Source organism: Sapajus apella, unplaced genomic scaffold, assembly GCF_009761245.1.
Source record: "Sapajus apella isolate SASKATOON/1434 unplaced genomic scaffold, GSC_monkey_1.0 scaffold3, whole genome shotgun sequence".
In the NCBI taxonomy this organism is placed as follows: domain Eukaryota; kingdom Metazoa; phylum Chordata; class Mammalia; order Primates; family Cebidae; genus Sapajus; species Sapajus apella.
Genome location: NW_022436943.1, coordinates 59,936,858 through 60,081,036, shown reverse-complemented (window position 1 = coordinate 60,081,036; position 144,179 = coordinate 59,936,858). Strand labels below are relative to the sequence as shown.

General features: G+C 35.8%; 1 non-coding gene across 1 annotated transcript; it reads right to left on the bottom strand.

Annotated features, from left to right (window-relative positions):
- Positions 1 to 41,985: 41,985 nt before the first annotated feature.
- Positions 41,986 to 42,092, bottom strand: LOC116535944. The gene has a single exon (XR_004262402.1). It is a non-coding gene; the product is annotated as a U6 spliceosomal RNA (small nuclear RNA).
- Positions 42,093 to 144,179: the final 102,087 nt, after the last annotated feature.

Here is a 144,179-nt window from a genome sequence, read left to right as displayed (position 1 = left end):
AATCAGAATATAGAAGAAGTTCAAATAGCTCTGTAGAAAAAAAAGCTAATAATCTAATCAAATTGGGCACAAGATCTGAGGAGACATTTCTCAAAAGAAGATATATTAAGGTATTTGAGAAAGTGCTTAACATCTTTGATCATCAGAGAAATGAAAATCAAAACTCTGATGAGATATTATCTCATCCAAGTTAAAATGGCTTTTATCCAAACGATAGGCCATAACAAATGCCGGTGAGTATGTAGAGAAAGAGAATTCTCATACAATGCTGGTGGGAATGTATGTAAGCACAGCCACTATGAAGAACAGTATGATGGTTCCTCAAAAAACTAAAAATAGAGCTACCGGTGGGATCCAGCAATCCCACTTCCAGGTATAAACCTGCCAAAAGGGAACCATATATTCAAGAGGTAAATGCATTCTTACATTTATTGCAGCACTACTCATAATAGCCAAGATTTTGAAGCAATCTAAAGGTCCATCATCAACAGAATGAATAAAGAAAATGTGGTACATATACACAATGAATACCATTCAGCCATAAAAGAGAATAAGATCCTGTCATTTGCAATAACACAGATGGAACTGCGGGTCACCATGTTAAATGAAATAAGCCAGGCACAGAAAAGCAAACATTGCATGTTATCACTTATTTATGGGAGCTAAAAATGAAAATAATTATACTTAGGAGATACAGAGTAGAAGAATGGTTACTGGAGCTGGGCTGGTAAATGGATACAAAAAAATTAGAATGAATACGATCTAGTATTTGACAGTACAACAGGGTGACTAGGGTAAGCAATAATTTATTATACATTTTACATAACTTAAGCAACTTAAACAGTGTAATTGGATGTTTTTGTAACATAAAGAGAGGATAAATGCTTCAGGTGATGCGTATGCCATTTACCCTGATGTGGTAATTATGCGCTGTATGTCTATATAAAAATATCTGATGTATTAATATACACATCCACTATGTACCCACAAAAATTAAAAAGTAAGTATACATTGACTTTAAATCACAAAATGAAGGCATAAAATATTTAATTTGTTTAATAAATATAACTAGAAGACATTTGTTCTTTTAAGTAATAATAACACAACTGCATTGGGTGATTTCAGCATACAGGTAAGTAAAATAAATGGTAGCAGTGTCATAAGATACGGGAGGGAAACACTGAAACTGTTCTATTGCATGGCACTTCACTTATGTGAAGTGGTACAGTGTTATTTGATGGCAAATTGAATTAGTTAAATATGTATATTGAAAACTTCAGGGTAACACCTAAACATTTTCTAAGTAGCTATGGTTTATCTGTGCTAAGATGGAAGATAAAACTAAATGATAAATACCCAATTATAATCAGAGAAATCAGATAAAAGGGAGGGCCAACATACACATTCAATAACTGGAAAACATTACAAATATAGATGATATTAATCCAATTATCATACTCATTTTATTTGGAAAAGGTATTTATTAAAAACTGGCATTGTCAGGGTAGACAAAACAAGCAAACAAATGATACCAATGTTATCTACAAGAATCCCACTTTAACTATAAACACACAGATAGACTAAAATAAAGATATACCAGGTTAGTATTCATCAAAACAAAGCTATAGCAGCTGTATAAATCAAACAAACCATGTTTTAAATGAAGGAAAAAGAGGGGGAAAAAGGGGGGGCAGATGTTACATAGTGATAAAGGAGCCAGTAAGAAATAACAATCTTATGAACCTATAAGATACTAGGGAAATCATTCCCACCCACAGGTGCATAAGTAATACAGGTTACTTTGATTCACAAAACATTTTTGCGTATGTAAATGAATGCATTTATTTTTATCTATTCAATTTAAATTGTAAGTGACAATTAACAATTATATATATTTATGAGGTACAATGCAATACATTAATATATACTTAAAACGTGTAATGGTTAAATCAGTGTGATTAATATGTTCATCACCTCATACATTCTTTTGGGGTAAAACGTTTAAAATCTACTCTTTTGGCAATATACAATGCATTATTTATCAAAGTCACTATTCTGTGAAATAGATGGATAAAGTTTATTTCTCCTGTTTAACTCAACCTTTGTCCCCTTCGATCAACATCTCCCTTACACCTGTCTCATGCAGCCTCTAGTAACCACTATTTTACTCTGTACTTCTATGAGCTCAACTTTTTAAAATTCCACAGAAAAGTGACATAATGTGGTTATTTGTCTTTCTAGAACTGGCTTATTTCACTTAGCACAATGTCCTCCTGGTTGATCTATGATGTCACAAGTAACAGGATCCCATCTCCCCAAGGTTTTAAAGCTGAATAATATTCCATTGTGTCAATATACCACATTTTACTTATTCATTCATCTGATGGTGAACATTGAGTCTGCTGCCATATCCTAGCTATTGTGATATGGAATACTGGACAGGGGAGTCCAGAACTCTCTTCTACATATTGATTTTACTTCTTTTGGAAACATATCCAGTAGGATGCTGGATTAGATAATTCTATTTTTAGTTTTCTGAGGAACCCCCATATTGTTTTCCACAATGATTGCATTTAAACTTATTTGTCTATTATAGTTACCGACTGTATAGCTTACTCAATATTGACTCTAAGAGTTAAAATATTAGAGCCTTAGCCAAGTTGTTATTCTTCAAGTCCTTCTTTCTTTGTACTCTTCCATTTTGTATTTTCTTTCACATAGGATGGACAATTGACCATATTCTATTAATATAACAACAACACTGACAGAAAAAACAGCAAAATTGTTGTTATTATAATTTTCATATCAATCTATATTCAGTTTTAACTCTCAGACTATGTCACTTGGAAGGAGGCTGAGTAAGTAATGTTTGTATTATTTTTCCCATGAAGCAATATTAAAGGTGCATGTTACCTTGATTCCATTAAGAGATCTTTCTTCAGTTAGTTTCTCACTGGACTCATAAGAAATATAGGAAGGTATAGTATTGAAGAAACCTGTTTTTTTTTAGGGCTCTTTCCCTTAGGAAATAAATGAAATAAGCCCCAGATGAATGAACAGAACCAGGCATAAAATTCCTGCTGTTAAATCTGAAAAAATGGAACACAGCTTATTCATATTTCCTGAAGTTTTCATTTCCTTCCAAGGAATGTTGTTAATAGTTCATAATATGACAGATGAATATGATTGGTATTATAATTGTTGGTACTAATGTAAAACCTCTCAAGGCCTTTAGAAACAGAATAAATTATATGTCATTTTCAGGGTATCATTGTGGGTGTTTATGTAATCGATTTGAACTGTGCATTTGCAAGATTAAAATATATTAACAGCTTATGATTTTTATTCAATACCAGCCATGTGCCAGAAACTGTGCTAAGGGCAGTGTAATGAGGAATGATGTCTTCCTATCAACTAAGTCTTAACACCTCATTGTTCACTGATCTGGATGTTTAGTATATGATTATAGAATAAAAATTTAGGTCACCAATAAGCCTACAATAATAATAACTGGCATTATTATTGAAATTGACCTGGTTTCACATTTAATCTAAGTCCTTTTGCAGTACATCATTGCGTCAAGTCTTTGCATCAACCAGTCATGTGAAGACATGAAGACAAAAGGAGTTTAACTGTGTTAAAACTATTGAGCATACAAAAAAATTTTAAAAGAACATTTTGTCTGCTTTTATTTTGTTTGATTTCTAATGCCAGAACAAGCCACTATAGAAGAGATAAAAGTATGCTGCTAAACCTCCCAGAAAACACCAAGGCCAAAACCAAACTGTGTCTGCCACTGTTTCTGTCTAACTCTGTGCATCTTCCTATTGACCTATTCACCTTAAAGACCACCTCTAGCAACAGCAGTATTGGGCTCCATGCCCCACTGGCAAACTTTCTAATGTTTGAGGCCTTCGATCTCTTATGTAGCCACAAACATGTAAACACAGTGATAGGAACTTGGAATAATACAGGGTGATAGATTCAATGGTCATGAACAAAAGTAATGTTTATTAAGCATTTATTATACTCAGTGCACTGTGTATAGTAGCACCTTATGTTTGTTACCTTATATTATTTCCTGTGGCCCACAGCTCAACAAGTAGGCATTATTATCACAGGCTCACCAGTGGTAGAACTGAGACTCAGGGTAAATAACTGGTGCAAGTCCATGCAGAAAAGAAGTATACAGGTTTTGCCCAGTGTAGACTGTCTCCAAAGTGGTGCTCTTCCAACTTACTCTGATGCTTACTTGTGTATTGGAATTGAATTTTGATGCTAGCTACCCTGAGCTAGCCTCAGATTCATAGGTATAATGGGACTCTCCCCCACTTTAGATGCAAACCACAAGTTGGATCATCAGAACAATGAGCCATAAATCTAGGGTGTTCAGATGGGTACAGTAACTCACTAGAATGACTCCCAGAACTCAGGAAAGTGCTATACTCAGATTATTGTAAAGCATACAAATCAGGAGAGCCAAATGAAGAATTACATGGAGTGAGGTCTGAGAGGGTCCTGAATACAGAACTTCTGTTCCCTCTCCCCACGAAATTAGTTTGCATCACTCTGCTGGCACATCAAAGTGTTCACCAACCAAGAAGCTCCACTGAGCTTAAGTATCTAGAGTTGTAATTGGGGTTTCATTAAATAGGCATACTTGGCTGTATAACTTGTCATACAATTGAAATAAATCTCCAGTTGTCCTACTTTCTAAGGTGGTCAGAGTGGGTCAAATCCCTAATCCTCTAAAGACATGGTTAGGCTTTTTGATGATAGGCTGTTATCCTGATTCATCCTCTTATCATAAATTCAGGTATGGCTCACAGTACTCATGAATAACAAAACAACCCTTATTACTCAGAAAATTCCAAGCATTTAGTCTCTCTTTGAGAAAATGGGAAAAGGCAATCAAATTATTTATTACACAACACTACATTTCATTCTTACTCCATAACTGAAGCAGACACTCCCTCCTCCACAGCAGCCTCCTTTTTAAAACATTAAAGTTAGCAAGCTCTCATGAGATTCTCATAATCACTCTAAAAAGTTGGCAGGGTCATTTTCACTACTTAATGTAAAGAAACTGACCCTATGTATTCACTTTCTGTTTGGATTTTTGTGTGTAAGAAAGGTGTAGATGGCTGGAGAGAAAGGTGGGCCAGAAAAGGGAATGGAGACCTGTTTTCACTCTCTTAAGCTATCAAGCTTTGCCCTTATAGGATTGCATTTCCTGGGACCGCCGAGGCTACCCTAACTCTGGCAACCACGCCGAAGTCTACAGAATGGGAAGCACTGCATATGGGAAACAGATGTCCAATGGGCTATTAATATGTGGGTCTTTCAGCAGCTTTCTTTGTCAAATACTCTGGCATGGATGGTAGACATAGGCTATGATAACACTTGATGTTCGTGACGATCAAAACCTTTAAACTAATTCTCGTGAAATTTCAGACCCTGTTCCCTGGCATACATTTTGACAATAATAATTTTACTACTCCTACTGCAACTAGTACTTCTAGTTAATTCTATCAAGTGTTCACTATGTGACAGTCACTGTTCTTGGTGCTTCATTAATTTAACCCTTCACACCATGCAATAATAAAAGTACTATTTTATTCTCAGATTAAAAAATATAGTTACTCAGAAGTTTACTATCATGCCAAAACTTGAATATGTAGTAAATATGGCAGTTGTGGCTCATGTGTCACACTCTGGGGTTTTCTTTGGAGCACCATGGGCTGTATGCCCATCATCTGGTAACCTCTGTAGATAGTATCATGGGGTACTTTGTTGTACTTTAATTTGTTGGATCCTACTTGCCCCACCTGATTGTAAATTTCTCGAAAATTGATGGGCAGAAATCTTGCTTTATTCATTTTAATATTATTTTATAAATGTACTAATACAAGATTTATTGAGCATTTCTCGCCAGCCAATGCTGTAGGTAGTACAGATACAGTGATGACTAAAAGAGACGAAATGATCATAGAACAGCAAAAGGCCAGTGTAAGGCTTGAATAGAGCCAGCAAGAGAGGCCACGTGAAGGTGGAGAGAAAGGGAGGCAGGGGCCAGACCATAGAAGAATTTATAAATTGTGGTATGGACTTTGGGGTTTATTCCAAGTACCATAAGAAGCTCCTGAGTCTTCTGGGCAAAGATTTAGTGATATAGTCTGGATCTGCGTCTTCACCCAAACCTCACGTCAAGATGTGATCCCCAGGATTGGAAGTGGGGTATGGTGAGAGGTGACTGGATCATAGGGGTGGATGTCCCCCTTCTATCACTCTTTTCTAGTGATAGAGTTCTCATGAGATCTGGTTGTTTAAAAGTGTGTAGCATTTCTTTCTTCCTCTCTCTTTCTCCTGCTCCAGCCATGTAAGAGGTGCCTGTCTCCCCTTTGCCTTCCACCATGATTGTAAGTTTCCTGAGGCCTCCTTAGCCATGCTTTCTGTTCAGCCTGTGGAACCGTGAGCGAATTTAACCTCTTTCTTTCATAGCTTACCCAGTCTCAGATATTTCTTTACAGCAGTGGGAGAATGGACTAAGACATTTGGTATCATCAAATTTCCTTGTATACTCTCCAGAATAGACAATAAGGGGCCACATGGGAGTGGGAGGGGATAGGCCCTAAACTGGTCAATACTATAACCAGGTGGCAGGTGATGGGGATCAGATAGAGGTGTCAGTGATAATAAGGGTTTGACTTTGGGATACACACGATTGTGAAGGTAGAAATGACAAAGTTGGTTTATGGTTCAGATATAGGAAGCAAGAGAAAGAATGAAATCGAATTAACTACTGGCCTAATTACTGACTGAATGAATGAATGATAGCATATCAATGAAGATGTGAGCCATGAGATTAGCCTTTCTGGAGTCCATGGTATAGGCATCCTAGTATCATCACGTTATAGTAGTTTCAGGTATTGAAACTTAACTCTCAATCACTATTTATAATCTTATTGGCGATAGAAAACTGATTTGCCATGGCTAAACCACAGCTTTACATGATAATGAATTAAGAATGGCAAAAATAAAGACAATTGTGCCTTCTTCATAGAACCTGTGTATGACTTGCTGGGAGTTATAAGAAAAGAACAATGAAGTAACTGGGAAAGAAAGGCAAGGTGTGCTCTTGATCCAATATTCTGTGTAGGGAGAAAAAAGAACGAGGTCATGGGTAAATGGTATACAAGATGCCTGTGTGCCCACTGCATTTGCTAAAGAGCCGTACTGGGCCAGGTAGTATGTACCACGACTGAGAGGTAAGCTGGGTACTGGTGTGGGGAGCGGAGATTGACTTGGGAAGTGAATGACTGTGTCCAGAGGGGGTCAACTGATGGCTGAAATAATAGAATATTGAATAAAATCATCAAAGCTGAAACAGAAGCTGTCTCCCATCTTCCTGGGAGGTGGCCCTACTGAACACTTTGGTGGCAAAATGCCCACTGTGTGGTTAGTGTATTTCGATGAGAATTGTAAATTCTTTGGTGACTGGAATTTCTGGGCCAGTCTCAGGCAGGGTGAAAGAACAGGTGTGAAAACATTGTTATGGTACACAGCTTTTTCTTATTGAACAGGAGCACCATGCCAGGAATGGCTTGCCCTCATTATCTAAAAATTCTCTAGAGCCCCCTTTAGGTAGGTTTTATGCTCCTCATTTTATAATAGGTAATCTGAGACTCAAAGAGGTTAAGCTAATTAGCCCAAGGTCGCAGGACTTCTGCCTGTATAAAGCAAGGTTCTACTCAGGCATGTTTGGCTTCCAAGCCCCACTTTTTCATTTCACCACACTGCCTCTTGGCTATCGTACACACATTATATTTTATCATTGCACTCCTAACTTCTCGGGTTCTGCCACCTTATCACCTCTCTCCTAAACACCCCTCCAGAAACTGAGTTGCTCTGTTTAATGAAACACAGGACATTGTAATGTAACGCAGACCCAGCGGCCTCTAAGGATGAGATGAGGCTCCAGTCTTTGCAACAGAGGATGTGGAAACCAACCGTCCTCATTAATCATGTGATGTCAGCGATTCGACAACCTCACATGCATCAGAGCCAAATAAATTCCAAACACAGTTATCTCCACCAAGAGCAATTAGCAAGACATACATTTAATATTGGGGAAGCAAGTCAATGTCAGAGGTGAGCTGTCTTCAAGGCTTTACTTCCCTGCTTTTGGATCTGTAGAGGGAGGCCTGTCCTTCCACAGAGGGCCTGGAGAGATACAGATTTCACTTCTCTGCGCTTCTGTACACTTTCTTTGCAATTGGCCTGCTGCCAGGAACGCTAATCTGATTTCTCAGGCAAACTAATCCTATTTCTCCCTCAGGTGCAAACTTCCCCTCTCTAATCATTTTCCTCTTTGCACCTTTAATTAACAAGCTGCTGTGATCAAGCAATCAAACCTTTTATGCTCACATTATTATTACGTTTTAAATATCTGATGAAAGTACATATACAGTAAGGTGTTGGCATTCTTTTCCCTCTGCACAGCCTTGACTTCCTTAATGCATAGGGTGGGGAAGCAACTTTGATTTGGGGGAGATACACATGGATTTTGCAAATTTTCATAATTCTGATATCAGTTTCAATCTTTCTTTTTGGTTCCAATAACCCACCTTCTAAATAGCAAAGAGTAAAGTCCAGTATTGTTTATTCCAGGAACCATAATCATATATACATTTTATTAGCACAGGAATTTAAAAAGCTCTCTCACCTTTGTCAACTCAAGGTACTGACTGCTGCTTCTCTCTCCAGGCTCGTCTTGCACCATTTTCCACTCTTGATCACTCACTTGCTTTCTGTGCATCAACCCAGCCCCACGGTTCCTTTTTCAGGTTTTTAAATGAGCCATTCTCTCGCTACCACAGGATTTTTGCTGCTCCTTGCACATGGAAATGTACCACTTCCACCCCTGCATTTTCCCCAACACTTTCGTCTAGGCACCTCATATTTACCCTACAGATTTTAGTTCAAACTTTCCTTCCCCAGGAACTTTTCCTTGACCGCTCACCAGATCAGTTTCCTTTGCTCTGCATGATTCTTTTGGCCTAGGATTTTGCACCACAGCAATTATCTCAGTTGCAATCATATATTCTATTTATTTCATATACTTTGAGTGATTGTTTAATTAATGCCCATTGCACCTATTAGATTCTAACCTCTGGAGAGGGTGACCTTGGTTGTTCTTTTTATTGCTTTATTCATAGCACATAGCACAGTGTCCTACATATTGTGGCTACTCAATATTTATTCACTAAACAATCTTGTTCAATTATGTGCATCTGCAGGTGCAGAAATCGAGGCTTAGAAAGGTAATGTAACTTGCTGCAATTCTCTTTGTTAGCCAGTGTTAGATATTGTCACAGATACCATAGTTTGCTAACACACACACACACACACACACACACACACACACACCACTTTCCTTGATGTGAGTGCGAATGAGGAATGTTCTAATTATTTTGCACTCTGTGTGTAGAAAAAAATACAGAACTCTAAGTCTGTATTGTACATTACTGATTGCACGTTTATTGGGAAATTTTGGGTGAACCTCTCTGATCTCCAATGCTCTGAAACACCCATATTAGTGTGCTATTAGCACGTACTCTGTGGACAGCAGATTTACCATTTTATACTCTGCTTTGTGGTGCTGGGGGTATGACTTGGTCAACTAAACTACTGTTTTGAAAATTGCTTATTTTTTTATCATCTGCCAATGGGGGCTTCTGGAGGAAGACCAGAAGAAAGGGGAGAAGATGCAGGTGGATCCCTTTCTGTTTGCTATATATGCTTGTTATGGCTTCCAGTGCTTGTGAGCATCACTGGTGCGATGCTCCTTCATGAAGAGGTGAGCAGTTTATTCAAATTTGCAGTGTTTCTAACACTCACAAAATAAGCCACATTACTTACCCCTAGAGATACCAGCACTAGCTGGCCAGCATACCCCACCAGCAGTCTTACTCCCAGATCCACGGGTTGCCTCCTCTGAGCTTCTAAGTTTTAATAATTTCAACTTTCTATTCTTGTTCCTGTTTTTATTTTTTATTTCCTGATATTCAAAGCCTGTTTAACAATCATTATATATATTTTTTCTCTTTTAAAATAACTGGCATGATTTCTATCATCCCTTTAGATTCTGACTGATAATATTGATATAAATAAAGTCTATCACATAAAGTTTTTGGAGTAATTAAATGATAATATGTAAAAAATATTTTCTACATTATAAAGGTTTATGCAGTTGCACTTGTTCATTGTTACCCTGTAGAAAAAGATCTAGTCATTGCATGTGTGACACCAGACATTGGAACTGTAATTAATTTGTCAACGCGACTGGGAAACATATTTGCTTCCAGCATAAAAATAAAAGTTGTAGGTATAGCTGTTCATAAATTAAGATGATTCATATGAGATTATGATTTTCCAACCAGTGAAGGAATTCAAGCCACAGCTGGTTATAACTTCTATAATTTCTTTGCATATTGCCTGTGGACTATGTGTGTGAGTCTGTGTCTCTGTATGTATGTGTGTATGTTCATTCATTCAATCAAAAGTTGGCTATCTAATGCCTACAGTGTCCGTATAACTTAGTGCATTAAGTATTGTTATAAAAGAATACACAGCATGGGATAGTCTAATAAAAAGATGATTGGCTTACAATTATGGTAGCTGGAAAGTTCAAAATTGAGCATCTGCATCTAGCAAGGTCCTCAGGATTATTCAACTCATGGCAGAAAGTGGAAGAACTCATGATGGGAAGTGGAAGGGGAGTTGGCATGTGCAAAGAAATCACATGGTGTGGGAGCAAGGAAAAGAGAGAAACTAAGGAAGCCAGATTCTTTTTAACAACCCTCATTAGAGCATGAATGAGGAATCTGCCCCCATAACGCAAACACCTTCCATTGGGCCCCATCTCTCAACACCACCACACCGGGGATCAAACTTCAGTGTAAGTCAGGCAGGCACAATGAAACCATAGTGATTATATTACTTTATAAGGTACTTAAAATAATGAACAGGACATACACTATGCCCATAAGTTGCTTACATTTTACTAACAGAGTTAATAAAATGCCAGTGAATATAATAAAATAGGTTAAGAGACATTGTAGAGGTAGACATACACATTGTTATGCGACCATACAGAGGAGGCAACCTACCCCCAAAATGTGAAAATTTAGCCAGGCAAAGAAACATTTTTTTTTTTTTGACACAGAGTTTCGCTCTTGTTACCCAAACTGGAGTGCAATGGCGCAATCTCGGCTCACCGCAACATCCGCCTCCCGGGTTCAGACAATTCTCCTACCTCAGCCTCCTGAGTTGCTGGGATTACAGGCACGTGCCACCATGCCCAGCTAAATTTTTGTATTTTTAGTAGAGGCAGGGTTTTACCATGTTGACCAGGTTGGTCTCGATCTCTTGACCTCGTGATCCACCCGCCTCGGCCTCCCAAAGTTCTGGGATTACAGGCGCCAGGCAAAGAAACTTTGTGTTCAGGGAACTAATAATGTCAACTGAAGAATCAGGCGGTTTATGAATTTGGAGTGGACAGCTTTATTTCTTACAAGAAGTTGCATCCTACGTGCTGGCCAACCTGCAGGCTGGGAGGTATAGCCTCTGATAGAAACTGAAAGCACTCTGAAAAAGAAGAGACAGGAGTTTACATAGAATGGGTTGGCTAAGTGTACATATTCAACAGATTACAGGAGGAGTTATGATATTCACAAAGCAGGGGTACACATGCAAAGTAATCAAACAGTGATGTTTCTTATGTCCCATATTCACTCTGGGTTGGAGATTTAACATTTAAATGTATTAAAATTATGTTTTATTTGCCAAAAGGTGAAGCAGAGGATACAGAGGCATCCTGTGTGCAGCCTCTTTGAACCAGCCAGAGCTAGTCCACAGCTTGTGGTCTTTTATCATAAAAATGCTGACAGCTGTTTGTCAAAACCACAAAAAGGGAGGGGAGAATGGAAAGACAAAAAACAAACAAACAAAAACTACTTTCTGTTTAACCCTTAGGAAAAAAAATGTCTAATGCTGGTTAGCGCAGGGGCTGGTATAGTAACGCATGTCAGACCTTCTGTGTGGGGTCCCTTTGGCCAACAGAGGGATCTCTTCATCTGTTTGGGAGGCTTAGGACTTCATTTTTATTTCTCATGAATAAATGATGACATGTGGATGTAGTAGTTTTGGGGATGATGAGTTGGGGACAAGAGAAGACTGGCTAAGTGAGTACATGAGATACTAAAGATGAGCCTGAATGTGAAATAGAGAGAAAAAAACATAGTTCTGTACTTCCTGTATTTAATTCCCTATTTCTAATGTGAATGGTTGAATTTCAATATGCCTGATGGCTAAGTGTGCCCAGATTGTGGCAATGAGAAAAATGTGCATATATGCATCCTAACTGAGCATATCAGAGTTTGTTTGCACTTCCGTAGAAAACAACTTTCTCATCTTTCTATTTAGGCTCTTCCCCTTACTACAAGGATTAGGTAGAAATTGCATAATCAGATGTGAAAGCATACAAGATTGGCTGAGACAGTCCCTATTTTGGGAAAAGGTATCTATGATAATTCCAAATGTGTAGTTGAAGCAACTGAAGTTTGGAGGGGTTTTGTGGGCTGCCCTGGGTTAGCCAAATAATTCAGATGTGGAAGAGAAACATCCCTTTAAATTCTGGTGTTAAAATACATTTCACAATATTACAGTGTTGGAATTGCATGCTTGTTTTTTAAAAACATTTAAAATTATTTTGTAAGGTTTTCAGGCTTTTATTTCAATGCCAAATCTTTGTGTTCTATAGCTCATTTTCGTTATTAAGATTTCATTTTCTTTTCTGATTTTGCTAAAGAGCACAGGGGAATCTCATGTTTAGGAAATGTAGCTTGGTTACCGCCTGTGCTAATCACTAGCAACACATCTAGAGTATCGAAAGTAAAAGTAAACAGTCATATTTGAGAATCTAGTCTGAATTTCTAAGGTAGGGCAACCCCTTTGCAGTTAGTGGGCTTTAGCAGGTAAGGCTAAAAGGAAGCATGCAGAGAAATAAAATAAGGTGACTGAAGAAATCTCCTAGATATAATTTAGACATTTCTATAAAAATGGAAATACCAAATTATTACACTTTCAGCCTTATTTAAATATTCAAGTAAATACAAGATTTACATCTTTAACCCATAGCTGAAGCAATTTCGGTTTTTGTGTCCTAGCCAATTTTTAAATTCATTTGCTCTTTTGATTAACCCAAGAATGACAATGATCTTAAGAGTGATATCTTCTCACCTATGTGTAGTTGTGGATTAGAACAGAATCATATCCAACAACAGTTTCACCTCTCTTGCTATTGTTTGCTGTTTGCAGAAAGTCTTAAACTATAACCACTAGGGGCAAACAAATATGCAGTTGGTGCAAGAGTAACTGCAGTTTTTGTCATAGAAAGTAATGACAAAAACTGCAATTACTCTTGCACCAACCTAATAGTCACTTTTGGCTACTGCTATCTGAAGAGTTAAATGACAAATGACAATCAGTAGCAAAAAACTTTCACATTAGACAATGGAGGGTTCTAACAGGAAGGCAGAGCTCAACTGGGAAACCCTGAGTTGATAATACCCAGGGCAATGCAGGCAGTTGCTAGAAGTATGGTTCTTGCCCAGCGGCTAGATCTAGCCAAAGGCAGGGGCTGGGCTGGCAAGAGAAAAATTCTGATGTTAGGGAGAACTGAGTTAAAGATTTGGAAATATAGAGTGACAAGGCAAAAATCAGGCACCTAAATGGGGCCTGGAGCTAACCAAGTGTTCTGAGTGACATCAAATTGTCTCTCCCAGAGCATGAGACCAGAGTGCTTTAAAAAGCCTTCATGCGCTCTGTCAAGACTTATCTTAGAAAACAGGAAATGATAGTGTCTCAATGAAGAAACCATGTAGTTGTATCTCTGGGGAAAGAAATAAGCTGAGACAGGAAATGAAAAACAGAATAAACCTGTGCTAATGTTAGTCAAGAATGAGGTTAAATAGGGCAGTAGTTACTGTTCAGCAAAGAGAGCTCCAATAAACAGACTTAAATTTATGACATAGACATATAGCAAACACATATAAACACATGGACACATAATATATACACATATAGCATATACAGATACAAATATGCATATATAATATATACATAGAGCATGCACACACAAATACAAACCTAATACATACATATACACACATATTTCCACATAAATATAGATATACAGCATAGCTAGGCATATACACATATATGTGCATGCACATGCATCTGTATAAGCATGCACATATGTATTAATGTGCATACACATACGTATGCACACTTATATCCTCATGAACATATGTATACATGTATTTAGTAACATCAAATACCGTTTTGCAAATCTAGTAACATTTCCCTAATTTTCTATAATTTACAAGTATTGTCAGATATATTATCTCATTTACTCAGACAATTTGGATTAAGCTCCTTTGGTGTTGTAGTTACCAAATCCTCTTTCATAGGGATATGGAATAAATCTAGCATGAAGCTAGCCAGGCTGACCAGTTCCAAGGGTAACTTCAATTACAAGCTGTAAGGAGTGAACAGGAAAATAAACCTGTTCTAGGACAAAGAGCCTATAATCATGCCAGAAAAGTCAAATATCTCACTGGGCGCAAAGAAGGAAAGCATTATCCAAAAAAGAGAGAGATCACAAGAGAGATGGAGAGGAAACAATTTAAAATAAAAGCAGGTTAGAGAAAAATTATTCATGTCATGTCTTGTCCTAACCTGGGGCCTTATTGGACCGCATAGTGTCTTATTTTATGGGTGGAGAGCTACAAAATTTGTGTGTGCATCGATGTGAGTTACAGGCCCAAAGTTTGAAGCATACAGTGTTTCTCATCATTTAATCTAAGTAGGAACAGGGTTTCATATTGGAATCAGCTATGAGTCAAAAGCGACACATACAATTACAAATACCTCTAATTGTGAGCCAAATCCTATCAGAATTTGAGGCTTAAGAAAATTTCCTTGAAATGAAAAGTGATGGACAGCCTCCTTTTTAAGTCAATTACAGCAAGGTGCTCTTCCGTTGAAGCTGAGGAAAGACAAAGATATATCACACTTAGAAATAGTCATGGCTCATTAACTATTGAAACCTGTATTACTGGCAAAATGCATACTGTACATCATCAGACTAAAATAAATATTCTTCCTGGGAACTAGATTAGATAAATCATTTATTGGGAAAAATGAGTTATTTTGAAGAAAAAGAAGTCACTTCTCAGCTAACACCCATACTTCATTAGCTGAATGGAATAATGGAATTATATGAGCTTTCAAAGTTGGACAGGCTGTCAGGGGAGCAGCTCTCCAACTTCCCTATTTTTAAAAACAAGGGAACTCAATCCCAGAAAGGTGGGATAATCTACCTTACATAACACAATAGGTTAGTGGAGTATCTCAGACCACAGTCCAATTATTTATTCTAAGTTTAAGCCAACTGCGTCTCACAATTAAAGTAAGGAAAAGAGAATATGTTTGCAATTTTTCTTAGAGCTCACGCCCATTAACTTACTTAAGTCTCATAAAAATTAGTCATAGAAAATGTCTTCATCAGTCATTTAAACACAGCTCCGGGTTCATTCAAAACCAAAATTTAACAATGGATGAATATATCTCCAGTGGGAGACTGCATTGTTTTTATTATAATAAATATCCCACGTTCCTCCAGCTACTTCCCTGCAGAGCTTTCACACGCAAGTCAACTACATTTTATGCCACTAAATGCTGTTTGTGCCCAGGCTTACCTTTCGCCAGCCCTGTGATTATCAGCAGGTCTGCTTCTTAAAGATTCTGTTTTCTTGTCAAATGGAGTTTCTCACCTTTTCTCACTTCTTTAAAAGATTGTTGGAAATAGCAAACAAGATGATAGAAAAACGCACCATAGCTTTAGCTCCAAATAGTTTAAAAAATAGTTTCAATGCATACATACCAAAAATTACATCAATGCAGGAGACTGCAGAAGAAAAGACTATAATTTACTATTGAATTTAGGTTAGAAATTATGGTAGCGTAACACTGGAAACTCAAAGAAACGCATGGGTGAAGGGTATATATATATATATATGTATATGTGCGTGTGTGTGCGTGTGTGTGTGTGTACATTATATGTATATATAATATATATCACCATATATATGTATGCATTTATGTGTGTGTGTATAGTGTGTGTGAGTGTGTGTGTGTATATCCGAGTTCACAAAGAAGTCAGAAAGCTTTTTTTCTTTTAAAATCTTGGTCTTTGTCTTTAACAGTTTAAGAGTTTTAAATCTAGGAGAACAAACAGATTAAGCATATTGAAATAAGAGTGTAACCTAAGCAAAATGCTTGTGAAAGCCCAGAGGACTTATTAATTCAATCAAAAGTCCAAGGAAGTCTTCATACAAGAGGTGATATTTTAAATGTCCTCAAGATATTGGACAATAAAGCAACTAAAGATCTTTCAAGGCTGTGGGAACAAATGGTATAAAAAGCAAAGAGAAATAAAAATTTCTTAGCAATCAATCTGTTGCATCTAGAGTTGTGGATCATGGAGCAGACACAATGTGAAAGGAGAAAAAACAGAGATTTTGGGTCCCAAACTATTAATGTTCAGGAACTACATTAACAACATGATTCTGGCATGTAATTATTGAATAGTTAGATGTGTATTAGTGATCCATGCCCAGCTATTCTTTTATGAGTTCAGGAGTGTGATCCTTAGAATGTGGATACCATTGAGACTATGGCTTTAAGTTAGTATTCTCAGGCAGGGATTTAACTACAGGGCTAAGGAACTGAAGTTTATTCTTTAGCAGAATGAAGGAGAGCAATTTCCTCTTTTGAATCAGGACTAATGTGCTCGTTGAAGTCTAAGTTGACATTCGTCCTCTGATAGTGAAATCACGACAGAAGTATATTGTCCATTAGCTAGCACCATGTCTCTTTTATGAGGTCCTACACTATTTCAGCCGTTTAACAAGATGACACTCCTCAGTTTCATGTTCTCTGCATTTCCTGAGCACCTGCTCTGAGACAGGTACTGTGTTGAGTTTTGGGCACATAGAGCTGAATATGAGAATGAGAATTTTGTCTCACTCTGAACAGGCCAGGAATGTTGGGTCCTTGAGTAGAAACATTGGTCAGGCTTGGTCGAACCCCTTGCCGGGTTAGTACAGGAAAGGAAAAAAACATTCTAAGTGGGTCCCATGCCAGAGGAAGTGTATGTGAGTTAGAGGTGGATGTGTTAAATGTTTCATGTCCCAAAAAACAAGTTTAACGTGGGGATTAGAGAGGGACTGCACTTGGTGTACAGTGATTCTCACAGATGAACTGTGATGCCCTGAAGCTTTTCTTCTCTACACTTATGCTCCTCTGAGGTCTGCATCTCACAGCCCCTTTTATGACATGTTTTTATAATTAGATGCCAGGAAAAACTTAAGTAGGCGTCTTTCTTTCTATAATAAGAATTATGTAGCTTGCTGTGTTTTGCTGTTTGCCATGGTAACCCGGGAGTGTAGAGACTAATTTGGTGCTTCACTAGTCCTCTTGGTTATTATATTCCAGTCTTTCTGTTTACCACAGGTCTAATTTCTATTAGTATTTTCTGTAATTTGGTATATGCATCATATTATAGCATGGCTGGAGAGAGTTTCCCATCCTCTCTTTGCTACATCCAAGTGCGTGCGCGCACACACACACACACACACACACACAGACACACAGACACACACACACACACACACACACACACAGACACACAGTAGGCCTCTTCTCTAAAATTCTACACAGGATTCCTTATTATTTCCAACAGAATTTAGAAGTGACTGAAGCAGAAGAGGGCACTCTACGCCTTTGCCTACTTACTCAAATGTTCATTAAATGACTGCCCATCTCCTAAATTCCAGGTCGAATTAGGACTTGGGGCACAAACATTAATGGGAAAAGTTTCTTACCCTCTTGGTATGAACAGTTGACCAGAACAGAGAAGGCAGATATGTTAACAAATCACTGAAATACAATGGAGTTTGTGCAAAGGAGATATAGAACTGAGGAAGGAACTTGGCATTTTGGAATCACCCAGCTGGTTGTTCTACAACTGCTATTTTAGGGAAAGTTCAGCCTAAGCTTTATTAGGTAGGTACTATTAATTTCATTTTACTAATAAGGGTGCCAAGAGTTTGGGCAAATGATCTTATAATAGAAAGAGTGTGTGTATGTGTGTGTGTGTGTGTGTGTCCGTGTGACAGAGAGAGAGAGAGAGAGAGAGAGAGAAGATTCAAACTGGAATCTTTCTGACTTCAAAGATAATTTTCTTTATTTTTTCTGAGTTAGGCTAGACTTCAGGAAGAAAGATACTATAGATTTTTGTTGTGCACAGAATATGGGCTTTATCCTCTTGCCAATGACTTGTAGAGTATCTTTGACCTTGGCTAAGTTAACGAAACATTTCAGTCTTGGCATCCCTGTCTCTAACATGGAAGCAATACCCAGAGATGTGTTGTGAGGATTAAATGTGGTAATATATGCAAAATGTTTAGTACATGTGCTTCATAGTTTGGAAGTGCTCAATAAATAATACTTCAAACAAGAGCTTATTAAATAAAATGAGCTCAATAGGCAAAAGAAGATAAAAGTTATCAGGAAAAAATAACTTGAAGAGCTGTAAGATACAGTAGCTATTCTAGGAATATATATTTTTTAAAGATACAGAAAATCCTCAAGGAAGTGTCATGCATTATACAGTCACTGGTTGGGTTTACAATGTTTTTTTCCAACTTCATCTCTATTACAAATCAAAATTATGTTCAAGAGAAAGGAGACTTGTGTTGCATATATTAGGGATGTGGCTTCAAGAAGAGGTTATTTTGTAGGGAGACTGACCTTTTTAAACAATCATCATCACTGGCCTCCCTGACTCTAATCTTTCCAAACACTAATTTATCACTTCCACACTGAAATGAAATCAACATTTGCATTGTCAAGTTGTTTCACTGTGCTTTTTAGAAATAGCATCCGTTCCCTATTATTGACCAGGAAAAACTGAACAATTCTATCATTCATCCAAGACCCCTCAAAATGTGAAATCAATATGCTATTCCAGTTTTGTTTAATAGCATTATTTACCATAGATCATGACCAGCAGAAGTGCAGAGGTTAATTTGCATTCTCTGATATTCATGTTTGCGTTTTATAAGCCAAGATTTCTTTAATTACTCGAAACAGCTTCTTCAGTGATTCGCCATGGCACAATCAGGTCCTGCCCAGAGACACGGCAGCCGTAACTTCAGACAGTCAAGTTGCCCTCAGTTTGCTTTGCCATCCCCTCCTCACTTTTTGGGTCCACTCTCTCTGTCACCCTCAGACCCTCAGAGCCTGGACTGGCTCTAGTAGTCCTTTGAAAGAAAAAGAGAAATCCATACATATTGTGTATCTTATATATGTCAGGCACTGATCTAGGGACTTTTGTAAATGACAAAGTTTTCAAAATTAGAATAAGTCCCTGAGTGAGGTATTATTACCTTAATCATGGCAGGTGAGAAAACTGGGGTGCAGAAAGGTTAAATTCATAGTGTTCTTGATTACTATTCAGTGATAGAAATGAAATGGATATTAAAGTAGTTTTAGTCTTAAAAAGATCTTAGGACATTTGATCTGCTCACTCAGATGTCATTCATTCAAAAAACATCTTTTGAGTTCCAAAAAATGGACAAATACTTTTTGTCTATGCTGAGAATCTCCAAGAGAAGTGATGGAAACCAAACAAATACTGAAGTGTAAGGTAGTCTGGGAAGACCTGGTGAAGATATTCAGAGAGTTACTGTCACAAAGAGCAAGAGACTGATGTCCAGTCACTGTTCTTAATGGGACTCCACTTTGCAAAGCCTCATGAAATCTCAGACTCTCAAATTGCTAGGCCTCTTCTCATCCACAGAATGAGAAGTGTAGGAGTCCTTGCTTTTCAAGCACAGGTTCAAAAAGTGACCTGTTTTTATGCCTTATGCTCAATGGAAGCCACATCTTATGCATTTACTCCATGCCTCTCCAGATAACAGCATTGCATTTGTAAACTTTTATTATTTTAATAACATCACAACTGGGGATTCTCCTTTCACAGGAATATAGGCCACTTTTATAATGTTTAATGCCACACATTGGGGATTTAATCTGTGTCCTTCACAGAGCATATTAAATACAACCAAATGTCCTCAGAACACAATGGATTGGATTTCAAGATAAAGAAGATTATTATAAATATTAATCTTTCAAATTGATAAAATTAAATATTAAACTGTTCCTAAAAAGAATTTTGATGTGTAAATTAAATTTTGGTTAATATTTCTAGCATTCTAGAATCAAGGAGCTGGGTGAAAGGATGATTATTCAAAGGTTACAGCTAACACATCAAGTTGCCGATATGTTAAATTTTAGTCTTTGCTGAAGAATTGTGTAGAGAGAGCATTTCTCCATGTAAAGCAGGAGAAGCCAATGACCAACTGAAACGGATGACATTTGTTTATAAGTTCCCCTATTTTCTTTCTTTTTTTTTTTTTTGAGACGGAGTCTCGCTCTTGTTACCCAGACTGGAGTGCAATGGCGCGATCTTGGCTCACCGCAACCTCTTCCTCCCGGGTTCAAGCAATTATCCCGCCTCAGCCTCCCAAGTAGCTGGGACTACAGGTGTGCGCCACCATGCCTAGCTAATTTTTGTATTTTTAGTAGAGATGGGGTTTCACCTTGTTGACCAGGATGGTCTCAATCCCTTGACCTCGTGATCCACCCTCCTCGGCCTCCCAAAGTGCTAGGATTACAGGCGTGAGCCACCGTGCCTGGCCTTTCTTTTTTTTAGAACAGAGTTCCCTCTATATTTGATGGCTCAATACTGCAGGAAGCTTTGTAGTTGTTTGTGATTTTGGAAAAGAGATGGAGTTAGCAATTTATTATAATTACCATAATTTCTAACTTAAAATGTGACTTCAAGTATGCGTATGACGGAATAATTCAAGTGGGAACAGTGGCACCCTTTGAATAAATGCTCTGAAAAATCCAGAGTGCATCCTATGTTATTGTATCATGCCAAGCGTAAAGAAATTAGAGGGGAAAAACCCACAGGATTACAAGATTAATAAGGATGTTAAGTGTCAGGAGACTCTGACACTCACATGCTATGTTAACCTTGGACAAATCAGTTTTACATAAAAGAAGAAAAAGAGACTTTCTAGTGTAATTCACAAGAATGTTATAAGAATCCAGTAAGATACAGAGAAGAGTGCATCAACTAAAAAAATCTAGCAGAGTATCAAATATCAGATATCCCTTGTGGAAAGAGTATTTACAAATGAAAATATACATGGAAGTTTTAAGAAAAACATATTTTTAAAAACTTGTTTCCTTACAGTAAGTTTTATATTTTATCACCAGAAGAGTAATAGCATGTTTCATTTAGTTTGTCTATTTAAAATTCAGTCATTTTTTCAAAGCCAGTCCACTTTTACAAAAATGCATTTGAGTTGGTTTTAATTAAAAATAGGTTTTGTATTTGTCTGTCTCGCACTGAATGAATAATTGTATTTAATTAAAAATCAAGAAATGCAATGTATTTTAAACTTTGTTGTCTTTTCCAAATTTGGCTAGTGTGTTGATTCTTAATTAATGCAGAGAATAATTTTAGCAGACTCTAAACAACTTATTATTTTTTGTGTGTGTTTGTTTTGAATCAGGCCAGCCTTTATTTTAGATGCTACATGAGGCTCCTTGTTGAATACCACAATCAACTTTGTGTGTGAATTTTTCCTACAGAAACCTCAGTGCAGATTTTAACTCAGTATTTCTCATTTTCTCAATATAATATATGTATGAGATTTAAAATGGAGAAGTATTACATTAAAAAAGGAGAGAAAGGAAATTCACAAAATATTGATTGTGAGAACCAAGAGTAATTAAATGCATGTATGTAACTATATCTTCTATCTGCTTAGAAATAATCTGTAACGCTGGAGGAAGATAAACACTTCTCTCAGTCACTTATCCTAATCTAAAGTCATAGGATTCATATCACAGTAAACAGAGGAGCTTCTTGTTTCTCAAGTTCTGCTGCTAAAAGATAGCTCATGCTCTTCATTAATCTACAGGATTTTTCTCTCATTAAATGAGGACTTTACAATAAAGACGCAAAGAGTAGGATTATGTAGATTGGTGATGCTGCATTGCTTTCTCTAGGGAGGAGGATCCCCAAAGGAAAAAATAAAACATAGCAGAAGAAGAGCAGACAAGAATAACTGTTGTCTGCATATATTCCCCTTGATTAATATTGAAAAGAAATGAGGGAGTGAAGTTGGAAGTCCATGCCATGTTAAGCGGAGCAACCCTGGAAACAAGCTTGATATGCATGGAGTTCAAGCAAAAGACAAGGCTCAGTGAACTCTCCTTCAGAGCAAGGTGAGGAATTCCCATCAGTACTCAATACCCATGACAGAGACTGAACACAGTGCATTGGCTGAAAAGTCTCCTCTGACTTCTGTCTTTGTCATGACCAAAACATCAATAAATTCCGTAGACGCTATCTTCAGAGTCTGTTGAATCCCGCCTCTCACCATTATCTCCCTACCTAGCAACCATCCTGAAGGGTCGCCACTATTATCTATTGCATTTGTCTTCAAATGCTTGTGCTAAATGTACTTCTGCAATCCAGGATCTTTATAAACCACTATGATCTTTCTGACCTCCAAGTTAATCATCCTACTTAAGATGCTCTTGTGACTTACCATAGCAAATACCATGATATTCAAATTTCTTAAATGTTTGCCTGCAATCCCCTTAATGACCTGCTCTTAGTCTCATCAATACCTTTATTATGTCTTCTTGGCTAGCCACACCAACCTTATCTTTCACTCTTTAAAATAGCAGCTCTTTTCTTCCTCAGGGCACTTGTCCCAATGTTTATGAGCTAGACATTTCTGTGTTTCCTCCCAATTATTCTTTAGGATCTCAGCTTAATTGCAGTTCATCAGAGGTCTTCCAAGTAGACACTATATAAAGTCCTTCATGCTCACCAATCCCACCCTTTTCTACTGGAATGTTTAGGGGTTAGGGTCTCATTATAGTGATGATAAGTATCTGATCATCATTATTATTCTAATTTTATTACTATGATTTATTTTTTGTCTTTCCCAAGATAAAATGAAGTGAATAAAAGTTTACAGCTATTACATACTCTGGATGAAATTTTCCACTTATCATTAAATAATAGACTTGTCTCAATGCTTCTTGTACCCATTTAAATTAGTATAATAATACCATTGCTATAGTTGATTTATTTAGCTTAATATTGATCTAGAATATTTCTTCATCTATTCAAATCTCTTGTGAGGTATTTGGTTAATATCTATGTCAAATAAAACATAGCTAGATTTTTACAGCTTTTCTAAAAATTTCTAGTTTTAACAAGGGAATTTAATCTGTCTAGTTACTGAAATTAAATACATACTATACTTTTTGTCTTATTATTTATTTTTAATGGCCCTTTTACTTATGATTTGTTAGTTTCAAGCTTTCTGTAAGATTACTGGAATTTTTCCTCTCTAAATGTTTGAAAGATGTGTGTGTGTGTGTGTGTGTGTGTGTGTGTGTGTGTGTATATAATCTTTTCAAATGCTGTGCATCAATGTTACCTGAATAGCTTTATTTGGCTCTAATTCACACACCATAAACATTACTCTTTCAGAGTGTAATTCAGTGGCTCTTAGCATATTCACAGAGTTGTGTTTTTACTATCAGAAACAGTTATAGAATATTTTCATTATTCCAAAAAGCAACCCCATATTCCTTAACCATCACTCCCCTACACCACTCTACCCCACACCCCCAGCGTCAGACAACCACTAATCTCCTTGGACAACCACTAATCTTTGTGTCTCTATGCTTTACTGTTCTGGACGTTTCATATAAATGGAATCAAATGATATTTGATTCCTTTTTCATACTTCTTTCACTTAATGTAATGTTTAACTGTTTAACACACTGACAACTACAAACATGAAAATTTAGTAATCCTTGTTTGTGTTAACCAGTATAATACTATATCCTAGCAGCTAAGATGTGGGCTTGAAGCCAGAAATCTAGGATTGAATTTTGTACACTTCTACTTGTTAACATGCTTTTGTTAGGTAATGGCTTAATTTTTCTTTCTTTTTTTTATATGCATATAATATAGATAATTATATTAATGATATGATATTGTTGTTATGAGAATTAAAATAGTTCATGCACATTACTGTAACGTCAAAGCGTAAGCGCTCAACAAATGCTAATTTATCTAGAACAAATGGAATAAAAGAAACAAAAAGTATCTACTACTACCACCACCAAATGCATATTACTGTAGTCAATATTTATTTGGATATCTGAATGCATATGGAGATTTATTGGCTCAGCGTTGCTTTGTGACCCCATTTTCTTTGCTTGTGTTCAATTTTCTCCTTGTTTATGTAATCCTTAGTGTTCTTATGACCTTCAGACTCCTGCTTTTATTTTCCAGGTTTGAAGTATTCATTATTTCATCTTTAGGATTTGACTTTTCCCAACGTCTTTCTGGAATTCTTATTAGCTATTTGCTGGACTTTCTATCTCCCAAGTATCTTTATACAGAACAGAATAGAGAACTCATAAATGAGACCACACATTTACAACCATCTGATATTTGACAAACTGGACAAAAACAAGCAATGGGAAAAGTATTCTCTATTTACTAAATGGTGCTGGGGTAACTGGCTAGCCATATGCAGATAATTAAAACTGGATCCTTCCTTATATCTTATACAAAAATTGACTGAAGATGAATTAAAGACTTAAATGTAAAACCAAAAACTATAAAAGCCCTAGAAGAAAATTTAGGCAATATGATTCAGGGCATTATAGGCAAAGATTTCATGATGAAAACATCAAAAGCAATTGCAACGGGAATCTAATTAAACTATCAAACTTCTGCACAGAAAAATAAACTATCATCCGAGGGAACAGACAATCTACAGAATAGGAGAAAATTTTTGTGATCTGTTTATCTGACAAAAGACTAATATCCAGAGTCTACAAGGAACTTACATTTATAAGAAAAAAAAAAAAAGAAAAAAAAAAAACATTAAAAAGTGAGCAAAGGGCATGAACAGACATTTCTCAAAAGAAGACATTCATGCAGCCCACAAACATATGAAATAAAACTTAACATCACTGATCATTACATAAATGCAAATCAAAACCAAAATGAGATGCCAGTCAGAATGGTGATTATTAAAAAGTCAAGGAACAACAGATGCTGGCTAGGTTGTGGAAAAATACGAATGCTTTTACACTGTTGGTAGGGAAGCAAATTAAAGTATTGTGGAAGACAGTGTGGCAATTCCTTCAAGACCTAGAACCAGAAATTCTATTTGATGCAGCAATCCCATTACTGGGTATATACCCAAAGGAATAGAAACCATTCTATTCTAAAGATACATGAACAGGTGTGCTCATTGCACCACTATTCACAATGGAGTCACAATAGCAAAGAAATGGAATACACCCAAATGTGTATCAGTGATAGAATGGCTAAAGAAAATGTGGTATGTATACACAATGGAATACTCTGCACCCATAAAAAGAAACAAGAACATGTCATTTTCAGGGACATGGATGGAGCTGGAAGCCATTTTCCTTAGCAAACTAACACAGACACAGAAAACCGAACAATGCATGTTTCCACTTATAAGTGGGAGCTTAAAAATGAGTACTCATGGATACAAGGAGGGGAACAACACACATTAGGACCTTTCAGCGGGGTGGTGATTGGGGAGGGAGAACATCAGGAAAAATAGTGAATGCATGTTGGGCTTAATAGCTAGGTGATGGTTTAATGAGTGCAGCAAACCACCATGGTACATATTTACCTAGGTAAAAAACCTGCATATTCTGCACATGTACCTTGGAACTTAAAAAAAATGAGGTGTCTATGTATGTCAGAGGATGTTATAGTTTAGTAATTCATGAGTGTGCAGTGAGATTTTCTTCTATTATTTTGAGTTAATCAAAAAATATTTCAGCTTTTGCTTCTATATAATTACTCATAGACAAAGAGAGCATCAAGAAATGGTTATCTCTAATGATATGATTCTAATAAAAACTTTTAGCTTTTGTCTATTTGGTTGGTTCATTTGTTGGCAAAATGTCACCTGAAGAATACCTGCGGCTTTATAGGTGTTGACAGTGATATGCTCAAGGTCAGACAGAGGATAAGCTCTAAAATGTGATTCAAAATTAAATGTTTTGGTCTAAAATTAGATGTTTGGTCAAAAGTGAGGTGCACAGGTTATCTTAAGTAATCGTTTATAGCTTTTAGACTAATTGAAAATAAAAATAAAAATAAAAGTAGCCTGATAGTAGGAATCTTACTATTTGGTTTTCTAATGTTCATCATCAAATTTAGTTTAAATTATAATATGGCATTATTTAGTAAAAATACATGAAAATTGCAGAAGATTAACTTAGAAAAATAGGGAATGTGAAGTAGTACAAAGGCTTCAACTTAATTATCTTGTGAAGTCTCTAAATATTTTGGTAGATCTTTTTATCCTAGGATATATATTTTGTTGTCTTGAGGACAATTCATATGTCACCATAATCATGGCAGTTTTTGTTTTGTTTTGTTTTTAATTCAGTTCTTTAATGTTTCAATCTTGAGACTCCAAATCTGTTGTCAACAGGTTTCCTAATACAGAGTCAGCAAAGACATTTCAGTGATGCTTCAGATTTCCTTGAATTGAGAATTGCAAGAATGTTTCTCCTGGGAATACTTGAGTTGTAGATAAAAATGATGACACCAGTAATAACAATCGCTTCCTTTTATTGAAACATTACTGTTTGTCAAAAACTGTCCCAATAAGAATTTATGATTCCATTTAATCTTCAAAATAGTTTTTTTGAGATAAGCATCTTTCCTGTTTTGCAGAGCAAGATATACTGGTTTAGGTAAACTACTAGCTTACATAACCAAACAGTAATAGAGTAAGATTTGAACTAAGAACACTGGAAAGCAAAGTTTAATATTACCACTACTGCCACCACTACTACTGCTACTAATGCTGCTGCTGTTGCTGCTGCTAATTATAATAATAATAAATCACAGAAAGTGGAGAATAGATAGGGAAGGTGGAGACAAAAGAAGAAAGAAGTGTGAGTGCAGAAAACAAAAGGGAAGGAAGCCTCACTCAAAAGATTTTTTCACTTATTTAGTCTTTTGAGTTTTGTGAAATTGACAAAGCAAGGCTCAGTGGTGGTTAGGCACTATTGGGCAGTAGCACTAGTGGGTGGACAGGGTGTACAAAGATAAAACATTACACTGAAGGCAGCTGTGAAGTTTAATCAGGGATGAAAAGGGTTGCTGAATGCCAGACATTTTAAGTAACTGGGAATAGATGTGCTGAATGTGTGCAGAGTTTAAACTATTTTACTCAGTGAACTACAATGATGACATGCCATGCCTATTATTAACCACTCCAAGAGCATACAGTGGTTGAGCGAGCCCTGATTGCAGGTGTCAATGTGGATGGCAATAGTAAGAGGACTCTTTAGCATACATTCAATGATGACCATGTCTGTTTAAATAGATAGATAACAGACTGTGAGCAGTGCATACTAAATGCAGCATTTATATATTAGACACTGAAGCTTTCCACAATATCTCCATGCTGTGGTACTTCCTAGGAAACAATAATCTCTCAAAAAAAAACACAATTTCCTCCCCTCCTCTCAAAGTATCTTACATATGAAAGGCACAAATGAAGACACATGTGTACACGGAGAAAACTTGCTATAGTGTTTCCGGGAGATGGCTATGTCATTCAGCCCACAAAACTTTAAAGTTCTCAATAAATGCCTTTTGAGAAAAATTGTCACTGCCTTTGCAGTCTTGGGATCCAGTTGCACAGACAAGTCAGCTGAAAGGAAATAGAGAGAAATATAAAAGTCACGAGTTAACAACTGCTGCCATCAGTCATTTAATCACGTCTGGACCGCTGGCTTTCCAATGAGGTTTGAAGTAAACTTGTGAATGATACAGGCTTGATTCAGAATGGATAGGTGTCTCTCCTACAGCGTTGGTCAAAGGACAGTGGGCTGGGAAACAGAAGTGATTATTAGGAGGCCTGGCTTCAACTTCAGCACTAACCAACTCTCTGACCTTGCACTTGACAGGTTATGCAAATTCTTATTCTTTCATGTGGAAACAACACAGAAGAAAACCAATATCATAGAACTTAAAAATGATGACAACGTTTAGGGCTTACTGTCCTCACTTTGTAAGAAAAAGACACATAGGTAATAAAGGCTACAAATGTTTGTAGTGCATCCTCCACATTGGCACAGGAGCTATACCAAAGTGTTTATACACTTTTACCATTTGATCTTCAAAATACAATGAAATATGTGTCCATATGTATATAAATATACATATCTATAATACATAATGTATATGTATGTGTACATATATATGCATTATACATATATACATACTCACCATAGATATATACATATGTGTATACATATAAATGTCTGATACTTAATTTAAACATGCATATATCTATCTATCTGCAATAGATATGTATATATATGTATGTGTATATACGTGTGTGTGTGTGTGTATCTTACAGATAAGGGACCAGAGGCTCAGGTCATTTAAGAACAAGTTTGCCTGGAGAGTAAATTGCACCTGCCAGGATTCCAAATAGGCCTCATAGACTCCAAAAGCCTGCAGTTTTCTATATATTGCATACTTGAGAGACACAGTGTCAGGTGTTGGAATGAAGGCAGCCATGATTTGGTAGAGCTGCCCCAGCCTTCAGAATGGTGAAAATTATGGAGAAGTAAGGAGCCCTGAAGCCAGCACTCCAGTAAGAGTCAGAAGACCTTGCTTTGAACCTAGTTGTTACTCGCTAGCCATCATTTTGAGTAATTCATAGACCCTCTTTGATACTACCGCCTTATATGAAAACAAAAACAGAGATTACAAGACCTTTCATATTGCTGTAAGATTCCTACATGCAAACATATAAAAGTGTTTTGTAAAACTGAAAAATGTAATATGCAAATAGCAATTATTTTTAGTATAAGAAATAAACATTGTCATAATAATAGTTTTGCTTATGCATTCATTGTACTAATGATAGTCCTATTTATATTTTTATCATTAAATATGATTTTTATTATTTCCAAGCAAACAGAGAGACTTAAAATTTAATTTTTTAGATTAAGATGTTGACATGGGCCCAGTAAACAACATATGCTAGTAAACATGTATTGAAAGCATGACATTCATACATATATGAAAGGTTAACACATTGCTTTTAAGAAATACTCAAAAGGCTTCATGGGAAGAGATCAACACTCAGTTATAGGTAGGAGATCAATAAGCAGAGAAGGTCTGGTAACAGCCAGGTCACTTTGGTTTCCAAGGAAATTGCGCTTTTCTCCTGCATAGGGGTTTTTATTCTTGTCTTGGCTTTGCAGTCACTGGAACTATTCCACATGCCTGAGTATGCTGATCAGGATTACACTAGGTTTGTAAGCTACTACAGGAGCTTTTCAACAGCAGGGAAATCATGAGAGGGCGGTTTCCTGCTGCGTGCAAAAGGAGACAGGTGTAACCTGGACTCAGACCAATTTGATACCAGGCCTGCATCAAAATGAATAAAGCCAGGACAAATTCAGAAAGAGAAATTGAGAGACGCACACACATTCATTCTTGAGTATTTTGCAAAGTCAAAAGACCTCTTGAATCTTATTCTAATCAAACCTTCTCTCTGCACTGTGACATGATTATTAAAAAAATCTTTGAATAGTTTTTATTTTAGATACTTTTTTCTTCATGTGCCTATCCATCCAACCTTTATCTATTTATTTATGCACTGATTCATTTATTTATCAAGTTTGAACTTGCTTGATTAAGCTCTGAAAATAAATAGAAGGGAAACAAGCACAAAAACAAAAATTTAAAAAGAATGTAACTCTTACCCAGACCCCAAAGGGCTTGCCATCCCTGTTTTCAATAAGGTCTTTATATATACTGTCAAATTTAATTCTCACAACAAATCTGAGTAAATTAAGTTTCTAAATTCAGAGTGGGATTTTCCAAACCAGAAAAATTTGAAATCTAATGATTTTCTTACAAGACATGCTAGTCTTCATCTGACATTGAAGGTGTTAAGATGTCTCTGCTTCCATTGCAATCTCCATGTTTATTCAGTCCTGTTTTGCGATGGCTCATAGTCGCCCTTCTCAATCTTCTTGTTGTAGGTAACAAAACAAGTGCAGGAGCCATGGAAATACTAGCTCATTTTTGAAGAAACCTTAAACAGTTTATGTCATTTCTCCTAGATCTCTGAAGGCCCATGCTATTTCATTCAATAAATCAATATTTATAGATGCCAACAATATGCTGGACACAGCTAGGTCCTGAGGTGATGAATCGAAACAAATAAAGTCACTAGAGATTATGTATTTATTTGGCTTATCCTGGGGCTATCATTCTGGGGTTATCTTCTTACTGAACCATGGCTGTCATATACTGGGTAGGGGGCTTCATCCCAACAGCTATGCCCAATCAAACTATGAGGGGTTGTATGGATGTGAAGACATGAGTCATTTATTTCACTTTAAGTCATGTATAGTCACAGAATCTGAGAGCTACCCAAAAGTTTAGAATCAAATTGCTTTAATGGTATCCAGTCTGGGTTCCCAGATTTCCTGGGACCACAAATATAGAAAAGCATAATTTGTGCTATTTAATTTAAAAGCTATTAAGATAGCTTTTAAAATAATGATTAAAATACTGATGGCAATAATGATAATAAATGTTTTCATTTTGCCTGGCACTATTGCATGCTCTTTGCTTGTTTTTCTCATTTAATTATTAGTGCATTCTCACACTACTAATAAAGACGTACCCAAGACTGGCTAATATATAAAGGAAAGAAGATTAATTGATTCACAGTTCAGTGTGGCTGGGAAGGCCTCAGGAAACTTACAATCATGGTGAAATGGCAAGTAAACACGCCCTTCTTTTCATGGCAGCAGGAAGTAGAAGTGTAGAAGAAACGGAAAAAAACCACTTTTTAAAACCATCAGATCTCCTAAGAGCTCACTCACTATCGTAACAACAACAGGAAGACATTTTCCTGTCTTCTTCTGAGCCTTCCAAATGTTCCAACCTCTGCCTGTTACCCAGTTCCAAAGTTGCTTCTACATTTTTGAGTATCCTTACAACAACAGCCGAATAGGGGGGTAACAGTCCCCATAATTAAATTACCTCCCACTGGGTCCATCCCAAAACACATGGGGATTATAGGAACTATGATTCAAAATGGGATCTTGGTAGGGAAATTGCCAAACCATATCAAATCTTAACACAAAACTGATGAGGTAGGCACTATTCAAAGACTGAACATATAACTGAGTAAACTGAGGCACAGAATAACAAGACATGCCAAAGTTTACACAGCTACAAAATAGGAATTAAAAGCAAGATATCTGATGTCAGTGCCCATAATTTAACTTTTATGCTATAAAATTTACCACATTTGTTCTGAACAGGTAACTCAAAAATATAATAATTTTGTTCTTTAAATGGAATTATGTAAACACAGCATAGTAGATCACTTATTCACCCAGAGCATTTCTGCCTGATGGGGCATATGTTTTAGTGACATTTAGAGCATATTGTCCTTCTATTTACTAATGATTCTGGTGGTAAAAATTTGTGAAGACATAATCATCTCCATTTTTTTTGCAGTTAGAAACTGAGGCCTAAGATAATTTCTATAAACTACCCAATTGCTGATGGAAATTCAGAAAGCAGACTCTGTTTTTCAGATTTTTTTCCATAGATTATCACAATAACTATAAAACAAAATTCAAATGTTGACTTAAAGGAGATCTAATACAGTAGCCATGGTTTTACATGAGTGAAGCCTCACATCTTTAATTATGAAAGGTTTCATGGAAGGAGCAGTTGAAATTGTTTTTTTTTTTTTAAAAAAAAGGTGTAACCTTTAACCATTTGATGAGAAGAGGCCATTATTAGCCCAAAATAATGAAATGCGGGCTTGTGTGTGTAAGGTGTTTTATCTCTCCTCACTGGTGACACGGTCTTCACACTTAGTTGAGTCATGACAAATGCTTGTGTATTGTCTAGCTTCTCTAGATTTCTATCTAACACAGGATATTCAAAACACTTTTGCTTTTTTGAGGCATTTAAAACTTCCCAATAGGTTTCTGATGTATTTTCAGGAAACATGCAGTGTCTTCATGTCAATTGATAGAAATTAAATTTTTTCTTTCCTCCAAGACTTAGATCCATTAGATCAAACTAGTAGATTTTCTGAAGTCAATGTATTACAATACACTAAAAGTTTGTCCTCCAGGTTTTTTTTTTCTTCTTTTTTTTTTTTTTTCCTGAGAGGAAAGACCATATTTACTTATACTGGGCAATTTTATTTTTCAAAGATACACAAGTTTAGACTCATGTTTCTAACCATTCTGAATCTACCATCTGCTTAGGGCTAGATATTATATTACATATATTATTTAATTCTAAAAAGTAAACAAATAACAAAACATAACCAGAAATATAGCAATAATAGCAATATCAACAACAAAACATTGATATATAGTCATAATCCCCATTTTAGATGGAAAAGTGACACCTCTTCAATTAAGAAACTAGCAAGTAAATCTTTGGAAATATGTATAGTAAGTGACAGCACTTTTATTCTGAGCTGTGAATATTGATTTTACAGCCAGTGCTCTTCTCATTAACAGCACTGCTTCAATATTATGTGTCAAAAAATGGGAGTTACAGTCTTATGAAAATTTTAGATGAGTTAAACTAAACAAGATACGAATCGAGGTCTCTAAACGTCCAGAAAAAGTCTTCTTTATACAAGTATTCATTTCTCACATATTCATTTATTGGTCAAAAATAGTTTTTAAATAGGCACTTATCCCTGCCAATAGCAGACATTTTGAGATTTGAGAAATCCAAAGACAAAAGATTCACACTAATGCCTGCAGGGTGGATTGGAAAAAGTATAGGTAGGTAGAGGAGAAGAAATTCCACATAACAAAATAGCTGGGGCCAAGTGCAGTCGCTCATGCCTGTAATCCCAGCACTTTGCGAGGCCAAGTAGTGGGGAGGATCGTGAGATCAAGAGATGGAGACCAGCCTGGCCAACATGGTGAAACCCTGTCTCTGCTAAAAATACAAAAATTAGCTGGGCATGGTGGCACTCGCCTGTAATCCCAGCTACTCAGGAGGCTGAGGCAGGAGAAACGTAAACCAGGGAGGCAGAGGCTGCAGTGAGCCAAGATCGTGCCATTGCACAGGGCACTACAGCCTGGGTGACACAGTGAGACTCCGTCTCAAACAAAACAAAAAAAAAGAAAGAAAAGAAAGAAGATAGCTGGGAACTCAGTGCAGTGGAGTACAGGATAATGTGTTCAGTAAATGACAAATCACTCAATCTATCTGCACTTAGGGTTCAGTAATGACTGGGGCCCATAAAGATGAGGGGTACAAAGTGGGGTTAGAGTAGTATGCATACATAAAAGGTCATGTATTTTCTAGTTTTTGAAAATAAATAAAACTTAAAAGCTGTTAGAACACCAAAAGTGCTTCAACCCTTGAGAAAGAGACAACAGTAATCTGAGTCGCATATGGTTAAAATTTCTGTTTCTCAGATTAGAGACTAACTCATTTTCTTATGTTCCTTTTACTGTACAATGACTACATATAATTAAATGTCAGGGATAAAAACCTCTTGCTTTCTTAAATAATGAAACTTGTTAAAAATTAACTTCCCCCTGTTCTGCTTAGACAAGATGACAGAAAAGCTATGACTATTACACCATCTATAAAAATATTAAATTCACCCTTCCCAAAAGGAAAAACTGCCTATAACTAACAAAAATTTTTGTAATTATGCACCAGTTCTGTATGAAAAAAATGACATTTTGCTAAAAATTTCTAAATATTCGAAAAATGCTAAATATTTATCTGTCCCTGACTACATAAATAAATCCTTCACTGTCTTACTTCAAAAAACTGACTCTACTCATTTGGAGTTGATTTTTCTGGGTTGTCCACCCTCAAACTTCGCACTTGAATAAATTTTCTTTAAATTTGATTCAGACCCTTTTGATTATTTTAGATTGACAAGTCTTTTTTTTTTTAATTTTATTTATTTACTTATTTATTTTTAAAGATGGGGTTTCACCATGATGGCCAGGCTGGTCTTGAACCCCTGACCTCAGGTGACCCACCCACCTTGGCCTCCCAAAGTGCTAGGATTACTGGCATGAGCCACCGCACCCAGCAGACAAGTCTTAAGGTAGTATTTTTTGCTGGAAGAGCCTTTGGCATAAGAAAATATTCATATTCTACAAAACCTCATTTCATGCACCTAATAACTGAACCAATATACATGGAGAAAAACTAAGAAAGATGAGTGGAGAAATACACAAACCAACAATGATATTTGGATATTTAAATGTCCCACTTTTCAAAAATGAATTAAAAAAATAGTCAAGGATCAACAGGAAACAGAAGACTTAAACAAAAACAAAGCACTATAGTGTTAACACATCTGTATTTGTTTATCTACCCCATAACATCAAAATATGCATTCCTCTCAAGTACACATGAAACATTCTTCAGAATAGATTATATACTAGGCCATAAAACAAGCTTCAGTATACTTAAAACAAACTAAAAGTACATTCTCTGAGCGAACAAAATGAAATTTTGAAATTTGAAAAGAACCAGCAACAAAACTGACAAAGCATTATATTAAAAAAGAGAAAGGAGTGAAATTACTAAAGTGTAGAATGAAAGAGTAGACATTATTACTGATCTCACAGAAATACTAATAATTAAAATATTATTAGGAAATCGTGTAAACTGCTGTGTGTCACCAAATTGTATAATTTAGATGACATATATAGATAAAGAAAATTCAGTATAGCCACACAATGGAATATTATTTAGCAACATAATGGAATGAAATACTGATATATACTACAAAATGAATGAGCCTTGAAAATATTCTGCTTTGTGAAAGAAGCCAACCGCAAAGGCCACATATTGTATTACCCCATTTATATAAAAATTCCAGAATAAACAAATACACAGAGAGAAAGTAGATTAGTAGTTTTCAGGTGATGCAATGAGGGAGCAATGAGCACTGAGTACAAGTTTGTCTTTATGAGGTGATACAAATTTTCTAAAATTACATAATGGTGATGCTTACACAACTCTGCAACTGTACTAAAAATTGCTGAATGTACACTATTAAGGAGTAAATTGTATATTATGTTATGCCAAGTATATCACAATAAACATGTAATTGTTTATTAAAATATAAACAAACCTCATTTCAGGCTGCATGACTTTGTACTCTTGCTCACCTTTTAGCCCTTGAGCTTCTCTCCAGCCTATATGAGTTGGAGCTTTTATATCTTTGGAGACATCCAAAATGACCAGACTCTGAATTGACATCTGATTTCTAAGCCTAACGAGCTCTAATTTCACTCCAAATCTTCACTGTGCCCAGGGCTAAAAGCAAGCAACACTTAAAAAGAGCTCTGTTATGTAACGGCAATTATAATAGTAACATGAGGCAGGGAATCAGAGAGAGTCATTCAATAAGAAACACAGACATCTAGGCATTAGCTAAGATCTTCTGGGTTGTATTTCTTCAGAAAATTACAAAATCACATTTTTCATGAGAAAACAGAAATTGCTGACAATGAAGTAAAACCCAATGAGTTTTATGACCATTTATCAAAGAACTTTCAATTTGTGTTTTCAAGCAGGTGAAACAATAACAAATACTGGGGAAATAATGTTAATCTGTATTCAGAACATTTTATTACAGAAATATAGGAGAAAACAATACTGCAAGTCTTGTTAGATTTAGCTAAATTGTGTTTACAGTGACAGTTAATTTCACGATGTTACATTAGAAAACACTTTAAAAATGAGTGAGAGAAATTTCTATAGCAGGGAAAAATGATGCTCTTAGAGTTTTAAGAAGACTAGTAATCTGAATGAGAAAGTTGGGAGAAACTTTCTCCAAACCAGTCTATGATTCTGAATATATTCTGATTTCTTTTTTTGTCAAAAATACTGAGGAAGGAAAATATTTCAATTTTATGAGTGTGAATAATCTGCAATGGTGAAGAATAAACTTTCTGAGACTAATTCATTCATTTATTTCATTTAACAAATATTTACTGAGCTTTGGGCCATGCATTATCCCAACCATTAGAGTTACACTCATGAGAAGATACTACAAACCCAATTTTGTCCTTGAGTCACAACAACCCATTCTCCACTCTGTTGACAGGGTGAACTTTAAGGGACATACATCATATCATATTTAAACCATAATCCAAATGTCTTACCCAGACCTGCAAAGCTGGACTTGTTAAGGCTTTTGAACTGGTCGAACATGTTCTCTGAGACCTTAATCACCACCTGTGGAGGTCTGTACTGCAGACCCTGACTCAGCTACGGATGAGTGAAATATACTCTCACACCCCAGAGTACAGTGTAAGAGTTGGGATAGGGGTTTGTCAGCTGCTTTCAGAAAACGATTGCAGCTAATCTACCCCCTACTCCCTGTTCGTTCTCACATTTATTCAGTATAGATTTAATAACAGAGGTTCTAAGTTAACAGGCTTGTGGGTAATTAACATCGTTAAAAGAGTGGTTTTACAAATGATAAAAGGTTTTGGTTCCCAGGCCCAGAATAAACACCAATAACAGATAATCCTCCTTCGACCCCCACAAAGTTTACATGAGTAAACAGTGAGAGACAAAGGAATGTGGGATAAACAGACTTCACTGGGGAAGCTTCTATTGTCCCTAATCTTCACTTATGACTTAATGCTTTAAGGTAAGAACAGGTTGCCTTCAACTTGTTAATGAAAACCTTTCAGCCTTCCAAAAGGTTTGAGACTGTAATCTTATAAATTTTCCTAATATTTTCCTTAATATTTTGCCAACCACAGTGAGTGAATCTCAACAGTTCTCTTTGTACAGAATGTTCTTTCCTTAGTTCTCTGTCATTTTGATCTCAGCTACTCCTTAAGGGGCTCACCTCACCATCCAATGTCAAGGGGTGCACCAGACACTCAATGTTATTAGGTTAGTAGAAACTTACATACCGTTTTTGCCTTAAAAGTAATGACAAAAACAAAATCTCAAGGAGATTCCACTTTGCATCTACTAGGATTGATAAAATCATAAAGAGAGAAACTACCATGTATTGATGAGCGTATGGAAAAATGGAAACCCTTAAGTACTCTGGTGAGAATGTTAAATGTTTTAGCCTCCCTATATACAGTTTCTCAGCTTTTCAAAATATTACATCTAGAGTTACCATATAAGTGAGCAATTCCATTTCTAGGAATTTACCCAAGAAAATTGAAAACATATGTCTTTACAAAGCCTTGTATACAAATATTGATTATAGCATTATTCATAATAGTAAAAAGGTTGAAACAACCCACATGTCCATCAACTGATAAATGGATTAAAAAAATTGGCATATTCCAATATATTGCCCTTCCATAATTGTATTCTCTTTCTATAATTGCTCATTTTCTGTATTTGTCATGTTTATGTTTCACTTTTTAGAACATGTTCAGTCTCAACAGCTGATAAAATGCTGGCTCCAGGAGCTCAAACACCTCTTCTCTCTTCCTCATCGCTGAATATTCTGTGCCACGTTGCAGGTACTCAGAAAATGTTTGATGTATATCAACTATTCCTTGATTCTTTGAGGTTTATAGACATCAGAGCAAATCAATATCAGTAAGTGCAGAGAGTGTTTTAAAGAAATGGTACAGTATAAGCATCTATAATGGTGGGTATGGAGCTTACTCTGGAGAATCAGAAAGTCCCCTGGTTAACTGAAAACTAACAAGATGGACATGAGCAGGGAGGCAGGGCAGGGCTACAAACATAAAGTGGTGGGCAGGTTGTTGAAGGCCTTACTCTTTAAAAAAAAAAACAACCCACTTGATAATTGTTTAATATAAATTAACTGGCTTATCAGTTAATTAAGGAATCCATAAAAACTTGCATGTTACTCAGGGTAGCCATGTGACCCAGAAATGCTAATGCGGTGGTCTACAAGAGAGACAGAAACCCAGCGCTCTATGAAATCTCTGTCCGGAGTTCTCCGCTAGTAATATAAGCGTACCAAAGGTCAGCGAAATTTCTCACAATTGTCTCGCTGGACTTTGCCACTATGTTGTTCTCTCCCACAAACCCATTTCATGATCCATCTATTTTTTATGCCCTTCACTTTCTCTGTGTATTTCTGACCTTGCCTGAACTTTAGACTTAACCAGCATTCAGCTTACTTGCTTTCAATATTCTATGAATGCAAGAAAATATCACATGTACGCCATAAATATGTACAAATATTATACATCAATAAAAAAGACAAAACACTATAAAAACTATTATTTTAATAATTACCACATGGGAATAAATGATCATCCTTAAAGCTTCTTCTGTTATAATAGTGGTAATAAAACAACTGGCAAGAAGGTGAAGAGGCTTCTGGAAAGTCTTCAACACTTTACAGCAACTTGCAGCTCTCTTTTACCCAGTGCTGAATCACAGCGTTAACTCAACATGTTCTACTTCTCAATTTCTCTTTGGAGCCTTGCCTACTTTCCTCTATCTGTCTGTTCATCCAATCATTTATATTTCCATCTATCTACCTGTTGTTTGTTTATCAATCCACTCAAACATTTGTTGATTTTACTAATTTATTGTACAAACATATTTTATGAGCTGGATGCATATATAAGTTATTGGAATCATAAAGAAAATACGCAAACTTCACCACAAATACTCATACTAACTTGGAAAGACAGATCAGTAAAAAAAAGGAAAAACAGCAATAATTCTGCCTCATGAAAAATAACCCAAAATTTCTAGTAACATGACTATTCAAAGACTCTTCGGCAAATTGAAGGAGCCGGAAAACGAAACAAAACAAAACAAGAGAAGAAGCTGATGAAAGAATCAAAGCAATGTACACCTGTGATCAAGCAACACAGGAATGCTTGCCTATTGTAGCAGACTTCACACCATATCCAGGATTGGCAGAAACAAAAGGACACGAGTTTCAACTTGGGCTGCTTTCTACCCGCAAGTCAGTAATAATAAATTACTTTTAATTCATTTTAAAAGTAATAAAGACAGTTAGTTGCTCTAAATCTCAGTTCCCACCTTTGTAACATGGGAACAATCATCTCTACCTTAACATATTGTTATGCTAATTAAATAAGGAAAAAATGGCATATTCATTCTGTGACCCCATGCTAAAAATCCATGGATAGTCCATGTAGCATTCTAGAGCATGAACAGGATTTTCTATTATTTGAATGCAGATGGTCGGGCTTTGCCTGAAAAATACATTCTTTATTCTTATTTGATTTGACCTATGACATGTTTATGAAAATGTGACATTATTGTGATTTTTTAAAAAGGACAGATTCTATATTTAATGCACATTGGCAATAGCACAACAAATCTAACACTTGTAAAAATCCATGTCTTTTTGTGGCTAATAATTCATTTCATGTTAGATTACGTTCATTTGTGCACACTTTTCATTCTCAGATCTAGTACTTGAATTTGTTAATCCAGTTGAAGCTAGTGATGTGTAGGAAAACTTGTTTTCAATAATGCACTCTGTATCTTACAAACTTGGTAATGCATGACCTGTCGCTGAAGGATGAAACACTTCAGTTCTTTCTTTAATAACTGAGGGATGACGCCTCCCAAATCCATTTCTGACAACTCAGGCATAGTTGATTAAATCACACATCTCTCCTCCCCCTTACTGTCCAAGAAATTCAGGATGCTCAAACTGAAGAGATGTTGATTAAGATGATGTTGGACAATTAATTATGCACCGTGATAACCTCTGACCTGTGCAAGTTCTTTCTATTTTAATCAGTTCAGACTCCAAATTAACAGATAATTACATTCTTGTGTTTTAATCAAGCCGTGGGCAGCAGGGAAAGATGGTGAAGTACAAATCAAGAACAGAATTCATGTTGAGCTAAGTTTTTCTGAAAAAAAGAAATGTTTGAAAGGATAATTCTTTCAATTCTTTTACTTTTTTGTACCCAGAGCTCTCTTCAAACAGAAGTTTTTGTGTTAAAGCACAATTGCTGAGATAGAATATATATTTGGGTAGAAAACAAAAACCTACCAAATGTGTATCAGGTAGCGGGAAGTATAAATAATGGGTGCAGTGAATCAGTGAAAAATATAAAGTATGTCAAATGCACACTTCAAAGGGCCCATCCCACTCCTTTGAAGCACATACAAAATTGAAAAACAAAAAGAGACAGAATTACTTTAGAATGTTCTCATCAATAAATTGACATAAACTTGATTTACAGAAGAAAAGCCTGGCAGAAATATATTATTCCTAGCTTTATATTAAGAGTAAAATTAGAAAATTAATAGTAAAATCAGGAGAAGAAGCTCACATAGACAATTTTCAATTCATTCATGATGTAACTGCTTTATGGAGTAGTATGTATTCATTTTTAAAAAGACAATGTATTTTATCAGAACACAAAACTTTGTATACTGTATAATCAAAGCTATGTAAAACAAAACCTCATGCACAAGAAAATAATTGAATAAATATCTGCAAAGTCTTTGTCTCTGAGTAGTGAAATTATAGATATTATTTTCTGCTTTTGTTTTCATATATCACTACAAGAATCTATCCTTCTCATGGAATTCATTTTAAATAATAATTTTAGAAACAACTGATTTACTTTTTTTTTTTTCAAGGAAGACTGACATGTAATCCTTTTGGCCAAAATAGAAGCTGTAGCATCATGAAAACAAGATTCATGGTACAGGTCAGTTCTGATTGGTTTATTACCAGTCAGTTTTTTAAATTTTTTCATTGAGAAGAAATGTGGGTTCATTTTCCTGGCTAGGAAGGGGAGAATGCTGGAGTACAATGTTAATGTCTGCCATATACAGGGAAGGAATTCTAGAAACGTCATGGAATTTTGCTGAACCTGATGGTGGTCAAGGGTGGTTACCTGAATTCACAAGTGCTAGTCTAGTTTCTCAGCTAGCTAAGGGGCTGGAATGCTTCAAGGTCCTCTTTTCCCCTAGTGTTTGCTATTGGCCTAGGAACCTGTTGGAAATGCAGAATCTCAGGCCTGAAACAAGGTATTTGATTCAGAATTGGCATGTTAATTAGATCCACAAGGTGGTTTGAAAGAATACGGATGTTTGAGAAGCTCTGCTCTAGCCTAGCAGTTCATCATCTTAAAAATGACTCCTAGTGTCAAACTCCTAGTGTGGCTTTCAGAGATAAATAAGGTAATGCACATGAAAAACTACCACAATACCTAATGCATAGTAAACTGTAAATAATCACTGATATTATATTACTATGAAATCCCTCTAATATTTTCCGATGCTTCAAATGTAAGTATATTGAGATTTGACCAAAACCAAAAAAGTCATGGGTATTTGCATTCTAAACTCAGAAGTAAACAAACTCTACCTCCTAAAACGTTTATATCAACATCAAATTCCACATAGTGAACACTGATGAGCCCAAGATCTCAAAGAACTCAGACTCATTAAGCAGAGATGCAATCATGTTAGGTTGATGAAGGAAGACTAGGGACTTAGGTATTTGCAATCATTCTGATGACAGCTGAAATAAGGGAGTTCATAGACAGAAAATCCAATTCCCCAGGTTCCCAGTTCCCTAAACATTCTAACAAATTTGAGGGTTTTTTTAATTTTTAAAAAAAGCTTTATTACAAATTGGAAAAAATGTGCAACACTTCACAAATTTGCATGTCATCCTTGTGCAGGGGCCATGATGATCTTCTCTGTGTTGTTCCAATTTTAGTATATGTGCTGCCAGAGCGAGCACAAATTTGAGTTTTTATTAAAATTTTCAGATTTCCCCCCACTTTTCCAAACATTTTTATCTTATCCATTCTTTTTGTTCTTAGCCCATGACATTTAAACTGCAGAATTTTTGGCAATTGTTAAATCAGGGCTTTAACAGAGAGAAAGAATACAAGGCAGAAATAAAAGGATGAAGTCACTTGTAACAATACATATTCATGCATTTATTTCTTAATATCATCCATACCTAGTTTACATGTGTTATACGTGAGAATGTTAACACATGTAAACTAAGTATGGATGATATTAAGAAATAAATGCATGAATGTGTGTGTGTGTGTGTGTGTGTGTGTGTGTGTGTGTGTGTAGAGAGAGAGAGAGAGAAAGAGGAAGAGAGAGACTAGAAGTGAAGGGGAGAATCTTAGGTTAACAAATATATAAGATGATTAGTGCTTATATAAAAAGAAGTGATCCTTTTTATGAAAGAAGTGGCTAACGAGTATCCTTCTAAGAGAAACTATCATATAATAAACATAAGAACAATTATTTTATTTTTGGTCAGTTTATTAGGCCTCTAAGAGCATAAAACTGGTGAATTTTCTGTCCCTTCTTTAACATACCATATAAAATACATTTTCTCATCTGTCTCTGCTCAAGGACTTTTATTTCCTTTCCATGTTGTTCTATGCACATGTCATTTTCTTCTCCGCAGTCAGAGTAGCATGCTGACCTAACGCATTCAGCAGGGGCAGGAAGGGGGGCAGGGAGATGTATTGCTCCCTGTGCCTCAATATCCTGGCTGAGCACACACCGTTAGGTACACAGCCACACATTTGGTTGACAGAGGTACCTGTGACCCATTTGACAGGGATTAATGGGCATCTATTCTCAGCATCTTACCTTAGTAAAGCTCAAGTCACCTTTGTTGTTTGGAGATACTCCCTTATTTCCCTTCCTATGCGTGAAAACGCTCTTTTTTGCCTTCCGGGCCACTGGCTTACCCTGATTGTCCTTCCTTCAAAGTGAATAATCAGAGTGAGGACAGGGTTATAATAAATGCAGAGTTGCTGCTTTCTGAAAAGCAGGAAACATTATGCTTATGTTAAGTATGACTCAAGGTCTTTATTGTAAAAGCTAGTGTTTTTGTACTCCATGATGCAAACATTGCTTTGATTCTCTGGCCATTGCTTTCCTCTTTCATAAAGAGAAGAAATTGAATATCATCAGTCTTGTGAATAAATACATTTCTAATCAAACTCAAGAGTTTCTAAGTGGCATCTATGTTACATGCTCGAAGGTGTTTTGATTCAATTGTGGTGTTTTTTGCTTTTGATTTTCAGGTACTGAATATGCCTTAAAGACTTTCTAAGTAAATTTAAAAGTTCATATCCTGTGTTTTAAAGGTAGCTTCAAGCTAGTAGCAGATGACCTTTTGGAATTAAGCCATTGTAGCCTTATGTCCTCAAATCCTGCAAACTCATTGATGTTGCTATTTCCCATGTGTGCTTCTGTTTGGACTCTAATTTCTTCTAATAAATCCCATTCTTGCCCTTGGCGACCTGTAAGGTGGCACTAAAAAGTTGCCTGTTGTATCAACCAGGACACTTTCTTTTACAGATAACAGAAGAACTGATCAAAATCGGCTTATATAAAACAAAGTAGAACGTGTTGGTTCTCATTAAGGAATTCTGGTGGTAGACATAGCTTCAGGCATGACTGGATACAATTGCTCAAGAGATGTTATGTGTGTCTTGTTCTTTCTGATGTTGCTATTGACTGCATTCTGCCCACTGAAAATTCAGAAGCTGAAGCACAAATCCCCAATGTGACCATCTTTGGAGACAGGGCTTTTAAGATGGTTAAATGAGATCATTAGGATGTGGTTCAAATCCGATAGGATTGGTAGTCTTATGAGAAGAAAGAGTGAACTTTCACAAAGGAAGGCCACATGAGGACACAGTCAGAAGCTTATAAGCCAGAACGAGTGACTTCACCAGGACAGGACCCTGCCGACACCCTGATCTTGTGGCTTCCAGCCTCCAGAGCTGTAACAAAATAAATTGCCATTGTTTCAGCCACCCAGTTGATGCTATTTTCTCATGGCAGCCCAAGCAGATTAAGGAAGGTTTTCACTATGGGTTTGCTCCTTGGGATAAGTTAAAGATGGCTATAGATTATTTGCTGCTACTCCCCGTGGAGAGGTGGTATATGGTTTTGCTCTCTTGATCTCAGGCTGGCCTTAGTGCCTTGCTAGCCCAATAGAATTTAAGAGATGTGATATTGTGAGATTTTTAATGATAGGTCACAAGAAGCCTTGTAGTTTTCTACCAGATTCTCCTAGAATAGTCACTGTAGGGAAAGTTAGGCACGACATATGAAGTAAATTATCCTGTGCTAGAGAAAAAACACAAATGAACTTAGAGGTATAGCCAGTGGAGAGAATTAGTTTAGATGTTTTGATCATGTGTCAGGTATTACGTAGTGTTTAATGAATAATAATGGTAAATAAGTAATATTGGTTGAGGATTCACAGTGTGTCAGGCACTTAAGTGATTTACATAATTTTAATATACACAGATTTAAATATCTATTTAATAATACATATTGCATATTAAATATATGCACATATATTGAAAGAATACATAAACATGTTATTTAATATATTGAAATCTGTATAAATTTATATACATATATTTATATATACACATATACGTATATATATGGTTGCAGAAAATCTATTAGATAAAATCAATATTGTGTCTAGTTCAAAGATAGGGAAACTGGGCCTTAAAGGTTAACTAACTTAACCATGGTCATTCAAGTGCTAAATGGCAGAAAGAGGATCTGACTGACAAGAATCCTAGTTCTCAACCACCAAACAATTCTTCTTTTTGGTTCTTTCCTTGCTACCTGGTTTCATTAGTACACTGCTCCCCACCACATCAGACTTCTCTGTTACCTTGTCTTGCCTAATTCAACCTGAATTGACACTTTGTAGTGACTACTATTATATAATGTTATATATTGGATATATATATATGACTTAATACAGCAATAATGTTCTCTACCATTTAAAGGTTGCCTATGATCCATTTATTACATTGATCATTACAAAACAATTAATAAACCTGATCCCAGTGATGCTCAGAGATAGGTGTCTTTGTCTTACCTTAGCAGAGGAGGAAGCTGAGTTTCAGGAAAGCATTGGTTGGAGCATATTTTAAGTCGGACTGGGCAGCTGTGTCTTCAGGTGCCACTTGACTCATGATTCTGAAGCACTTCCTTTGGTTAATCTCAGGGCTCTACACACACGTGCTGCAGATTTTAGCAAGCAGCTTATGAGCTAGAGCTACCATCCCCACCCTTACCCTGACAGTTTGGACAGGCACTCCTTCACAGAATGGAGTGTTTCATTTGTCCAATTCATCAAAGTCCTGCCATCTATGTCATGCATTAAGCTACAAATGTCTTAGCCTTTGGTCCCTCAGTACAACCTTCAGTTAAATTGAGCTGGGAATTTTCAGGTGATGGTCCAAGTGGAGATAGAAGGCAGAAAGAAGGAAAATTTAATGTCAGTTTGCTTCATTGCTTCAGCCCAGATGAGACAGAAATATCAAGATTTGTTATTACAACCTTTATCTAATCTGATATTCTGAGAGCATGTGTGTTGGGAAGTGGGTTGAGAGAGTTGATAGCATACAGAACACAATTTTGAAGCCACAATGGAAAATCTCTATTTCTATAGTCATATCTTGCTTTGAGCCAGTTTGACAAAGATTGTTTATTTATAGGCTGGTTTCCAAATCACACTTGGGTATTTCAAACGAAAAATCTACATCATATGATGAACATTTGCCATCCCAAAGAGACGGATCAACATCAGTGCAGGCAATGTGTGCATTGAAGTTGGAGTTGAAATATTTTTTGGTGTCAGATACCTGGGTTGAAGATATAGTTCTGAAAGTTATTAGCTGTGACACCTTAGATAAATGAGCCAACTTTCCTGCACCTGTTTCCTTTCTATAAAATAAAGATGAACAGGCATGCTTCATGAGGTAATCACATAGGAAAACTGACCATTAAGAGAGACAATGTATATAAATTATCTCATCACATGTATGATTTTTATGTTGTCAAAGTAAATGATGTCTATGGCAGTTTATTAATGTGGGATTATTCTTGCTATAAGTCTGAAGTGAGTTGAAAATCTTTCTTTTTATTCAAAATTACATAAAGAAAGGAGAGCTGTTAAGATGGTATTGCCAACACAATACAGGAAATACCTGAAACGTTTGCTTAGCTGTTCTAAATTCTATAATATTTGCCAAAGAAAATCATAGTGTTCATAAATATGAGTTTGTACATATGTTTGTAAATAGTATGTACATATTTTGTATGTTTTATGGATATATTTCATCCATACACTCATTGAAGCATTGTTTACTCACATATCAGACCCTGCTATTCAATAGCTAATCTAGGCACAAAGAATTATAAATTAGAGTCTAGCCTTACAGCTAACACCTTGGGATTAGAATTCATATTTGGTTCAAATCCTGACACGCTGTTTACTAGTCGTTTGTCAGGGACCCATATGACAAGATAAAAGCACAGGATTTGCAATAGAATGGATATGGAATTGCAAATTAACTGTGATTCCTGGGTCTCAGTTTCCTCATCTATAAAACTGGATTTGGGTAGGGGTTAAAGAATCATGTGTTTTGGTTTTGGTGAATTAAACAAAAATAATCTATATAGACTACTTAGCAGTTCTGAGCCTACTAATAGAATGCCGCCCATGTACAGTAGCCAATATTTTATTATTAAGACCCTCAAGTGCTCTAAAGTACAATGCTGTAGCTATAGTATAAATAATGTAATAAGAGAAAGCAAGGAATCTACTATTTGTATATTACCATTATAGATATTTAGAAGTCATCTCATAGAATGGAACAAGTAGGACTTTCATTGTATTTTAAAGACAAAAATACCAAAGACAAGAAAATTTAAGCAACTTGCTGGAGGCCAAGCCTGGTAGCTACTTGACCCTTTCTGCTCAGTACACTGGATTAGGATTAGACCCCTTTTTGTGACAGCAGTGTTCATAGTGCTCCAGAGGCCAGACAGGGAATATAAATTACCCTGAACATGAGGCACAAAGAGGAGACTGATGTCCAGAGAGTCACTAATACAATAATTTCTCACACTGCATTAGTATGAAAAGGAATAAATCAAGGTGGGCTCAATTTTATCTTATGTTAATTCCATGGGTCCATGAGCACTTTATTTGCATGTTGAAATCAGATAAATATTTCTTAGTTAAAAATATATATGTACAGTTATATTTTCCTGAAATATGCAGCATAGACAGAACTACCCTTTTTCACCCCCAACACTTAACGGAAGGTTAAGTTCAGCAAGTATTTCCCTTTTCTTATAACTCTAAATCAATGCAGTGGCAATGATAAATGATGGTTGGCACTGTCCTGAGCATGAATGTTTCACAGGAACTAGAGGGGATTTTGGCAAAGGGATCCAAGCTCCATGGAAGGCAGCAGCTCTATCTCAGGTCTTACTTGTGGTTGCCTTGTTAGTGCCTGCTTCCATCTTGCCATAACTTCTAACCAAAGCCTCATATCAGGTTGTTTTTAAGCATCATTTTACTTTTAACTAGCAGCAGAGTAGGTCCTAAAGCCCATGTTCATGAGACCAGACTCAGTGGCCTCAGTGATTAATAAAATGTTCAAAGCATTCTTACTGCATATGTCCATGCTACGGTTGTCCAGTCTGCCGTGTGCAAGCCAAATCAAGTGTGGGAATGTTGTAAAACTAATTAAACACTCTGGAATGAAAATCTTTATTGACCAGAAACCCATATTCAGAAACTTACATGTTTCTATTAGCTATACTTAGAAAGATAGGGGATTCATTTTCCCACACGAAAGCAGAGAAATAGGCACAGCTGTGCTGGATCCTTATGTAATTGAAACTCTGCTGCATGTCATTCAACTCCCTCTGTGATCTCTACCCTATGAAACTCTAGAATTAAAAACACTTGTCTGTATATACCTACACTCTAGTCACTTCATTTACTTAGACTTCCAATAACACGCATACTTTCTTTGTTAATACTAAGAGCTGTAGAAATGTATTTTTATTTCTGTAATGTCCTGTACTCCTCATTCAGCTTGAGAACAATACGTTTTTTGTCTACATTAACTTTATAGGTTTAGTATTTTTAAATTTCAATAGCTTTTATGGTACAAGTGTTTCTTGTTTGTTCGTTTGTTATGTGAATGAGTTGTATAGTGGTGAATTCTGGGAGTTTAGTGTACCCAAGAACCATGTGTCGATGCTAAAGTCTCAGCAGGTCTTTCCCTGTGAAGCCTTTTACTGAATTTCCTACCCCCTGAGCATAATTAATGAACCCTGTTTGTGCAGTCTCTGAGTCGGACAGTGGGCCACTAATGATGGCTTTAAATACATGTCTTCCTAACTAGCTTGTAATTTCCTCTAAAGCCAAAGCTGTATTCTATTGATCTTGAAATCTTTGCTAGAGCCGGTCCAACATTTGATAGGTACTATTCTTGATAATTAAATAAAAGAATTGTATATTTCTTTTACTTTTATCTTAAGTCTGGGGGTACATGTGCAAGTTTGTTACCTTGGTAAATATGTATCATGGGGTTTTCTTGTATGGATTATTTTATTACTTAAGTATTAAGCCTACTATGCATTAATTATTTTTCCTGATCCTCTCTCTCCTCCCACCTTCCTCCCTCTGATAGGCCCCATTGTGTGTTGTTCCCCTCTATGTGTCTATGTCTTATCATTTAGCTCCCACTTATTGGTGAGAACATGTGGTATTTGGTATTTGATTTTCTGTTTCTGCATTAGTTTCCTAAAGGCAATGACCTCCAGATCCATCCATATCCCAGGAAGACATGATCTCATTATTTTTTATGGATGCATTGCATTTTATGGTGTATTTTTGTGGATGTGTTGAATTCCATGGTGTATATTTTCTTTATCCCATCTGACATTGATGGGCATTTAGGTTAATTTCATGTCTTTGCTCTGTGAATAGTGCTGCAATAAACATGCGCATGAATGCGTCTTAATAATAGAACAATTTCTAATGATATTTCTGTCTTTAGGTTTTTGGGGAATCGCCAGTTGTCCTCTATAATGCTTGAACTAAGTTACACACCCACCAAGAGTGTATAGTATTCCTTTTTCTCTAAAACCTTGTCAGAATCTGTTATTTTTTGACTTTTTAATAATAGTCATTCTGACTGGTGTGAGACAATATCTTATTGTGGTTTTGATTTGCATTTCTCTAAGGGTCAGTGATGGTAAGCTTTCTTTCATAAGTTTTTTGGCCACATACATGTCTTCTTTTGAAAAGTATCTGCTCATGTCCTTTTCTCACTTTTTAATGTGGTTGTTTGTTTGCTTTTTTCTTGTAAATTTGTTTAAGTTTCTTATAGATGCTCAATATTAGACCTTTCTTAGATGCATAGTTTGCAAAATTTTCTGCAGGATGTTGGTTTACTGTTTTGATACCTCCTTTTGCTGTGCAGAAGTTTTTTAGTTTAACTGGATCCTATTTGCCTGTTTTTACTTTTGTTGCAATTGCTTTTGGCATTTTCATCAGGAAATCTTTGCCTGTGCCTATGTCCCTAATAGTATCGCCTAGGTTGTCTTCCAGAGTGTTTATAGTTTGGGATTTCATATGTAAATCTTTAATCCATCTGAGTTAATTTTTGTATATGGTGTAAGAAAGGGATCCAGCTTCAATTTTCTGCATGTGGCTAGTCAGTTATTTCAGCACCGTTTATTGAATAGGGAATTGTTTCCCCATTGCTTCTTTTTGTCAGGTATGTTGAAGATAAGATCATTGTGGGTGTATGGTCTTGTTTCTGGGTTCTCTATTCTGTCTCATTGGTCTATGTGTCTGTTTTTGTGCCAGTACCATACTTTTTTGTCACTATAGCTCTGTAGTATAGTTTGAAGTAGGGTAACATGATGTCTCTAGCTTTGCTCTTTTTTCTTATGATTGCCTTGGCTATTTGGACTCTGTTTTGGTTCCATATGAATTTTAAATAGTTTTCTCTAGTTCTGTGAAGAGTGACATTTGTAATTTAGTGGGAATAACATTGAATCTATAAATTGCTTTGGGCAGTATGGCAATTTTAATGATGTCAATTCTTCATAACCATGAGCATAAAATGTTCTTGTTTGTATCATCTCTGATTTCTTTGAGAAGTTTTTTGTAGTATTTTTAGTAAAAATAGATTTATTCCCTACCCCAATTAAATATTTTTTTCTTTTTCAACATTTATTTTATTATAACAATTGTTATAAACAACTGGTTATTTTAGATTCAGGGAATACATGTGCAGGTCTGTTACATGAGTAAATTGTGTGTTGCTGGGCTTTGGTGTACTATGCCCTTGTACTGAGCATAGTACCTGATTGGTAGTTTTTGAACCTCACTCTCCTACTACCTTCCATGCTCAAGTAGACCCTGGGGCTCCCTTTCCATTTTTGTGTGCATGTGTACTCAATATTTAGTTCCCACTTGCAAGTGACTATATATGGTATATTTGGTTTTTTGTTCACTAATTCACAAAGGCCTTGAGCTCCATCATATTGCTGCAAATGGCATGACTGTTCTTTTTTGGGACTGCATAGTATTCCATAATGTATATATACTGTGTTTTTGATCCAGTCTATGACTGATGGAAATCTAGTTTGATTCCATGTCTTTTCTATTGTGAATAGTGTTGCAGTGAACATGAGAGAACTTACGTCTTTTCGGTGGAATGATTTACATTCCTTTGAGTATACACGCAGTAATGGGATTGCAAGATCAAATAGTAGTTCTGTTCTAAATTCTTTGAAAAATCTCCAAACTGCTTTCTACATTGGTTGAACAAACTTACATTCCCACCAGCAGTGTATAAACATTCTTTTTCTCCTCAACCTTGCCAACGATTGTTATTTTTGACTGTTTTATTATACATATTCTGACTGTTTTGAGATGGTATCTCACTGTGGTTTGGATTTAGATTTCCTTAATGATTAGTGATGTTGAACATTTTTTCAAATGCTTGTTAAATTGATGTATGCGTTTTTAACACAAGTTAATTCTTTTTTTGTAGTTTCTTATATACTTCAGATGTATCTGTTCACGTCCTTTGTACATGTTTTTTTTTTCTTGTTGATTTATTTAAGTTTTTTATAGTTTCTGAATATTAGACTTTTGTCAGATGCATACTTTGCAAATATTTTCTCCCATTCTACAGGTTCTCTGTTTACCTGATGATAGTCCCTTTTGCTGTGCAGAAGCGCCTTATTATTATTAGGTCCCACTTATGTATTTTGTTTTCACTAGAATTGCCTTTGGTGACTTTGTTATGAAATATTTGCCAAGGCCTATGCCCAAAATGGTATTTCCTAGATTTTCCTCTAGGATTTTTACAGTTGAGGTCTTATGGTTAAGTTTTTTTTTTTAAATTGATCTTGAGTTGATTTTTGTAACTGGTAAAGGGAAGGGATCCAGTGTGAATTTTCTGCACATGGCTTGACAGTTATTCCAGCATCATTTATTGAATAAGGAGTCCTTTCCCCATTGGGTCTTATTATATAGATGTTATGAAAGACCAGATGGTTGTAGGCATGTGGCTTTATTTCTGAATTCCCTAACCTGTTCCATTGGTCTATGTGTCTGCCTTTGTATAAATACTGTCCTGTTTTGGTTGCTGTAGCCTTGTACTATAGTGTGAATTCAGGTAGTGTGATGCCTCTGGCATTCCTTTTTCTTTTTCACTTAGGATTGCTTTAGGTACTTGGGACCTTTTGTGGTTCTATATGAATACTAGAATAGTTCTGTTTCTAAGTCTGTGAAAAATAACATCAGAAGTTTGATAGGAATAGCATTGAACATATAAATTGTTTTGGCTAGCATGGCCATTTCAGCAATACCACTTTTCCTATCCATGAACCTGAAATGTTGCTCCATTTATTTGTGTCATCTCTGATACCTTTCAGCAGTGATTGCAATTCTCCTTGTAGAGATCTTTCATCTCCTTGGTTAGTGGTATCCTTAGCGATAAGGTTTGGCTCTGTGTCACGACCCAAATCCCTTGAATTGTAATAATCCCTGAGTATCGAAGGAAGAACCAGGTAGAGGTAATTGCAGCATGCGGCAGCTCCCTCATGCTGTTCTTGTAATAATGAATAAGCCTTAAGAGATCTGATGGTTTTATAAGTGTCTGGCATTTCTCCTGCTTGCACTCATTCATTCTCTCTCCTGCTGCACTGTGATGAGGTGACTTCCAGCATGATTGTAAGTTTGCTGAGGCCTCCCCAGTCATGCAGAAATGTGAGTTAGTTAATTAAGCCTCTTTTCTTTATAAATTAGTAGCAGCGTGAGAATGGACTAAAACACTAGTGTGTTTTATACCTTTTATGGCTATTTTGAATGGGATTGTGTTCTTGATTTGGTTCTCCTCTTGGATGTTATTGCTGTATAGAAATGCTACTTACTTTTGTGTATTGATTTTGTATTCAGAAACTTTACTGAGTTTTTCCTCAGCTCTAGGAGCCTTTGGATAGAGATTATGGGATATTCTAGGTATATAATCATATCATCTGCAAAAGAGAGTTTGACTTCCTTCCTTTTCTTGGTTGCCTTTTCATTCTTTCTCTTGTTTAATTGTTCTCACTAGGATGTCTAGTACTATGTTGATTCGGAGTGATGAGGGTGGGCATCTTTGTCTTTTTCTGTTTCTCAAGCGAATGCTTCCAGGTTTCCCTGTTAAGTATAATGTTGGCAATAGGTTTTTCATAGATTACTCTTCTGATTTTTAGATATGTCCCTTTGATATGCAGTTTTTTGAGGGTCTTTTACATAAAAGAATATTGAATTTTATCAAAAATCTTTTCTGCATCTAATGAAATAATCATGTGGGCTTTGTCTTTTAGTTCTGTTTACGTGATGAATTACATTTATTGATTTGCATATGTTGAACCAACCTTGCATTGCAGGAATAAAGCCTACCTGATTAGCCTTTTGATGTGCTGCTGGGTTGAACTTGCTAATATTTTGTTGAGAATTTTTGTGTCTATGTTCATTAGGCATATTTACCTGAAATTTTCTTTTACTTTCATATTGTCTCTCACAGGTTTTGTTATCAGAATGATGCTGGTCTCAAATAATGAGGTAGGGAGGAGTCCTTCTTCCTACATTTTTTGGTTTAAGTTTAGTAGTATTGGAATCTGCCCTTTTTTATACATCTGCTAAAATTCAGCTGTGAATCCATCTGATACAAGGCTTTTTCTGGTTGGTAAGTTTTTTATTACTGATTCAGTTTTCAAACTCAATTGTTTGTTCAGGGTTTCAATTTTTTCCTGCTTTAATCAAATCTTGAGTGGCTATATATTTCCAGGAATGTATCAATTTTTTCCAGGTTTTCTAGTTTTTATGCATGGAGGTGTTCATTATATTCTCTGAAGGTATTATTAATATTTTGTATTTCTATGAGATTGGTCATGATGTCACCTTTGTCATATCTGATTGTATTTATTTGAATGACCTCTCTGTTTTCTTACTTTTCTTAATTTAGCTAGCAGTCTATCAATCTTATACATATATTTTTACCAACTTTTGGTTTTGTAAGGATTTTCTTTTTTTTTTTTTTTGCCTCTCAATTTCATTCAGTTCAGTTCTGATTTTGCTTATTCCTTTTCTTTTGATAGCTTTGGGACTGGTTTGCTCTTGTTATTCTAGTTCCTCTAGGTGTGATATTAGATTGTTAATTGTAGGTGTTTCTGTCTTTTCAATGTAGAAGTTTAGCATTATAAACTTGCATTTTAACACTCTTTTAGCTGTGTTCCAAAGATTCTGGTATATTTTATCTTTGTTCTCATTAGTTTCAAAAACATCTTTGTTATCTTCCTTAATTTCATTATTTACCCAAAGTCATTCAGGAACAGGTTGTTTAATATTTATGTAATTGGATGGTTTTGAGAGATATTCTTGGCATTCATTTCTAGTTTATTGCACTGTGGCCCAAGAGTGTGGTTAGTATAATTTCACTTTTTGAAACTTGTTGAGAATTTCCTTATGGCCAAACATGTGGTTGGTCTTAGAGTATGTGCCATGTGAAGATGAGAAGAATATATATTTTGTTATTAATGGGCGGAATATTCTGTAGATTTCTGTTAGGTCCATTTAGTCAAGTGTTGAATTTAAGTCCTAAATATCTTTGTTGATTTCCTGCCTCAATGATATCTCTAACCCTCTCAGTGGGTTGTAAAATTTTGACAAAGCCAGCTGGTGACACAAAGTCAAGTTAACCTCTCTGTCATTTGCTTCATCAGTAGTAATTAAGATGAATTATTGAGAACCATGTTGGAAATAAAAATTAAGGTTGACAATAAATACCATGAAGTTTAAGCAAATTATCTACTTTCCATACGAATGAAAATTCTGCCATTGTAGGGACCAAATGCTAAAATGTTGAAAATTAATCCCATTAGTAAGAATTAATACTCATACCTGTATTAAAGACTAACTACAAATTGTGCTGTTGTTTCAAATTCAAAAGAACAAGCAGACTTTCCTGCTTGCTTTCCTAATTCAAATAAGGATGCCACATTTATCTAGCCACATATTAGTCTTAAGCTGATTAGCAATATTGGGTGTAATGTGGAACTCTTCCTTTTCAAAGATCTGTGAATGCAGGCACAAAGCAGTATTTCCTGAGAGTGGTAGAGCGGAGATGGAGGGAGGAGGCAGCACTCAATAATCTTGAGGAATTGGATCAATATTTCCCACGTATTAGAAAGTGAATGGGAGGAACATGATAGAATAGATTTGTTCATTTATGAAACACATATTACATGGACACACTTGGATAAGCATTGAGCTGGGTGACAGCATACAAAATCATTAGGGCACTATCTATTTTCTCAAATACCCACAGCCCAGTGGGTAAAGCAGTCATATCATCTAAAATTAAGAATGGGAAGAGGAAAGAAGAACAGGGCATAAAAACAAGAAGGTTAATTTTCCTAATTAAAAATCAAGTTGAGATTCAAACCCATGACTTTTAACTGATTAGGGACAGAAGTGAAAATTCGTATTTTTCAGATTGCTTACAGGTTCACATTTGACGCCAGCTCATACCATGACTGGCCTCTCATCATTTGCATAACAATTTATGATTTACTTTTCTTCTTGCACAAAATATTATTAAATCTATCAAAAGGGAAAGCATGGAATCTCCCATGAGTACAATCCTATATCCAGCAATCAAAGATATGCCTTTCTGAAGAAATAATGATTCAAAATGCAGATGCTATAGTGAAATATTCACTCCTCTCAGAGGAAAATTTAACCACTAAGCACAGACAAGCTTTGTGTCAGAGTTGTGGAATACAGGTATAGATATAAACTTGACTGGAGACAGACTGTCCAGGTTAGATATGGGAGAGCTTGATCAGAGAAAGGCAATTAGTGCCAAAGAGAACTTGCAACTGTCACTCTCTTAAAATGAGATTATAAGATACCCAGAATGGAATAATTTCCCCTAGAGCTTCTCTTTTTAACAAAGGCAGTCATTAAATGCTTGCTGGCTTTCGCTTTCAAACCCTGAAATTCCTAGTTCTGAGAAAATACTGTTTCAAATCTCTCTTCCGGGTTTTTCCTCACCTCCTTGTCCATCCTTCATCCTGGAGTGGTGCACTAAAATTGCTTTGTCCAAAGTTCTTTGTTTCTGTTAGAGTTTACTCTTGGATTCCAAGGTATTCAGGAAAGCGGTGAATGTTGACTTGGATAGCAATGCAGCAATATAAAAAGAAAGGCGCAGCCATCAAATATAATTAAATAAAAATGCAAATTATAGTTTAAAAAATCAACAGTGCTCAGAACCAAATAAGTTTCTGATTATGTTTGGTCTATCAAATACCAAAGCTACATTACCAGAAAGATTAAAAAATCGATTGAAATTATGAAGATGATTTTTAAAAATCTAAAACCTCAAATAAAGTTAAATAAAAGATGCATAGAAAACAGCTTAAAATAACAATTTAAAACCTCTCCACCGGTTCTAACTCTGCACTCATTAGAAACTAGAGTTTTCTTCTCTTGCCCCTAAGGATCTGCAAGAGCTCATCACTGCTCACCTTCCCACATATGTCACCCTCATCCAGACAAATCCTTTATCCATACCTTCCAATCAGACAACTAACTTCCCTCCACCTTCAAACCAAGTATGAACCCAGACATCACTGCTCCTGAGAACCTGGTTCTGCCCCACCAGGACAGAGTTTGTCCTCGCTACATGTGCTGTCTCCATACTCAGCTTCTTGGTATTTTGTGTCTGTGGCAGTCACCAGAGTGCTGTGTCATCCTTGCTTTCTTCCTGCACCCTGATGGACTTTAGGACAGAATCTACTTTTTTGTATTCCAACAAATTCAACTCACACAGGACTCTCTGGGGATCAAAGTGCCTTCATGAAGCAGATTCATTGCCTACTAAGGAATCTTCAGAATGGTTGCTTCTGATGTTATTTTGGGAAAGGAAAAGCAGCCTGGGAACATGTGAATTCCACATATTCAGTCATAAAGTACATTTTGCTAAGAGAAAGTTTGCTATGGAAGTGATTACTGTCTAGCACATTCTGCAGAAGCGGTACCTCCTTAATATTTTTAAGGTTGGGTTTCATGATTAGCTTGCCATTATATTAGAATAAGTTTGAAAATAAGTTCTTAAATAAGCTTAACCAAACACCCAAGATGACACTCCTCACCCCGCTTTCTTTCTGCCCCAAATGCATGTTATGCCTCCAGGCTTCTTGGACTGATGTGAAAAAAACGTAACACTGCATTTGAATATAGCATTGAGGAAACATGATCTTTAAAAAATCAATAACCTGTGTACTGTGTGTGTGTGTGTGTGTGTGTGTGTGTGTGTGTTTATATTTGCTTTCTTTAAATAATGTCTTGGTGGAAAAATCAAGGACTGAGGATCCATGATTCTTTAAATAGATATTTGCATGACACTGGGCAAATTTTGTAACCTATGTGTGTACTCAGATGTTTCAAATTAAAACAGTAACTTTCCATACCAACCACTCACTGCCCTGGCCCACATCCTGCTTCCACGACCTGACCAACCAATTTGGTCTAAGCAGCAGTTCTATAGGCAGAGAGTTTATTCTATAAAGACAAAAAAAATATGATTTTATAAGAAAGACAAAGAATAGACAATCTATATATAGAAATATAGGAAAAAAAATGGTAACTATATTGAAAGAATGGAAAATAGCCATTCATTTTCTATAATAATTTATGATGAAAGAATAAATTAAAAATTTATGAGACATTCTCCTGGTAACTAGAGATCTTACCTTCACTGAATTCAACTGTTTTTTTTTTTTTTTGCTGGGGGTGGAAAAGTGTTTTTTCTTCCACCATCCCCTACTCTGGGATTTGTTGCCAGGAAACAAGGCTACATCGAGGACAGAAGAGGATTGTGGAGAAGATTTGCAATAGAATCATGCAATTTAGAGATTAATGTAGTTCTATCTTCACCACAGAGTCATTGTTAAGTTAGAGAACAGAGAGTAAGAAAAATGATTTCATTTTTAAATCAATTACGGGTCATATTTTAACCTGAGCAACTTTTATTGAAATGTATCACAAAGGAAAATAAAGAGTGAAGAAGATAATATGTTGAAAACATTGATTGTTTTTCTGACTATATTATTAAATATCAATATGACAAAATAAGGGTATTTTTAAATAAGTGCTGGCTTTTCAACAAGATGTAAGAATGTGCAGCCATCTGAATTATCATTCTGATGCCCATAGGGAGATATGCTTGTGGATCTTATGATCCTTGGGTGTGTGAACTCTTTAATGAATGAAGTCTCTTCTAGAGCAAGCACATGAATTCCTTGGCCTAATAGGCCTTGATAGAAAAGATGCATGTATCCCAGTATAAAGGTTCTAGATCTATGAGACTATGTATCATACATATATTATACACATTGGAAGTATCTTAATAGAAGCTATGAGCAGCTCCTCTTGTATACAGAGGTATGCTCTGTGGACTGATGGATGCTAGTGAAAGGGTGAAAATGCAGTTGGACCTGCTCCCTCCAGGTTCAGCATGTTTTATGTTTGGTTGGTTGTTGTTGTCTTCAGACAGGGCCTTGCTCTGTCACCAGGCTGGAGTGCAGCAGCGCAATCTCATCTCACTGCAACCTCCACCTCCCAGGTTCAAGAAACTCTCAAATCTCATGCCTCAGCCTCCCAAGTGGCTGGGACTACATGCACGAGCCAGCTATTTCTTTGTGTGTTTTTAATAGAGATAGGGTTTCGCCATGTTGGCCAGGCTGGTTTTGAACCCCTGACATCAAGTGATCTGCCTGTCTTTGCCTTCCTAATTGCTGGAATTACAGGCATAAGCCACCATGCCTGGCCTAACAGGTGTTTTTTACACTCATGTTCAATATTACAGTTTACCTTTTGGCTAGGGTTCAGTGAAAGAAATAAAAAAAATCACTCCAGGTCTTTTTAGGCAGAAAGGGATTAATAAAGGACATCAAGCCTAAAGCAGTATTTTATAGGCTTAATGTCTAGGAATAATTTCCATGTCAATGCAGAAGTGACCCATCAGTGAGCCAGTACTTTAGTCACAATTACTGGGTCCATACTTCCTCCTCAGGAGTCAAAAAGACACTTCTGCCACTGGAGTCTCCACAGTGTCTCCCTTTAGTCAGCTAAGAGGAGAATGAACACTGGATTGAGGCTGAAGGAAACTTCACATGTCTGTGTTTTTTGTTGGCATCAGAAAAAAAAAAAACAAATTATGTTAAAATGTGGAGTTTGTCCTATATATGGTACCCAGGTGTCACACAAGTGTTTTCAGTTCATAGAATTTTATGTCCACACCCTAGTTAAAGATAGTTTCTGAAATGCCATTTTTAACCTTTTAGCTTCTCCAGCTACAAGGAGGTTTAAATGAAGGTAAAAGCAACAAATTCACAGTACTGAGCATACTAGTTCCTTCTTTATTCATAAAGAAATATAAAAGAACTTAACAAATGACTACAGATGATAGTGTCCCCAAGGTATTTCTTTTCATCTAGAAATGTTAGTAACCACAATGAGGGGGAAAAAGGCTATGATGTTCCCTCAAGGCAGAATAGGAATTTGCTAGTGACATCAGAACCAAATGAGAATAGTGAGTTTCATTAAGAAAGGAAGAGATACAGGGCTATAGTTAATATGTGTAGCAATCAAATAAATCAGACTTAAAGGTTATCTCCGAGTTAAATGATTCTGTTGTTTATTCAATAATCGATTCATTTATTCTCTAATTTATTGTTAGTCATTCACAACCATAATAATTTATTCCCAATGCTTAATCATGATATGAAGGCACTTATTCTTTACTATCTTCTTAAGTATTGACAACAACTACTGTCATTATATACATTCTTTGAAATAATGCCTCATAACCCAACAAAGTATCTATTAATACCCTCTATGTACAAATGACAAACACTGAAGCTTACAGCAGACCATTTTTAAAATTCTACCTACATTTATTGAGTTCCTATCCTGTGTGCAGCAATGAGACAGATTCTAGAGATTCACGGATAAAATCCACCAAGTACCTGCCCTTATAGCACTAATAGTCTAGTGACAGACACAATCAAGTGAACATACAAGCAATGACAGTTTTAGGGTGTAGTAGTTTGAATGTGGAGTTGCATTCACTAAACATCATGGTGAAGGGGGAGGAATACTTTCACGAATAAAATATATCCAATTTCCACTAGCTAGAAACATCACCGAATCCTTGATTAAAGATACTGTGATTTCATTAGTCAGATCACTCTAAATAGGGCTACAGCATTTCCCAATTAATAGATCAGGAGTAATCAGTCAGCTAATTACTCCCCTGACTACAGCTGATTTCCCCTCTAGAGAGAGAAGGTGTGGGAGGTTAAATAGCAGCACAGACCATCAAGGGATTCTTAGCCCTTGGAACCAAAGACCCCATGGCAAGTGTGACCCCATTAAAGAAGAAGACAGGAGGTGGGCTGAGGTGGCCAAGACGGACAACAAGGTCACAAATAAGGAAGAAAGAATAGGATCATAGAATGACCATTGGACAGTATCTTAGAGATGATGGAGTCCAACCTCTCCATAGGAGAAAATTGAAGCCAAGAAATTTAAATACACACACCTAACACTAACTAGACCCTTGGAAATTTTAGGATCCTCAGAAAATTTATGTTACCTATATTTTGATCCTCATTTCAACACTCATTAACTATGTGATCCCAAGAGGGTTATTAAGTTTCCTTTGCCTCAGATTTCTTAATTATGAAAGCAGGAAAATGTAGTAAATACATCATAGTCTCTTGCAATGAGAAAATAATTGAATGAATATGAAGCTCTTGGAATAGTGCCTAGCAAATCTTGTGTTTAGCATTAATTTTAAATAATCATTTCAGTTATTTTTTTATTATTGTTACCTCTATAGTTTATACTGCTCTACCTACAACAACTGCTTTGTGCGTTATGACTATTTTTAACTGTAAGACATGCTCATTCATTCAGTCATCATTCAGCAAGTACCTCCTCTGTGCCAACCTAGAAACTAATCCCCTTAGGAATTTACTGTAAGGAATTTACCAGTAAGATGGAAAGAAAATGCCACAATGTTACTGTAAAGATATTTACAGGGAAGGAAAAAAAAGTACAGATACATGGGATTTAACAAGCTGGGGGAGGAAAGGACAGGGGACGTTTGCTTATAAAAGTTGCATGTTCAAATTGCCAAAGATTTCAGAGCTATTAATTAGCAATGTTGGGGGAAGGCTAATTTCAGAAATTCACCATTTCTCATGACCACTGTACTCAGGAGCCTCCCAATATTTGATGAACAAATTTTACTGGAATTGAAGAATAAGTAGATAACAAGAAGCACAAATGCAGCAATCAGGAATCAACTCACCTTAATGTGTCTCTTCATTAAAATATAAATTTAAGCCCCACTAATGAAAACCTTTTTATCAACTTTATGCTGTAGCTTTCTGAGTTGTATCACAATTCATGAAATCTGGGTTTATTTTACATTGCATTATTGACAAATTATTTGGCAAATGTTAAAGAGGGTATAGGCAATTAAAAATCCTTAAGCTGGATGAAAATTCATTGAGAATTAATTGAGAAAAGTAGAGAGACAGGCTTCACATCTACTTGTCATTTATATTTATATGACATCCATTTATGTAGAAAGTACTCACTATACTAATATTCTCAGAATTGAACTTCTCAATGTCCTGATGAAGTACACAATATTGCTCTCATTTTATCTGTTCAGAGGAGTTAGTAATTTGTTAACACTTGTGCAGACAATAAATAGGTAGTGACCAAGTATTAAAATCAGGGATCAATGGCAAAGTTGATAACTGTTATTCTACTCCACTTAAAAGTTTTCAGCATTAAATACCTAGAACATACACTGATTAAAAAAAAAAAAAGGAGCTACAGTAATTCTAATTTATGTTAGTAGAACAGGGAGCTAGAAGCTACACTGACTGTATTTCGTATGACTTTCTGTCTTAGTCGACTCTGGAGGTCCAGTGGTTATCTCTTGTTATTTTTTTCTTATATGGTTTTTCTTATTATTTTGCAGTGTAAATGATACTGGATAAGGATGAAAGGTATTTTGATAGCTGAACAGGCATTAATTTAATGTAGATTCAGCTACCAATATTAACTAGCATCTAGGATATGCTGACACTAACAACACCACCAAGTTTGCTATGTTTGATTTTATTCTGGCCATATAACATCTTTTCAGTGGTATTAATGGTATTGATTCTGTTGCCTACATCCAGGCTACCTAATATTCTGTCTGTAAAAGTCTCTTTCTCTCTCTCTCTAGCTCTCTGTCTCTCTCTGTCTCCCCCACTTCTCCCTCTCTCTTTCTCTCCTTTTATTTTATTTTTTTAACCAAATTAATATTTGAAGTACATTCTAAGCATCGTCTTTAATATAAAGACACACCAGGAGAAATCAAACCAAGAGATGAAAAGAGAAAGAAATTTTGTCCTGGTGATTCTGCTTGAGCTGCTATACTCAGCTTTTTATTCCTGGATATTTCCAAGCACTGCCTGACCTGAAATTGCTGCCCTTTCTTTCCAGAAGGAAGACTACAAACAGGAGTTGCCCAAATTGTTTGTCCCACCAGAGTTTGCATCTTGATTCCACCTGTGAATCCAGGAAATACTTCAGCCACTTGGAGAGCGAAGGGGAGGCTAGACGTGTTAAAAGGTAGATGTATTCGACCAGAATCTAAAGCCAACTCTGGGAGGATGTGTAAGAGCCTAACACCATTACTGCCAATCCCTGCTACCCTTTCCCCCTACACAGACACCACTAACTCCAAACCCCAGCTGTGCTCAGTCTTAGGTGTATCTGCCACAGGGTCCTTCTAGAGGCCTAGTAGTATCTTAAAATCTTTGATTTTCTTTGGTTATTTTTTGAAATTCACAATAATCAAAAAAAAACTCTGGAAAGCTTGAATATAGTACGCTGCTTCTTATGCTCTTATAGCAAAACAGAACTATTGATTTCATGGTTATAGGAGCAAGAAATGTGAGAAGAATCATAGCTCTAGATTCTGCTTCTAGAATTAGACCATAAATCTCTATTTAACCTAAATTAGATTTAATTTACTCTAAATAGAAACATTTGTTGTGCATTTTATTATAAACTTGGTTTGAGAAGACCATGACACCTTCAAAAAATTACTCACCCATTATTTATATTTAAATATGTATTTTTTGAATTTATGTGTGCCTTCTCATGGGATATGAGTATCAAGGGGGCAGGCATCATTTCCAATCTGTTCGTTATACACTAAGACAGACACAGAAAGCTGCGTGCCAGCATTGATAGTCACTGACAAATATTTGTCAAAAATCAAATTATTTATTAAATTATAGTATAAATTCCTTTCTACCACTAAAATTCTGTCATATTTGACGTACATCTTTGATAGTAATTATTACCTCTTTTTTCATTATTTTACATTTGTAGAACTGAATGTACAATGTCTTATGTCACCAGAAAATAAAGTGCAGGGCTTTTCGTCCAGTCGCATTTGATTAATTTGTTCTTGGAATAGGATAGGGACTCATGCCTGACTTATCCCTGTTCTGATAGACACACAGCTTCCTTCAGAAGAAGCCGTGGCAGAGAAGCTCATCTCAAAACAACTTTAAGTGTGTGACACATTTAAAGAGGGATCTCCAAAGCCTGTGGCATTTGTAATGAGATGAAATGGCCATTGAGAAACTTACAAATATTTTTGGGAAGTTCTAACACCAGTTTGTGTCATTAGATGCTGCTACCTGCCACCACCTTGACAGCTGCATAATAAGAACAAAAGGCTCTCTGCCCAGGGACAACTGCAGACCGGGGCTGTAGCACCATTGGCTATCATTTGGAGCTGACAGCCTTCTTGATGGTGGGATGATTTGAAGCTGCCATGGGCATCTCATTCGGTAACCAGAGTCTTTCCATTCATGTCAGTTTCCAGCACAACTTCTGGTTAAGAGATGTGTCAGTATGACCCTTAGGAGTGAAATAAATCCTGTCTATCAAATGCTGTGAATCCCTTCTCAATGGAACAAAAGGTAGCAGTCACAGAAAGGGCCAGTGTGAATAAAGCCAATCCCCCAGATGGTTGCTCTAGGGCTCAATAAATAGTCACGCTCTGACAATTTTCTAGCAGCATATGTGGTCATTTGCAAAGGACTTTCACATACATTATCCTATTTATTTCTCAAAATAACCCTGTGAGATAAGACAAATAGGTACAATTATTATCATTTTATAAATAAGTCCACTGAGATTGAGAGTTACTGAATGTCTTGCCCAAGGCTGAATACCTAGTCATTAATTAACCCTGGCTTAAATGGAAGCCTTCTAGTCTTTAGGTCTATAATGATAAACACTGACTAATGATATAAATTTGTCCAAAGAAGACAGGTCAAAATCACTGAATGAGGGAGGCTTACTGAATCAAGCTTCAAATGCTACCTGATATTATGTCTAGCTTCCCTGTCTAACAGTGTTTTCAATTATAAGTGTCCAAAATCCATGTAATTTCTCAATTAATTATACTCACAACTATTCATCAAAGACAATGCACAGAGCATTCCACTTGATATTTTTACATATCATCCATTTTTACTTTACCTTTACAATAGCCCTCTGCATTGGTTTCTATTATCTATATTTACCACGGGGCAATTGGAATTCAAAAAAAAAAAAACTCAAGTGACATCACACTATAGGAAATGTTACAACTATGCCTCGAATCCTTGTAATTTAACATTGAAACTCTCCTGATAAAAGTAATAAAACCTAGTTGCTAGATTCTTAACAAAAGCAGAAGCTTGGAGTTGAAGCATAGTGAAGCATGAACCAGCTTGCTCTAGTGCCACTACCTTAAAGCTACTCAGTAGAAGTCACCTACCCCCATCACAAGATCCTAACTTCTATAGATAACATCCTTACCGTTAATAAACCTCAATTTTTTCATCTGAGATGTTTTCCAGATCCTGCATTCCAAAAGGTTCATTGATGCCAGCCAGTCTGAAGACCCCCTCTGAGAAACCCACTCAGTAGAGGAATGTGGTTTCTTCATCTTCCCATCCCATGTCTCAACCTCTCACTTCTCAACCAGTCGGCAACCCCAACTCCTCAGCTCTCTACCCACCAAAATTCCCTTAAAAATCCTAGCCCAAAACTTCTAGGGGAGGCAGATTTGAGGTTTCCTCTCATCTTTTTCTGTGGCAGCCATTTAATTATTAAACTCTTTATCTGCTGCAACCCCTGCTGTTTTGATGTGCTGATCGGTTACCCTGCAATGAACACAAATCTGGTGGTGCTATAAAAACAAGATTTTCTTTATGCAAATATTCTGAAATGTGGATATGCACAGATACTTTAAGGGTCTCCATGTCCTAATTTTCAATATATATTTTTAAATTTTAATAATAAGAAAATATCAGTAGGAGAATATTCTGAATCACTTGAATTAAGTCCTAAACAAACAAGTGTTGCCACATACTTTGTGGGATCGACTCAGAACAGTCTGTTTCCAAGTTTGTAGGCAAGCAAGATTACTCAATGTGACTGGTTATTCTTTACTGAGACTTTCCTTAAAGAGGGAATTCATGAGTCATTGAGCAGAACTCTGTCTGGTGCTCTAAATTTAATCCATGTTAATTTGGCATATATCAACACAAATATGCCTTGCAGGACTAGTGCAGCGTTTTGGGATAAGTACTGTGTTAAACAAGAAAGGAGTCAGATCATTTTGTTTTTCTCAGGGGCCGCCTCCATAGTGTGTAAGTATAAAAAGTCCATAAAATAGAATGATAATTCAGATAAGAATGTTAAACCTAACTCTTGTCTTGTGCCATTGAAAGAATTTGACAGTTGTGAAAATCAGTGACAAACTGTATTAGTCTGTTCTCATGTTGCTAAGAAAGACATACTTGAGACTGGGTAATTTATTAACAAAAGGGAGTTTAATGGCCTCACAGCTCCACATGGCTGGGGGGGCCTTACAATTATGGCGGAAGGCGAAGGAGGACCAAAGTCACGTTTTACGTGGTGTCAGGCAAGAGAGTGTGTGCAGGGGAACTGCCGTTTATAAAACCATCAGATCTCCCGAGACTTATTCACTACCAAGAGAACAGCACGGGAAAAACATGCCCCATGATTCAATTACCTCCAACTGGGTCCCTCCGATGACACTTGGGGATTATGGGAGCTACAATTCAGGATGAGATTTGGGTTGGGACACAGCCAAACAGTATCACACACTTTAGCCATAAAGTAAGTGTACTTTTGCTGGCATATAATAAATCAGATAAAATATACTGCATACTGTATCACTCATTTTATATAATAAAAAATGCAAACTAATCTCTGTTGACAGCAGATAGGTGGTTGACTGGTTACCAGGAGATGCAAGGAGTGGTTGCAGTGAAGGAACAGAAAGAGACACAAGAAAATGTGGGGGTGATGTCATTTTACACAAACCTGATTGTTGCTATGGCTTCGTGTGTGCATACACATAACAGAGCCTATACAATGGTACCGTTTGAATACAATTTATGTGGTTTATTTCAATACAATATATGTTTAGTATACCTCATAACATTGTTTAAAAAGTAAATTACTGGTAATGCTTTCTGAAGTTGGATTAGTAATTACACATAAATAATTTAAACTTCTAGTGAATTATATTTGGATTAAATCAATTGAAGAAAGAATAAACTGTATATCCCTAAGCTGGCCCCTTAATTTCCAGGTTATAATTATTAGGGCCTATGTACCAAATTTTACTGATTATTTTCTATTTCTGACATTAGGTTTGTCTTAGTAACAGAGTTTGCCAGACTGAAATCTTTCTTCAGGCTTTTGCAGCTTAAATGTAAGGTCTTTTTCCCCCAAAAGATATGCTAGGCATATCTTACGTTAATGTACATACTAAATATTAGTATCTAGAATTTATACTTTATATATTGACATGTAAATCTATGTTTATATGTATATATTTTATATTCTTTGTTCATATGTATGTTCATGTTATATTAAACATAACTTTCATTAACAAAAAATGTGTTTAAGGAAAAGTAGTCAAATTATATTATGAATATTTTTCAAAAGAAATGGATAATCCAAATCAAGCCTTCAAGCATTCAAAATTTTTAAATGATAAAGAATAGCTAATTAAATACTTAACTAATAGTAAAACTGTGAGGATAACTTCAATATACAAAGCGGGAATAATAGAGGAATTTATGACACATGAACTTGCTGGACTTTTATGTAGCCATTAAAATGATAATTATGAAGACTATAAAACAAAATTAAATGCTTAAAATACTGAGTGACAAAGGCAGAATGCAAAATCTTAGCTATACTATAATTAGGTTTTGCACAACAGATATTTAAGGAGTTTGTAACTCAGTTTCAAGCATCATCTCAGGTCCTGCAGTTACAAAGGTAAAGAGAGAACTGCCCATAGCTTTAAGAAGCTCAGTCTCATCACGGGAGACTGACACAAAGTAAATGAGTACAAGAACCTGTAAGACCTGCTATTTAATTATATAGTGCAGAAGTAGGTCGGAAAAAATAAATAACAAAGCCCATGAAGTGAGCTAGGAAAACTTTCAGTGAAATAGATATCTGTCTGTGTATGTGCACTGGCCAGGGATCAACTATATCTGAGGTGGAAATCCCTTGGTAATTTGAGAAACAAGAAGAAGTCAATAAAATGTTTACTTAGCAGCAGCAGCCAGTAGGCGGAGCCCAAATGGCTCAATTCTCTCTCACCTGCTTCAATTCCTGCTTGTCCACATCTCCTACCTGCAAATCTGTTGGTAGAAACCTCTTTCCTGCCCCTGCATATCACAGGAATGTCATGGATTGTGTTGATATCTTTTTTTTGGATTTCTGGGAACCCCAAACTGCTGGATCCTTAAGGGTCACTTCTCTGAGACTCTGCATAGTTTATTACTTTAGGATTCCAAAAGTTTTTTCTGGATCACTAATTCTTCTTGTGCAATGCTATCAACTTTGGCTTCTAACTATGGTGACTATCCATTCTGGTGTAATTAAATATTACAGCTGGGAACATAAAAGTGTATTCCATAAATTATACAGGGAAAGGGTCAGCAAACTGCCAGCCATTGTTCACCCATTGGCCAAATCTGTCCTGCTGAATATTTGGGTGCTAACTGTGCTGAGACATAAATATTTATGTCTCTCCAAATTAATACAATGAAATTTAATCCTCAATATAATGGTACTTGGAGGTGGGTCAAACTAGGTTTGGGGCTTTAGTAATATTTAAATACATAACAAGTATAGATATTAGAAATACTAATGGAAGTATGTGAAAGATACTAGAGAAATATTCTTTGAAGAATGTTAAATGTAGCCATTTCCTTTTTCTGGTCTTAGACTATTTATTGCCACAAAGTTTATATTTTGAACATTTTTAAAATCAATATTTATTTTTTGAGGGATTTCCACTTCCTCCCTACCAGCAGTCACTCAGTGAGCTACACTGGGCTTGATATTGTGTCAAGCATTAGATTCACAAGGTGGATAAGATACAGCCCTCACCATGGCGAATTCCCAGACTAGGCAATTTCCATATAACACCTTTAAGTTGTTAGATGGAGGTAAAAGTTAACTCAAGAAACACAAGAAGGAACATGCATCCATTTATGGAAATTGGGGAGGGTGAAGACATTCAAGCAAGTTTGCCTGTGAGAAAGGTAGCCTCTGAACTGAGTCTAAAATGAAAAGTAGAACACAGCAGGTAAATAAAAGAGGGAAATAAAACATCTTAGCAGACATTAAACAACTTAAAAACGTAGAAGATTGTTTCAACTCTAGCCTTGTGAATTAGAAATTAACCAATATGTGATTTATTTAGGAGGTTAAGATCTTAATTAGGCCTAGACTTAGCAAAGTAATGATAATATTTTGATGCAAACTGCAGCAGCTCTTCACAAAACAAGGTCAAATAGAAAGTCCATTTAAATCATCCTTCAAATGCTTCCTCTACATATTCTTCATAAAGTACAACCTATAGCAAATAATGATAGAATCTGAAAACATGAGAAAGTAAAATACACTCAAATGCATAATTACCTAGGGACAGGTTATCTGTTCTCTGATTCTGATATATAGTCACAGAGAGGTTTTTTTGTTTTTTTTTTTTTCATATTAGAAATCAATAGATCTACAAATGGATGAAAAAACACTTATGAATAATTAATATGTATGTTTATGTCAAACCACATCAAATTGCACACTTTACATATGTATAGTTTATTGTATTTTCATTATATTTCAATGAAGCTGTTGAAGAAAATAAATCTACATCTCTGCATAGAGAAGTCTCTGTCTACCTCATATTTTCCATGATTTTCTTTTTTGGATGTTATTGTAATAGTAAACTGACAGTGAGATCATCTCACTCCTGATCCATGGTTCTTGTTTTCACTGGTAAGAGCATTTTCTGAAGTGATGGACAGCATTTGTGATCTGTAAGTGGAGAAATTTCAACTGATGCAAGAGGTCTAAACCTATGGATCCATTAATATGAGGACTTAAAATCTGACCAAAGTATATTCAACTGAGATTCTGCATAACAGTAATAGGCCAGTGATGGTATAGGCACAGTTATGCTATGAAGAATGGCTTTATTAAGCAAATGTTTGAAGAAGTCATAGTTTTAATCCAATTAGTAATCCCTGAGCAGCTATTGCATATAGGTACCAGGCCAAACTCAGGGGAAACAAAAGTAAATAAAACAATGATATAGTTCCAGAGGAATGACAGGCCTATTGCCAGAGGACAGCAGATTAAACTAATGAAGTGGAATAACAGTCACAGCATAACCACAGTTCTGGTGTAATGGCACCTTAGGACAGGCATTAAGCAATTAGGATAGGCAAGTTTAGAAGACAGTAACTTTTACACTGTTGGTGGGGGTTTAATTAATTCAACCACTGTGGAAGACAGTGTGGCGATTCCTCAAGGATCTAGAAATAGAAATACCATTTGATCCAGCAATCCCATTACTGGGTATATACCCAACAGATTATAAATCATTCTGTTATAAAGACAAATGCACACGTATGTGCACTGTGGCACTGTTTACAATAGCAAAGACTTGGAACCAACCCAAATGCCCATGATAGGCTGAATAAAGAAGATGTGTATTCATATATACCATGGAATACTATGAAGCCATAAAAAAGAATGAGTTCATGTCCTTTGCAGGGATGTGGATGAAGCTGGAAACCATCATTCTCAGCAAACTGACATAAGAACAGAAAATCAAACAGCACATGTTCTCACTTATAAGTGGGTATTGAACAATGAGAACGCATGGACACAGGGAGGGAAACACCACACACTGGGCCCTGTTTGGGGGTGGGGGGCTAGGGGAGGGATAGCAGGGAGTAGGGAGATCAGGGAGGGATAACATTAGGAGAAATACCTAAAGTAGATGACGGGGGGATGGATGGAGCAAACCACCATGGCATGTGTATACCTATGTAACAATCCTGCAAGATCTGCACATGTACCCCAGAACTTAAAGTATAATAAAAAAAAAAGAAGAAGAAGAAGAAGACAGTCCCTAAAACAGATGGCATTTGAACAGGAGTTTGAAGAATGTTAAGAAAAATGACATTCTGTCATCACACTAGTTAAGATTTTTTTATTGTGTGTGTTTCTTGAGTACAATATGAGATTTTGGTACATGCATAAATCATGTATTGATTGAATCAGGATAATTAGCATAGACATCATCTTAAACGCTTGTTATTTCTTCCTAATGACTTCTGAAAGTCTATTTTCTAGCTATTTTAAAGCATACAATACATTTTTAAACTCTAGTAATTCTACTATGCAATAGACAGATAGAACTTACCTTTTTTATCTAACTATAACTTTGTACCTGTTGATCAATCCCTCATCATCTCCCTTTCAGTCTCTTCTCCCCATTCTCTGGTAACCACAAATCTATAGCTAACAGCATACTGAATGGAGGAAAGCTGAGTGCTTTCTCGATAAATTCTGAAATACAGCAACGATGTTCACTTTCCCTACTTTTATTCAGCATTCTGCTGGAATACTTAGCCAGAATCATCCGACAAAAGGAAGAAATAAAGGGCATCCACATTATAAAGGAAGAAATCAAATTAACTCTGTTTGGAGATTAAACAATCTTATGTATGGAGAACTCCAAAGACTCCATGAAAACTATTAAAACCAATTAAAAAATTCAGTAAAATGGCAGGATACAAAATTAACATACAAAATTGTGGTTTCATTATTCCACTAGTGAATTATGTGGAAAATAAATCAGGAAAGCAATCCCTTTTACAGTAGTTATAATAAAAACCTAGGAAGAAATATAGCCAAGGTGGTGAGAGACCTTTATGATGAAAACTATAAAACATTGATGAAATAAATTGAAGAAACACACACACACACACACACACACACACACACACACACACAAAGACATACATGTAGATACATGGTATAATTAATATTGCTAAAATGTCTATACTACCCAGAGTGACCTACAACTTAAATGCCATTTCTATCAAAATTCCAATGACATTCTTTACAAAAACAGGAAAAATATGTGTCCTGAAACCTGTATGATATGTCCTGAAATCTGCATGCAATCATGAAAGATCTAGGATAGCCATAGCAATCTTATGCAAGAGGAACAAAACTGTTGACATCACACTACCTAACTTCAAAACACGCTACAGAGTTATAGCAATGAAAATTGCATGGCATTGGAATAAAAAGAGCTCACAGACAAATGGAGCAGAATAGAGAGTACAGAAATAAACCCACACCTCTATGGCTAACTGATTTTTGACAAAGGTGTCAACTAAAAATAATGAGAAAAGGCAGCCTTTTCAAAAAATGGTAATGGGAAAATTGGATATTCACATGCAGAAGAATAAGACCAGACCCTTATCTCTCACCACACACAAAAATTAACTAAAACTGGAGTAACAACTTAAATGTAATTACAAAACTACTGCTTTCACTGGCAGCTGGTTCTTTTTAATGTTTTGACATAAAACATGCACATCCATAAAGAGATGTTTTAAATTAAATCTCTGGTTGTACAGGAGAACTCAGGTGATACTTTGGCATCTGAATAATGAGTCTATAAAGAGGCTGCAGAGGAGAAAAAAAAACAAGAAAGGCATCGCCATTTTGTCATTTAAAAAATCACAAATTTTGAATTATTTCAGTAAGATACAAAAAGAAATCTTACAAGTTTTAGTTCATTGTAAAGATGATAATATAAAAATTAAGGTTCTTCATCAGAAAGGGCTAGCAGGTGTGAGATGGATGATTAAATAAAAGCTGTCTTGTAGATTATATATCCAGATTACCTTCCAGACTTGTCCACGGAGAAAAACTGAAAGAAGACAGAAACATGTTTAAAATCCGTAGAAAATACCTGGAGAATTAAGATCTCTTTACTCTCTCTCTTTACCTCTTTGTCTAATTTCTCTAACACTCTTTCTTTACTTCCTCCTCAATAACAATATTAGCAGTTTAGGAATTTTCTATAAAGGGACATAATTGTTTACCTTATTCCAAAATTTTAGTTCACTTCACCCTGTATTAATCAACCTATCACTTCCAGTTATTTCTTACATTGAGATGGGGGTGAATAGTAGATAGGTTAAACAGAATTTTATTTTAAATGTGGACATTTGCGTATTTTTTTACTAAACGATAAGATACTCAAAGGCAAAGACTTTCTCTCCATATTAAAGCAGGATACTTGATTGCAATGCAATATGTTTACTACATTAATGATGACTGCCCCAAAAGTTAAGTTTAATCTGTTTTCTAAAACCTGAAAATTGCAAATAAATGTGGCATGGACTATATTAATTTTTAGTTAGTAATTATGAATACTATATTCCTATTAAAATAAATTATATTTTAATAACATCTACAGTTATTCATTCATTTTAGCTATTACTAAGTTTTAGGTATCAAGTTCAGAACATTATATTTAGGTTAACAAATAAAACACAGGAATTCAAATTCTTGAATTTCAGATAAGCAGCAAAGAAGTTTTAGCTTATGTATATCCTATGCAGTATTTCATACATATATACATATATATATATATATATATACACTGTGAGTTGAGTAATGGTCTTGAAAAAGATGCGTTCATGGTGCTAACACCTGGAACCTGTGAAAATGACCTATTTGGAAAAAGGTTTGTAGATGTAATTAAGGTTCTGCAGATTAATCATCTTGAATTATTTAGAAAAGACCCTAAGTGTAATGGCAAGTGTCCTCATAAAATGGAAAAGAACAGACACACACACAAATACACACACACACATTATGTTAACATCGAGGCAGTTCAGAGTGAAGCATTTACAGCCAAAGGACACTGAGGACTACCAGCAGCCACCAGAAACCAGGAGGGGGGCTTGTGATTAATTATCCATCACAAGCTCAGAAGGACCCAAACCTGCTGACATGTTCATTTTGGACCTGTAAAATCCTGAACTATGACAGAGTAAATGTCTGTTGTTTTAAGCCTCTCCATTTGTGTTAATTTGTTATGGAAAACATAGGAAATTAATGCACTATTTCAACCACAACAAAAACAAATGTTGTTTATCTAAAACAAAAATTTAACTGGATATACTGCAGTTTTATTTGCTAAATCTGTTGACCTTGCTTTAGATGGATGATCTCATTAAATGCTCTATGTAAACATAAGAACTAGGTGTTATTGTTTTCCTTTACATTAAGAAACTGAACTCCAGAATGTTTTCAAGCTAGCCTAATAACTAATCAATCAATAGGCATTTGAGGCAGAATTCAAAAGTAAGACTTTATAATTCATAGTCTTTAGCTCTTAATATGTGATACCACTTTCTAACATGTCGGGGTGAAATTCATGATATTAAAAAAAACTGGAACATGTAGGAATAAACTTATGCATACATCGTTACTCTAGCATGGGGAAGGCTGGAAGAAAGGAGGAGAAACATAGGGCATCAGAGTGTTTAAGGACCTGCAGAGCAGCAAGAGCTCAAGGCAGGCTACTGTTGGATACATCAAAAGAGCCACCAGGCTGGGGAAGGTGGCTCATCCCTGTAACCCAAGCTTTAGGAGGGCGAAGCAGGTGGATCACTTGAGGTCAGGAGTTGAAGACCAGCCTGACCAATATGGTGAAACCCGTTCTCTATTAAAAATACAGAATATTAGTTGGGCTTGATGGTGCATGCCTGTAATCCCAGCCACTTGGGAGGCTGAGGCAGGTGGATCACTTTAGGTCAGGAGTTGGGCTTGGTGGTGCACGCCTGTAGTCCCAGCTACTTGGGAGGCTGAGGCATGAGAATTGCTTGAACCCTGGAGGCAGAGGTTGCAGTGAGCCAAGATTGCATCATTGTACACTAGCCTGAGGGAAAGAAAAGCTAATCCCTGCTGTAAAACTCAGAATCTAAGCAGTGATTGTTCTCACAGAATAGCAACAGCATATGCTAAAGCAAATGAATGAAAATGAGCATAGCAAATCAGAGCATTTCAAGAGTAGATGTCTGTTGAGATCTAATATGTTGACATATTAGACACAATGTGAGTAAAGCAGAACGCATGCCTGTTAAGATGACTGTATCATCATTATTTTGTTCGTATCACTTCTTTGGTAATATGATTTTAGTGTCTGCAGTTCCAGCTATGTCTAGTTTAGCTCTTACCTAGAACTGTGAAGATATTTATTCAAGGCCTGGCTCAGTTTAACGTCACAGGTCCTCATCCCTTTCCCACGTATTATTGAGAGAACTGTGCTACAATGTCCCCAAACTTCATTCCAACACAAATGTAGGATGACTTATAAGGTGGTAAATAATGATGAAAACAACCATAAACAGTGAAAAGTAGCTATGCAAACTTAACCTGCCAGACTGCAACAACACAAACTCTCAAGTTTAGATGTAGCAGAAACTTTCCTCTTGATGGAGTGCTGTGCTTTAAGACAAATTTTCAGTGGTCTTAAACTTCTTTAAAAAGTTGATATTCAGCAGTTTTTGGAGATACCTATGCACTAAGAAATCATATTGCTTTTAAACCTTTAACTTAAAAACAACTCCAAGAAGTTTGTACTGATTTTACTCAAATCCTTATGGAAAGTGATTCAGGTGTCAGGCTGAAACCAAACTCATCACAGTGTAGCAAAACAGAGTCAATTATTCTTAGACAGCAATGAGTAGGTAAAAGTAGAATTAAAATGGAATCTCTGAACAGCCCTAAAACAGGGTGTTCTGACAAATATTCTGTCATACAACAATGATTCTCCTTTTATAAGTGTTCACAAAATGGTCCAAGAACAATGACAGCTCACTTCTGAGCGCAATTAGACTAAAACCATGTTGCTTTGAAACAGAGAACAGGTTTTTAAAAAATATATAATTTGATATTGCATAAGACATTTTTGAAAGATAGCTCTTAAAGGATATCTAACTATAAAAAGGCTGTATAATTGCAGAATACCTAATAAAATATTTACATCAAAATGTAAGGCAGGATGTTTATTTTGTGTTTACCACTCATTTTTCCCCACCTAGATACACAAAAAGACCGTGGCTTCTAGTTCTCTGGTATTTGAATGCGGAAGATGTTAGATGCAGTGGAAGTTGTTTTCCACTTCCAGGCCTAGTTACTAAATTGCTTTTACAAGATTCCCCACACACTCTACATGCAGCTGGACGCAGAGTGTGAGATACAAGGCCACGTAATGGAAGGGGCCAGCCTCACTGACTTTACCACCTAGAAGGAAGTTATGTAGGAGAATTGCCCAAACAAATACAACTGCATCAAACTTTGACTTTGTGAGAAATAGATCTTTGTTATACTAAAATAATTTCCAGAGATGTGGGCATTATTTGTTATAGCAGCTAGTGTTATTTTTACTTGATAAATGGATCTCATGTTTCTGCCTTAAAAATGGTTAGACGCAATGACCAAACAACAAGAAGCCAATAAAGGACTTTATAAAATTCAGTTCTGGATCAATGCATTATCTGGCCTTTTTTGGGTCTTTGTTAGAGTTTGACATTCTATTAGTGGATTGTTAAGATGCCTATATGCATTAACACATATTCAATTGTGAGTTTTAATGGCTCTATTCCTTTCTCTTTTCCATTTGGAATTAATTTCACTTGTGTGCTTAAATTAATGGTCTTGGAAAGGGTTTTGATTCATTATCTCGTGAAGTTTCACAGTTAGCACATAAAAGCTATGCTTTTTGAAGTTTTCTACATTCCATGTCTTCTTGCTTATTCTGGAAGAGTGAGAACCAAAACAAAACTAAAGGAGTTTCTTTTTTTCTTTTCTAATTGCATCTGTATTTCAGTTCTAAGGTAATAAAAATTTTGTATAAAAAAGTTTTCTTAGTTTAATGATAAAAAAATTAACATATGCAATACAGAAATTTTATAATCTGTACAACAAATTTTGCCTAATTTTTATTAGTTGAGAAAATTAAAGTTGATAACTTTTTAAAGTAAGCGAAAATCAATGTAAAATTAACTTAGGGTATGCTTGTAGTGGAGTCTGCAAAATTCAGAAATGTGTAAGTGTGTTTACTAATGTTGAATAGTTTTAAGCATCATAAAAGTAAAGAAGGGTGAATTAACTCACCTCTGCATAACTGTCAACCATCAGTAGAAATCATCAAAATGTTGTAATATTTGCTACCTCAACCTCCAATCTTATTATAATTATTTTATATATTGTTTTATTACAAAGAAAGGAATATATGATGCTACCCTTCATATTGTAACACAAATATGTAAAATTTTTGAACATATCTTATGAAACATCAATAACTTATGAATAATTATTTGTTGTTATCTAATATCTAGGCTACATTCAAATTTTCTCAATAGTCTAAAATGTATGTTTTAACATGATTAGGATCCAAACAGATTTTATCTATTATGTTTTTTAAAATAAATATTAACTCTTTAAATGTAAATCCTTCTCCTCAGTGTATATATATGTATATGTGTGTGTGTATATATATATATATGTAGCTAATCATTAAATTGATTTTTGAAAAACCAAGGTTTTGTCTCACGTATTAATGTACTATCCCATATTCCATAATAGTCTATTTTCTATTTCAAAATGATATTTAACTTAGTATTTTGTTCTGTTTTTCTTGTAAAATAATTATCACTAAATTGTTGATTTAATTAAGGTTAAACATTTTTGGCAGGAATACTTTATATGCTGTGCTGTATGCAAATACCAGTTGCAAAATATTTTTGTATCTCACTTTTGATTAACTTAAATTTCGTTAATGGCCTTAGACTCATAGAAGATGTTGACTGACAGATGACTTCAGTGAGAAGTTCTCTTTGTTCATGTCTGTGCATGTGTATTTAGTGAATATTTCATCTGATAATTTTATCCATTGATATTTGTTGCGTGGGAATAAGGTGATTTTTGTTTGCCTATTCCTTCTATTTTCATTTTCAATATTTATTTTATAAAGAACTAATCCTCATCAATTATTGTTATTTCACTCAAATGCAGTTTCTGCAGGGAAAGCTGGGTATATGTTTAATACTTTTTCTTAAATTGCTAATTTTTTGAATGAGATATTTTTAGAAATCTTCTATAGTGAATATCCATTAGGCAGTTTGATTTACTAACATATTATTAAAGACTTTTACATATATATTCATAAAAGATATTAATCTATAATATATTTGTATGTGTGTATGTTTGTGTGTGTGTGATTTCCTTGCCAAGTTTTGGTTTAAGACTATGCCTGCCTCATAAAACAAGAGACAAAATTTTTCTCTTCAGTTCATTTCTAAGAGTTTAGAAAATATTTTTTATGTTTTTATTTGAAAGTTGTAATAACTTTAAGTTTTTTGAATTTTGTATTCTTTTTAAAGTTTTATTTTGGTATAATTAATATACAAAAATTGAACATATTTAATTTATACATTTATTTCAGTTTAAACACATATTTACATCTGTAATATCATCAGCACAATCAAGGTATTATTAATATACATAGATATCCACCATCTCCTAAAATGTCTTTTGTCCTCTGTGCGTGTGTATGTGCTTTTATATGCATTTGTTGTAAGAATGCATGCCATGATATCTAATGTCTTATGATATTTTAAAGTGCACAATACTGAAATATTAACTATAGGCACTATGTTGTATGGCAGATCTCTAGAACTTACTCATCTTGCAGAACTGAAACTTTATACTCACTGAATTTCAATTCTCCATTTTTCCCTCTTTATTTACTAACAGATACCATTCTATTTTATGCTTCTATGAACTTGACTATTTTAAATACCTCATATAAGTGGAATCATGCAGTATTAGCTTTTTCTGTAATTAATTTATTAACTTAGAAAAAATATCCTTTAAATTCATTCATACTATTGAAACTGGTAAAATTTCCTTCTTTTATAAGGCTAAATGATATCTCATTCTATGTATATATCGTATTTTCTTTTTCCACTCATCTTTTGATAGACATGTAGATTATTTCTTTCTTCATTACTTACATTCTGTATCATTTATTTCTGCCCCAATCTTTATAAATTTCTGTATTCCTCTTACTTTCTGTTTCCCTTGCTCATCTTAATCTAGATGCTTAAAGAAGAATCTTAGGTCATTGACTTTATATAGTTTGTTTCATTTGTAATATCAAAATCAAAAGCTCTATATTTTTCATTAAGCACTGCTTTGTCTGCATCCCATAAATTCTGATGTTTTATTGTAAATAAATTTGAAATATTTTTAAAAATTCCATTGTAATTTCCTTTTAACATTGTATATGTATATATGTATGTGTGTATATATACATAGGTAAGTATATGTTTACATATATACATGTGTATACATGTGTTAATAATATATATGTATATATTTAATGTATATATGTGTATATAGATACATATGTGTGTATGTTTGTATATAGATACATATATACTTTACGTATGTGTGTATATATACATATATACTTTATGAATGTGTGTATATATACACATATACATATACATTATATGTGTGTATATATACACATATATATAGAAAGATGTGTATAATATATATTTGCTCCCAATTCTTCCAGTTGAATAATTTGAATAGATTAATCTATCTTCAAGTTCACTGATTCTTTCTTTTTCAAATTTCAGTGTTGGTAACTCTACTAAAAAATGTATATATGTACATATATTTTTATTCAAATGTATTTTTCATTTCCAGAAATCCCATTTTGTTCTTTATAGTTTCTATTTTCTCACTAAGATTTATTGCTTGCTTATTCACCATGAGCATCTATTTCATTATTCTTGAGCATGACCATAATAGCTGCTTTAAAATCATCATCTACAAGTTTTATCACCTATCATTTCAGGGTCGATCTTGGTCTCTTGTCTCTTATATATGAGTCATGTTTTCTTCTTTTTCATATATCTAACAATTTGGATAATTTAAAATTGTATCTTGGGCCTTGCGAACAATATATTTTAGAGATTCTTTTATGTTCTTCTCAACACTATTAATTTTATTTTTGTTTTTCTTTTCTTTTTTTTTCTTTTTTTTTTGAGATGGAATCTCTCTTTCAGTCAGGCTAGAGTGCAGTGGTACAATCTTGGCTTACTGCAACCTCCACTTCCCAGGTTCAAGTGATTCTCCTGCCACGGTAAGCTGGGCCTACAGGTGTCTGCCACCACACCCGGCTTATTTTTTTATTTTTAATAGAGATGGGGTTTCCCCATGTTGGCCAGGCTGGTCTCGAACTCCTGATCTCAGATGACCCACCTGCCTTGGCCTCCCAAAGTGCTGGGATTACAGGCATGAGCCACTGTGCCCAGCCTAATTTTGTTTTTCTTTTGCTTTGCTTTTCTTTCTCAAGCGGTCAGTTAACTTGAGTGCACTCAACCTCTAATATCTTTACTATACAGAAAAATAGCTAAAATATATGCTTTAACCTTAGTTGGAATGCTAAAAATTTGCCCCATATATGTGTAATTCAAAAATCAGTGAGAGCTTTGGGCAGACGCTGTATGCAGAATTCAGAGCCTTTTTCTCTCGCTTTCTCATTTCTGCAATATTTCCCACATGTTCCAGATGTTGTCATTGTCTGAGACTCTCGCCTCTAGTTTTTAAAACCAGAAAGATTTCAAGTCTCTCTTCAAGTTCTAGGTACCCCTCATGCCCGCAATAGAGGCTATCCTCAGTCCAAGAATTATCAAAAGAGGTGCCTCTTTACTAAGGTTAGAGTTTCCTCTAGTTTCTGCTTGATTTTTTCACTCCTCTTTTCCTGTAATTGGTTGTCATTTTACATATGAAGAGTGTATGAAGTTATTACAGGATGATAAATCCACTAGGATGTACTCCACCACTACCAGATGTGAAAGTTTTTCTCAATGTAATTTTAATTTGCATTTTTCAATATTACAGGGAAAAAGAACACTACAATATACCTTTTTTAAGTTGAACGGTAAACATTTCTTCTTCTATGAACTATTTGTTCATATATTGCCCATTTTCCTATCTTGTGGGTAGTTGTCTCTGTCACTTTAAAAGTTATATATTAATGAGACACTCCTGAATTTATAAATCTTATATTTTTATTTTTACTTCATTCAGAATTTTGAACAGCTGTTAGGCTTTTAATAGTTATACGTTAAATAAACAAAGACATAATTAGATAAATTGATCCAATATATGGCATAGACGTTATGTTAACAGAGATATCTTTAAATTCATGAGGAGATATCTATAACTTCATGGGGAAGTTAGTAGACCTTTAAAGTTAACAGACATGTTTAATCTTTAAGGTAAAGTTTAATGCACTTTTTTATTGAGCTAGAATTCTGAATTTCTGGCTACATTTTACAGCATTACTGTATCCCAGACTTGATGACATGGTGATAAATTGAAATCGAGACTTCTACTTACTGCCTGGCTATGCATACACTGTTTAATATTTTTCTTGAATGTATTTGCATTTCACTGATTTCTTAGAGTGAGGATCTTAAAGGAAAAATAATTTAATTAATGTACATAATAACAAGCCCAGAATATAAAATAAAATATACACTTAGCAATATATAATTTATCAGTTGGGGCTTTGTCCTTTCTTCTAGGCTTGTTTTCATAATTATGCTTTCATCATTTCTAATGAGTTGTCAATTACTTATGCAAATTAAGTACAGCAGACATTAAAAGGTTTTTATGTTACTGTCTTAACAACAGTGCTATGATTTCATGAGGTGTTTATGATTCGTGCAAGCTTTTAACAAAGGGCCTATACCTGAGGCTGCTGTTTAGTTTTGTTAATGACGTATATCTGCTTTCAAGAAAAATTTATAAATAGAATTTATAAATATTTTATAAAAATTTAGAATCTTCCCAATTTTGTCTTTTATAAGACCGCACAACTGTTGCCACAATTAGACTGCTAAACACCCTAAAATGTGGTATTCTGGCTACTAGTCATAAGCTGAGTATGGAATATTTTCCCCTATCCATTTCTATTACATCAACATCTACTACTATGGACTTCCTTGGCTTCAGCTTTGCTACTTCTTTTCAATCTGTGACTAGTCCTTCATGCTCTCCCTAGGTAGGACTGCCCCAAGGCAGCTAACCGATACCTTAGATGATTCTTTCTTAACTTACCCTAGACCTCCTAAGGGTTCATCTAACTCAGCCAATTTACTTTATATTTTTTAGGTAAAGAAATATAATGTATTTTGTGAATGGAGTCCTTTGAGATCAAACACCTGATGTGGACCCTGATTCCACCTATCTTACCTTGTAATTCGGGATACGTACATGGCATAGAATTGTGACTTGGTTTGATTAGATTTCATTACGAAAGGTATACCATGGCTTCTATACTCATATCCTCACATCCTCAGGGAGCTGAGAATAGGACTTAAAAAATATGACTCAGAAAAATATAACTGCCATAAAATATAGAATGTCTATATTGCTTAAAGCAGTGTTTTCGATCTATTTGATAAGGAAAATACTACATTTCTATTTTCCAAATATAACCCCAAACTGGAGACGTGTGTACATTTGAATTTTGGGGAAACAAAAGCAAAAAGTTTTAGTGCTGTGTTAAAAAGTATCACATGACTTGTGAAAATTAGCTGCTTTTCACATGCTATATACAGAAGATGACAGCTTACTGTTGGAGGTAAGGGGTTTAGTTCAACATCTAGCCAGAAACAAAAATAACTTGTGTTTGTAAAAGGGGCACTGCCAAGGCCATAAAACGTTCTGTTGAAAGGCCACAGCAACATAATGGAGCCAACTATCAAATAGTGTGTGCATAAAGGTTCATAAGAACATCATAGATACAGAGAAACCTTTATCTTTGGGTAGTAATTTTATTTTAAATACTAATAATATGATTTCTCTAACCACTTCAGAAGTAGTGCCAAATATTGCAGTATCTTCATGTGTGCCACCAACAACCTTCTGGGATCCATTAGCATGAGATGCTATGTAGGTTTGCTTCTTAATAAAACAGGTATTAAAAAATCCACATGTGGATGGAGTGAGTAAGCCTCATTCTCCCCACGGTAACAAGTGAGTGAGGACGATGCCATGTGTAAATGGTGTGGAATGGGACTGTCAACATCAACACCAACATCAACAAAGTATACCTGGGAAAAGCTCCAGTTTAGATAAATGGAAGCTAAAGACACAACACTGGTGCAGATGTTGTAGAGCCTTTGGTAAGGTGTCCTATCTTAACCTAACTTAACTGGGAGTTAATTCCTATAATAATGAAAATCCTCACTGATTTAGAATAGGTGAATTAGTGGACAAGATAGAAATTTTAGAATAATCCCATTTATAGTGTTAGAAAACATGTATTACTAGTCAAAAATGGAAGCCTTGATGTTAATTTCAATGGCCTCTATGCCAGAAAAAACAGACCAATGGGAAATCATTAAAGTATTATTTAGGAAGACACATAAACAACTTAAGCAAACAAGCTCCTATGTACATGTTAAGAAAATAGACAGGCAAGGACAAACCTTAAGTTTCTTGCCTGTTTTTCTGGTTAGATTTTGAAATTAAATATGAGAATTGTAAAATTGAATATTTTTGCGATATTTTATGTATGAAGTGCCTAACTGTGGCTCAGTGTGAGGTAATGTTAGTTAAAAATGACATGCAGCATTTGGTTTGGTATACAGTATACTGACTTTATAATGTCTGAAATATATAATCTAGTTGTCTAGCCCAGTTCTGGGTTTATAAATTTGATGTGAATTTGGGGCTAAGTATAGAAATCTAAGAGTCTTGCTAACAATAAAATAATAATTACTATGTTTCCCAGACTTGCTTAGAAAGAAGCTGGGCAAAAAGGGCTTGCCTACTAAGATTAAAATTTATGGAATCTTTAAAATCTATCCACTCTAGACAAGTTTCAATGAACTATTTATTCTTTCATTTTTAGGAGTCTAAATGTAAACAAAATATTTCTCATAAGTGATCTTTCATAGTATATGAACAAACAAGTATAATTTGTGATTCACAGAAATATTAACATTCTTAGTATGATGTTAATGGATTTTTGCCAGAGAAATAGAGAGTAGGAATGATGAATCATGAAAACCAGCAATTTACTTAGAACAGGTATGCTTCCTTCCAACCATTGTCATGTAAATGGCATACTTCTTTTATAAATAGTGGGCTAATTGTCAAAAAAAGACAGCAGGAGACACAAGGAAGATGCTTAGACCATGTTGTCATCAAGACAATAAGACACATCAAAAGCATTTCAAAGGAACAAACCAATTTGATAATTAGAAACCTTGGCTACTAAACAGTAAAGTCAAATAAACACATGGAAAATGAAGCCTTTCAACAAAACAATTGAGTGTTTTTGTGCATTATAATAACCTATGTGTAATCTGCTTCTCTGAACAAAGGCAATAATTTCTTCTTGTTCATGGTAAGTAACATTGAAACAAAAAAAGTAGGTTTGCTTAAGAATGGTGATTGAGATTTAGAGTTGGAGAATAAAGAAGAAAGCAAAACATTAAATAATTGATCTCCATCTGTGTATGCAAAGGAAAAAAAGGAGGAATGGATATTGTACCCAAGTGAAAGATTGCCCAGGATGGCTAAGAGAAGGTATGTCCAAAAGAACAATAGAGTATCAGAGGGTGAAATATTAGATTTTCAAAAAGACTTTAATTCAAACGAAGTAGCTACTTCTCAAAAATCTCAGGTAAGGATCAAATGATGGCTGAATTTATCCTCATCAGGTAAAGCAAATTTTGATGGAACTGCAGCTCCAGTTCAGAGAAAAAGCCTGATACCAAAGCCCGGACTTTGTTCAAAGTGATTCGGCCTCTGACCACGGAAACATCAGGAATGTGCATACTGCTTCATGCTGTTTTTTTTTTTTTTTAAATCTTTTTTTCAAATCTCTTTTGTTTGTCTCCCTTATTTATTTTTGGTAAATATAAGCCAAAAGAATTCTTCCTCACATGGTTGTTATTGAACCCACTCGATCATAATTTTATAAAGTTTCTAGAAAAAGCAAAGAACATGAAAGCCACTTTCTGAATTAAAAGAATGACAGAATAGCCTCAAAAAACACATTAGAATTACTAACCAAGGACAAACGATGTTTATAAAATTTATCAAAGGAATGAGTGTGGGAATTAATAAGTGATATACAGAGGAGAAGTTGAGAGAGGCTACAGATATAGTGAAAGACCATTATTTAGAGAGATACTTTGCTGATAACAGGCAGAGAAAGAATCAACAGACTGGGCGAGTGAAAGGGGAAGTGGATTACTATAATCTGGAAACATGAAGAAACATTTTCTTTGATAGCTGGTTCATCTTATCCAACTTCTTAAAATGTTCCATTTCCAGGAATATTGCCAGAGAATCAAGCTGAATACTGGTGCATGTATTAACAAATTCATATATGCATTCATACAAGGTTCTGAAAACTAATCAGTAAAAATATGTTGCGTGTGTTTGTGGTGTGTGTGTGTATACACATGCACACTATTTCTACCCTAGGGAGCTTATTCTTTATTGAGAGTAAACGGAAACAGATGATTTAGGGTAATAAATACTTACCATAAGAGTAAGTGATGATTGTGAATGCACTAGGGAGCAGAGAGCAGGGAATAGTGTCTCAAATAGTCTATGTAAAGAACAGAGCAGCCCTAGGGAATATGTGTCTTAGGGGTGGGAGGTGACAGAGAGAGAAACATGTAGTGTATCCACACAACAGACATGCCATAATTTATAAGGATAATGCCGATTTTGATCTATGGAAGAGAGAGAGATAAAAAAAAGGAAAGCACAAAGCTATTCAAAGATGGGCTGAACTGTATTTGGGAGGGTTGTGCACATTGTGAGAAAATGTGGTGGATGGAGAACTGGGTGGAGAAAATCGGTGGGATATGCAATCTTTTTGTTTTTGTTTTTAAGTTTTAACCTAGCTGTATTTATTTGATGTGATGCCTTTCACCTATCAAATTTATATGAGATGAAAATAATAGTAAAATTTCTAAAAGTATATAGTACCTGATATATTCCAGCACTGTTATAAATTTCTCGAATCTATGAACTTATTTTAATCATTACTCCTCCACAAGATCGCTGTACTCTTATTAGGCCCATTTTATCAATATATTTTCACTGGATTTGAATTATTTATCCTGTCTTTATTGATTCCACTGGTATATGTTATTGAACCTAAGAAAAATATTATGAGAAACCTAGAAAACCCCCTACATCCTACACGATAACAAATTTGCACTTGGTAATCAGGATCAAATGACTAGTAACACAAGATTGCAAGTGGCCTGGGATATTTTCAGCTTCCATCTAAGGGACTTCCAACCAATCAAATTTAAGGTTGTGAAGAAGGAACAAAAATTGTATAAAATAGTTATTATTTGTAATAGTGAAAGAGACCACCCAGACATCTATCCCTAGCAAATGGATCCATGTATTTTAAGAGGAAAATGGCAAGACATACTCATCTATTATGTGTAGCCTGTTCTACATCTTGTAAGAGAGCATCCCAGATTCTCTGGTTGTTTCTCTTAGGTGATAACTACTAAACTTCACTAGGACATTTCATTATCCTAACAAGCCAGCTGTTTTTGGTGGTGATGTATGTGATAAGATCAGTGAATCCCATGGGCATTAGTGCATTTTCAAAATTTGCTTGCTGTAACATTACCATTATTGTCTCGTAAAAAGCAATGTCAGTTGGAAGAACATCAATGTGAATAAGACATACACTGAGTAGCAATGATGGCAGGAAACTTGGGGGCAGGAAAGGGAAATCTATATTTATTCCTGTGAGACAAATCACTGTCCTCAATAGAAGGGGACCGATGCAATCAGCCTGCTGCCAGATGGCTGGTTAATACCCTTCTGGTGCGTTATCAGGGTTCAGCTTTAGCCTCTGCTTTTGGCAATTCGGGTACTCATTAGCAGCCACATTGTTGAGTCTATGTATAGCATTTCTCTCTCCCTGTGCTCAGCACACAGGCCCATATAGCAAATGCCAGAGTGCCAGAGGAAAGACCGGCATTTATAGAATGTGTCATTTTTCCACCTGCTTATTAAATAAAATCTGGGCAGTCGAGCTGTTGAATTTCAGTTAAGCCTTTTTCAAGGCTTTTATATGGGCGTGGGTATTATGCCTACTGTATCTATTCTGAAAGGTGCAAAATTATGGCTCTGGATCCTACCACCTTATCACAATATTCTCATTGCATTCTTTACAAGCTTCTGATCACCTAAAACAACTTCACAACATTCAAAGTAGGATATCTGGCACCCTATCAGAAGATCAAACACTAAGAAGACTTCTTTGCCACAGTTTTTTTTTCTTTTTCATTCTGAGTGTGATGTGTAGCAGATTGTACTTTCCAAACCGGAGGGTATATATTCCTATACATTCAATCTTCATTATTTATGGAGTCCACATTTGCTGATTGGTCCAATTGCTAAAATGCATTTGGAACATCAAAATTAATTATCTCTGTGTTTTCCTTGTTATTGGCAAAAAGTTTGAGTTGCCCAACACATATGTTATCAGTGGAGTGAAATCAGGCAATGCTTTGATTTTGTGTTTCTGCTCTCAGGCTGTAAACAAGTATCCTTTTTGATATCTATGCAGTGCTATGCTTCTTTTTTTTTAATTGGTATTCTTTCTGTTGGTGGTTTTGCTCTTTAAAATGACCCCCCAGTACAAGACCGCTGTATTGTCTAGTGTTCCTAAGCACAAGTCTGCTGTATTGTCTAGTGTTCCTAAGTACAAGACAATTGTTACGTGCCTTATAGGACAAAAACATGTTTTTTGAAATAAGCTTCTTTCAGGCATGACTTCTAGGGCTGCTGGCCACAAATTTAATTTTTAGTGAATCAGCAATATGTTCTAAATAAGGTGTCTTTAAACAGAAGCACACATAAAACAAGGTTGTGTGCATTGATTCTTTGATGGAAATGTATGACTTGAGGCTCCCACTATTCTAAGGAAGAGATTGATATCTGTTTCCCTATTTGAAAATTGGACTGCTAAGGCCTGAACTTAAATAAATTACTTCCCTGTATGGATGAAACACTCGTGTGTGCACTTAGCTTTATTACGTTTTTAATATCAGATAACACCCAGTTCATGCTGTGCACATCAGCAGGCACAGTCCCCCAAGGCTTGTGGTCAGCCATCTTGTCTCTACCAAAGTCTGGTAGCATGGGTAGCATGACAGCAGCCTCTTCCCAAAGGAAAGCAATTGTTTTCCCAGGAGAACATGTTTTTTTTTTTTTCCTCCCAAACCATAGGAGTTTAGGGTGCAATTATTATTTTAATTTTACTGAAGACTTTACACTGCATCCCTATCCAACACATTCCATAAAGTACCCTTGGAATCTACTGGATCATGAGGAATGTGTGCCAGAGAAGCTTGTATCAAATAATTAACCTGTATCATAGCCCACAAAGCTGTCATGTTTGTGGATAATTCTATGGAAAACAGTATAGTGGCTACCCAAAAACTTATAAATAGAATTACTCTGTGATCCAGTAATTCTACTCTTGGCTATATACCCAAAAGAGTCAAGAATGGGATCTCAAGGAGATATTTATGCACCTGTGTTCATAACAACATTATTTGCAATAGCCAAAACATGAAAGCAACTCAAGTGACCATCTACAGATAAATGGACAAACACCATGTAATATATCCCTACGATGGGATGATTTTCAGCTTCAAAAAGGAAGCTGAAATTCTGACACATGCTACAACATAGTTGAATCTTGAGGCCATTATGCTGAGTGAAATAAATCAGCCATGAAAAGACAAATACCATAGTATTTCAGTTGAATCTTGAGGCCATTATGCTGAGTGAAATAAAACAGCCATGAAAAGACAAATACCATAGTATTTCACTTATATGAAGTACCTAGGGTAGTCAAATTCATAGAACAAGAAAGTAGAATGATGTTTTCCAAAGACTGGATAAAGAAAGGGATAGGTGGTAGTTGTTAATGGGTGTAGAGGTTCAGTTTTGCCAATTGAAAAGAGTTCAGGATATTGGTTGCACAGTAATATCAGTGCATTTAACCCTACTGAATTGTACACTTAAAAGAGTTATGATAGCACATTTTATGTTATGTATATTTTAATACAAGTTTTTAAAAAATAATAATCTGTAGTTGCCAGGGTTTTAGGTAGGGAAAGATGGGTAAATAGCTGGATCACAAGAGATTTTTAGGGCAATGAAACTTGTGAATGACACTGCAGTGATGGATACATGATGTTATGCATTTATCAAAACCCACAGAACTTTCTCATACAGAATGAACCCTAATATAAACTGTGGACTTTAGTTAATAATAATATATTCACATTGGCCAATGAGTTGCAGTGATTGTGCCATATCACTACAAGATATTAATTATAAAGAATATTAAGTTGGAGGAAAAGAAGTATAATAAAACCTTTTGTACACTTCTGCTCAATTTTTATGATACCTAAAACCCCTCTAATAAATAGAATATATTATCGTAAATCAGTTGTCAGGCTTATGAGTTTTTCTATAAATGGAGAAGAGCAGCACACATCCATGTGGCCTATCTATCTCCCAAACCCAAACTTCCAAACAAGGATTATCCTTTATTTTTTTACTATGACAAATGATACAAGGTACAGAAAAATGCCGTCTACTTTAGAAGCTGTATCCAAAGCTGTTTCAGACAATTAACCCCTAGACACTTTATTGATATATAAATGCCACTGAAATTTCTCTGGTATAATATGTTTAATTTGAGTATTTAAGGTTTTTCTATGGCTCTCTCCTGTAACCCAATGAACACAACATCATTTATGTTATGTAATCAACAGCATGATTTACTGGAAGAAATTAATATGATTAGATTAGTCCTGAAATAACAGAGTAAAGAAGTATTGCTGTTCTTGCCAGTTAAAGTGGACAATTTCCAAGTGAATATATTAATTGGAAATGAGAGACAAAATATTTTATAAGTCAATTGATAGCTGTTTTTTGTTGTTTTGTTTTTGCTTTTGTTTTTTTTTTTGTTTTGTTTCGTTTTGTTTTGGCCAGGAGCTGTGGATTTGCTTTTCTAAAGAGTTTAAATCTGAAACACATCCTGTGATTAGTGGTAACGTGATAAAGTTTACTGTAATTCACAGTCATGCTTCAAAATTGACGTTGGCTTTTACTCAACCTGTTAAAGAATCAAAATGGAGATCCTATCAGTTGCTAAATAAGTCTGTTTCAATTGTGCACTGAGAAACTAGGGAAATAACCGCAGAATGCACCTACTATAGAACCACTGTGTTGCCCATCATGACAGCTTTCCATTATTGCCTGACTTCCATAAGCTCTCACTCTGACCACAAAGGCATTTTGGATTCTTACGGTTGGTGTCAACTCAGAACACCAGAAGTTCTATGTATATCTCTTTCTCCAAAACACTTAAGTTCTCAGTTAATGTTGTTTATTAATGGATTACTAGTAGATTAATGGAATAGTGGTATATTACTGGAAACTGTGACTTTAAGTAAAATTAGGTATAATTACACCAGCTTTATCATTGGCCAGTTGATACGAACAAGAGTTAACTTCCTGTGGCATATTTCTGGTCCCAAAAACATCGTGAAGCTTCTAAATAAAGGCCCCAAACCCTTCAATATTAAGAATGTGAGCTATATATCTATTTAAGATAGATTAATAAAAGCAGGTAAGATAATTATTCACTCAATTCTGGTGAATCAGTGAGTGATGACAGTTGTAGTGGTAGTGGGTTAAATCAATGAATAAATGCTTGCCAATCAAAAGTTACAAAGAGCACCTCCTGCCAGCACGCATTTCAATATCAAACAATCACAAATGTGGCGAGCTTGCTGAATGCTTTCCTACTGCATCGTTTATTGTTGTGCATTTATGAAATTATTGTAGACTTTCCAAATGTTTATTTTACAATCATTTGTATTCAATCAATCATCATTTTCCAAACTGTGTATTCCAGTTCAGGGGCTCAGGTGGCTGGAGCCTATTCCAGTAGCTTGGGGCTCAAGAGGGGCACCAGCCATGGAAGGATGTCATTAGATCACAGGGTTCACTTACACCAACATCCACACTCACTCAGACTGGGACAAAGTAGACATGCCAGTTCACAGAACATGCACAGCTTTGGTATGTGGAAGAAAATCGTAATACATGGAGAAAACCCACACAAACGTGAGGAAAATATAAAACTCAACAAATGCAAAATATACAACTGATAGAATAAACATTGCAATAGATATAATTCTGAAAATAAGGCAAACCACAGGGGGCTTTATTTTTTATGGAGGTATTTAGGTTTATGTATTACCTGGTAAATTCTCTGTAACCTTTGACAGCACCTCACTGAGCATAAAATTGCCAGAAAGTTGGAAAGGAATTAAGCACTGTGAGTAATATCCTTTGTATTGTCTGATAGAGAAAGGTTAAGGAAATTTTATTTGCTATAAGGAGATGGAAATAAATTAGTTGAAGTCACCATGGAAAATCAGGGAAGCAGGAACAGATATGATAAGATCCAGAGAAAGAAACATGAGATTTTAAAAAATAGACATTTTAATTCATAGAATAATAAATGTGAATACAATTTTAAAGGAGAGAGCTAATGCAAAAAGCATCAGGATGTTTCAACTTAAGTTAGAAAGGGTTGGAAGACAATTATTTATTTATTAAGACAATTATTTATTTATATATTTTAATAGGCAGGAAACAAATAAACCAAAGCAAACCTAGTACCTAGAAATCTCTTTAACTTCTGAGAAGAAAGAGGAGAAGAAAAAAAATGAGTTTGAAATGGGGTTTTCTGAAATATTTTCTATAATCTGACTCTCTTATTCGTCATAATGATTATTGAAACATTTATATCAAATCCAATTCACCTTGTGTTTCTCTTTTTTTCAAAAAGTGGGTTCTTGTTAGCTATTAATACATTATTATATTAATTGAATACAGGTCTTATATATTAGTAATGGTGAGAAAGATCACCTTTTGTGCTGGGAAGAACGCAGGAATGGCAGAGCAGATGCTGACTTCTTGTACTACAGTCTGGAGAGCAGGGCTAGGGCTAGATGGAGTTGAAGTCATACTACCTAGGCTTTAGACTTTCAGGCATACAGTTTCAGAGATAAACCTAAGAAGAAAGAGGAAGGGCAGGTGAGGTCACAACTGATCAATCACATATGCCTTGAGATGGGGATGTGGACTTGGGAAGGGGCTGGTGGTAGCAGTGGTGGGACATCATACCTAGATGCTTATGGGAATTTGTACTTGACTCCACTAAGTGTACTTTCCCAAATTTATGGGTCTAAGTTATCCATATTAGTTAGGGAAAAGATTGGTGCAAGCCAAAGCATACCTCAAATTGGCTTAAACGATAGAAGTTAGTTACTGGATTTATTGGTTTATTTACTGTAAATTCCAGAATTGAGAGGGCTTTGGTTCTGATGGGAGCTCCTGAGTCCAGATGGACTCAGAAGGTCAAAAATTCACTTAAGAGTATGATCATTTCCTCTTCCTACTGCTTCCCATGGAGTCATCTTTATCCTCATGTTGGCTCTTCACTGTGGACCCAGAAAATTGGCAAGAGTGAATAAAGGCCTGCTGCTGGACTGGGGATGGAGATGAGCTGATCCCAGCAATTCACCTCCTGTTCACTGGGGGAGATTTCTCTAAGGAATATTTGTGACATGCCGAAGAATGACGAGTGAGATCCCTGTAGAAAACCACAGACAACCATTCATCCTGAAACTCTGAAGCTATTGTCTGAACTCAAAGGTGACATTTTTTGAAGTCACAATTACTGGAGAGTTTTTAGAACAGACAGAGGTCACCTGCTTTCAGACTCCACCTAATCCATCATAACATTTTAAAAACATTGGTGTAATTATTTACAAATAAAATCACTCATCATTAGCCCTTCTTTCCCCTACTCCCAGCTATAAGCCAAGTTCAACATTTTATTCTCCTTTCTTTCCTCAATACAAGCATAGACAATGCAGAAGCACAGGAATGGGCATCATTTATATACCATCTGACAAGTGCTACCCTGAGCCTTAATACGGATTAAGGCTTTCATTGGCCTAAAATTATAAGATACATTCTGTGACTGAGTTCATTCTGCAGATAAGAATGTCACAACCTGCAGCTGAATACAGGCAGAGCTAAGATACAAATCCTGGCAACTCGGTACAAACGTAGTGCTTTTAATATTTTTAAAATATTTTCTATAAATAATTAACAAATTAATTAATAATTACATCAATGAATGAGTCAACTAATGAATGAACAATGAAAGGACAAAAAATGTCTCTGCCTGAATATTCTATACATATATGTGTTCTCCTTAGAAATAGTGTGCCAAAAACAGGTTAGAGTTTAAGAAATATGATTTCAAGTTCAAATAGTTTTCTTAATTTTCTATCTAATTTAAGATAAATTTTAAACTACTCAGGATTACTGTTAATACAACAACTAAATGTGCATTGAAATTCTGCCCTTTCTACCTCAGAGGATATTTTTGTGGATACCAGAAGACAATACATTGCAAGATACTGAAAACTGTAAAGCATCATACAAATATAAAGTATACACCTGTAACACTTTTCACGTAGTAAAGTTGTTTCCCCATGATAACCGAAATGTTGATGAATAATACCTGAAGGGTACAGTCTAGAGGACTGCCATAATCATTAAAGTTTAGAATTGCAGAGCTAGAGACCCTTTAGAGATCATTTAGTTTGAGCTGTCATTTTTCATATTGAAATTGACTCAGGGTCATTTTGTCTCTGGGACGGACATAGGATCCTCACTATAAAACAGTTCCTGTGACTGGGGGTGGTGGCTCACACCTGTAATCCCAGCACTTTGTGAGGCCAAGGCAGGTGGATCACCTGAGATCGGGAGTTCTAGACCAGCCTGACCAACATGGAGAACGCTGTCTGTACTAAAAATACAAAATGAGCCAGGTGTGGTGGCGCTTGCCTATAATCCAAGCTACTCGTGAGACTGAGGCAAGAGAATCACTGGAACCCAGGAGGCAGAAGCTGTGGTGAGCCAAGATCGCGCCATCGCACTCCAGCCTGGGCAACAGCTCAAAACTCTCTCTCAAAAAAAAAAAAAAACAAAAAACAGTCCCTGTTTGTCCTACCAATCATTATCATGAGCGGATAATTTCAAAATCTGCTTAAATCCTCAGGTGTCTTAATGTCATTGCATCAAAAGATTCAAATGTCTGGCTGCCATCAGAGGCTCCTCACATTACAGAGAGCAAATAATTATTTGTATTCAATAAGTACTCAATAAGCATCTATTCAATGAGTAAATTGTAATTTTGTAGAGATTAGGCAGCAGACTATATTCCTTAATCTGAATAAATTAAAAGCAGCTGCCCTGGGAAGTAGCCAGTCCAGCCAAAGTTTAGGTTCCCTAACATGTCCTCATTACCTTTTAGCTGAGTGAATTTGGCCAATTCTCTTAACTTGTCTCAAGTTATGGAGGGCTCATATCCATGTGGTTCAAAGAAATATGGCAGTGTTTTAAGTATATGTGATATTAAAGAATAAGTATTTAAGGGAGTGGCAGCTGTATTCGTTAGCCATGCCATAATACTGCTGCATAAACAAACACACCAAATTCACAAGAAAGTAGTTAGTACCACACACAACATTCTGCAACCCATTCAGGGCAACTGTAGTTCTGGCTGATGGATTGTGATACCAGGTGAAATATATCTGTTTAACATGGTTTGGCTGTGTCCCCACCCAAAATCTCATCTTGAATTGTAATCTTCATAGATCCCATGTATCAAGGGCCAGATCAGTGGAGGTAATTGGATCATAGGGGGTGTATCTCCCATGCTGTTCTCATGATAGTGAGTGAGTCTCATGAGATCTGATGGTTTTATAAGCATTTGAGAGTTCCCCTGCTTGCACTCATTCTCTCTCCTGCTGTCCTGTGAAGAGGTGCCTTCCACCATGATTATAAGTTTCCTGAGGCCTCCCCAACCATGTGGAACGATGAGTCAATTAAATCTCTTTTCTTTATAAATTATCCAGTCTCAGGTATTTATGCATGGCAATGAGAAAACAGACTAATACAGTAAATTGGTAATGCAGAGAGTGGGGTGGGTGCTGCTATGAAGTTACTCAAAAATGTGAAACCAACTCTTGAGCTTGGTAACAGGTAGAGGCTGAAACAGTTGGAGTCTTCAGAAGAAAGTAGGAAGATGTGGGAAAGTTTGGAACTTCCCAGAGATTTGTTGAATGGCTTTGATCAAAATGCTGAGAGTGACATGGACAATGAAGTCCAGGCTGAAGTGGTCTCAGATGGAGATAAGAAATTTATTGAGAATTGGAGTAAAGGACACCCTTGCTATGCTTCAGCAAAAAAACTGGTGGTACTTTGCCTCTGCTCTACAGATCTGTGGAACTTTGAACTTGAGAGAGATGATTTAGGGTGTCTGGCAGAAGAAATTTCTTTCTTTTTTTTTTTTTTTTTTCTGACCGAGTTTCACGCCTGTTGCCCTGGCTGGAGTGCAATGGTGTGATCTCATCTCACTGTAACCTCCACCTCCCTGGTTCAAATGATTCTCCTGCCTCAGCCTCCTCAGTAGCTGGAATTGGAATTACAGGAATGCACCACCACATCTGGCTAATTTTGTATTTTTAGTAGAGATGGGGTTTCTCCATATTGGTCAAGCTGGTCTTGAACTCCCGACTTCAAGTGATTCGCCCGCCTCCACCTCCCAAAGTGCTAGGATTACAGGCATAAGCCACCACACTAGGTCGGCAGAAGAAGTTTCTAAGTGGCAAAGTGTTGAAGAGGAAGCAGAGCCTAAGGGTTTGGAAAATTGGCAGCCTGATGCTGTGTTAGAAAAGAAAAACTGATTTTATGGGGAGAAATTCAAGTCAGCTACAGAAATTTGCATATGTAAGGAGGAGCCAAATGTTAATCACCTAGTCAATGGGAAAATATCTCCAGGGTATGCCAGAGGCCTTTGAGGCAGCACCTCCCATTACAGACACAGAGGCTAAGGAGGATAAAAAGAGTTTCCTGGGCCAGGCCTGGGGCCACCTGGTCTGTGCAGCTTCGCGAAATGGTGCCACGTGTCCCAACTGCTTCAGCTCCATCCATGGCTAATAGGGGCCATGGTACAGCTTAGGCCATTATTTCAGAGGGTGAAACTTTCATATAGTGTTGAGCCTGTGGGTACACAGCAGTCAAAAATTGAGGTTTGGGAACCCCTACCTAGATTTCAAGGGATGTATGGAATGCCTGGATGTCCAGGGAGAAATTTGCTGCAGGGTGGAGCCCTCATGGAGAACCTCTACTAGGGCAGTGCAGAAGGGAAATATGGGGTCAGAGCCTCCACACAGAGTCCCCACTGGGCCCCTGCCTAGTCGAACTGTGAGAAGAAGGCCACCATCCTCCAGACCCTGTAATGGTAGATCTGCTGACAGCTTGCACCATGCACCTGGAAAAGCCATAGACAATGTCAGCCCATGAAAGCAGCTGGGAAGGGGGTTATACCCTGCAAAGCCATAGGGATGGAGCTACCAAAGGCCATGTGGCTCCATCTCTTATATCAGCATGACCTACATGTGAGACATGGAGTCAAAGGAGAAATTTTTAAAACTTTAAGGTTTAATGACTACCCTATTGGATTTTGGACTTGCATAGGGCCTGTAGCCCCTTTGTTTTGACTAATTTTTCCCATTTGGAATGGGTATATTTACTCAATACCTGCACCTCCATTGTATCTCAGAAGTAACTAACTTGTTTTTGATTTTACAGACTCAAAGGCAGGAGGGACTCGCCTTGTCTCAGATGAGACTTTGGTCTTGGACTTTTGGATTAATGCTGAAATAGGTAAAGATTTTGGGGGACTGTTGGAAAGGCATGACTGTGTTTTGATATGCAAGGACATGATATGGGAGGGGCTTGGATGGAATGATCTGGTTTGGCTGTGTCCCCATCCAAAATGTTATTTTGAATTTTAATCCTCATAATCCCCACATGTCATGGATGGGACCAGATGGAGGTAGCTGGATCAAGGAGGCAGTTCCTTCATGCTATTCTTGTGATAGTGAGTAGTCTCAGGAGACCTGATGATTTTATGAGCATCTGGCATTTCCCCTGTTTGCACTCATTCTCTCTTCTGCCACCCTGTGAAGAGGTACCCTCTGTCATAATTGTAAGTTTCCTGAGGCCTCCCTGGCCATGCAGAACTGTGAGTCATTTTAACCTCTTTTCTTTATAATTTACCCAATATTGGATATTTCTTCATATCAGCAAGAGAATGGACTAATGCAACATAGAAAGCTCATTTATCCTTCTGGATAAAGAGGCATTTCCAGGGTAGGTTCTTGCCATAGCTACAGTTGAAGCTTAGAATAGCAAGACTAGTGTTAACAACTTTTAATCCACTTTCAGCCTCATGAAGTTTACATCTCATTTAAAGATGATCATATTTTAAAGCCCCAGATTAAAAGATAGACCGGTAAACTCTTTCTTCAGTGAGACCAGTGTAAGTACCATGCCCAATCTGAATTGGGAAGGAGGACATTATGGACTGAATTGCGTTCAGTCCAAAAATTCTTATGTTGAAGGTATTATTCACAATGAGACTGTAATTTGGATACATGGCCTTTAGAGATGTAATTATTGTTAGCTAAAATCATAAGGATAGGATCCTTATCCAATAGAACTGATATCCTTGAAGGAAGAGGAAGAAACACCCGGAATGTGTACTTGCAGAAGAAAAGCCATGCAAGGACACAGCAAGAAGGTGCTATCTGTAAGCTAAGGTGAAAGCCCTCACCAGAAACCAACCATGCCAGCTCCTATATCTGAGACTTACAGCCTCCAGAGCTGTAAGAAAATAAATTTCTGTTATGTAAACCAGATAGTGTATGGTATTTTGTTGTGCCAGCCTAGCAGGCTAATGCAGAGAGTAATATTCTACTTTCATGGAGATGGGAATGGAGGCAGTAAATATTTGCCGAAACAATGATCTATTTTATTACTTATATGTAATTTGTTTTCCAAATCCATTTTAAGTTTGATGGAAGTAAAGTTGAAAGAGAACCTTACCACTTGCTTGAGAATCCACAGTCGGTATGTAACAGGATAGAGCCTTGGGACAAAGAATTAATTCAATTCCTTTGCTCTTTTGATAATTTATAGTCTTTTTCTCCTCAGTAGAATCCAGACAAGTAATACATATCCAATAGTGGAACATTACATATGTGTGGAATAAATGACCACATGTCTTAGACTGGATAGAATGATAAAGAACATATAGTAAAATAAGGTGTTGATGAATTGCAAGCAGTACAAGTTGGTTTAAGGGAGGCTAAACTGTGTCCAGGGACACATTAAGGAAGCCCTAGAGTAAGCTTCAATTCTGTCCATTAATAAGCAGGATAAGAATAGAACATACCTCAGTGCTGTGTAAATGAGATACTGCTGGTAAAAAGGAATGCACACAGTAAGCATGCACTTCTATTTATAAATTAGTAATGCTTATTACTGTTATTTTGTTACTGCTGCCCTGTTACCATGTTTAGATCAACACATCCTTTAGTCAGAGAAATTGTTTCTCTGGATGATTTTTGTGTGAATATTATTTTTAATTTTTAAAATTTACTGGAAGAGGAAATGAGTAAAATTGTATTGACCTTGGATTCAGCGTGTGGGGTGGGGTGTGTGTGTGTGTGTGTGTGTGTGTGTGTAGGTAACACTGAATATCTGTGTTGTGATCAGACACAAATTAAATCCATGATTTGACTCTTAGGGACAAAATTTTTTCCAAGGTATTTGCGGTCAGTCCCTCTCAAGGTTCCTCCTGAACTGCATTGCCTATTTATAGCTTTGCTTGACCTCTGCCAACCTTTCCCACACATACGGCAACACAAACACAAATCAAGATGATTCTATATAACACAGGCCCAACACGCATATCACGAGCCATATCAGCACATGCACAGACACATACACACATATACACTTACACACATTTTCTTTACTTATGTAATACCTATTATGCTTTACATTTTATTTTAGTGATCATACTCTGAAATGTTTTTATGACCTCCATTATTAACTTGTATTGCTATATTATTTCACTTTGAGTACACTTTTAGGCTTGAACTTATCTTTACTTCTCAATAGACTACAGGTAGATGCTTAAGGATTCAAAATACTGACATTTTGCTATCATTTTCTCTGTGCCTAGTAAACTGTATAATGCATCAGCCGAAGCACATAATAAACACACACCGAAAGCATTTAGTATGTAATTGATAATTTTACATTATACAGAGTTGAGATCACAATACATACCATTTGTTCTCCTATTTTCAATTAATATTACATGGTGAATATTTTTACATCCTCAAAATTTTGTCAAATATGTTTATGCATGCATGTGTAAATCAATAATAAAATTATTTAGATACTTTAGTAGAACCATGCAATGATAGTACTAAAATAAACATATCAATAGAATATTTTCTCCCATATGGATACTTTCTTTAAGCCAAACCTATTTAATACCAAAAAGACTGTGTGCTTATTTAGTAAGCTAAAGTGAGATATCCACAGTGCCTTCTTTATCACAGAAATCAATGAGGTGGGATACTTAATACCACCACACAATATAGGGCAGCTGATATATTAAGTATGATATCAATTTTATTCCTTAAAAATTATACTGCTTTAATATTCACTTAATATAGGCTTTGTGAATGAAAAAAGAAGTTAACGTGATACAAGTTTTCTGCCCTTGTGATATGAGCGATCTATTTAAAGGGCCACATATGTACATATGAAATAGTTACAGAACCATCCCAGGGGATGAGACAAGTAGGAACACACAGTGTAGGCAGCACATGGCAGTGGAATGTGGAGGTGGTGTGTCAGTGGATGGGTGCAATTGATGGAGGCTTCCTGGAGAAGATGGACTTAGCTCTGGTTTCCGAAAAATGGAGAATGTAGAATGATATTTATTCATGGCCTATTACACATCAGTCTTCATCTTCATAACTGTGAAACCATTCTCATTTGACAGCTGGGTCTTGAACACTAACTCCACATATCTGCTCTTGAAGAGGCACTGTTAATAAGACAATTAGAAATAACAGGGATGACATTGAGGCAGGGAACAGAACAAGCAAGAGCCTAGGGAGGCATGAGATCTGGGAGCGAGCACAGGCAGGGCACAAGCCAGGTATGTAAGAGGGGAGATGCACCGTGATGTTTTATAATGGTTTGAGAGCATGTCTGAGATGAGATTGAATAGACACTGTGAGAACATGTGGTGGAAAACATGAAAAAGCAAAGAGGAACCACTCATGACTGTACCTTGTAATGCTGATTCTCCCAGTGGGATCCCATTAGCCCTCTGACTACAGTTTTATATTTGCTTGACTGAAATCTGCTTAGAAAAATAAGCTCAATTAGTTTAGAAATAAGTCTGCAGTCTGTGTATGTTTTTTTGTGTGTGTATGTCTGTATGTGCAATCATAAAATCCCATCTTCTCCATTATGGTGAAAATATAATGAATCCATTTTTCCATGATAGTGAACTGAGAGCCCTTTTATATGTACACACTAATATTTGTAGCCAAAATGAATTATTTTTTTATTTTACAGTGATCTTTAGGTATGAAAAGACCTGGCCCTTGCCCTCATAGTGTTTAGGGTCTAATGGACAAGGTAAAGTGCAACAGGTATTACAAAGGAAAGGTACATAGCACCTTGACAATGTCTAATGTTAGAGAGCTCCAGGAAGTCTCCACAAGGAAACATTTACTGATTTTAAATTTCTAGGAAGAACAGGAATAACCTGTGCAAATGGGGAAGGAAGGAATGCATAAACCAAGGAGATAGCATACCAGATACCCTGTGATTTGATAGATCAAGGCTTATATTAGGAACAGGAAAAAAGAAAACCATGTGGTCGAAGTACAGAGATCAAGAGGAAACAGCAAGTCACATGAAACAAAATATTGACAAGGCTGGATCATGCAAGGTTTGCAAATTGAGGTAATGATCTGGTTTTTACTCCCTCCCTGCAAAATGAGGAGCCATTGACAAATTTTAAGCAGAGTCCTGCTATGATTGGATTGGATTTAAAAAAAGGAAATTGGATGAAGTGAAAGATTAGAAAATAAGTGCTAAAAGATTATTGACTGTATGAAGATAAACAAACCAAGAACCACCAGCAATAAGCATTGTTAATTGTATTGGCATCATGTAGAAAAGATTGGCGTTTTGCGGAAGGGTACAAGAGAAATGAGAAAAAAATGCAGCTTCTATATTACAATCTACAGGGAGATACAGTACTTAAATTGATAAATTCAGTGCAGGGTAATACATGAGAAACTAAAGTAATTAGATTAAGATCAGAGGTTCTGGAGTCAGCCAATCTAATTTAAATCCAGGTCCTGGCACTTATCAGAGGTTACAGGCACAGCCAATTACCTAGTTGCTATGAACAACTCTGTTTCTGTAAGATGTGAAGAATCGTAACTCTCATTGTATAGAGCTTAGAGAAGGATTAAATAACATGAGATAGAATAAAGCGTTGAGCTCAGAGCATATAATCACTAAAGAATGTTAGTTACAACTATTCCTAAAAAATAGTCATTGTCGTTGATATTACAATGTCATTCTTAAAATCATTGTAATCAACATTGTTTTAAGAAGCTTAATAGACACATTTTTTTTTGGTATAGTCAATTTCAGAGATGATAAAAATTTGGAGTCTACAAGGAATTCTAAGTAGTATCCAACAGTTAATAAATTAATGTGCTTCAACCAGCTTTTGTTGAGCTTTAGAAGTAGTTTAGAGTTCATTCTCAATCATTTGAGATGAGTGCTATAATTCCTTTTTTACTAATAAAGAAACTGAAGTATTGAGGAATTAAGTAATTTTCCAGGGGCCATTCAGTTGATAAGCAGAGAAACTGGAATTTGAATCCAAGAGCCTGGCTACAGAATGGGTATGCTTAGCCACTAGGCAACAATGCCTCTGCTGTGCCAAAATGGTCCGTGGTGAGGGTGACTAGCACAATAGTGTCCCTTGATTTCCAATTTCTGCACGGTGTGGTATGCATACTACTGCACAGAAAGCCTATTGTTTTGCAAATATTACTTGGGGAACTCATGAAAAGGACATGACACAAAGGCTGTATTATTATTTTTTCCTCTATTTAAAGTTTCAACCTTAAAGATGAACCCTGGGTCATGCATATCATGGAGCTTAATGTACTATTTTCAATCATCAGGGCAAAGGAAAGCTGCATTCACAGACGGATTGTGTCTGCAGGCAGCCTTGAACTTCTTGTGTCCAGTTGAAGAAATGATTTTCTTTGGCAATGCAACATTTGATACAGCTGGATAGCTAGATTATTCCACAGCATCTGAACACCCATGAACAAAATGATGAAAGCTTGAGACAATTTGGTTTGCTCAGAGAAGTGTTATTGCTCAAGCTAGCCAACCGTCACTAACGTTTTTGTATAAAGCCAGTAAGTTCAGAGGTCTCTGGATTGAGCAGAGGGATATGAAATCAGAAGACCCATGCTGTCTATATCCTTCAAGGCCAGCTCAAATGTCACCCCTTCCCTGACCACTGGAAGTAGAACAAATGGCTGGCAAAACACTCAGTGTACACTTTTCTTATGTTAGCACCAATTCCAGCATATTAGACATGTAGCCCTCATGCCTTCTCAGAAGCACAATTTGTGGATGTTGATGAGAGTAATTTCAGCAGTCTTTCCTTACTCAAAGACCCTGAGCGCATATAAGAAATTGTTTTACAGATGACTTGAACAGTGCTGCTGGCAGTATTCCAGTTGCTCCCAATTTCCCGCTTGCTCAACCTCCATCTCCCTGCTAGCTCAGCTTGTGGCCACCACCTCTAGAATGCTGCACGTGGAATCATATAATGTTCACTTGAAAGTTATTCCTCTGCCTGCTGCCCCACTCCAATGCCACTGCCCACCAATTCATCCTTTTGCAGTTATATAACCACAGTCTGGCCATATCTCTTCATAATCCACCTGTCTCCTCAATGAGAGACACCTTTTAAAAAAATAATAATAATTTACAGAAAGAATATAGGGTGAGAGTACAACTGTTTTGTAGCCAAGCAGGTGTGCTTATTAATTCCAGGCTTATCAAATATATCAAAGAAGCCTTCTTAGGTCCCAGACCCATGTCGTGCAGAGGATTGGGTAGAAGGGGATGGGGCTCATTGCGGGGGGCAGGTTAGTGTCCAGACTAACCCTTACTCGTGGTTTCCCTTCGCATCAAGCTCTCCATAAGGACCCTCTGTGACCCAACTCTTTATTCATTTGTGGTGATTTGTTCCCTCTCATGGACTTGGTGTCTCTCACTGCCTCAGCTGCCCTTGTCAAACTGTGTGAAGCTCGTGGGTGGCAGTCATGACTGTAGAATTTAGTCCAGGTGGTAGCCACAGCTACTTAAATGCTTTCTGTATCAGCCATGGTAAAATGTTTTATTTATTGTTTTGATGGCATTTCCGTTATTTAGAGATAGCTTGAAACAGTGGCATGGTCTGTAGCTGTAATCTGAAAAAGGAGATTAATTATTTCCAGTCTAAAGAAAATCCAGCATATTTTGAATCTTAATGCACAGCATCTGTATTGCTTTTTTAAGACTATGATTTAAAATTACCGCAAACTAGGTGGCTTGAGAAATAGAAATTTACTGTCTCACAATACTGGAAGCCAGAACTCTGAAATCAAGGTGTGATCTACCTTTGTGGATCCAGATGTTGGCTCCTTTGTAGGGACGTGAGGGAGAATTTGCCCAGTGCCACGCCCCAGCATCTGGCAATTTTCTGGCTATCTTTGGCACTGTCTGACTTGTTGAAACATCACCCCAATAATCAGCTTCATGGTCACATGGCTTTCTACCTGTGTGAATTTCTGCCTCCAAATTTCTCCTATTTAGTCACATTGGATTTTAATCCTCCCTAACAACCTAATTTAATTTGATTATAAAGACTCTTTCCAAATAAAATCACATTCTGAAGTACTTGGGGATAGGACTTCAACATAGGAATATTTGGGGACATGTACAAGTTGTAATTAAATAAAACTGAAAAGAATAAGCACTTCATTAACAGATGGGTGCCCTCCTTTTATTCGTATGTGTCTCCTAAGGCTGTCTGTTGCTCTAGCCTACACGTAGACACGCACACAATAAGAATTTATGATTTTTAGAAGAAAAGCACAAAAATGTTACATTTCAAACTGTCAGACAAATTTGGTAATTCCAGTCTCCTCCATGCAGACATATTTTTTACAGTTTCATAAACATTGACTTGGGGGTAGGTAGATTTGGTTTTAAAAGGCAGGTTTTTACTTTAAAATTGTATGACCTTGGAAAGTGACCTCATTTTTTTGCATCTCAACTTTCTCATCTGTGAAGTTGGGATAAAAATCCACATATTTAAATACTAGATGACATATTTTCAGTTAGTGCCAAGGAGAGCAAGTGATAAGTTGAAGGATTGAAATAAAGTTAGCTCTCCACCATAGACCTGTTTTATTAGGGAAGATAATGATGCTTAAAGCACTCTGACAGCTCAGAGAACATAAGCGGATTAATTTATCTTTTTGCTGTGACTTTCAGAGAACTAAATGCGATTTAAAAATTTAAACTTTGTCTGTATCTGCCTTGATCTGATTATATGAGGTCTTTAGGTCTTTTAAATGTGTTGGAATCCTAAAGCTGATTTTAGTATTTACTCTGTATGAATCTATTTTGAAGTCAGTAGATAAAGGCATACGAAGGCAATATAGTTTGAACATAAAACAAATATGTCAGGCATTTTTTTTTAAATGAGACAGCCTCTTATAGTAGGAAAAAAAAACAAACAAACAAACCTGGATTAGGGATCAGAAGACTTGGATTAGAGTTCTGGACTTTCTACCTCGTTAGTACATCCTTTAACATTTCTAAGTCTCTGATGTCTTTAGTAAAAAGAGATCAAATTATCTCCCTCAAAATATTGTAATTGTCAAAATGGAAAATAGGGGCAAAGTGCCTACGACATAGTCACCACCTGCGACATAGCTCGTAAATTTAAATTAAGGCCCACATGCACAATCTACGAAAATGAAAACCCTTATCACTGCAACTTTCTCTGTGTGTAGGTTTTCTTGTGAGAAAATTGGCTTGAATCAGGTGTTTTAAACATTTATAACATATTTTTAAGTATAACAAAGAAAGTGCTAAAATCATTGCAGAAATGTGTGTGCAAGGAAAAATATAACTAGAACATGCCCCAGAATAAGTAAGAATTTCAGCGCATATTTTCCAATATTAAATTCGTAGGTAAAAGCTGCTATATTGGTCCACCTTTTTATCTTCTAAACCACCTACTCCTAAAATGAGAAGACATGAATTGTGCTTATCATATTCCATGATATACCTACTTTTTATAGCACTTGATTTCTATATTTTTTGTATGTTTCCTCTATCAAACTGTGAGCCATTTTGACACACACAAAAAGCCAGGTCTTGTATTTTAATGCCACAGATAGAAAGACAGGCATTAGAGTCACACTGCTGGAATTGCTCCCAGATCTAAATTTATCTGCCGTGTATCCTCTGGCAAATTACCGAGGCTATCTGAACTTCACTTTCCTGATCTGGAGAAGTGAGGCCAATATTAAAATACTTAGAACCACAGCAAGCACATGGTAAGCAACTCAGTAAGAGTTAGCTATTATGTCATTCCAACAGGGCCTGGCAAAATCCTCACATTTGAAATTCTAGATTTCTTGAATTCTCATATATCCTGCATCTAAGTTGTATTCATTCATTGCTCACTCATTCATTTACTTATCCATTCAGCATTCATTGAGCACCTACCGTTTGCTGAGAATTTGTATGTGCACACAGTCTCATACCCATTTATATTCATTTTCAGAATGAATTGGGGTTACCTAAATAATCTCAGACCCTCAGACTTATTCTATCTTCAATTTTCTAGGAATCAGAATGAATTGGGGTTACCTAAATATTCTCAGACCCTCAGACTTATTCTATCTTCAATTTTCTAGGAATCAGAATGAATTGGGGTTACCTAAATAATCTCAGACCCTCAGACTTATTCTATCTTCAATTTTCTAGGATTATGAAATGACTGTGAGTTCTTCATTTGAATACGTATTGAGTGTTTCCTGATTAAAAGAGAAGAAGAAGTCTCAGCAATTTTCTTTATCGTTATGTCAGAGATGTGTGAACCAAAGCAACTCCATCTTAAACAGGAGCTGGGTAAAATGAGGCTGAAAGCTATTGGGCTGCATTCTCAGATGATTAAGGCATTCTAAGTTACAGGATAAGATAGGAGGTGGGCACAAAATGCAGGTCATGAAGACCTTGCTGATAAAACAGGTTGTAGTAAAGGAGCTGGCCAAAACCCACGGAAACTGAAATGGTGACAAGTGTGACCTCTGGTCATTCTCACTGCTACACTCCCACCAGTGACATGACAGTTTACAGATGCCATGACAACATCAGGAAGTTACTCTATATGATACTGAAAAGGGAGGCATGAATAATCCATCCCTTATTTAGCATATCATCAAGAAATAACCATAAAAATGGGCAACCAGCAGCCCTCAGGGCTGCTCTATGTAGAAAGCATTCCTTTATTCCTTTACTTTGTTAATAAACTGGATTTTACTTGGCACTGTGGACTCGCCCTGAATTCCTTCTTGCACGAGATCCAAGAACCCTCTCTTGGGGTCTAGATTGGGACTCTTTTCCTGTAACAATTAGAATGACATAAGTTTTAGGTCAAATACACATGGGAAAATTGTGTTTAAGACAAAATATTTCCAGAAAAGTGATTTTGCAAACTCATATTGAGTAACTGAATGTTGCATTTAATCTTTTCTTAGGGAACTTTGATACAGTGAGAGAGAGAGAGAATGAGATGGAGGGAGGGAAAGGGGAAGAATATGAAGGGGAGAGGAGGGTGTGAGAGGAGAGGATAGGAGAGAAGAGAGTTCTTCCTCAAGAACTACATCTTAGATATTTTCAATTTTATAAATGCTCTCATTCTTTCTGGCAACATCAAAATGAACAAGCACATAGTATGGGGAGCAATGCAGCCCCATAAAAACTGCTCCCAGTGAGTGGGTGATGGCCTCCCTCAGAACCCATAAATATTTCATCAGCAGGTACTGCTTCCTCAGAGTCAAGGCTGGGCAAGACTAGTAAGTGCTGTTGAAATGCTTGAAGAGGTGATCTTATCTGAAGGAGAGATCAAGGAAGCAATCCAAGTCCTGTTTCAATGACTAGGATTTGCAATGCACAGATCCCAGTGAGTGGCACTTCAAACAAATTCTGCCAATCCATACTGGGATGCAGATGCCTACTTTGCGGATGCCCCACTTCCTAAAGGGGAAAAACCATAGGCACCTTCAAGATGAGACTGGTGAAAGTGAAAAAAATAAAAATAAATAACCAAATAGTGAAAGCACAGCAAAAATACAACAACATGGAGGGGAGGGTACTTGTGAAAAAAAAATCATCTCTAAGAATAAAAGGGAGCCTTCCCACTTTATGAAAAGGTGGATTTGGGCAATGCCTCCAAGTGCTAACCTCCTTCCACTTTATCCTTGAATGCAATTGAAGTAAATTTGGCATAAACCAAAAGTCACTTGCAGATTACAAGAGAAGAAAAGATTCTGTGAATGTAACATACATCAGTTTATCATAGTCTGTATATGTTTGGGCATTAGTGCATTAGTAGCGAGGGAAGACAAGAAAATTTAACCATTTGACATAATCTTTTCTGTGTTAGAAAAATATACATATTATAGATCATGCTTAGGAGAAAATTATGAATAAAAAGATGGAAGGAAGGAATACAAAGAGACTACTATTGGGATTGTTCAAACACAATTTAATAATTAAGAGGGTGTCCATGTCTGGGACAAAGATGTAGTATATGTTTAGAAGCCACAAGAATATAAAAGACTTAGTCATTTGGAATAGAACTTAAGGGAATGAGAGGTGATGACCAGATGTAAACTGTAAGTAGTTTTATTCTGCATCTTTCTTTTTCTTCTTTTCTTTCTTCTTTATTTTTTCCAGTGTACTCTCTACACTTTAAAAAATTCAAACACTGTGCAGCTGATTGCAATTTCCAAGAGCAATTCCACCACTAAATCTCATCACTCATTTTATTTCTGCAATGGGATGTTGACACATCTCCAGTAAGCAATAAAATATTTTACCTCCCCTTGAGTATGAACATGAGCCAGCCTTTGCACCTGGGTTCTAACGAATATTATGTAAGTAGAATGACTTTGGTCACATTTGAAATTAGGCTCTAAAGGTGATAAAGTTTGTGCTTGACCAGTTTTCTCTCAGGATAACAGCCATTGAAAGCAGTCGCCATGTTGTGAGGAAGCCCCATCCATATGAGGAGGCCACGTGTAGATATTCTAACCAATTATTTCATCTCAGCTCTCACCTAATAGCATCAACTTGCAGGCTTGTAAGTGATCCTTCACATAATGCCAGTTTTTTAGCCATCCTAGATGATGTTGAGGCAAACAGAGATGAGCTACATTCACTTACCTCTATTAAACTTGTAGATTTCTCAGTAAAATAAATGTTGTCATTGCTTTTAGCTACTATGTTTTGAGGAAATACATTAGCAATTACAGAAACAGTCTATAGTATTATGATATTGCAAGGTTAAATATTATTAATTCTTTCTTTCCAATAACATATTTTTATAAATTAGACATATAAACACTTAATATTAGTAAAATTAGATCAATACAAAAAATAATGTTTGTGGCAAATGGAGGTTTCATACTGAAAGGTAATTAAATTTCTTGGCGATTAATGCCTATTTCAGATGCTTATTGCTCCCGTAAGTTCATTCGAAATCTTAGTATCTACTAGATTTGATTCTTAGGACAGGATGCTTTCAGGATCCCACACTATGTGCCCGTGAGCATGACCTTTGTGACAAAGAACCAGTCATTACCGAGATGTCTCAACAACAACAACAAAAAAGGGTTTTCCCCTATACTTATACATTCTTTGGAAGATACTTTAAATTATCACTTGTTAGGCCCATGGTCAGTTGAAAAAGACAACTTCAGATATTCTTCGTTTCTAAAGTTCCATCTCTATATATATTTTTACAATCCATCTTTGTTAACAAGTCATTGGTAGATAATTTGTATGCCATATTTGGGCATTCTGATGTGTAAGTGAGTAAATGACATTTATGTGACCGTTCACAAGCTTCATTTAATAGACCTTACTCTTCAGTCAGTTTCTGGGGCCAGGAACCGTAAATATGTACATAACAGTGCCCCTGGGCCATCAGCCTTGAGTTCACTGTCTTGATTACATTTAAGGAGACAAATGTTGAATGACAAAATTGTGCAGTAATGGCAGGACTTAATTTTCATGGGTGTGTGGATTTACTGTCATTGTAACTACCATTGTTTTTAAAAAATAACAAACCCTTTGGTTTAAATAGAATGATTAAGATTTTTGCTTTGCTATGAAGAAACACATAAAGTTAATACTAGTTGGCCTGTGGTGGAAGACAGGTTGGATATTAGGATCTGAATCTAATCTTTGAACAGTCTAAGGAATATAGGAGATGATAATAGTACATTTGAGTAAAGAAAATTTGAGACTCTCAAAGTGGGTATACAGACTTATTCTGGCAGTCAATAATTCGTGATTGCCAGTCATTTCATTGAGTTATGCAAAGTCTTTACAAGAATTTGTGTCAAATAAACATGGATTCAAGTTCATGCTCAGCCATTAACTTGTTACCTAGTTATTTAACCTATAAAACCAAATGCACTTAAAGTGTATGAAAATGTGCTAGGCATGTAATTAGTACCCAGTGAACGATAGCTTCTAGAACTGCATACCAACAGTCACCATTACGCTATGAGAACATGGCTAATGTTGTTTTTATTGAGGGAGCTGGTAGCTTGTCCAGATATCATGGCAGATAAAGAATCTATAGTAGAGATGAAGATTTGGGAGTAATAATTATGTAGTATGTAGTTAGAATTAGGGGAGTAGGAGATTCAAAAGATCCACAAATTAAACTCAAGGAGATCCAGAGATTAAACAAAAAGAGACACAGGAGAACCTAACAGTACTATGTATAAGATTGAGGTAGAAGAGGAGGACATAGAAGAGTTATTGATAGGAAGATATGTAGGAAGAAAAAAAAATGGACAAGAATCATGGAAACTGAAAAGGAGAGTGTTTTACATAGAATCTCAACAAGGAACCAACGAGCATTTGTCATCAGTTCATTCCACTGTATTCCATTCCCTATTTTCAGTGTGTCTGGGGACCTCTGTAGTGTAAGTGGAATATTTAGCCTAGCTAATAACAACCATAAAGCAAGCAATTAATCCTTAATATATTGGAAAGGAGCAGCTTCGCCATAGGTAGATATTTCCCTAGATGAGTGCTAGAACAGTTAATCCTTATTGTACGGCAGCAGTGTGTTAGAATTATTTATCTTGGAATGGATTCCTTCAACTCCTGCAGTTTTCTTCCTTATATCTAGTAACTGCCATGCTGAGTGACTAGGTGGGTTTGTTCTCGTTTGAAGAAAGACCAAATTCAAAGGGAAGTGGGGGTCCATTTCGAAAAGGAAGCATTTCCTAACAAAGCCCCGTGGGGGGTTTCCAACAGAGCATCTTGTGAGAGAAAGCAGATACCTCCTTCACTCATCTCTCAGTCAGGAGGCAATCTTTCACATGCAACTAGAGATATTCTAATCAGTCTGTCTAATTACAAAGCCCCGTGAATCACTTTGAAAGAAAAAAAAATCTTCCCTACAATAAAGGCAAAAGAAAGACAAATTGACAATCACTTCCCACAATAGGGTGTGATAAACCTGCCAGCTGGATTGAGACAGAGTGATTCCAGTTTGCATAGCCCTGAGTGTGAAGACGGATGTTCAAAATTGAGTACTTGATGATTTCTCATTCCGTTTTTTCCCACAGAGATGGGCAGTCAGGAAAAAAAAAAAAAAAAAAAGAAAATCAATATGATTGGAATTTGATTAAAATATGGACTGTACTAAAAACTGTCTAATTTATTAGGTAGCCACTTACAGGTCACTTGAGTTGTCTATTGTCTTGAGTGTATCTCTTCTGGAAGAGAAGGCGTATGAGTTCTAAAGCTGCCAATATTATTACCACTGCATTTTATTATTCTTCCATTAATTTGGGGTTTAAATTAATTTAAAGAAAGCCTTGAACAAATTTCACTTATAAGAGGGAGCATGGCCTAGTGGTCAAATCATGGCTTCAAAGCACTTTGAACTTACCTACACAAGATTGAACCTGGAGCTGCAATGGACTCTGGGATTAAATCTCTGCTCTGGCTCATGATGTCTGTGTTTCAGTTTGCTTACCTGTAAAATGGAAGTGATAATAATGGTACCTTTCCCACAAAGTTATTTATATGGTTTGGCTATGCCCCACCCAAAATCTCTTCTTGAATTGTAATCCCCATAATCCCCACATGTCCAAGGAGAGACCAGGTGGAGGTAGTTGAATCATGAGGGCAGTTTCCCCCATGCTGTTCTCATCATAGTGAAGGAGTTCTCATAGGATCTGATGGTTTTATAAGTGTTTGGTATTTCCTCCTGCATTCATTCTCTGCACTGCCACCTTGTAAAGAGGGTGCCTTGCTTCCCCCTTAGACTTCCACCATAACTGTAAGTTTCCTGAGGCCTCCTCAGCCCTGGAAAATTGTGAGTCAATTAAATTTCTTTCCTTTCTAAATTATCCAGTCTTGGGCAGTTCTTTATAACAGTGTAAGAATGAACTAATACAGTTAAGAAGTTTATGTGAATTTAGATTTATTAAATAGTAGAACCATGTCTAACACATGGGTATACCTAAGTGTTAAGTTCCACAAGCTCATGGTAATTACATGAGTTTAAGTTGGGACACAATTGCCACAGCCACCAGGAAGAGTTTTCACACAATGCATTTTATGTATTTATTTTTATCTTTCTTTGCTGCAAGTCCCCACTTGTCTGCTCTTTGCCAGCCTTGATCTTGTGCTGAAATAAATGCAAACCATTCCATGGTCTGGTCAAAATTTTCTTATTTTTACTTATTCAATTTATTTTTATTTATCAGAAAAGAAATATCCAGATATCTTTCCTCTTTTGTGGGTCATGAAGTTCAGGGTGATAATCTTTCCCATTCAACACATTCTACCACCCTTCTGTCTGCTTATTATTCACCCATGCCTCAAAGCTTATTTCTCTCCGTTCTTTTAAGAACCTGACACCACTGCAGAACTCTGGGGACTAAAGACATCCCCACATGTATGTATTCAATACCCTCCCCCAAAACCTCTTTAAAAAATATCCCTCCTCAAAAAGCCTACATTCTGGTATCCATCTCTCTGAGACACCACGAGTAAAATAATGTTTGCTATAGATGCCCTAATTGTCCTTTGATATGCCCACAGGTTATACAATAGGAATGAGTACAGTTTATGCTTTTTCACTACTTATTAACTGAAGAAATATTTACTGAGCTTTAAGTTATTTGTTGGGGAAAAATAAGTGGATACACTGATATAGTTTTTTCTCCTATTTTCATATAAGTTTTATAAAAGCACACTGTTTCTATACATCATTTTCTCTCATTGTTTTGTCTAATGGTATTTCAAAATCAGTCAGTTAAAAAGTTTGTGATGGTTTAAAAATATGTCTGCCAATATATTATATTCCTGCCATCAAAGGTGGGTAAATTACCATACTTTGCAATGTGGGCAAGACTTAGAACTTGCCAATAGAGACTGACGAACAGAAGATGGTGGGAGTGAAATTGCATCCTTGGATGACAGATCTTCAAAGTCTTAAAAGGTCTTAAAAAGGCCATACAGCTTTCACCAGCGTTCCGTGGGATGCTTGCATCTCAAAACCTAGCTATTTTACTTTGAGGAAGCAAAGGATAGGGAATTTGTAGGTGTTCTGGTTGACATCCCTAAATAAAGTCCAAGTTAGTAGCCAGCATCAATCAACATACATGAGAATATGCCATCCTTCAAAGAATCTGAAACCCAGCCTTCAAGACACCCAAGGTACTGTCATATGGAGCATAAGGAGCCAACTCCGAAGAGCTCTTGTCTAACTGTAGATCAATGAGCAAACAGGAGATTGCTGTTGTTTTAAGCCACTATGATATGTGCTGTTTTGCTGTACAATAGATAACTGGAGCATCTGTGAAACCATTTTAAATACCATTCTTATTTCTTGATCTGTACCCCAAATCTTCTCTTTTAGGATCCAAGGTTCATCACCAATAAAGAGTCCACGTCCAAATTAGCTTAAATATTTTCATGGCAGGTTTTATATATATTTCAATCAGTGGAAGTTTCTCAGTAATAGTAGTGGTAAAGGTCATAAATGTTTACATTCTGGCATGAAACAGCAAGAATTATGCACTTAGAGTTAAAAAATAAAATAAAATAAAATAAAAAAACTTGCTGTGAATTGGGTCTATTGTGCATTTCTGAATTAAATATTTCTGAGCCTCAATTTTCTAATTTCTAAGATGGTATTAAGTTAATGTATATTACAATGTTGAGAGCTGAAATAAAAGTGTCTTTAAAGGTAAAAAAAAATACAAATTTTAGATATAAATATTATTGCTAAAGACATACAAATTTTAGTGACAGGTTAGCTATATCAAGGAATATTTTAGGGCTAGTGATTAATCATTGATTAAATAAAGATTCCTAAGTGACCACTGTGTTTTCACTGTCATAAATCAATCTAATAAATGCTGCAGGTGCAGATCAACTAAGGAAAATTATGTTTAGCCTCTGTTTATATGCCTGGACATTTTACTGGTGCCTTTGAAAATAGATTCTATTTTGAACATGTGTTTGAAATATATATTTTAAAATGAGTTGAAAAATGCTTATTTATAAGGTGTTTTGCATCTCGTGACAGCTGAAGTTGATACTGACCAACCCATGTTTCCATACCAGCTTCAAGTATATGACATCACAGCGATACTAAAGGTGTCAGTAATTTACTTATTATCATTAGCACAAGGTTTTACGGGACATTTTAATTGCAGATCATAATCACAGAACATTTATAACACTGATCATTAATACATTATTTAATAAAAACCTATGAAAAATTTAATTGTTGTTAAATGAAGTGTATCAGATAACATTCCAAGGGATTCAGTTTGCATTAAATGTAAGGCCACTTAGTGTTGATGCTAGGGAGTAGTCTAGGGCAATATCACATATGGAAGGGTATTTTTTAATACCATTTCAGTACTTAGCAGTTCAGGCCATTCATGGCATTAAACATAATTTCTAACACACTCAGTAGGCATAGTTTTATAAATATTGTTTCATGGAGAAATTCTTCCATCATTAATTAGCTACCTACTATTGGGCAGATTGTTCAATCTCCCTGAGCCTAAGTTTCCTCATCAATACAATTGAGCAACCATATAGTACTTACCTGTGGCAGACGGTGTAATTTTCCACATAAAAAGACCCTCTCTCTCTCTAGAAGTCACCAGTGGCTTCCTGATCCTGGACAAGTAAACAACTACCAAATCTCAGGGTCATAAAACAATAAACATTTACTTCTTGCTAATTCTTGGTATCCGCTGGGGCTCTGCTCAGGCCAGTGGCACCCTCATACCACAACCAAGGCTGACAGGGAAGTGTAATCTGGAATACTGGTAGTTGTCATGGCAGAGGGAAAGAGATAATGACAAAGCACATGTTTATTAAGGCTTCTACCTATGTTAACTACATTTCCATTTTGATCATGCTTTATTGAGCGAAACAAGTCATGTAGCCCAAGATCAGTGGGGCTTCAATAATCCTATTTTGACTCCAATAACCCTCTTCTTCTTCTTTAACAGAATCACCATTTTGTGCAACAGAAATATGCCCAGCTAAAAGCAAGATCTCCTTTAATGCTAAAGCTAGCCACATGCTCCCCATCTCTGGTGTTGAATAATAGGTATGTTGCTTTTCCTTCATAGCTTACAGTTCCTTTTTATTTTCATAAAGACATCAACTAACAGCATTCCTGTGTCCTTTTGGAATAGTTCTCTCTTGCAACATTTATGCAGCGTTTACCCTTTGCTTCCTCAAAGGAAAATGGCTAGGTTATGAAAGGTGTTTCATCCTCCTCAAGGAAAGGTAAACAAGTAACCTGGGCTATACTAGTTACACTCTGTTCTTACATTTGAGGCAGGTGTGAATATCTCAGAGAATATAAAAATAAGTCCCAGACAAAAGGTTTCTTCTTGCCTGCTCTTCATATTAATGTTTTTCTCCCATTCTTTCCCTCCTGTAATCTCTTCTCAATATAGCAGCTAAAGGTGTCCTTTTAAATTTCCAATAAGATTAGATCACTCCCGTGTTTAATAACCTGAAGTGGATCCCCTTTCCATCCTGATAAAAACGAAAATCCTAAGATGGTAATCAAGACCTAAAATCCCTCTCCCTGTTATCCTTTTCCTCTTTTCTAACTACTCCTTGTCTCACTCATAGCCTCACGGGCATCTTTGCTGTCTCAAAACAAACACCCAGGAAAAATTTTACATCAGTTAATTTGTTCTTCCCTAGATCCAGACATGTCCTCTTAGATAAACGAGTAGTGAGCTCCCAGATTTCTGTGAAGTCAGTAAGTTTTTGCTTGCGTGTTGCTTTCTCCGCGAGAACTTCCTTTTGCACTTGAATTAAACATGCAGTGTCACCATTCCTCTGGCACTTCCTGTTGCTTCAAGTTTTCTTATTTTTCTCCATAACAGTTATCAACTTCTAAAACACAAAACATTTGTTTATATTGCTTATCGTATGTGTTGCGCATACACATAGAATACAAATAATAAGTTTCTATAATACTGAGAATACTTTTCATAAGAGCATGGATATTTTATCTCTTTGGTTTCCTATCATTTCTGAAAAAAAATTGAAGAGTTTTTGGTTTGAAGTATATGGACAATAAGTATTTGCTGAAATGACATGAATTACCAAGTATTATTAAGAATATTGGGAAATAGGACTCAGTTACATGGTCAGTTAGTATACTGGTTTTCATAACCACTTTGAAGTACACTTTTGAAAAATCTGTTAACATTGAAGTGGATGTGCTCAATGGTTTGGTAATTCTCTTCTAGAGAGGAAATTATCAATAGAGTCAAAGCAGCATTGTTATAGCAAAAACAATAGTAAAAGGAGTTATCTGTTTCTTCCTTGGAGAAGCATCTAAGTACATTTGTCAAGTCAGTTAAATGCAATGGAAATATGAAAAATATTAAAAATATTAAACTAGATTTGGAAAAATATACATGGATTCAAATTTTAAAATAATATTAGTTGGAGAAAGTTACTTGAAAAAGCACATATGCAGTATGATAATGTTTATATATATCTTATAAAATATATGCCTTTACTTGATACTTATTAGGTACTTATCAATATTGATACATAATAAAATACAAAATAAAAATGAAGATGCTATAGACTAACTTCAAGGCAGAGATTTCCTTTAGGGAAAGCAACAGGGTGAAGAAATTTCATTGTGTTTTAAATATATTTTATGTAAAGTAAATCAAACTATTAAACTTTATTATATATGGTAAACATTTGAATGCCTATTTTATTATTTTGTATAATCTGATATGAGCTTGGAACACCTTTTAATAAAGACAAACAAATAGAAAGCCTGTAATCTCAGCACTTTGGGAGGCCGAGGCGGGTGGATCACGAGGTCAAGAGATCGAGACCATCCTGGTCAACATGGTGAAACCCCGTCTCTACTAAAAATACAAAACATTAGCTGGGCATGGTGGCACATGCCTGTAATCCCAGCTACTCAGGAGGCTGAGGCAGGAGAATTGCCTGAACCCAGGAGACGGAGGTTGCGGTGAGCCGAGATCGCGCCATTGCACTCCAGCCTGGGTAACAAGAGTGAGACTCCGTCTCAAAAGAAAAAAAAAAAAAAGAAATATGCCAGAGGCCAGTGAACCCCAATGACAGTGACCCAGCAGTAAGGTTTTGTTGTTTTCTGCTTCTGTTAGACAGATTACAGGTGCATCCAGAAAGTTGATGTTTCTGATATTGGTTCTTAATAGTTTTTTTTAACTTATCTTAATATACTGTTAATATTTTTCTCCACAATTATCTGAGCTTAGCAAAATTTGTTTTCAGTTATTTATAATCAAAAATCTCTAAAAACTATAATAGCATTAACATCCTGGAGATATATGCAGAGACATTTGAGAATTATTAGTAAAACCCAAAACAGGCCTTTCAATCAAGCAGTAAACAATTTATACCTCTTCCAATATTTATTGGCTGTGTGACACTGGGAAACTCATTTTTTTTTTTTGTCTCTGAATACCAAGTTTTTTAACAAGTAAAATATGAAGATAAATTATTCCTGATGTATGTGGTTAAACTGTTAATCACTATATTTAATGAAAACTGCACAAAGGAAGCATTCAGTTATTAGTTACTCTTTCTTTTTAAAGTAAATAACAGTAAAAATAATTACTTTAGCTATTTTGGCTTATGGATCTGATCCTATTGGAAGGAACAGGCTTTAATCTCTACACTCTATTGAGGAGACATTTGACACAAGTTTATTTTCATCTCTGATGGAGTTATTGCAGAAGACCCTGGCTTGATTTACATTTTCCATCTATCTTTGTATCGGGCCCCCTCAAGCATTTGTGGATTGGTCCTTGACATTTACAAAAAAAAACACAGGAGAGAAGTACAAAGGCAGTCAACATGCACCAGACCAGCTCTCTGAAGAAAGAGTTAATGAACTTACTGGTCCTTGGAGAGTTTGAGGTGGTGGTAAGAGGGGAGTCTGAACAGAACTAAATTGCTCTCCTCAAAACCGTCAAGGACTTTTATCATAAGAATAAGAAGGTTTGAGACAGGGGAGCTTGGCTTTGCAGTTTTATCTTTAAAACTAAACACATAAAGGAGATGTGGTATAGCAGGAAAGTACTAAACTCCTAATGTAAAAGCAAGTTTTATAGATGTGAATTTTTCAAATCTAGCTATGTGACTCAGAGATATTTTCATTTCAATATCCTCTATAGCATGCTGGGGGCAGTCACTTACTTACCAGGTTGATTAGATGAGCATAAGATATTTTAAAAATGTAGGTGAAATAATTTTTTAAAATGTAATACCCCGTAAACAAATTAACACTCAATTATAGATCTGGGTGAAGAGAAATTAAGAAGAGTTGAATATACAGGATGATAACAGGAAGAAGACAAAGATCAGCTTTAAAAGAATGCAGACAAATGAGGTGTTCTTCTGCCTGGAGACACCTACCTTCTACATCACAGTGCAGACAGGAATGCAAAGGAGGGCACAATAATATTCCTGAATTGAAAAGACAGAGATTGGAATGCAGGGAGGAACAGGAGGAGGCTGCAGGGTACCATAGAAGAAGAAGCTACCCATAGAAAAAGCTGCTGATAATAGCATAAGGTTATATCCTTAAGTCTGTAATTCTGAGTTGATGAGCTTTGAGCTACACATGAGTAGGGATTTGTAAGACAAGCATTTCTAAGAGATTACAAGGCTGTGGAAAAATGAAGTTGTGCCAATCTGAACTTGAGTTTTTGTTACTACCAGCACATCTAATAGAAGCCCCTAAAGGAACATCCTTTAGTAATAGGAATAAATTGGGCCCTGAGTATAACATCATTAAATTCATTCAAGCAAATTTTACAACCATCTCCAAAAGATTGAGCTGACAACAAAGGTAACATACCTGCTCACCAGAATAAAATCCAACACATTACAAAGAAATATAACAAAAATCTACCATAAAATATATAAAATTCAAAATACTTATCAAATAAATTGCTTAATGTGAAAAAGTAGGAAAAAGTAATCTACAGCTAAAAAAAATCAGTAAATAGAAACAGACCTATAGATGAGAGAGAGAAAGGATTTAGTGGACAATCATTTTTAGAATATTTATTATTAATAGTTTATGAATAAATTCAAGTATGTAAAATAAAGACACAAAGAAAATAAATTAAAAGACATAGAAAAACAAAGTAGAACCTCTAGTTTTAAAAAATAAAGTATCTGAATTTTAAAAAATAATTGGATGGATTACCAACACATCAGAAACTAACAGAAAAGAAAATATCAACGAATTTGAAGACATAGCAATAGACACCATCCACATTAAAGGACCAAGGGAAAAAAGACAATAAAAAATTTAAAACAAGCAAAAACATTGCAAAATAATTTATCAGATCCTTAGCAATCTGTAGGAAAATGTAAAATATTATAACATGTATTATTGGGGTAATAATGTCAAGAAGGAAGAGAGTTGGGAAACAAAAAAATGAATGAATGAGGCAAAATTATTGTTAAAAACCACATGCCTGAAAATCCAAGAAGTTCCATTAAAATTAAGAAGAATAAAATCAAACTAAGCCAAGCTAAGGTAATCATAATGAGTTGCCTAATACCAGTGTACACAGATGATCTTAAAGACTAAGAATAAAAGACTATAGACAAGAAAGCAAAGATAAATATATTACAGACTTCTCATTAGAAACTATTCAAATAAGAAAAAAAGTGAAATTACAAACCCAGCAATCCCATTACTGGGTATATATCCAAAGGATTATAAACCATTCTATTATAAAGACACATGCACACATATGTTCATTGTGGCACTGTTTACAATAGCAAAGACCTGGTACCAACCCAAATGCCCACTGATAATAGACTGGACAAGGAAAATGTGGCACATATACACCATGGAATACTTTGCAGCCATAAAAAATGATGAATTTGTGTCCTTTGTAGGGACATGGATGAACCTGGAAACCATCATTCTCAGCAAACTGGCACAAGAACAGAAAATCAAACACTGCATGTTCTCACTCATAGGTGGGTGTTGAACAATGAGAACACATGGACACAGGGAGGGGAGCATCTCACACTGGGGTCTTTTGGCAGGGATTAGGGGAGGAACAGCGGCGGGTAGGGAGGTTGGGGAGGGATAACATGGTGAGAAATGCCAGATATAGGGATGAGGGGAGGGAGGCAGCAAGCCACATTGCCTTGTATGTACCTATGCAACAACCCTGCATGTTGTGGACATGTACCCAGAACCTAAAGTGCCATAATATATATATATATATATATATATATATATATATATATATAAACAATGACAACAATTAAAATATGATTTGAAAATAAACATGAAGCCAAAACTCTTTCAGAAACACTAAAACTGAATTTATAAGTAGTAGGCCAACACAGTCAAACTAAATAAAATGCTTCAGTCTTAAGGAAATGATATCAGAGAAAAACTTGAACATATCAGAGAACTCAATGTAAAATATATGCATAAATATTAAGTAGTTTTACTTTTATAATTTTATAATAATTTATTATGTAAAACACTATTACCAATACTGTTTTTTTAATAAATTTTATTACATATTTAAAAGTAGAATGTATGATTTTAAAAGTACACAGGAGAGGAATAGGAAATAAAATGTTCCAATCTAACTTTTTACCCTACATGCAAAGTTCAATAATATTACTTAAAACTACATCATGATTATTTCAAGATATATATTTCAACCTTCAGAATTATCATTAAAAATGAAATATAATGTTATCATTAATATTTCAATGTTAAAAATAAAATGGAAAATTAAAAATACAGTTAAATAATGTAAAAGAAGGCATGGGGAGAAACAAATTAAAACAATGAAGAAGGCAAATGAAGACATGGTAGATTTAACCCTAACAACATGAATAATTACATTAAAGATAGATGCTGTTAACACTCCAATTAAAAGGCAAGACGATCAAAGTTAATAATAAATAATGACTTACTTGTCTAGTAGGAAACCAATTTAAATATAAAAATATTATTATCTTAAAAGTACAAGGACGGGAAAACAAATAGTAATAAAATATTAATATAACACAAGTTGCTATGGTAATGTCACTAGAAATCAGAATCCAAATAAGAAATATGACAATGGTTAAAAGAAGGGAAACATTTTATAATCATAAGTTTTATAACATTTTATAAAATTCTTAATTCACCATGAAGACATAACTAACTTAAACTTCTAGGTACCCAATAAGATAACTTAAAAATGCATAAAACTGAAACTGAAAAACTTGAAAGGAAAAGAAAATCTACACATATTCTTGGAGATAGCCCTAATACTCTTACAGTGATTGCTAGAACAAGTAAATAAAATATGGTAGGAGTAACTCAACTACACTATCAACCACGTCAATTTAACTCACACATTTAGAACATTCAAGGTAAGACAATATGTCCACATGCTTTGCTTATGAAGGTAGAGTCATCGAGATAGACCATAAAATGGGTCCTACAATGAGTTGTGATATATTCAAAGTGATTGGAATAACACAGGGTGTTTTTTTTAATTAAAGTATAAGCAAAGTAGAAATCAATAAAAGAAAAATATCTGAAAAAATTTCAAATGTTTTGAATTAAACATCACAACTTGAAATAACATATGGGCCAAGTAGGAAATCACAGGAAATTATGAAATATTTTAAAGTAACTGATAATGAAAACAAACATATCAAAATCTGTATGTAAAGTTAAATACAATTCTTTAAAAAACTGGTTTTGAGTGCTTATATTAGCAAAGAAATAAGTCCCAAATTCAATTACCTAGGATTCAAGAGTAAGGCAAAAAAACTAATGTAAAAATTTAATCTAAAGTCAGCATTAGAATAGCAATAATGATGTAAGGGATCAATGTAATAGAAAACAGAAAAACAGTAGAAAAATATAAAAGCAAAAGTTAGTTCTTCTAAAAGATCAATAAAATTGATAGTATACATATGATTGAAAAATAAAAAAGATTATTGATATCAGAACTAGAGAATCTGCCAACATTAAACAAATAGTAATGGAATAACATGAAAATGTTATCCCAATGCATTTTATAAGTTAAACTCATACTGGACAAACTTAAGCTTAACTTGAGTCTATAACCTAAACTTAAAGTGGACAAATCCCTGGAAAGACAAAAAATAATTAAGTTTACCCAAGAAGGCTTATATTTATGAAAAGCTTAGCTAAAAACCTTCCAACAAAGAAAACTGAAGCCCAGGTGGCTTCACTAGTTAATGCCAATAAACATTCAAAGGGCAATAAATCAACCCTACCTGCACCATATCAGCACTCAGAGCATAGGAGTACACTTCCCATGTGATTTTATATTGCCAAAATTAGTCTAATTTCAAAACCTGAAAAAAAGATTTTTAAGAAAAGAGGACCATAGACCACTTTCTCTCATGAACATAGACGCAAAAGTCATAAGAAAATGTACGTTAATCGTTGGAGGAACATGCTGGTAAAAAGTCACCACATGCTGACCCAGTGAGATGTAGCACAGGAATGCAAATTGAGTTCATCATTCAAAAATCAAGTAATGTAGCTTACTATATTTCAATGCGGAAAAAAAAGAAAAGAAAACGAAGAAAAAACACATAATAATCTCAATAAATGAAAGAAAACATGGAACATTTTTTAAAATTTAAAATTTTTGAATTTTCATTATAAAAACTCTTAATAAATTAGGTATAGAAGGAATATATCTGAACACCATAAAGGCAATATATGACAAACTCATAGCTAAGATCATACCAAACAGGGAAAAGTTAAAAACTTTTCCTCATAAGATTTGGAACAAGACAACGATGCCCATTTTTACCACTTCTATTCAACATGGCACTGTCAATCATATTCAAAGTAATTAGACCGATGGAAAAAAAAAAAGACATCAATATTAAAAAATAAGACATTAAATTGTTCTTTATTGAAGATGACCTGAGCTTATATTAAAAAAAAACCCTAAAGTCTACACCAAAAACTATTAGAACTAATTAACGAATTCAGTAAACTTGTATAAAATCAACATACAAAAATTAATATTTTTTATACATCAATACCATGCTATCTGAAAAAGAAATTTTATAAAAATCCTACAAACAATAGCTACAAAATATAATAAAATATCTGGGAATAAATATTAGGTATTATAATTGTTGTTATTATCTGTTAAGACAATATCTGAGAATGGAGCTGGATACTAATTTTGCTGGTGTGCAATCAGGCAAATTTATCTTCTCTTCGATTTTAGCAGGAATACATTTTGTAAGAAGCTGATATAGATTTGGTTGCTCTGGGGAAACTTAAATAGTTGATTTCTCTGTAATATTTCTCTCTACACATAATGAGATTATTAAGCAGCCCAGGCAGTCTCTAATCTGAAAAAAAATCCCACAAGATAAGACTAAACTTGCTATTTCTCATTTTGAGTAAATTGTCTCTAGTCAGACACTGAATGAATAGATTTGTAATAATGAGTTCTTACTCTGGGCCAGTCACCCTGTTAAGTTATTAGAGGCATAAAGATGACCAAAATATCACCTCAATCATCCGGGTGCTTACAAACAATTTGGAGTGAAAAGAGTGTACAGAGATGTAACACTCCTTTGTTTGTCCAGAAATATCAAATAATAGGAGAATCTTAAAATCAAGAAGGGTGAAAGCTCAATTATTGTCATTCTTTTGCATCTGAAACCCTCCATGGAGTTTTTCTTAATAGCTTCTAATTATCATGACACATTTTCTTAGCGAACACAAGAAAGGCTCAGAGAATTGAAGTGACTTTCCCAAAAGGGAAGGACTCAGGATCAATTTTTAGATTTGCCGGCCTCCAAATTCAATGACATTTCAGCTTATCCCAACACTAAGATTCCATTCACAGAGATAGTGATGATACACTTTAATGATACTTTTAGTGGCCCTTTGTGAAGGATTTTATGTAATTTTGCCCTTTGAATATAAAACTAGCTTTTAGAGACAGATCCAATATTAAAAAATTACAACACCGCTTTTAAATATCCCTGTCATAAAAGAGTCCTAATTTCCAATAATAATATCACCCTAAACAGTGATTATATACTCTTTGATGAAGAATATAGCATTTCAAATTTTCCCACTGGAGAAAAAGTGTTGTGGTTATGTTCAGCACACACCTAGTATCTGAATATTCTCTGTTGGGTGGAGAAAGATCAGGACTATAGAGGAGACGATGACATCATTCTACTGGCATATCTCTGGAAAATTATGTTATTACTTAAATAGAGATGTCTTACAAATTTGTGTTAGTGACAGAGTCTGTGGATTGTTAGTAAAAATAGTTTATGGTGGCTGAGTACCAAACCCTGCCATAGACAAGGAACAATAGCTCATGGCGGCTAATGGCAAATTAAAACAACAACATCAACAACAAAAAATACCCCTCTCAATTTAGCTAAGAACAGACTTTATTAGAAAAGAGCATTGCAGAGGAAGAGGGTGACTATTGTAATAGAAAGAATACCCCAAGCAGATCCTGAAGCATCTCTAATCTCCATCAGAAAGAACTTTTCTTTCATAGGCAGGAGTAAACAAGATAAGAAAGAACCAGGTGTTAGAAAATATGATGAACTGGAAGCATGATTGTACCGTTTAACAAGAAATGTCTTTTTTTTCAGCAAGTCAGTTCTCTGAAGGAACTGGTAAGGGGGAGCTGTTCTACTTTCCAATGCCAATTTACGTTTCCAATGCTCACGTAAGACTAATTATGGGTCAAAATTCAGGGGTTCAGAGGAAAGGGAGAAGCCTATCTAAAGTCTGTTCAAGTCAAATTAGTGGATATTTTTCCGAATGGATCAGTGGAGACTGGAACTGATCATAATTCTGATGACATCATCCCAAACATCATAATTTCAAATGTTGAAATCTCAAAGAATCACAATCTTGAAAATAAAATTCTGGAAAAAAATTTAAAAAACTATTAATGTTTTATGCAGTTTTTAAAGGAATATTTATTTGAGAAACAGATAAAAAACATGGCAGAACATTTCATAGGCCATTTTATACAATGAAATATACATTTATTACGTATTTTTGCAAGCATAGGCTCTCAGGTATGCTAATGGCAGTCACTGTAATAACAGTTATGAGCAGAGAAACCGTATTCATAAAAATAGGTCAAACAGTGAAAAGTAAAAACACATATCAGAATTGTTGGCAACTCTATGTGCTCAGGTTTATAACTGCAGTGATCTGCAATATTCTGATGAAACCTAAGTGTTTGATGAGATTTATCAAAAACCAAGACAAGTCATGATAGAGTTTGGCTATATCCCCACCCAAATCTCATCTTAAATTGTAGTTGCCATAATCCTCACATGTTGTGGGAGGTACCAGGTGGAGATAATTGATTCATGTAGATGTTTTCCCCAATCCTGTTCTCATGATAGTGAGTTCTCACAAATTCTGATGGTTTTTATAAGGGGCTTCTCCCCATTTTGCTCTGCACTTCACCTTGCTGCCATCATGTAAAGAAAGATGTGTTTTCTTCCCCTTCCACCATGATTGTAAGTTTTCTGAGACCTCCCCAGTCATGCTAAACTCCGAGTAAATTAAACCTCTTTCCTTTATAAATTACCCAGTCTTGGGTATGTCTTTATTAGCAGCATGAAAAGAAACTAACACAGTAAACTGGTATCAGAATCAGGGTGCGGCTATAAAGATACCTTGAAAATGTGAAAGCAAATTTGGAACTGGGTAACAGGCAGAGGTTGAAACAGGAGGGCTTAGAAGAAGGCAGAAAATGTGGGAAAGTCTGGAACTTCCTAGAGACTTGCTGAATGGCTTTACCCAAAATGCTGATAGTGATATGGACAATAAAGTCCAGGCTGAGACACTTTCAGATGGAGATGTATAACTTGTTGGAAAATGGAGTAAAGGTCACTCTTGCTATGCAAAGAGACTGGCAGCATTTTGCCCCTGCCCTAGAGATCAGTGGAACTTTGAACTTGAGAGAAACTCAATCCAGAAGCAGAAATTTGTGTAAGTATGCTAATCACCAAGACAATGGGGAAAATGTCTTCAGGACATGTCAGAGACCTTTGTGGCAGCCCCTCCCATCACAGACCCAGAGGCCTAGGAGAGAAAAATAGTTTACTGGGCCAGGGCCAGGGACCCCATGCTGTGTGAGGCCTTTAAACTTGGTGCTATGCATCTCAGCCACTTCAACTATGGCTAAAAGGGGCCAAGTACAGCTCAGGCTGTAGCTTCACAGAGTACAAACCGCAAACCATGGGACATGACATGCTACAATGTAGTGTTGAGTCTATAGGTGCTTAGAAGTCAGGAAGTGAGGTTTGAGAACCTCTGCCTACATTCCAGAGAATGTATGAAATCGCCTGCATGTCCAGGCAGAAGTTTGCTGCAGAGGCAGATTCCCCATTGGAGAACCTCTGCTAGGGCAGTGCAGAAGGGAAATGTGGGCTTGGAGTCCCCACATAAAAGTTCCCACTGGGGCACTGCCTAGTGGAGTTGTGAGAAAGGACCACTGTCCTCTGGACCCCAGAAGTGTAGATCCACCAACAGCTTTCACTGTGTGCCTGGAAAAGCCACAGACATTCAATGACATTTCATAAAGGCCACTGGGAGGGAGGCTGTACCCTGCAAAGCCATAGGGGCAGAGGTTCCCAAGACCATAGGAGCCCAATTCTTTCCTCAGTGTGTCCTGGATGTGATACATGGAGTCAAAGGAGATCATTTTGGAAGTTTAAGTTTGAATGACTGCCCTGTTGAATTTCAGATTTGCATGGGGCCTGTAGGCCCTCTGCTTTGACCAATTTCTCCCATTACAATGGGTGTATTTACCCAATGCCTGTACCCACATTGTATTTAGGAAGTAACTAACTTGCTTTTTAATTTTACAGGCTCTTAAGTGGAAGAGATTTGCCTTGTCTTCAAGGAAAGTTTGGACTTGGACTTTTGAGTTAATTCTGGAATTAGTTAAGGCTTTGGGGGACTGTTGGATGGGCATTATCATATTTTAAATTGTGAGAACATGAGATTTGGGAGGAACCAGTGGTAGAATGATATGGTTTGGCTGTGTCTCCACCCAAATTTCATCTTAAATTGTAGTGCCCATAATCTTTACATGTTGTGAGAGGGACCAGGAGGAACTAATTAAATCATGGGGGTGGCTTTCCCCATACTGTTATTATGATTGTGAATGACTTCTCACAAGATATGATGGTTCTGTAAGGGGCCTTGCGCCTTTTGCTCTGCACTTCTCCTTGTTGCTGCCGTGTTAAGAGGCACGTTTTCTTCTGCTTCCATCATGATTGTAAGTTTCCTGAGGCCTCCCCAGCCCTGCAGAACTGTGAGTCAATTAAACTTCTTTCATTTATAAATTACCCAGTCTTGGGTATGTCTTTATTAGCAGCATAAGAATGGACTAATACAGGTCACCACTGTACCAGTCATCCAAAGAGCTAAGATCTCAAGACATTTTGTCTTTCACAAATATAAAAGTGCAAAAAGAACTTCTCTTCATCTACTGAACAAGTGCCAATGTTTTTGTATTCACACGCTATACTTACACACAAAGTCAACATTGTGATAATGCATTTTTATAGAGTCTCATTTTAAAAAATGTATAAAGGTAATTAGAATTCACCAAAAGTTTTTAAACAATTTATGCCCTCATTATTGGAAATGATGAGAAGATGATGTACACAGCATAGTGAAGTATAATACAATAGTGGTAACAATGTAAAATAGTAAAAAAATAATAATAATTAGCAAAAACAAAAAGAAGAATCTAGAATAGAAAATAAAACAACAACCCCAAAACCTAAAAAAGAAAATTGACATATCAAAAAACACATTATAGAAATAGATTATGGTCAGTTGCACAGAGATAGGCCATAAGAGCTGGCTGAATTTCACCAACATTAACCATATGTTGAAATCTTGCATTATAGGGAAAAGCTGTTTTGTTTTTTGTTTTTTTTTTTATCCTTTTAGGATATTCATTCTCTACTTGGCAGTGCTGTCGCTCTTTTTGAAATTCCTCAATAAATCAGTATACACTTACATGAGAATTACTTACTTAATTTTTCCATCTTCTGTACCCGGCTTCTATATTTTTTGAGGGGCTATACTATTGCTCAGCTGCCTTGTTTTTCTCTACCATGCATACAATTATTTTCAAGCCAGTCAGTAACTTTACTGATTTACTCAAGCAAATATGGCTTTAATTCATTAAAAATCCTGGAATGTCGTCAACTGGAAAAATGCCACTACAGACAAATAGTACATTTTTAAACTTAAGTTTTCATCCTTACCATATCATGTTGCCTTCCACACATGTGAATTTTCTGTCAAATGCGTTAAGTGGACTAAACAAATTTTAATGGTAATACCTTGAAATGCACTTTTAGAATCTTTGGTTGCCCTTTATTTCAAATCTGTCATTATGGCTTGAGGATTCAATTAAAAACCATTTTCTTCTGCATAAAGACAATAACTAGATAATAGCTTCACCTAACATGTTGCAACTACCTATGATTGTAATTTTCAGTATTTAAGATGTTAGACGTTTTAGATTTTAAGGATTTAGATTTTTGGTATTATATGGTGTTTGAGATTGTATCTTTTGGAATTATAATCTAAATCTTATGGAGACAAACACTTCAGGTGGTCATTTATGAAAGAAGAATGAAAATTTGGAGTGTTCATGTCTGGCTTTATCATAAGTAAACAAGATGTTCACCTTTGAGTACCGTCTTTCTATGCTAGGTGTAGTCCACAATTTATCTTCAGTGATTTTGCTGAAAGTATAGAAAATTATTATTCAATCCAGATTTCTTTTACTTATTATTTTCATAAATTTGGTTAAAATATCCAACCCTTTAGGAGCTAGTTTTCTCATCTGTGTATTACAAAAAATACCACTTACCTGTTCCTCTCACAGCCCCTGCCCTCTGCAGGGGCATGCTGGTGTCCCTGGGTGGCCTAGTGCCTGCCCCACCCCCCACAGTGCAACCTCTCTCCCCCCCCCCCCCCATTATTAAAAAAGAATACCACCTACCTGAAATGGTCATACAAATATATAACAATACCTTTCACGTTATGACATATTTATTAAATATCAATAGTTTTGCAATGGAGTGGAATGCCTCCCTGCTTGATGACTCTACCTCGTATGACAGAGTTAGCAAGTAGTTCAAAATTCCAGAAGAAGATGTTCTATGCATAATAAAATAACAAATACAGGAAAAACCTGACCTTCCGATCAGAAGTCCTTGGTTATAACACTAGTGCTTGCTAATCTTTACCAGGTAGCCCTAAACTAATCAAATAACCTGAGAAATAAAATCTACTTTGCTGTCCTTAAACAATTTTTAAGGGAATCAAACACATTGAAAGTAAAAGTTTATTCATCTTAAATTTGCTAATATAAATATCATCAATATTATTCTGCATCAGAAGCATTAAATTCTTTCTTTATTTTGCCTCGGGATGGTTTGAATTTTAAAGAAATAATTCTCTATTAAAAAGCAGCAATTGATGCATAAAAAATGCATGCTCTTATCCCCTATGACTCTTTCAGCAAAACATTGCTTGTTTTTTCCAATTGGCTAATTGATTTTAAGCAATTAGTCAGTGCAAGTAACATGTAACTAGTTAATTAGCTTACTATCCAGTGCTGCTCCCTTGAGATCCATTAGAATGTGAATCTGCATCCTTTGATAACGAAGTACTGGCAAAAGAAAACCAAAGAACATATATATATATTTAGAGAAAATAAAACTGAAGAAAGGACAGCTTCAGGAAATGCATTCAGAGAACTGGTTATTTGGAAATAATTTTCATCACTTTCTTATTATACAAGTTTAGGAAATAACTATCAATTTTGAAACACCTGTAATCTTACTAGTTATCACTACAACTAATGATTTTCCATATTATGTTCTGAAATTTACATGCACACACAAACATACATTTTCCAAATCCAAAATGTATTAATCTATGCAGCATATGTAGATTGAGTGGCCATGGTTCACGCCTGGGACCATAAACATTCATAGTATATGATTTCTTGAACAGTAATGGGAAGAAAAATATTAATCACATAGTTATCCAAATAGATAATCACAAAGAGATGATCCACCTACATGAAATATGTATGTTACTCAGAGTATATTACAAATAAATTTGACTCAAGATACCATGAAACTTTTCTGGAAAAAGCGATATTTTGAACTGGTATCCAAATGAAGGAAGGGATTAACCTATGTGAAAGGTAAAAGAAGTGAGGACTGTTACAGTAGTTTTAGAAGATTCAGTCATAGCATTAGGGGTATCCAGACCATGAAGCTGCTGGCGACAATACTAAGACACTTAACCTGTGTCCCCAAAGCAATAGGAACCAGTGAATTGTTTCCAGCAAAGGAGAGATCCAGTTTTAATGGTTTCAATGTGGGAAATATATTGGAGTCTATACCACTATAGCCCATAAATATATGCAAATATAATTTATCAATATCTAATAAATAAAAAATAAATTTATATGACAAAAAACTGGAAGAGAGAGACCAAATTGTAATAGCACAGTAGAATTATTAAAGTATCTTAATGTGGAGCAAAATAAAGATAAGGTAAATGTAATTAGATGAACTGAGGAGAGATCGCAAATACCGCAGAGGTCTTGGTAATAGAATAAACATGAGAATGAAGGAAGAGAAAAGTGTTACACATGGCCCCCGGGTCACCAAGTAGGTGGATTGAGTGATATTCTCTGATAACAAGCACCAGACAAGGCCCAGATGAGAGCAGAGGAGGGTCAGAGGAGAATCAGTTATCCTTGGGTGTGCTGAGTCTGTGATGCCTTTGAGAACTCTGTATGAAGTACTCAATTACAAATTTGGATCTAGAACTAGGAAAACTGACTGGGATAGCAATACAAATTTGGGTATCATTCCAAAAAAGACAGGTTTTGAAAATTTTGACATTTATATTGTGGTCTAAGAGAGAGAGAAGTTAATAAAAAAGGTTTATGGGATAATGGACAAGGGATATAACTGAGACATTTACAAAAGGATAATAAGAAAGAGCTAATAAGTATCGTGATATGTTCAACTCTGCAGTAGTTTAAAAAATGCACATTAATATATAAGCGTAACACTTTTTTATACCCATTATAATACCAAATAATTAGTGGGGTAAAATAAAATGTTGGTGAAGATACAGAGACAGACACTTCTTTGACATTAGAAATTACACATATTTCTGGCTATTCATCAAGTACTAGTTAGTGAATTCAAGTCTGAGGATGTCCCATAAATGAGAAATTTCACTCCTGCACATATGTATTCTGAGAAATCTCCACTGGTCCATTAGAGAACGTCTATGGGGAAAGTATTCTGTTGCTTTTTATAGGAAGACCTCTGTGACAACTTACCTGTTCATGACTGGGGGAGCTTGTAAATAAAATTCACTGACATCACTATGGAATACTATGCTACAGTCAGAAGAAACACACCAAATGGACATTTGACCATATGCATACATCTTAAAGATAGATATTAGATAAAACGGGTAGTCTGAAAAGGGCTGAGGAAATAAAGTATATTAAAAAACAAACAGTAATAAAAAATGTCAGACACTACTGAGAAGTAAGACGAATTCTGAGGTATGCTCAGTGAATCTGGTGATGTGAAACATTGACAAAATATTCACCACACTGGAGCTATTTCAGTGAAGTGTCTGAAGCAGAAGTCAAAGTAGAGTGATCTGAAGAATAAATGAAAATAAGGAGTCTGTTTTCTGGAGCAGAATATGAAGCTGATTTGAGTTGTTGTTCTTTTAAGATTGGTGATGTTTAGGTGAAAATTCCTGATGGGAGGACCCATATGACAGAACAATAACAGAGAAGGAAAATTGCAGGAGCTTTCAGATGAAAGATTTCAGCATGCTGTGGATGCTATGCAGGAAGTGTCACCCATCCCCAGGAATTCTCTGTATATTTGAATCCATGCACAGTAATGATTTCAGCAATAGAGTGAAAATAATTGGCCTTTTATTGTAATTATTTACTTTTCTTCTGTCTTTCTGAATAAGTACCAGGAAAAGAGATGGCACTTAGCTCCAATAACATTGTGGATTCAAATTCCATCTCTAATTAATTAACATTGTGGCCTTGAGGAAACTCTTCAACTTCTCCTTACATCAGTTTTCTCATCTACAAATGTGAATAAAATGCTATTTTCCGACAGGAAGATACAGAAAATTAGGTGAGTTAATGAATGTTACATGCTTAGAAGATTACCTGCAACACAGTACATATTGAATAAAATACAGTTGTACAGTTCTCAAAGAAGCATCTGTTCCAAAGCTGGCAGAAACTCTGCTTGGGTAAGTCCTATCGAAAGTCAAAACTTTTCTGGTGATTAAGAATCTTTCAAGAATAATTTTGACAATGCTTAGTTTTTATTTTAAGAGCTGACAAAATATTTAAATACTTGCATGTATTCTGGGTTTTAGAAGTTGCAAATCTTCACATTTACGTTTCTATGTCACTCCAAGTTTTTTTTCCTCTTAGCAAAAGCATAAATAAGTGCAGAATAAAGGCTGTGTTAATTAGATATGCATATCAATAACTTTGAGACTTTAGGAAAAAATGGAATTAATTCTCAAAAGGGCCTTTTAGCCATGAGGAGGCATTGAAAGGCCTTGGAAATATGATAATGGATTAAAATAAGTGGAACAAAAAAAAATAAGCCTATACCTGCCATGCTTGTTAGCCTCATGTTTTTTTGTGAGAAAGTACTCTGCTTCTGCGTTTCAGAGCTATGCAAGTTTCTGTGAGAGGTTTGCCTCTGAAGTTGAATAGTCTGACAACACTTGTAAGATGTTGAGTAGTAGAGGAAAACTGGCCTGAGACTCACAGGAACACTGATATTGAGCAATCGGGGTCCTGGACTGGGGAGGTTGCCTGTTAGCCATAATGGGACAGGTGTAGAATTAAGAATCATCACATAATGGAGACTATTTCCACAGCTAAAGCAACAACAAAGAACTGCTCAAAATGAAGAAGCATCCTGAGAAGCATTAAAATTTTAAAGTAGACATGTGGCCTTTGATGAGGTAGAATTCCAGCAGGTGGAAATAAGAAGGGGCCTTGTACAGTGCACAACTTGTTCTCTTAGCTTCACCGTTAGGCTTACAAGCCATGAGAAACACTATTACAATAAGCATCTGACTTGTCAAGAAGAAACAAGGCACCTCAGATGCATACCAAATTACCCATTGCTGCTGACTGCTATTATTTAAGATTCATCCCATGATTAAAAACTCCTGTTATAATGAATCTTAAAACAAAATAAACAATTACATCTCATCTACCCCTAACAAAATGTATCAGCCAAGTACATTTTAGAATCTAATACCCAATTTATTACTTATTAATTTGTAGAAAGTCATTAGTTGAGATGTGTTTTCCTATAGCTAGTGTTAATAGGGCTAAACTAGATAATTTTATCATTATTTTTAAAACTAGCTTGAAAAAGAGCTGAATTGCAGGATTTCAGAGGTAACTTATGGCCAGAGAGCGGTAAAGTTATGTGAGACAATAGTAGGACTCGTTTTGGCTCCTGTATTTAAATATACGACTTTTTTAGGAATCTGCATCTCTGTCAATGAAATGCAGGATCTATAAGATCTATGAGAAGAAAAACCAGCTTTGTTTCTTTGACCATAGTTATATTCCTAATCCTAGTGCAGTCAGTACCTTAGTTATCAAATAAGTAATTTTTGAATTAAAAATGCAATGAATTAAAGGCAAAAACCAAACTTATTTCATAAAGCTTTAAATTCCTGAGGGGCTAGAGATAGCAGGGATAAGACAGTGAGATTTCAAACAGCAAAATGCTTGTTTTAAGTTAAACATGGGCCTAGAGAGGCATAGACTACAAGATTATGGGAATAAGAATGATCAATATCTTGAAGAGTTACTAGATGAGGTTTCAGGCAAATTCTTGTCTTATTGAGATCTCTGACATGCAAGCTACAATGTAATAAAATAAGCTAAACAGTATTAATAATAGTTGATCTATTATTTTTGTTGTCTTAAAACTTTGATTTAGCACTGCGTTAGTTTCAGTATAACTATTAAATCAAATAAAGTACAAAATGCCAGTGGTTTACATAACTAAAGTTTATTTCTCTTTTAAACAACTCAAAGATGCTGTTTTTTCTCATTAGCAGGTCACTTTTCTCTCCATGATAACTCAGGGATCCTGTGGCTCTGCCTACCTAGGGCTTTGGCATCCTCTCCATCTAGTAGGCAGGGAGGGCAAATGCATGGAAAAGCCACACTTGCTTCTTAAAACCACGGTCTCTAAAATGACATGTGCTTATGCTCACATTCTTTAGGCTAGAACTCATACGTGGCCACAGACAACTGCAAGGGGAATGGAGAATGTTATTTAGGGTGAGCACTAAGCCCAGTTCCAGGAGCACAATGAATAGGTAAATATATTTTTTCTATTATTTTATTATTACACTTAATGCTTATTAGGTAATTGTCCCCGAGATTGTTAGGGTTGGAGGCCTGAGTCCATTTTTCCAATGTCTTTTTAACTTCAATATGTCATATGAGCCTGTTGTGGTAGAAACCACTAGACGACCACCAAAACCTACTTCATTTATTTTTTCTTGGACACACAGCTACATTTACATTCTCAGCTTCCTTTGGAGTAGTTAATGTAGTAACTAACCTGCAGTAGTTAATGTAGCCCTCTCTAGCAACAATTTGAAGGAAAATCATTTGTGCTATTTTATGACCCCTGAAAACAAAACAAAATAAACAAAAACAATAAAAGCAAAAATCTTGCATGGTACTCCTCCATTAGAACCCAATTAAAACCGACTGAAGGTTTGATGGACAGGATGATCTTAGGAGCCACTTGGTGAAGGTAGCAAAGCAGCTATTGACTTTAATCTTTGAATAAGTCCTTAGGGGCTGGAAGCTTCCCTGGACTATTAAATGAAAAGTAAATCAAGTTCTTTTTCTTTAAGCATCTAAAATTTTGGGCTTATTTGCTACTGCTACTTAAGCTATACTAGGTAATACGGTACCATGATGATGGAAGCCTACAGGGCCTCATGGTTGGGCACATAGGCATTGGAGAGAGACATGAGGCCTCATTTACTTGCTGGGGATTAACCTATAAAACGGCAATAGAGCTGAATATTAAGCACAGTTTTTCCCATTACCAAATCTGTTGATCCTTTCTCTGTACATTACTGCCTCTCATATGACCTTAGTTTTTCTTATACCATGGTTTCCCATGAGACACCTTTGGTGTCCTTTGGCATTGTCATAGAGAAAAATATGATTCTGTTGCTAACTTAAGCTGTCATTATGAGTAGAACCAATACTTAGTCTGACTGGTCTTACTGGTGAAATGCTCATTCAAAACTTCAAAGGTTGAAGTGTGGGCAGCTGACATGTTTTGTGTCTCTTCAATTTGTACATGATAGAAAAATTTTACTCCTACTAAAATGTCTGAGGGCATGTGGCTAATATTTATAGCTTTTGCTATGCAAGTCTATAAATGGTAATTTTGCCGATAATTTAAAGCAGTATGATAGTTTAAAACCTATGGGACACCTTGAAATAAATGGCGTTTTTCTGAAATGCCCCAACTGCTGAATAACTAACTCACCATGGGTAAGTTCATTTCCTAAGTAAATTAGGAGAAATCCACTTTAATTCTATTTGATTCAAAAATATTTATTTAGTGTTCTTAAAGTAAGACCACATGAAAAAGAAAGCAGAATTAATGAATTATTTCTGCTTGAAGAAATACAGATTTTAGGAGGTAGTATAAGAACATTATAAGCACATATAGCTTAACTTGTCTATGGCATTTCGAGGATGCGTGCATGACAGCCTTGCATGGGTTACAGCATTGCAGACTAGGAAATCCTCCTGGAGGAAGAAGCAAGATTTAGAAATGTAAGCAGGTGACAGTGCTATAGAACAAAGACAGATAATTCCAGATCAAGGGAACAATCAAAGCAAAGACGTGGCAAAGAGAGAAGTATAGGATTTTCTCAGGAAAACTCAAGAAGTTTGATTGTCTTAAGGGCATGACATGTGGAAGAGGAATGGGGAGACAAGAGAACTTTAAAATTTGATTGTCAAAAAATATGAAGGCTCATGAATTCCATCCTGAAATGTTTTGAATTATAGTTTGATAGTATGGAGGGTTCACTTGGCATGATGAGGATGGAGTCAATGTAAATGAAAGTATATATATATGACAGACTATTTTTGAGCTATCACATATATTGATGCTGGGCATGAAGGAAAGATAGTAAAGATATCAGGATATCAAATGGAATGCCAAGGAGATCACCAGTAAAACATAAAATAAGCACTTTCTAGATTAAAAACAAAATTTACCATTTTAAAATGTTTTATTTCATGTCTCCAGAAAACATTCATTCTCCAACTCCTCCATGGACTATAGACTTCGTACTACTGAAGGGAAGCTGAATTTGGAAGGTGGAATGCAAAATGGTGAATATGAAATAGATGACGATTTTAAAGTTCTAATTTTCATAATATATTTTTTCCAACCAGCCATCCTACCATCAATGTCATACCTAACTAGATAAACTGAATCATGCTGTAATAACAAAAGATAGTGAGGTTCTTAGAGGTTCTTAGAGGGAAAAACAACTTCCCTCCTCCTCCAAAAAATACTCTTGACTCTGAGACTCATTTCTCCACCCAGATGTTTTTACAATATGTTTGAGAGCCATGCACTGATTTAGTTCTAGCCAAAGGCCTTTTCTCAGTTTTATATTTTATTGGTCTTGTTGAGAAGCAATCACCTCTTGCAACTCTGCAAGTCCTCAGATTTCTGGTTTACTTTTATTTCCTTTTCATGCTTCAAGACAAGTCAGGTCTTTTCTCAACTCATCTTTTTCTTATAATAACTTGCCAAATACGATCAATAGAAATTATCACACTGAATTATGTTTTTTTTTTCTTTTCCCTAGAGTTAATACTTTATTACGGAGAAAACTACACTAAAATTCTGGTTTGGGCTCTGTTTTGAACTAGGCATAAGCCCATTTTTTCTTACCTCTCTGCTAAGCATAGTTATAGAAATAGCACAAGAGAAAACTAAATAAGAAGTCTAAAATGTGCTAAGAAGAATTAAACTGTTTTGAGGCTTGAGAATGGGAAGAGGATCACAACAACAGGATCCCCCTCCTTCAGATCCTCTAATTTGGAAGAGAAGGTGGCCCTGGGTAGGCTTATTCTTCTGGCAGATTGACCATGAGTCCCTCTGACACCACGTGAATCTCGTATCCCACCAAAGGAAGATTGAGTGAGTGGGAGCTTTGTGAGAATTAAGTGGTTAAGGGAGTTCATTTATTTCCAAGCTGTGTCTAAGGCTCTTCTTTCCACTGAGAAGACACACAGGAAGCCTGATGGAACTGGAAACAATACCCAGTCAAAGTGCCCTCACTTAGCAAGCTTTCTTTTTCCTAGGAGCCTGAGAACCTCCTGACCATAAGTCATGGTGGTAGCTGGGGTACACCAAATGGGAGATCCCACAACAGCCCTTATTCTCTAAGAGACACCTGGAAAATGAGCCTTGACACCATCAGCAGCAATCAGTGGAGCCTCAGCAGAAGGAACAGACACACCAAACAAGCCAATGTAGCACTGAAGAAGCTCTGTAAATTTAATTGCCTTTGAAAAAACAGCCCACAGAGTTAGGTCAAGACCCACATGCTAAACTTAAGCAGGATGAATGCTGGCTAAAATCAGCTATGTAAATAGATCCCCAGTCTCCTACCACAATAGGTAAAATGTTCAGGATACAATTTAAAATAACTAGGTATGCCAAAAAATAAGGAAAATTGCAACTTCAGTGACCAAAAAAATAAATTGATGCCAGGACTGAGATAAATCAGATATTGAATATATTTAATAAGAAATTAATAGCAGACATCAAAATAGTGTTTGAATAATCCATTACAGTTTTTTTTTTGCACCAAATAAGAACATATAGAAAAATAAAGAAATTGAGATCTAAAAAATAACAAATGGAAATTATTGAACTAAAAAAAAAAATAAATAACCAAACCAAACCAAAACAATCTTCTCTGGTTGAGTTCAAAAACAGGCAAAACCCTGGGGTTTCTCTATCTCTTTCTCTCTCGGTATGTATCTACATCTGTTTATACATGCATATATATACACACACACACACACACACACACACACACACACAGACACACACACACACAATTTAAGCCATTATGACTGGGCTAGTCTTTACACTGCTAAATAAAACGTATTAACAAGTAGACTTTCTTTCTTTTTTTTTTAATTTATTTTTTAATTTATTTTGGAGACTGAGTCTCACTCTGTTGTCCAGGCTGGAGTGCAATGGCATGATCTCTGCTCATTGCAACCTCGGCCTCCTGTGATCAAATGATTCTCTTGCCTCAGCCTCCTGAGTAGCTTGGATTACAGTTGCGCACCACTGCACTGGATAGTTTTTGTATTTTTAGTAGAGACAGGATTTCACCATGTTGGCCAGGCTGGTCTCAAACTCCCGAACTCAAGTCATTCACCCATCTTGGCCTTCCAAAGGCCTGGTATTAGAAGTATGAGCCACCTCATCAGGCAACAAGTAGAGATTCTATTCCATGATCTACCAATGGTCGTAAATATGCATTTTTTAACTTACCAGGCTTGCCTTTATTCAATATTGACAGACAAAGCTTTTCTTCTTTAAATGTTCAATTTAATTGCTATTTTTCCCATGAATTATTTGGGCTACACTTTAGTCTGTTAAACTGGTGTGGTGATTGGATTTAGTTGATGCATTATACAATAATTTTAGTATATTTTCAAATAAATTAATGGTTATTTTTACTTTTTGACATATATTAGCTGGCAAACACAGAAATCTTTGTCAATCAGTTATTCAAGAAGCACACAAAAAGACTGAATCTCTGAGCTTTTAGTATTTTATTCCTACAGACTTTATTCTATTGGACTTAATTTATAGACATCCATTATCTCCTACAAAATTAAGGTTCAGCCAAGGATTTTGATTTACTTTTAACCTACAATTTTCACAAGTGAAGGAAATAAAGTGCACACTCAGAGGAAGGGAAAATAAAGAAAAGTGAAAGCTGTTCCACAATGTATACATATTTCAAAACTGAATATATATATGCAATTTTTTTGTCAATTAAAATGAGGAAAGAATTTGACAGAGAATACTAGGGTATTATAAAGAGAAAAATAAATTTATATGGGGCAATTTCTGCATTTGAAGTAATAATATTGTGATGTAGCTGGCCTAAATAATTTCAAATTATGAGAAATATAAAGAAAAAGAAAAGAAGATTCCTATTTTTGATGTGAACAATATGTATTTGTCAAACTTTATGACCTATGATTTAGTAATTCTGAGTTACTTTCAGTCTTTCAAATATATTCTCCCTTTTTTCTTATGCTTTTGCTGCATTTTTTCACATGCTTCAATGTGCTGGCACAGTGTATCTGTATGTCTGTCACCCTCATCAGACTTCATGCTCCTTGTGAGTGGAGATGGCGTCAGACAAATCCTGCCTTGCAGGGCTGGGATATCTTGCAATTGTGGAGTCTCTAGCTGCAGAGTATTTGAACAAATGGCTTCTCTTACAAGTAATGGAAGTCCATGAAACTAAGATGTGCCCTTTATTTTTGTATGAATTTCTTAGTGTCTATATCTATCAGCATCCTTATCCTGCCTCCAGCATCCTCATTTGTCATCCCTTTCCTGGATTTGTCATTAAATATATTCATTAAACATACAAACAGGACAGTTAGAGCACACCATACAGAGAAGAACGGTAATATTTCTTGTGCAGAGGGACCAAAGTTAAGACAGAAATAGGAAATCACTTTTATGTGACAGATTTGTAGTGTAATAGTCCCTTTTTCTAAAAAAAGAAAAAGAAAGAAAGAAAGAAAAAAATCCCAGGCAGAGCAAACTCTTGTCTGTAGATGGAATATTACTGTTACATTTTCTATGGAAATAAAACGAGTAGTTTATAAAAGTATCTAAAGAAGTGGGCATGGAAATGGTGAGAGGAAACATCGAGGAATTCTATTTGGACCGGTGTGGGATTAAAGTGATGGGATATCAATGCTTACGGTTTAGAGTGGGGACAGCTGTTCTGGTCCCAAGCTGGGCCTGTCACCTGGAAAGACATCACTTAGAGTGAAAAGGAGATCTTAGGCTAGACCAGGAGAACACTATTAGTCACTGGACCAAGAACAATGAGAAGCTATAAGAAGTAAATGTTGTCTGTGTAAGGCAAGAGGCTGAAAGTCCAAGAACACATTATAAGTGAAGTGCATATCTGATAAGAAACAATACAGCTCAGGATGCAGCCTAAATTAAATTATGTTATTTGGGGACCTCCAGTAGCTGGCTCCATGTCCTTGCATGTTTCTCAGTAGGAAAGTATGTAAGCCAGTTTTAAAGGTATAGGGAAAGGCTAGAGATAATTATGGGAGGAAGGCTGGGTTATGTTTCAAAAATAACACAAAATAATAATATGAAGCTTCCACTCTGTTCCAAGAATTGTATTAGAGACTAATATCCAAAAATATAAAGACCTTCCACAAGATTGCAGAGTGAGTTGTAATTAGAATTCCAGTCAATCATATATTAAAAATACGTTACAGACACATTCTGCAATGGGAAACAGGAAAATGCAGTTCTGTATCTCACACATTTAAGAAGCCAGTAAAGAACAACTTTGTTACAGAGAGGTGATGCTTAGAAAGCAGGCTCCAGGTAAGCAAACGTCTTGCCAACATTGCTTCATAGTCAGCTTTCTTTTTAGGCCTATGAGGGTAAAAAAGACCCCAGACATATCTGATCGTATGAAAACCCCTTAAAAGTCACCCTATCTGAGTACTGGCAAATATTTTAAGGAACTATCTTTTCAAAAAACCCTAGTAATACAAATATTTTGTACACAAAGTTTCTCTTCAGTGAAATTTGTAGGAAAAAGAGGTTTTACTTAGGGAGCTATGGTCAATTAAGATATCTTTATATTTAATCATACAAAAGAGTGCAAATTTAATATCACAATTTAAAATATGACTTTATAATGAATAAAATATAGAATATAAATTGAACATATATTATGTTCAGAAGTATAAGAGAATCTGAACAAAATAAAATTCAAACACCAAAATATAGAAATAGAGGAATAAGAAAAGAGGTCAACAGTAAAGAAGAGAACTGTCCAAAAAGACTTATTACAACGGAAAATTAGCACTGCCTAATATAACAGCCAGTAGCCACACATGGCTACTGAGCAGCAGAATTTGACTGATACAGTGATGTCAGCAAGATATCAAAATTGGCGTTCTCCACCATCGCCTTCCCATAGAAACATTAATTTTGACAACTCCTGGGTGAGAGTAACTTTCAGGTAGTCCAGAAGTCTACTGGAAAAGCTATCACACACTTTAGGAGCAAAAATAAGAGAATATATGCATTGAAGGAGATAAAAAATTGTTTCACCACACCCATATCACCCCTCTCCCAAGGCAGCACAGATCATAACTAAGAAAGCCCTCCTTAGCCCAGATTTCTCCCATTGGGCAAAGTAAGAGCATAGTGAGTGAGAGCCTTGCTTTTGTAGTCACAGAGGATGCTGCCCAGAAGGCCCATTTGTTTCTCATCCCACTCAGAATCCTGAAACAATCATCATGGCTGAGTGGTTGGTAAAGGATAACAGCACGGAAGAGAAGTGAGGACTCAAACACTTAGGGCTTAGAACTCAAGAAATGGCTGCAAATCTTACTAACCCCTATGCAGACTTTATAAATAAATAAATAAATAAATATATTATATATATATTTATATATATAATTTATTTTTGATACATATATTTTAATAAAAAATATATATATTTTAATTGTACTTTCGGTTCTGGGGTACATGTGCAGATCATGCAGGATTGTTGCATGGGTACATACATGGCAAAGTGGTTTGCTGCCTCCCTCTCCCTGTCACCTATATCTGGCATTTCTCCCCATGTTATCCCTCCCCAACCTCCCCACCCACTGCTGTCCCTCCCTACCCCCTCAACAGACCCCAGTGTGTGATGCTCCCCTTCCTGTGTCCATGTGTTCTCATTGTTCAACACCTGCCTATGAGTGAGAACATGTGGTGTTTGATTTTCTGTTCTTGTGTCAGTTTGCTGAGAATGATGGTTTCCAGATTCATCCATGTTCCTACAAAGGACACAAACTCATCGTTTTTTATGGCTGATAGTATACCATGATGTATGTGTGCCATATTTTCCTTGTCTAGTCTATCACTGATGGGCATTTGAGTTGGTTCCAGGTCTTTGCTATTGTAAACAGTGGTGCAGTGAACATACGTGTGCATGTGTCTTTATAATGGAATGATTTATAATCCTTTGTGTATATACCTAGTAATGGGATTGCTGGGTCAAATGGAATTTCTATTTCTAGGTCCTTGAGAAATTGACACACTGTCTTCCACAATGGTTGAACTAATTTACACTCCCAACAGTAGTTTAAAAGTGTTCCTGTTTCTCCACATCCTCTCCAGCATCTGCTGTCTCCAGATTTTTTAAGGATTGCCATTCTAACTGGAGTGAGATGGTATCTCAATGTGGTTTTTATTTTCATTTCTCTAATGACCAGTGATGATGAGCATTTTGTCACATGTTTGTTGGCCTCATATATGTCTTCTTTTGAAAAGTGTTTGTTCATATCCTTCATCCATTTTGAATGGGTTTGTTTTTTTCTTGTAAATCTGCTTTAGTTCTTTGTAGATTCAGGATATTAGCCCTTTGTGAATGGGTAGATTGCAACATTTTTTTTCCCTTCTATTGGTTGCCAGTTCACTCTAATGATTGTTTCTTTTGCTGTACAGAAGCTCTGGAGTTTAATTAGATCCTGTTTGTCTATTTTGGCTTTTGTTTACAATACTTTTGGTGTTTTAGTCATGAAGTCCTTGCCTACGCCTATGTCCTGGATGGTTTTGCCTAGGTTTTCTCCTAGGGTTTTTACAGTGTTAGGTCTTATGTTTAAGTCTTTAATCCATTTGGAGTGAATTGTAGTCTAAGGTATCAGGAAGGGGTCCCATTTCTGTTTTCTGCACATGATTAGCCAGTTTTCCCCAAACCATTTATTAAACAGGGAATCCTACCCCATTGCTTGTTTTTGTCCAGTTTGTCAAAGATCAGATGTTTGTATATGTGTGACATTGCCTCAAAGGCCTCTGTTCTTTTCCATTGATCTATATCTCTGTTTTGGTACAAGTACCATGCTGTTTTGATTACTGTAGTCTTGTAGTATAGTTTGAAGTCAGGTAGCGTGATGCCTCCAGCTTTGTTCTTTTTTCTTAGGATTGACTTGGCTATGTGGGCTCTCTTTTGATTCCAAACGAAGTTAAAGGTTTTTTTTTTTTGTTTGTTTGTTTTTTTCAGTTCGTGAAGAGGGTCATTGGTAGCTTGATGGGGATAGCATTGAATCTATAAATTACTTTGGACAGTATGGCCATTTTCACGATATTGATTCTTCCTAACCATGAGCATGGAATGTTTTTCCATCTGTTTGTGTCCCCTCTTATTTCCTTGAGCAGTGGTTTGTAGTTCTCCTTAAAGAATTCCTTTACATCCTTTGTTAGTTGTATTCTTAGGTATTTTATTTTCTTTGAAGCAACTGTGAATGGGAGTTTGCTCTTGATTTGTCTCTCTGTTAGTCTGTTATTGGTGTATAGGAATGCTTGTGATTTCTGCACATTGATTTCATATCCTGAGACTTTGCTGAAGTTGCTTAGCAGTTTAAGGAGATTTTGGGCTGAGGTGATGGGGTCTTCTAAATATACAATCATGTCAGCTACAGATAGAGACAATTTGACTTCCTCCTTTCCTAACCAAATACCTTTTATTTCTTTTTCTTGCCTCATTGCTCTGGCTAGAACTTCAAATACTACACTGAACAGGAGTAGTTAGAGACGGCATTCTTATCTAGTGCCGCATTTCAAAAAATGCTTCCAGTTTTTGCCCATTCAGTATGATATTGGCTGTGGGTTTGTTGTAGATAGCTTTTATTATTTTGAGATACGTTCCATTGATACCCAGTTTATTGAGAGTTTTTAGCATAAAGGGCTGCTGAATTTTGTTGAAGGCCTTCTCTGCATCTATTGAGACAATCATATGGTTTTTGTCTTTGGTTCTGTTTATGTGGTGAATTAAGACTTGTGTATGTTGAACCAGCCTGGCATCCCTGGGATGAAGCCTACTTGATCATGGTGGATAAGCTTTTTGATGTGCTGTTGCAATTGGTTTGACAGTATTTTATTGAAGATTTTTGTATCTATGTTAATGATGGATATTGGCCTGAACTTTTCTTTTCTTGTTGAGTCTCTGCCAGGTTTTGGTATCAGGATGATGTTGGTCTTATAAAATGATTTAGGGAGGATTCCCTCTCTTTGGATTATTTGGAATAGTTTCAGAAGGAGTGGTACCAGCTCCTTTCTGTATATCTGGTAGAATTCAGCTGCGAACCCATCTGGGCCTGGGTTTTTTTTTTTGCTTGGTAGGCTATTAATCGCTGCCTCAACTCTATCCCTTCATATTGGTCTATTCAGGGTTTCAACTTCTTCCTGTTTTAGGCTTGGGAGGGTGCGAGTGTTCAGGAATTTATC